General features: G+C 48.5%; 2 protein-coding genes across 3 annotated transcripts in view; both read left to right on the top strand.

The window, feature by feature from the left end:
• Positions 1 to 24,885: 24,885 nt before the first annotated feature.
• Positions 24,886 to 129,839, top strand: TTC28 (tetratricopeptide repeat domain 28). 2 transcript variants are annotated; one of them, XR_010307767.1, is made up of 22 exons: positions 24,886 to 25,232; positions 63,062 to 63,209; positions 65,718 to 65,990; positions 67,501 to 67,631; positions 86,753 to 87,260; positions 95,803 to 97,144; positions 97,490 to 98,013; positions 99,620 to 99,729; positions 99,977 to 100,106; positions 100,526 to 100,744; positions 102,789 to 102,954; positions 106,533 to 106,673; positions 113,570 to 113,714; positions 115,779 to 115,958; positions 117,051 to 117,771; positions 118,512 to 118,636; positions 118,930 to 119,161; positions 119,565 to 119,641; positions 122,472 to 122,601; positions 123,651 to 123,758; positions 124,337 to 126,708; positions 128,124 to 129,839. XR_010307767.1 is itself a non-coding variant. In XM_064168159.1 (21 exons), the coding sequence occupies exons 1-21, from the start codon at positions 25,206 to 25,208 to the stop codon at positions 125,959 to 125,961; spliced, it is 7,062 nt and encodes a 2,353-aa protein (XP_064024229.1). In that variant the 5' UTR covers positions 24,886 to 25,205; the 3' UTR covers positions 125,962 to 129,839. The 2 variants fall into 2 exon arrangements, 1 of the variants encoding a protein (XP_064024229.1); XM_064168159.1 differs by having other exon boundaries at positions 124,337 to 129,839.
• A 5,845-nt stretch (positions 129,840 to 135,684) lies between these two features.
• The window catches only part of PITPNB (phosphatidylinositol transfer protein beta), a 25,625-nt gene continuing 20,156 nt past the window's right edge, over positions 135,685 to 141,153 (top strand). The window contains exons 1-4 of the mRNA XM_064168133.1: positions 135,685 to 135,756; positions 138,496 to 138,526; positions 139,354 to 139,499; positions 140,614 to 140,705. Coding sequence (XP_064024203.1) covers positions 135,737 to 135,756; positions 138,496 to 138,526; positions 139,354 to 139,499; positions 140,614 to 140,705 — 289 coding nt within the window. The 5' untranslated portion in view covers positions 135,685 to 135,736. The remainder of the gene's footprint in view (positions 135,757 to 138,495; positions 138,527 to 139,353; positions 139,500 to 140,613; positions 140,706 to 141,153) is intronic.

The following is a 141,153-nucleotide window of genomic DNA, read 5'->3' as shown; positions in this document are numbered from 1 at the left end:
GCAAGATACATAAGCTGTACAGATCAGCTCATTCCTATAGGACAGTAACAAAGAAGGTGCAAAAGATACAAAGAAATGTTTTTTTTTCACATAGTCTGTTCTTGTTTGGTGGGAGCTGAATGTCACCATGTGTTGCTGGAGCCATGCTTTGGAAAGAATGAAACCTTCCAGATGATGAAAGCATCAGAATTACAAAGATGTTCAGGGTGGAGTAGATGGATTAGAAACAAACTTTAATTTCTAGGGATGAGTCATTTAATGCACTTTTATTTAAAGTGAGGTGCTGGAAGGTGTCCAGAGAAGGGCAACAAAGCTGGTGAAAGGCCTGGAACACAAACCCTGTGAGGAGAGGCTGAGGGAGCTGGGGGAGTTTAGCCTAGAGAAGAGGAGGTTCAGGGGTGACCTTATTACTGTCTACAACTACCTGAAGGGACATTGTAGCCAGGTGGGGGGTAGCCTCTTCTCCCAGGCAACCAGCAATAGAACAATGGGACACAGTCTCAAGTTGTGCCAGGGAAAGTATAGGCTGGATGTTAGGAAGAAGTTCTTCACAGAGGGAGTGATTGGCATTGGAATGGGCTGCCCAGGGAGGTGGTGGAGGCACCGTTCCTGGAGGTCTTCAAAAAGAGACCTGGCTGAGGCACTTAGTGCCATGGTCTAGTTGACTGGATAGGGCTGGGGGATAGGTTGGCCTGGATGATCTTGGAGGTTTCTTCCAACCTGGTTGATTCTATGATTCTATGAAAGGAGGAGGGAGGAGGGTTATTTGTATGCTCACATTTTTCCTTCCTGTATCCTCCTTGCAAACAGCTGCTGCAGACAGCTATTGGCAGGGACTGGCCTTAATGGTGTGTTTCAGTTTGGGGCAACATGAAAACACTAAATATTTATCAGGTGAGGAGCAAAAACTTGGTTTGTTATGTTAAGGAGTGATGGCTGAGGTGCACTGTGTCCAAATTGTGCAGACATGCTTACAAGAATCAGGGGTTTGAGTGTTCATGTCATAGAATCATGGAATCAACTAGGTTGGAAGAAACCTCCATGATCATCCAGTCCAACTTATCACCCAGCCCTATCAAATCAACCAGACCATGGCACTAAGTGCCCCATCCAGGCTTTGTTTGAACACCTCCAGGGATGGCAATTCCACCCCCCCCCCCCGGGCAGCCCATTCCAATGCAAATCACTCTCTCTGGGAAGAACTTCATCCTAACACCCAGCCTAGACCTCCTCCAGCACAACTTGAGACTGTGTCCCCTTGTTCTGTTGAGTTGCTTTAGAAAACTTCTGTCTTAACTCCTGACTAAAGTCTGAATTTGGTTGCCTCCTCAAACAGCCAGATGGTTTGTTATTACAGCAGCCAAACGTGCAGGGATGCTTTTGTCTTCAAGATTAGTCATGTTTAATTTTCTGCTTGCCTTTTTTGTTGGCAACACTAAGCCAAACTTAGCAAACAAACCAAGCAAACTCCTTTGTCTAGTGTACACTTTGCAAGTTTCCAGATGTACATGGTCTAGAAGATATTAATACCAAAAGAGCAATTCTGTAAAGTAACTTAAAAACATCAACAACAACCAAGCTTTTGCTTGCACAGTTTAACAGTGAATGTTACCATGGTGTTGGCTAAGTACTGTGGAATTTTCTAACTGCAGAAGTGTTTGCTGCCTTTGACCAGCTGGGAAAGGAGATTAAAAGAATGGTTTAGGTTGGTAGGGACCTTAAAGGTCATTTAGTTGCAGCCCCACTGCCATGGGCGTGGACATCTTCCATTGGACCAGCCTGGCCTTGAACACCTCCAGGGAAGGAGCATCCACAGCCTCCCTGGGCAATCTGTGCCAGTGTCTGACCACTCCAACTGGAAAGAACTTCTTCCTAACATCTAGTTTAAATCTCCCCTCTGCCAGTTTCAACCTGTTGCTCTTTGTCCTGTCATTACCAGACCTTGTCAATAGTCCCTCCCCAGCCCTCCTGTAGCCCCCTTCAGATACTGGAAAGCCACTCCAAAGTCTCCTCAAAGCCTCCTCTTCTCCAGGCTGCAGAGCCCCAACTCTCATAGCCTGTGCTCATAGCAGAGCTGCTGCAGCCCTCTGAGCATCTTTGTGGCCTCCTCTGGACTCACTCCAACTCGATGGTGCCATGTAACTAGGGAAGTTCCACAAAGGGGCTTGTGCTGGTCTTTGCCTAAGTGACTCCAGCTGCTGGTCCCACGTTTGTGTTGGTCATTGACAAGGAAAAGGGACATTTGCTCATCTTCTTGTGCGCCTGCACATGTGTCTTTATCATCGTCCCCTGGTGTGCTCTAGCAGTCTGTGACCACCTAAAAGTTTCTCAATGAATGCACACTCCCACCTAGCTTCTCTGTGAGGAATGTCACTTGACCATGTAACTTCCATAATGAATAGGCCCCTTCTTCTTAATTTGATGAGCAAGGAACTTTCCAGTCCCGTCCTCCAGATTACAGTCTGTCTTTAATTTGCAGAAAGATGCATTCCAGTGTTTCAAGCCTAGAACAGTTGAAGGGGTTCTTCTGGCTTCACTAGCACTTTGCTGCATTATGTTATCCTGACACTTGTGTGTTTGTTTCTGTCTTTCCATCTTGCAGAATCACAGCAGAGTTGAGGTCAGGTGGGGCTTCTGGAGATCACAGGATGTTAGGGGTTGGAAGGGACCCAAAGAGAGCATGGAGTCCAACCCTTGCCCTGCCACAGAAGGACCATACAATCTAGCTCAGGGCACACAGGAACACATCCAGACAGGCCTGGAAAGGCTCCAGAGAAGGAGACTCCACAACCTCTCTGGGGAGCCTGTTCCAGTGCTCTGGGACCCTTACAGTAAAGAAGTTCCCCCTTGCATTGAGCTGGAACCTCCTGTGCTGCAGCTTATATCCATTGCTCCTTGTCCTATCACAGGGCAGAAGCAAGCAGAGCCTGTCATCCCTCCCTGACCCCCAGCTCTCAAATATTTATAAACATTTGTTAAATCCCCTCTCAGTCTTCTCTTCTCCAGACTAAGCAGCCCCAGGTCCCTCAGCCTCTCCTCATCAGGTAGTGCTCCAGTCCCCTCATCATCCTTGTAGTCCTCCCCTGGAGTCTCTTGAGCCGATTCCTGTCTCTCTTAAACTGGGGAGCCCAAAACTGCATGCAGTACTCAAGATGGGGTCTCACTAGGGCAGAGTAGAGGCGGAGGAGAACCTCCCTTGATCTGCTGGACACACTCTGCTTAATGCACCCCAGGATCCCACTGGCCCTATTGGCCACAAAGGCTCATTGCTGTGCCATAGATAACTTGTAATCCAGAGCTGACGTACTGCAGCCCCCACTGCTGAATGCATGGCCAGCTAGACCATAATGTCCAGGACATTGTCTCTGTGGTTTTGAATGTCTCTGAGGATGGAGACTCCATGACTTCTCTGGCCAAAACCTGTTGCAGTGTTTGAACACCCTCACAGAAAAGTTTGTTTTCATGTGTTTAAATGAGATTTCTTGTGTTGCGGTTGGTACCCACTGCCTGCTTTCCATCCACTGAATACCACTGAGAACAGCCTGGTTCCATTCTTTTGTCATCTATCAGACATTCATACACATTATTAGGACTCTGCTCAACTGAAACCTTTCATTCTCCAGGTTAAGCAAATGAAGGTGTCTCACATGGCTGATGCTCCAATCCCTTAATCATCTTTGTGACCTCCCTGACTTTATCCAATCTGTCCTCATCTTGTATTGGGTACTGATCATGACACTCCAGATGGGTTTTAAACCTACCTTCTCATTACGTAGAGATTTGCTTATTAGGGATTTTGTTGCTGTTGTTTTCAGTGCCTTCCTCCTATCTATTCCCTTCACTCTTCTTTTCCTTCTCTTTTATTTTTGGTCCATATTGGAATGGATCCCCAAATTAATAGTGGCTGTATTTATTGTGATGAAGGGACTGGAGGTCTTCAAAAAAAGACTGGATGAGGCACTTAGTGCCATGGTCTAGTTGATTGGACAGGGCTGGGTGATAGGTTGGGCTGGCTGATCTTGAAGATCTCTTCCAATCTGTTTGATTCTATGATTCTACGACTGCTGTTGTGTCAACTTTCTGCCCCCTTCCTTATATTGCAGCTTTCTGATACTACTTTGAATAGAATGGCAAGCTTTTGTGCTAGTAGAGTCTGAGCATATCTTTTATCCTGCATTTCACACTACACATTCTTGCTGTCTGTAAAGTGGGTGAGGTAGTTCTGTTTTGTTTTATCAGTTGGGAATAGAAGGAGAGAATTTGTCATGTTTATTGGTAACCCATGTTAGTGCCAAGCCACGTTGTTGCATCCCTGTAACATGGGCTTGCCAGCGTGGCTCTGACAGAGCAGTGCTGAGTGACTGCAGTGGTGTAACTGGAGCTGATAGACCTGGCCTGGAGCATGACATCTTGCTCATGACAGTGTTGTGCTTGGTTCTGGAGCTGGGATAGCTGCACGCATGATGCAGTTTGGTAGAGGTCACACAGAGAGTCTGAAATACAAAGTTCAGCCCAGGTTCTAGTTGCAGGATCAGCCTTTTCTCTCAGGTGGGTTTTATTTTTTTTAATTAGATATTTCAGTAATGAGCACCAGGTAGTACTTAGCTTTAAGCAGGTAGTGTTTTACCTAACACTTCTGTTCACTGGAGAAGAGCCATTCCCTTCTCTGCACTGGCAGCAATGGCTATAGCACTGCTCTTGTGCAGATAAGCTGTAGAGGTGCTCTTCTCCCTAAATGAAATGATAGAGCAGCAGTAGTCCAACATGAGAGCAGAGTGGGACAGACAGATGGACAAAGACACAGTAGTTTTAGACTAAACCTTAGCATGGATTGTTACTTCTTTTCTTTGCCTCCTTGACCCTAAGGAGTTGCCAGGTGACTTCTGATCAGCTTTCAGCTCTTCAGTGGTTTCTTTTTGCCGTTTGCTTATTCTTAAAATTAAGATATCTATTCCTCAGGTTTTTTGTCAGCATACAAGGATGGAGCTTCCTCGTCTCAAATACTCTTTTCTCTCTGAAATTATCATGGTGTGACTCAGTCATGAGGAGCTTGAAGACTTGGAGCAGAGCTCACATGAGGGCGCTCTGTGCTTAGGGATTTCACGGCGCTGCCTGGGATCTCGTTTCAACCCTAGGCAGACATCTGTATTTTTTCCCTGTTTCTAAGAGGTATTACATTATATATTTTTTTTTTTCAAAGTCCATGCTGTTCACAGTGCTTTTTTCATTTCTTTGACATCAAACTGGATACAGCTGGCATGAGAGCACAACAAATCAGGCTCCCTTGGCCTGTGCTGTGCGTCACTGATGCAAAGCAATGATGAGAGCAGCTGAGTCTTACACATGCTTTCAAGAACAGTTTGCTTTAAAAGCTGCATACACGTTCGATTGGGTTTGCATTTTTATCCTTTACTCTATTTTTTGTTAACATAGTGTCTGCAAGCCCCTTATTCCCACTTATTTTTTCTTTTTGCTACATTACTGTTCTTTGATGTTTGATTAATCCAACCCAAACCAGTCGTGCCTCAGATTTTTTTGGATTGTGTTCTGCAGGAAATATTTTTGTAGGTGTTTAGCATTCTGGATTCACACTGTATCTCCAAACTCGTGATGAGTTCTGGCTGCCCAGGATTAGAATTTGAGCAGCACAAGTCAGACTGAAAGGACGGCAGTGAGACTTCTTCTTTCTTGAGAGCTACCAATAGGTGGCTGTATGGCAATGAAAAACAGGAGGGGATTCTAGGATACTGGCCCTGGATTGTTCTGTGATAGGTAAGAATGGCCTTGGAAATCTGCATTTCTTGGGTACACGGTCTGAGATATCATGGCATGCCTGGGCATCGCAGGATCCTCACCACAGACCTACAAACCCAACCAATTAACATTGGAAATTAGCAGGAATGGAGGGTTTGGGAGAACAAGCAGACAAAAAATAGAGAAAGCAGAAAATGGCCTTGATGACAAGTCAGTAGGAAACATTTAAGGACATCATTTAGACAGCTTACGGTACTGTGTGCCAGGTTGAAGAATCCCCAGCTAATTAGTGGTAAGGCTTGCTGAGAACTGCATAACAACTGGAGTTACGTGCAGGGCTGAAGGGCTTTGCCTTGCTGACCTTGCAGCTCACTGCAGGTTTACTCAGGTAACATCATTCCTGCCATTTCCCTGCCTGCAGCTGAGCAGGATGGAATGGTAGGGAACACAGGACAACTGCCACATTAAGCACAGACACTCTCTGAGTCAAAACCATGATGACAGCTCTAATTAATGAAGAAAGAACAAATCTAGCAATTCTTACTATTTCTACAAATCCATTGTCCTCTCAGTCACTGCTCTCCATGTGTTTCTGAGTGCCAAGGGCTCAGCCTCTCATCTGAACTTTGAAACAAAGCAGGTGACTTCCCAAGCCACAAGTGTCTTTGTCTCCCATTTCTCCTTTGCTCTAAAGACAAATTTAAAAGTCCCTTTTGCTGTGAGAAACAACAAAGCAAATTCTAATAGTTGAGTTGTTATCCACTAACAGAATTTACTCCTGAGGTGTAGAGAAGTTCAATGTCATTTCTGTCCTGTAGCGAACAGGCACTCTAGTTTCAATTTTATCTTCTTGATTTCAATTGGTCTTGAACTCTTTCTGTCTTCCTTTCACTTTGGAATGTAAAGTTTGCATCCTGGAAGTCACATAACTGAATTTCTCCCCCAAAGTTACTAGAAATCTATCATAAGGTCCCAAAGATGAAATACAAGACTTGTGTAAGCTCTTCGGTATGGTGATTCTTATAATGTCTGATGACTTTTCCAGAAGCTGGCAGAGGTATGCAAATTCCTATATTGCTCTTTTTCATTCCAAATCTGTTGAGGAGCCAGCTCACCAAAGTCATAGATCATGTGAATGTTGATGCATATAAAGTACAATAAAGGCATTAATTTTCTTTGGTTAGTATTCCAGTGTTTGAGACTGTTCATAAAATCATTGCATTGTCAGAGCTGGAAGGGACTTCAAGGATCTTGCCAAACTGTGCAGCTGATGGATTTTCTTACACTTGCACTGGTAAGAGTCCTGCTCAGTGTGCTTGATAGGCCTGGAAGGAGACAAATGAAAAACCTGGTTTTTGTTTGGACAAATGATAAATTTATGGCTTTGTGATGCATTTTTAATGGACTTGTTAAAAAATGTATACCAAGCCTCGGTTACGCCGGGTGCTAACAGAGAGAGAATGTGCTTTGAGGAAACCTTTGTTAGTAGAAGTTCATCTCATATGTGAAGTGGAAAGGAACCTTCTTGAAATGCTGCATTAAGTTCATACTTGAGGCATAATTCCCCACCCTTTTCAGAGTGAAAAAGGAAACTTAATTTTGACCATGGATTATGTTGTCTGTATTTTGCTCATTGTGGCTATCTTCCAGGCAGGCTTTTGTCCTTTACCAATAAAACACAAACACAAAGAACTAGAAGAAAGAGGAATGTAAGTTCAGCTCCCTTCAGCTCATAGCTGTTGAGTATCAACTCTCCTTCCATAAGAACTGCCATGGGGATTGTAGGTGTGTGTAATGGAGTTTAAGTGCTGGTGGGTGTGAGAGCACACTCATTCAGGCACTGGAATCAGCTGCCCAGGGAGGTGGTTGAGTCACCGACCCTGGATGTGTGCTTAGGGATATGGTTTAAGGTGATCTTGTAGAGTAGGGTTATAGTTTGGATTTGGTGATCCTGAGGGTCTTTTTTTATACCTGGATGTTTCTGTGATTCTGAGAGGTTGGAGGAAACAGGATGCATAGAGAGAACATTTTCCTAGTGACAGTGATAGCTGTCAAAGAGGTGTTCTGACCTAGAGCTCTTGTGGTTTCACTGTCATTGATTGACTTCTCCTCAAGAACTTAATAATTTCTGAGCCCATTTGTCCTGTAGACACATAAAAGTAGAATTTAATGTTGTCATTTGTGTGCAAACAGTAGAATTGTTGTGTGGGATGGAAGGTTTGTTGCTGTGATCAGAATCACTTTCAGGTGGTGCCTTGCTGGACAGCTCCCCCATGGGTTGGGCACAGGATCCATGGGTCCTACCTGCAGTGCCTGGCTGGACCAGTGGAGTCACTCAGGCATTGAATTTTAGGTGGATTCCCTTACTTTTGTTTTCATGTTATCACTTCTCAAATCATAATCTAGTCTTCACTGGTCCAAAATTAAAAAAGTAATGGTCTTCCTTTGCTTTTCTTCTACCAGAGGGGTGGGAACTGGGATGCATCTGATGTTGGATTTGGTTGTAAATGTAACTTGTAGCCTCCCTCGGTCATCACACAGGAATACCTGTAAGCTTCCTGATTGTCTTTCCTTTTCCCTTGCCTGGGCATCTTACAGCTCTGCAGTCAGCTGTAGTGTTATCAGAGGTTTGTAGTCACTAATAGCAATTTCTTTAATGACAGTTTCCCTGAGTCCTCTCCCATGCCTTCAGAGATACGTGTCAAGCTTCAAGGCCTCTTGCTCATTTAAATCTTTGCTAGGAACACAACCTAGTAGTTTCACTCTGGAGAATTCAGATGTGCTACATGCTCATGTTTATTTGATGTCAATACATTTCCTTAAGTTACCATTGTTACCACTGCGTTCAAGGAAATGACTTTTTATCCTGAGTATGGTGGATATGAAATGCAGGCAACTGTATTTCAGGGAGTAAATTTTTCATGATTATAGCCCTCGGGTACTAAATAAAAAATGTCAGCTTCTTGGATTTGGTTGCACTATAAAAGTGTGCCTAGAAATAATGGATTCTGTGACTGCTTGGGAAAGGACAGCTATAGCACTGAACCCTCCTAGGTTTAAAAGCAGAGAGTATGTGCACTTAACTGCAGAGGGAAATGTTTGGTATTGCAATGTGCAATCATTAAAGCCTTGGAAAGCTGTAACGGAATAGGGAATGCAGCAGAAAAGGAATGTGAATAAGAGGAGTGTGTATAGTAAACATAGCTTTTAGAGACCCTAAATTAATGTTCCAGAGAAGAAAAAAAGCAATGGGTTGCCTGTATGATTTCATGCCCTCCCACATTTGTTCTGCTTTGTCTGACACTTGAGCTGCACTGAAAGAATGAGACTGATTCTGGAGCCTGCACAGAGAGGAGTCGTAAGCGTCGGAGCTATTAGTTAATGATCCAAAGCAGCAACTTGGTCCTGGCGCAGAAACATCCATTGTCTCGCACACAATTTCTCCTCCAAAATACTAATGCTTTAAAAAATGTTTCTCCTGTCTTCCCACACAACATAGTGCTTAAACTACACACACACACACACACACACAAAAGAAATCATTGAACAGCAGTTTTATTGTTGGCAATTTGGAGTGCTCAGTACTGTTAAGTACAATGATAATCAGTCCTGGAGCTATAAATATTTTTTATGCATTTGTAAATATGTTGTGTGTTGTGTTGGGTTTGGTGCTTAATCAAATAGGGAAACTTAAAAAATATGTCTGAAAATAACCATCTGTATTTCACTAATTAAAAATTTACTGTTGCTTCTGTGAATTCATGTTTTATGAAGTCATTTGAATGTGGCAGATACAGATCTTCGTTCTATTAATCTGAGAGATGAAAACAGTTAAGTGCGGCGAGCGAGCTGCTTTTTCAAACGCTGAGGCCACTAAAGGGGTTTTTAATGGTAATTTAGCTTATTTTTTTTTGCATTTTATCACAGGGAAGATAAAGAAGGTGGTGATTATGCTCTGCTTTAGGTGCTTCTGAGGATGTCGACAGATTGCTATATTCCCCCCAGCTCCTAACAGTACTTCATGCAGAAACTTTGTTACCTGAAGTTCTTCACTATGAGAGTGGTGAGAGGCTGGAATGGGTTGCCCAGGGAGGTGGTTGAGGCCCAATGCCTGGAGGTGTTTAAGGTCAGGATGGATGAGGCTCTGGCCAGGCTGCTCTAGGGTAGGGTGTCCCTGCCTATGGCAGGAGGGTTGGAACTAAGTGATCCTTGTGATGCCTTCCAACCCTGACTGATTCTATAATTCTATGATTCTAATTATTGCCTGCACTTTGGTGAATGTGCCAGTCCCTTGGTGTCTGAATGTCATCCCACCCTTGTTAGCTGTAGTGAGGAAAGACTGTACCATAGAGCCACCATACCTGTTAGGTCTGATGTCTTCTCTCAGAAGAAACTACAGACATGAACAGCAGCACTGAATCATAGAATCATGCAATCAACCAGGTTAGAAGAGACCTCCAAGATCAACCATCCCAACCTGTCACCCAGCCCTATCCAATCAAGTAGACCATGGCACTAAGTGCTTCCATCCAGGCTTTTCTTGAACACCTGCTCAAGTATTGCTCAAGTATTCACACTTCAGCTATTGTGTAGCCTTCGAGTTCAGTCTGAGGCTGTGTTTGAGAGACTGGTTCTGATGATGAGGCAGGGAGAGTTGTATGGGAGCTTCATCTAGTGTCTTTTAATGAGGTGGAGTTATAAAGATGGAAAAACACATACTTCTTGTGGTCAAGAGTTACAAGGACTTTATTGCTGGTAATACACAGGAACCAGGCACAAGAAAATGTTGTTAGTCTTGGAATATCTCCCAACTGCTAAATATCTAAAAACATTTCAACAATACCTAACAGGTTTTTGTTTTACTTGAAAACAAATACAGGATATGAATATTTCTTTAGTAATGTAGAGAAAGCTAAATTTGCAGTCAGGAATTTGAGCAAACATCCAAAGCAACTGGCTTTTGAGAACTAAAGTACCCCAAATCACTTGTACCAACAAAAGTTGTTTTGTGTTTTCTTCTCCCCTCACAAAAATTAACCATCTGCTCATTAGATGTGTTACAAATGGGAGAGCTGAAATGGAGCTGGTGTGACTCGCAGCTTCTTGGCACATGCCGAGAGTCGTAAGCAGGGTTTAGTAGTGCTGCTCAGTAATAATAAGTGGTATAGACAGGCCTGCTTCAGAAATAACATAACCATGTGAGAACTATTTACATTCCAGCAATGCCTACACTGCACGCAGAGCAAGTTTAATAGCCAGCAAGGGCCTCTCTACCACATGTTGCAGGCACGTTAAATGCTGAAAACCATTGGAAGACCATTGGGAAATTTCTGTCACTCACACCAATACAAATCTTGGTCCACCTGAACTTCAAGACTACATCTCCACGTTTATTGCAACATAGAATCACCCAATCATCGAATGGCTTGGGTTGGAAAGGGCCTTTAAAGGCCATCAAGGCCAAACATCTACTACCAAAAGCAAACATGTGGTGTAGATGCTTTGCATCTGTATGAGGCACAGAGTTTCTGCAACAAGCTACTCTGCCTGGGGTAGAGAGGAGATTTGATAACTGAAAGCCTTTCATATCACTGCCTGACTGGGAAGTGGGCTGAGACCTCAGCATTCAGTACACAAATTGCTGGCTGCAGTCATTGGGGAGCATATGGGCGGCGCATTCTGGAGTCTAAATCCTCATTAGGGGCATCTTAAAACTACAGAAAGTGACAGCTTTCAAGATACTGCCAATAAACATCAGGCAGCTGTAGGTTAACCTGCAGTCTGCTTTCCAAAAATGCTTCAGATATCTTTTATAGTCAAATATCTTTTCAAGATGTTCTAAATAGTAAATATCAGGGAAGTAACAAAAATCTAGCCTTGAAAATGTTCTTGTTACAACAGTGAGCAAACTGAGGGGACTGGCTGATGCTTTTCAAAGGATTAATGGAGATGCTTTTGGAATTAGATTGATTTGACCCCATTATGAACTTAGCTGGCAAGTAAGAATCCTGTGAAGGTTCCAGTCCTTACGTAACTGGACAGTGGTTGATGCTGAATAGCCAGCAGTGCTCAGAACATGGGTGGTGTTCTGAAAGAGAAAGGTGCTAAATAAAGCTAAGCTGAATAGCCAGCAGTGCTCAGAACATGGGTGGTATTCTGAAAGAGAAAGGTGCTAAATAAAGCTAACCTTGGGTTTGAAATGAGCAAGGGTAATTGCCAATAGGGAAGATGATGAATTAAGATTATCTTCTGTTGAGCTGGTACCTACACCATCCACAGCTGTCACAGTGGTAGTCAAGCATATGGTGAAGGAGGATACCTCCTCAGGCACGTAGAGAAAAGGGTGGACACAGCTATTAACTGATGGCCTTGTTAGCCCCCTCTGTTTTGCTGTAGCCATTCCAACAGGGAAATTAATCACGCTGGGCTGTGTCTCAATTGAGAGTTGCTGCATAGAACAGCATTATTTTTCTTCTGATTTGCCCTACAAGGTAAAACCCATTTTGTTAAGTGTGCTGGAGAGCTGCCTTGCTACTGAGACAATGATAAGTAATGAGTGTTACACAAGATGAGCCATTGATCTCATCTCCAGAGAACAACGATCTGCACTGCATCGCCTGCTATTACCCAGAGCAAAGAAAAACAAATACTGAGGAGGGAGGTGGAATACAGAATTCCCAAGCATTCAGGTTGTTCAAGAGTTAAAACCTCACTACGAATAAAAGCAAAAGGGCATGCTTGGTTCAGAGGAGCTATGACCTTGTGCTAATAGAATATATTTGCAGGCAGGATGAGATATAAGCAAATCAGGAATGATCTGAAAACTGTTTTCAAGTAGGTGGGAAGTAGAATGGGTGTGAGCAGGAGAGAACACAGCACGACAGATGAAGCATGAAATAAGGTTTTGCAAGGGGAAAACCTTTTGGGTTGGAAGGTAGCCCGTTTCCCCAGGGGGATTCTGAGGCTCTGTTTTGGTGGTCTGTACAGTAGAGGCTGAGCCTTGGCAATGCGAAGAGCGCATGATGTCACTGGATGCATAACATATGCAGGCAGAGCAGTAAACGCTGTTCACACTGCAGCGTGCTGCCAGATGTGTGCGCTGAGACACGCCTCCAGGAGTGGAAAAACAATCTTGGTAATGATACAGAGAACTGATACAAGAGTGGCCTGTCCTGGGCCCAGCCACAGCATCTGCCAAGCTCAGCTACGCTCTGTGGGATGTCTCATTCCTAAACCCCAGGTTCCTGCTCGCAGAAGCAGTCCATAGAGAAGGCCATTCAACATTTTTATGTTGGTCAGAGATGAGCTCAGAGAAGCTCCTGTTTTAGCCAGGAAACATACCTAGAGTTCCTCAGTGTGAGTTACTTGCAGCAGATGAGAATCAAAGGAATCTGCTCACTCCACTTCTCACTTGTACTTGCTATTACAAATGGTCACCCTGCAGCAGAGGCTTCTGGTGCCAGCCCCTGCTCTCCTTACTCATGCACAGCTCTCTATGTGCTTCCAGGGATTAATTGAATCTTTTACTCAACAGTGCTCCACTTGCATTAAAGGCCAAAGGTGGGTTTATGTTTTTCTGTACTTCAGGGCGAAAATACAATTTCATTCAAAATATTGAGGCCAGCTAAGAGTATTTGTGTTCAGAAGAGTATCTGTTTTCTGGTCATCAGTGTACAGATTTGCTTCCCCTTCCTTCTGCACAGGCTCTGAGAGATTAAAGGGAGGAGGGGAGCTGCTGGGAAGGCAGCAACAGAAGTTATGTCTAGAGAAAGTCAGGAATTCCTTATCCAAGTGGGACTCTGAAGCATTTCAAGCTTGAGATATATTTTTTTCTGTTTGTGTATTTGTACTGGGTGTTTTAATGTTTACTGGTGTTTTTCCCAAAAAGGATTATTGCTAACTCATGGTGTTGTAATCTTGCTGCTCTGTATACAAGGCTACAAACAGGAGCCACACAGATAAATTGTCTGGAATCTCTGGAATTATGCTGGGTTTGAAAAGTCCGTTTAAAGTATACTCTGACCACTGCCTCGGAGGAATGTGGAAGCTATGACTTGCTAGGAGATTACATTTTATGCTTGTTGAGCAGAAATTGTTCTTCTTCTGAGTTTTGGGACTCTTCACCACAAAATGGATTTGCTTCCTTCTGTTTGGGATGCCTGAGTGTTTCTGCTCTGCCTCTGATAACAAGCAGCAGACGAGAGACTGTGTCAGCACTGTGCCTTGGTGCTTCTTGAGCTTGAAAGGAGGCAAATTATGTCCTGTGCCATCTTAATAAGGAAGAGCACAGTTGTGTGATTATCATTGTGCTTGGACAGACAGGATAAGTGCTCCCAGGCTGCAGACTCCAAGGTTCAAACGTTTAACAAGCAGCATCAGAAAGGAGTTTTCTTCCACATAGGCAAGAGACACAATGAGCTGTATTCTTCGTTCTGCAGAAGGAGGATCTACAAAAGGTATGTCTTCAGACTGGTTTTGTCTCTTATGTCAGAAGGACCCAGACTAAGCTAACTAAATGACTGATTCAACAGGCCAGGCTGTCAGAACTTGAAAATTATGCTCATTAGGCCTAAGCCTTTGCACAGGTTAATTAGAAGGGATTTTTAATCAGAAGGGCACTAGTAAGCTTCTTCTAAGTGTAAATACGAGCTTATTGGCAGCACTTTACCTACATTGTGAGACTTGGAGAATGTGAACAAGGGGGAATGGCCTCAAGCTGAGACTGGAGAGGTTTAGATTGGACCTTAGGAAAAAGTTTTTCAGAGAGAGAGTGGTCAGGGACTGGAATGAGCTGCCCTGGGAATTGGTGGAGTTACCCACCCTGGAGGTGTTTAAAGGTTGTTTAGATGTGGTGCTTAAGGATGTGGTTTAGGTGAATCTTGTTGAGCAGAGTCATAGGTTGGGCTTGGTGATGCTGAGGGGCTTTGCCAACCTGGGTGTTTCTGTGATTCTGTGATTGGGTAGTGCTGTGGAAAGCAGACACTCTGCTCCCGAGAGCCTGCCATGGGGTCACCTAGAGCAGAGGCAAGGTCTGTGGCTAGGCAGAAAAGAAACATCAAACTAATCCATTCCTGTGTTATTGCTTGTATGTGCAGCACATAAAGAAATCATCCTTTCTTCCATTCTGGTGATGCCACAGCAGGTAGAAGGGTTGGTGTAGAGCAGGAGTCCTCAAACTGCAGCCCAGGGGCCAGATACAGCCCCCCAGGGTCCTCAATACAGCCTGCCAGTATTTACTTCCACAGATTTTATGCTTTCTGAAAACAAAGAAGTACCAGAGCTCAAAGATGCAGAATGGAGATGGCACCTTGTCTTTCTGACAGATGTAACAGAGCTACTCAACAATTTCAGTGTCCAACTTGAAGGAAAAGGGAAGCTCCTCTGTGATATGTATTCACATGTGAAAGCATTTCAAGTCAAATTAGACCTGCTCATTAACCAAGTAAAGCAGGAAAACTTGTGCCAAAGCCCCACAACTCAAAACCTGTCTGCAGAAAAACCAGCAGTCTCTTCCAACCTGGTTGATTCTATGATTCTAAAACATGTATGGATGTACTAAAAATGTTGCAAAAGGAGTTTCAAATTAAAGAGCTTTGTCTCCATGAAGAGGACACACAGCTTTTCCAGAACCCATTTTCTGTTGACATTGGAACTGTTGATCCGATTTACCAAATGGAATTGGTCCAACTACAGACTTGTGACTCGCTGAAGGATGCATTCAAATCAAGCAGACTCACTAATTTCTATGCATCTCTCCCCTCAGAGACATATCATAACCTCAGGAACCATGCACTCAAAATTGCAGCCATCTTTGGCAGCATCTGTGTCTGTGAGCAGACATCTTCCTGAATCAAACATCTGAAATCTCCAATCAGATCCAGGCTAACTGATGAACACTCCCACATCACTTGCTATGACTAGCAGTGGCAAATATGGAACCTAACATTGAACCATCTCGTTAGCCAAAAGCAGGCCCATAGTTCACATTGAAATATTGTTTGGTTTTGTTGATTACAATTGTTCTTCATTTAAAATATTGCATTCTTCTTCCTGTTCTTTTGTGCACTACTACAAATAAAATCTGTGCAGTGTGCATAGGAATTCCTTCATTTTTTCCCAAACTGTAGTCCAGCTCCTGACAGTGTCTGAGGGACAGTGAACCAACCCCCTGTTTAAGAAGTTTGAAGACCCCTGGTGTAGAGCTTCAGCACCTTGTGGGCTGGGGAAAAGATGATTCTGCATATGGATGAATTGTGTCACATCTCTTATTCGTATAGTCCCGACTGAATATGCCAACAGACAGAAATGGAATTCCTGTTCCACATTTTACAAGGAAGTTCAGCAGCAGAACTGTCTATCATTGTAAATCACTAAGAGAAGATTCCTTAGAGAGTTAAAAGTGCTGTTTCTGACAGTTACAGGATCTTCTGTGGAGTATTTCAGGGCTCAGGAAGAGGACAGCTGGCGTAGCATACCTGCCTTTGCACTGTGTGCACGAGAAATGTGGAATAGACAAAACAGATATTTTGCAATACAATAGTTTTATTTTGTAGTCCTTTCAGAGGAAACTGAAAAGTAATTTTAAATTAACCCTTGTGGTGTGGTTTTTTTTTTGTTGTTGTTTAAGTTTAGGAAGCAAGTTGTGCTCTCAAAAGTGGGACTAATCTTATATGCAGTGTGCCACAAAACTCTGTAACCACCTCGGCTGTTTCCTCTTCCAAAGGAATCTGTGAGCTCTAGAAGAGGTCCTTTTTAAAGCAGTGTGTGTTGTTTTCTTGTTTGGTAAGTACACATAAGAAGCCTAAACCCAGGACTCAAAGCCCCAAGAGATCTGCTGTCTGTGTCTGACACATTACAGAAGCATGTCCCTTTTGTTGGTGAGATGTAATCTGTTTGGTACCATTCACTTCTGTGGGAATAGTGGCGTAGAATCATATAATCAACCAGGATGGAAGAGACCTCCAAGATCATCCAGTCCAACCTATCCCCCAGCCCTATGCAGTCAACTAGACCATGGCACTAAGTGCTTCATCCAGTCTTTTCCTCTTGAGTAACTGATTTCCCTCTTACTGGTGCTGCTGGTTGTGTATGGATGGCTCCTCTGCTACCTGCATTGCCCAGAGCAGACACAGTCTTGATATTACTGAGTTGCATTTCATTGCTGACTGCTGCTGTTTGGTACTTTAATGTTTTATTAGAAGTAACCACTGAGGTTTTCTAGCACTTTAATGATCTTTCTTGGATATTTCATGTTAGGAAGAAGTTCTTGACAGTGAGGGTGGTGAGCCACTGGTACAGGTTGCCCAGGGAGATTATGTCTGCTTCCTCTCTGGAGGTATTCAAGGCCAAGTTGGATGAGGTCTTGAGTGACCTGTTCTAGTGGGAGGTGTCTGTCCCTATGGTGGGGGGTTGGAACTGGCTGAGCTTTGAGGTCCCTTCCAACCTAAACCATTCCATGATTCTGTGATTTTTTAAAGTCTTTTTAACACTTGCTGGTTTTGGTAACATACAAATATCTGAAAGGAGGATGAAGGCAAGCTCTTTCCACTGGTTCCAGGGCTGTGGGCATAAACTGACACACAGGAAGCTTCCTCTGAACATCAGGAAACACTTCTTAGGTGGCTGGGGCCAGTCTCTTTTTGTTGATCCACAGCAATAAGACAAGGAGCAGTGGCTACAAGCTAGACCATAGAAGGTTTCACCTCAACATGAGGAGAAACTTCTTTACAGCGAGGGTGACAGAGCACTGGAGCAGGCTGCCCAGAGAGGTTGTGGAGTCTCCTTCTCCAGAGACTTTCAAACCCCACCTGGAATTGTTCCAGTGTGGGCTACCCTAGGTGATTCTGCCTTGGCAGGGAGGTTGGACTCCATGACCTCTGGAGGTCCCTTCCAACCTCTGATATTCTGTGATTCTCAATGTGAAGTGTGACCAAGCACAGACATAAGCCCAGGGAGGTGGTGGAGTCTCCCTCCCCAGGGAGTCAAAAGCTGCCCGGGCATGGTCCTGGTAGCTGACTTGGGGTGACCCTGCTTGAGCAGGATGTTGGATGAGGTGATCTCTGGAGGTTTCTTCCCAACTACACCATCCTGGGATTCTGTGGTTTATTTGCTAGAGAAAAACTGCAGCCTCCAAGATTCCCACAAAATGATCCAAGTGCTAAAGGAAAGTATGCTTTTCTGGTTTAGCCTTGTCTGTTTTCATTCTTAAATTTGTATTTTCCAGTAAATGGTAATGGTTTAAGCTGCTGCTGGTTAAAAGGCAGGTCCTGCAGAATGGCTGGAGTTGCTTGGCAACAAGCAGGAGCAGGGAGGGAGGTGAGGAAGAAAGAGCAGCTTCCGAATATATGAACACGAACATCGCCTCTGAAATCACTGGCATGTGAAACAGGAGAGTTCCCTCAAAGACCTACAGCATTTGGGAACATTGCTCAGGGACGTCAGGGAATACTGTGAATATTGGAACATGGAATGAAATTAGAGTTGCCTTTGAATTCTGCTACTTACAGTCAAAAATATTTATTTCCAAATTCCTAAATTCCTCGTTCCTGAGGTCCCCTTCCCCTCTCTGACTGGCTGCACTCCCTTTGTATTCCATGGTCAAATCCTCGTTCAAGGCTCCACAGCATTGCTGCTAAATCATTGGAGTCCATCAGTGCTGCCGTTCAGTTGGGTGCTGCAGAATGCCACAACGCTTGGGTGCAAGGACAGGTGCCCATACGCACATTAGTGCACACAGGCACACACACAGACCTGGGCATGTTCTCTTTCCCTTCCGAGGTGTTGGGCTCTTTCTCTCCCTGTCTGTCCCTCACTGTGTGCAAGCAGTTCCACTGTGCCACGGGCAGATTCCACCGTTGTCACTGGCCTTGGAGAGGAGCAGGTCAGTTGCCTGGTTGTCCCAGTGTGATGTGTGTGTTCAAGGGTTGCAGGTGATCTATTTGGCTTTTGAGTGTCTGACTTGAGAAGTCAGCAAGGGAAGACCAGGAGAAGAGCCTTCTCCAGAAGAGGACAGATAGCAAAAAGTATACTTTTGGTAAATGTTTGCCTCCTGAGCATTGCTTTGACCCACATCTTGACTGAATTACACTTGTCTCCATAGCAGCAGTAATTGTGCTTCCTACGGAAAAAGGGAGGGTGAAGTCATAATTAGAATCAGGTCCCAAACATGATGTTTTGTGCTCAGAGTTGTGTAATGAAAGAGCTGAAGCCTCTTAAGCCAATAATAGTCAGTCAACAGTGGGAAAGCAAACACCTTCCTTGGTAAGAGCTACAACTTAAGGTATACTTCCTGTCCAATGGCTTAGATGCTTTGCCATAAAGCTGTGACATAAATATTTCAAAGGCACATTACATTTCAGTAATGCTTCTCTTGACCAGTAGTCACTAACCAGAAACTTTCTATTTGCCACTGAAACTTCCATCCCTAGGCTTCTTGCTCTGAAAGTTCCTCATTGCTGTCTTGCAGGGTGCTGTATATAAGATTTTCCCTTGCAACTAAAGAAGGGTTTGTCTCTCTCTTGATTTCTGAATGTTGTAGAATATTGACTGAAGTGTGTGCCCATGAGGAAGGGGAGTGCCATCTCTGTGTGCTTAGTGACTTCTTTCTTGTGGTTGGGTCACTGCTTGTCCCTGCTGCAGACAAGGATTACGCTCTTAGTATTAGACTCACCTGGGTATGGACAGAATTCTCTCACGTGGAGACCTGGAAAGTTTCTATGTGTTCTACAGGCATCTTCCTTGCTGTAGTGTTGAGCATTGAGTGCACTGAATGTGGTGGGGATGGAGTTGATTTTCTTTGTGGCAGGCTGTGTGTGACTGAAAAGGTGTGGGTAACACACAAACGTTTGGCTGTTCCTGAAGGGTGCCCACACAGCATGGAGGCCTTCCCTCTCTCTCTCCCTCTGTGACAGTGCCTGTTTCCTTGCACCTTTGCTGTATTGCATTCTCAGTGTGCATGCAGAAGTGCTGATAGGCACAGCTGAGGTGCCAGCACAGAAGATGATGGAAGGAAAGGGGCAGTGTGCTGGGCTCTCTCTTTAAGGGTCAGGCAGTAAGGCTTGTTTGGAATGCCAAGGGGTGGCAGAGTGAACAACACAGTATTTTGCCATGTATTTTCCAAAGAGTGTGGAATGGATGGAATCACAAGACACAATGCATTCATTAATTATGAGAACTGCCTCAGTTTAGGGTAGAAGCCTCAAATGAGGTAGAAAATGTGGACAGGCATTTGCATGGTTTTGGTGGATTTCTTTTCCATACACATTCCTACCTTACCCATCTCTGCGCTGCAGGCAGATTGGTGATGGAAATAGTGGCTGCCTCCTGTGTTTCTGCTTCTCAATGACCTGTGTTACAGAAGCACAGAATTGTAGAATGGGCTGGAAGGGACCTTTGAAAGTCATCTAGTCCATTCCCCCCTCATGTTAGGCAAATACCACTCCAAGCCAGGTTTGGTTTCTGAAGATGATGTTTACAAGTGAGTGCCTGGAAGCCAAGATGATGAATCAGTAGGACCCAGATAGTGCAGTGTCCTGTGTTCTCTGTGACCAGCATAAAAGACTGTGCAGAAGTCCATTTTCTTAAGTTCTAGCTCAGATATCAGTACTAGAGAGGGAGTCCCTATCACCAGATTAGCCCTAATCTTGTATTAACCTGCTTGATCATTTTATGGTACCACGGAATAATTTGTAATTAGCAACAGGCACCTTCAGCCCTCAGATAATTTGGCTTGCGTGGCCACTTTGCTCCCTTGCCCCTCCAGCTTCACAACTCCAGTTGCCAGTAATAGCTGCTGCAGGGTTTTTTCTTATCTTGGGTTCATTTCAGTCCTGCATCTCTTTGAAGTAAATAGTGCTACAAGTCTCTAATTAGTCTCAAGCAACCAGTTTTTCTCAGCTGCTTCTCCTGTCAGGACTGGTATTTTCCAGATAAGTATATAGTCATTTTTCAAAGCTCTCTCCATGGTTTTTCAGCCTGGATTATACTCTTGTGAAAAGAGCTTTTTCTGCTTGACCAAACAAAATATTTTCTCAAGTGATTTTCAGTCTTTTGAAGAGAGTCAGGTGCTGAGATGTGAACCCCAGGTAACCTAATAAGGAAAATAATCCATGCTACTGCTATACAGCATAGAACAATCAATCTTTATTATCAGGACAACAGGGAAAAATACTGTAGTCTAGTAGCAGAATGCAACAGGAACAAAAAGTAGATGGACCAGGAAACCAGCATCATATCCAAAAACTTTCAGGACCTTGAATTACTCTCTAGCCTACAGTATTCCTGCCCTTCACTGAGCACTCTCCAGTGCTGTGATAACACTAAATGACACTAAGCTTTCGTTGAGCTTTGTACTTCTGTCTTCTTGTCCAAGAAAGGAATGGCAGATCATGTATCCAAAGCACCTTTGGTGTTGAGCTTGGAAGTAAATTTTGATTGTAGGTTGCACAAGAACTTGCCATGAATTAACACTTAGATATGCATTAGTATTTACTGATCTCTCGTGATTGAGAGATCAGAACTCAAATTACTCCACTAAAGAGAATTCCCTTTTCCCAGACCAGGAGAATTTTCTGACACACTTTCCCCCTTCTATAGTCCACACTTGTTCAGCAGCTGCAGTAGCTTAGATCTTGATCTTCACACAACTGCAAGGTGCTGTGTTTGCCTTCAGCATGCCCGGCTGAGGCAGACAAAGCAACAGACACAGTCATAATGAATTGAAAGCTGCTTTAATAAATTTAGAAATAAAAGGATTCAGTTTTATTATGCTTCATGAATTTGCCAAGGGACTTGGCTATTAGGAGCTTGATCTACATCCCTCTTGCTGTGCTGGTGTTAACTGTTAAAGTGCTGGTGTCTTGCAGACTGCCAGCCCAGTGAGTCCACAGGGAAGCGTACGGCCCGAGGTTGAGCTGTTCCTCTGAACATTGCTGTAGTTGCTGAGTGCTGTCCCATTCAGCTGCTGGCTGCACTGCAGGGTGACACACACTGCATCGTCATACACAGTGAATAGCCTCACCTGCAGTAAGCTCACCAAGCCATCTCCACCAGGAGTTCTTTCTCCTTGAAGTGTATGTTATAGCTTCTAGGTGATGTACTTTGAAGAGGGAATGTCAAGGTGTATAAGAATGTTAAAGGTATTGAAAATGAAAGGTTATGCAAAGAAAAGAGAGAGTACATCAGACAGTTCTAGGTTCTTGCCAAGGCTTACTTTGGAAACCATACTTGAAAAGATCCTTTTCTTTGAGTTGTAAGTTATGTCTAATGACACAGCTTTCTTCTGTGTTAGTCAACATCTTCAGAAGAAAATACTCCAAATCCCTGTGTATAGAATCATAGAATCAACCAGGTTGGAAGAGACCTCCAAGCTCATCCAGTCCAACCTATCGCCCAGCCCTGTCCAATCAACTAGACCATGGCACTAAGTGCCTCATCCAGGCTTTTTCTGAACACCTCCAAGGACAGCGAGGCTCAGTGTTCTGCACTGTCTCATCCACTGCTGGTAGGGCAGAGAAATGTTGTTGTTTTTAAGCTGTGAGTGTAGCTAGACTTTTGTGCCAGCCAGCCAAAATGTGGACCATTATTCACTCATAAATACTTGGAAACAATAAAATATTCATCCTTATCAATATATTTTTGGAAGAGAAAGCCCTGCTTCCTGGGAGCTTATGTCACAGAATCCCAAAGCCTCTGAATGGATTCACAGCACTGCTGCTTACAGAGAAGAGATGTAAGCTCCATGAACAGGAAAATCCTGCATGGGACACGATGGCACAGACACCAGTTTTGAGGAGCTGGCTCTCACTTTTCAGGCATTTCACCTTCAAGGAACTAAGAGACATTTAACTGACCCCCAGCACGATCTCCTACTTTGTATTATTAAACATTTTGTCTGCTGATTCCAACTGAACTTTACAAAGCATCAGCACTTGGGGTTTTTTGGCTTTGCTGACTACTTGTGAAAAAGAACTAGTTCACTTTGAAATAGACATGGGAGGGAGGTCTGTTCTCCTGATGGAGGAGATGGAGATGGAAGCTGCCAGCATAAGTGAATGGTTTCAGTGTTTTCTGGCAATTGAATCACTACTTATTGAGTGGTTTCCAACCTGGGAATAGAAACTGGGACCTGCAGGAAAAAAAAGAAAAAAAATTTACTGCATTTTCTTGAATCTTGAAGAAGATAGATAGTTCTCAGAGCCTGAAAGAATAAAAAATGTTTGCCATTGCCTTCAGATACCAGGCATTTATACTGCCTTTATTCTGGATGTTTTCTAGGGCTTTGAAATAGTGCCAACTTTTTTTTTTTCCTTTCCCCCAACAGCAGAAAAAGAAGTTTAAATTTAGCAGAAATGCCAATCACTGGAGTAAGAATTAAGGTTAGGAGTGAACCAGCTCACTCCCTTTTGTGACAGGTGTATGTGCACAGCTCCTGCTTTGCTTCCTGTTAATTATCTTTACTCAGGAATAATTTCAAAAACCTCCTGTTGATCATGTCAAAACAACACATTTTGCAATCTGTCCATGAATTAAATTCAGCTTCTTTCTGACAGCATCATGGTGAATGGCATTGTCTGATTCCGAGCGTTTATTTTCTTCACTTGAGAACCGACTCTGCCATTTAAAGAACTCTTCAGAGTTGTCAGTGCTGGTGTTTAAATGGATGGAAGTCGATGAGTCTCAGGGCACATGGACTCCACTGTTGGAGCAAGCAAAGGGCATAGCTCTGACACGGCAGGTCTGGTGAGTAAAACCAGATGGAGCTGCGCTGCCACACCTGCTCTCTTCTATCCCTGCTCCCTTTCAAAGCTTTATTTTTCCCTTGCATCTTCTTGGTGCTTGAATTTACAGTGTGCTGCCACGAGCTCTGTCAAGCAGTCCAGGTGTAGATGTGTGAGCAGAAGCAGCAATCAGGTGTTTCAGGGTAATACAGGACAAAATGGGAACCAACCAGTGGTGGCTCTGTGACCAAGGCTGCTGCAGTCTCAACTGTCTCTTGAGCTCTCATGCATTCCAGAAGAGCTGCAGTCACTGTGAGGGGAGTGCAGCCCCTGCCCACAGAGCCTCTGAGCTGAAACACTCCTGTGAGTCAGCTGCTCCTGTCTCCATGTGCTATGAAGCACCATCCTTCGGGACCGGGAACTGCAAGGAAAAGCAGCTGACTTGTAATCCCAAAAGACCCAGCAGGGAGGATTGGTTTTGATACAACATTTACATTTATGGTTTACCTCTGAGATGCTGCACTGCTGGTCCCTTATGGCGATGAAAACTGTGACTCTGCACATTCCAGTAACACAAAACCCAGTTAAATTGTGTTGTGTTCATGTACTGAGGATTTCTAATTGCGCCGAGTCTCTCTCTTCGTGCTTTAGAGAGCTGAGAACAGAACCAGGAGCTCAGGCTTCGCAGCATTAGCAAAACCTGCCTTTCAGTGATGGCCAGAATGCTTCTGCCCAGCTTTTCCTTCAGCCTGCACCCCCATTCTGGATGAGGAAAGCATAGCAGGACCAGTACTCCAGACAGAGGATAAAGCTGGAGCCACACAGACAGTGCGGCCATGAACTTCTGGTTATAGAGCTCTGGAGCAAGCGGAGGAGACGTGAGGTGCTGATCTCTCCGGAGCTCTGCGGGATGTGGCACCGCCTGTGTCCGTGTTGCCGTGGCGAGGTAGCGGCTGACAAAAGCCCTGCAGGAAGCTCAGCCCGTTAGAGCAGAGGCTGTCAATAACCTCGGAGCACGGGTGGGACAGTCCTGCGCGGCTCTCCCGAGAGCGAGCCACTTTCCTGGGCGGCTCTTGGCCGCTTTCTGGGCAGGGCGCCGAGGGGCCGCCTTAGAGTGCGTACTTCAGGAGGCGGGCTGCGTTCGGTGGCCCTGTCCGCAGTCCCGGCCACAAGCGATGCACTGCTTTGTTACCTGCGCGGGGCCGCTCCGCTCTGCCCCGCTCAGCGGCGTGCGGCGGCCTCGCGCCCGGGGGCGGGCGGGGCGCGGTTGTGGGCGGAGCCATGTTATGGGCGGGGCACGGCGCGGGGGCGGAGTCCATGGGCGGGGCGCGGGGGCTCCCGGCCGGCGCTGGCGGGGGGGCCGCGGCGGGGCTCTGCCGGCGCCCGCGCCCGTCTCTGCCTCCGTGCACGGCGGGGCCAGGGCTGGGTGCACACTCGGCGCAGGGCGGCCGTGCACGATGTGCCCGGGAGCTGCAGCTCCCTGCGGGCCGCGGGCGTGAGGCGGTGCTGGCGGGGCGCGGCGGAGCGCAGCGGCGGGGCTGGCTGCCGCCGGCTGGGGACAGCCCCGCTCCTATGGCCCGCTCGGTGGGGCCGGCTCCTCTCCCGCGGGCGCGGCGGGGCGCGGCGCGGGCCTGGCAGCGGGGCTGGGCAGCATGACCGCCAGCTGCCACCCCGCTGCGCTCGCCGCCAGCACCCAAGCGCGACCTTGATGCTCCGCGTTCCCGCTCTACAAATATGATGAAATGGCAGCCCCGGAAGAAGGTGGGTGACGAGGAGGGGCTGAGCCGCGGACGGCACCCCTGGGGTGGGCTGCCCCGGCAACTGCGGGCGAAGCGGTGGGGCCAGGCTCCTGTCCCGGTCCCGTTCCGCGTCACCCCTCGGGCCGTCGCGGGAGGCATCACGAACTTTTCTTTCTCCCCCGGCGGTTGTCGCGCCCCGCTCCGGCCGCGACGCCGAGGGGAAGGGGCCGGCTCCGCCGAGGGGCCCGGGCTGGGCTGCGCGTCCGCCGTCCTCTCCGCCCGTCCCGGGCGGTCCGACTGGCGGTCGGGCCGTTTCCTAATATGGCTGCTTGGCTGGAGGAGCAGTCGTGGGCTCGGTCAGCGGTGGGGCCGACAGTAACGGCGTGCCCGGGACAGCAGCTCAGTGCCGGCAGCTGCCTCGGTTGTCCGTGGCGGCATCCTCGGCTGGAGACCTGCCGGGCCGGGCGCGGTGGCTCCGGTTCGATGCCCGGGCAGGACGTTCGGTGCCGGCGCGCTTGGCATCGCCGTCTATTGCCGTCCTTGCCCGGGGAAGTCTGGCGAAGTGCGTGTGCAGTGTCCCCTCCGCAGAACCGAATCCGAGCTGTTGGCAGCTGCGGGCTCTTAACTCTTCTTATTTGCTTCTTTTTTTTTTTTTTTTTTCATTTTCTTCTTTTTCCCCCCTTGGTTTTCGTTTGTAAAAACCTGCTTGAACCAGCAGGGCTCCTTCTTTCTTTGTAGCGTGATGTGCGATACTGTGTTTTACATCAGGGAAGAAATAGAAATCATATGTGAAATGCATGAGGGCATCTCTGGCTTTGAGTGCTCCAGAGTGAAGTAAATGGTGCTTCGGAAGGGGCTTGACTGGAGCCTGTGTTGCTACTGCATCTCTGGGTGATCTGTCAGGCTTTGTGTCGCTGACACCTCGGTTCTCTTAAGCTCTTCTGAAGCTGTTCCTGTAGTTTTTTCACGCAGGCAGTTGCTTCTTGTGAGAGGAGTTCCTCAAGTCATTGTGCCTGCATCAAGATGAGCAGATGATGGGCAAGCTCCATGGTGATGTCTATGCATTTTGGAAGTCCCTCTGTGCCTCCTTTCAACCTGGTTTTAGGATGTCTAGAAGCTATAGATTTTTAAATGTCTGTTTTTACTATTTTGAACTAAATGTGCAGTCACTCCTGTGGTTATGGCTATGGAAACCCCTCCAGGCCATGGTTACAGCAGTATTGACTGAACCACTGAAATATTATTCTTGGCTGCTGGCTGGACTCCTCGGCTCTGGAAGATTCCGTTTCGAGTGTCAGGATTCACTCTGCAGTATTGGCTCACCCGGTTGTGCTTAAATCACCGTGTCAGGTCATTACTGTTTTTCTCTGCATTGTCGTCTTGTGTCCGTATCGAGCTGCCTTTGGGCGGCCAAGTTTGATTGTGAAGGGGCTAGAGAGGGTAGCTGAACTCATCTGAACTGTCAAGCATCTTACTAGTCCAAGCACAGAATAACTCCTACTCCTGCTATGATGTGATGGAAAGTATGTTCATGTTGGAAGAGGGTCTGTTTTCTACTGTAGCACCAGTAAAGTCTCAGCAGAGGTTATTCTGTGGTGTTGCCAGCACTCTCACGTGAGCCCAGCCAGGATTGCTGCTGGCCTGGCCCGAGCGCCTTTGTAGCCTTCAGTCATGCGCTTCCCAGGGCGCCCAGGCAAATGACTCATGCAGGCCCCTCCAGCGCTGCTGCTCTGCTTCCTAACGGGGCTCGGAGTGGGAAAGGGAGCAGAGGAACAAGAGTCTGTAGCCCTTGGTCGTTCTTAGCTGTTGGTTGTTTCTGAAAGGACTTCTGATAAGTGATTGTTCTGCCTCTTCCCTCTTGAAACGACTTAATGTAAGAGCTGGCAGCACGGAGTGAACACATTTGCTGCTGTACTGAATTGGGAGCCCTCTTGGGTTTGTTGTATTTGCACTCAGCTTCTCTTGCCTTGCCCATGTGTTTATTTTTAATATCAAGTGTTTAAGCTGTTATATTCATTGATGGATGCTTGCTCTTACACCTGTTGAAGTGTGCATCTTAGGATTGCATGCAGTTTATTAGCCCTGTGTGTAAACCTAGAGTAAATCCCTTTGTTTGGTGATGCTAAGGTACACCTATCACCCGTGGTGTATGAGGCATTATCTTGCCTTCAGCTAATAAAAATGAGGGTTTCCATGTCTCTGAAGCATTGTTTCTCTGCTGTAAACCCCATATATTTTTCTAATGATGGAAATTTACTGTTGTGTACTAAATACGTCTGCAAGTACCAGAACTAATAAAGACTTTTCCTGTGGACTTCCATGACTTGCCTCTGACTCCTTTTCTCCCTGGGTTTTCTCCCACATCTCCATGTAGCAGGTGGCTGGTTGAGAGCAAGGTCCATATTGGTGACCTGGGCAGCAGCTGCCACTGAAATATTGCTGTCTAGCAAATGGTCAGTGGACCTGAAAGCCATCAAAGCTAGTAGGGATGGAGGCTGCCAGTGTGCTCCATAACTCTGTTTCCTGAGGAAGCCAGGCTAAAATTCGGGTATAGTGTATGCAGTGCATCAGGGTGAACACAACTGCACCAACAGGCTGTCAGGAGGCCAGTAATTAAATTATACATGATCTGGATGCAGATGTGGCTGATGTGTTACACTGACTATTCTTTGAGAAGCATAAAACCAGCTGTGTTGCTGTGTCAAGGCTCAGGCTGCAGGAATTGCAGCTTCCTTTCCAGTCTGCCCCGTGTCACAAGCTTTTCTTGAAGCATCCTTCAGCTTCAGGGCACGTTTTGCTGGCAGGATGAGTGTGGCTGTGCTTGGGATGCTTGGCTTTCTGGTGAGGGAGATGCTCTCTGCTGTGGGGCTTTGGCTGGACCTCATCACTCTGAACTCATCTCAGGATGCCTCATGCCTTGCTGACTAGGGTTTGCTGCAGCCTCTCAGCTGAGGGAAGAGGAAAATGGCTTGGATAGTGGTGTGCTGTTGTTTCCTATTGCTGATTCTTTTATCTGTGAATAGTAATTATAGCACTAATAAAGCTGTTACACTTGTGGTCACATAATGGCATACTGGAGTTCAGGTGAGAGAACACTCTTTTCTAAACTGTCAAAGCCAGCAAGGTAAAATAAAAAGAGTGGTGTTTATTGAGTGCATCTTGTTTGCCATGCAGCAGCAGCGTGGGGAATTTTGCATGCTTGAGAAGCCTGATAACAGAAACTATTCAGATGCTAACAACAAACTGCAAATAGGAATCATCTGCTCCTCAGTTGTGATGACTAAATGCTTGACAAAACCTGAAATCACTGACTGTGTCAGGTGCAGATTTCATGAAGGATTCCATAAGCCATTAGTAACACAGTGATGAACCTGTACTATCCCTTTGCGACCAACATGCAAAAGTTGTGTGTATTTACCAGGAGCCTTTCAGTGAGAGGATTCATTCACATTCACTGACTCCTCTAGAAACAAATAGCATGTTCAGTTTTCCTGCAGTACAGAAGGAATTCATGCAAATCTCATTATATTTCTACCTTAACTTATTTTCTTTGAGATCTGTCTTGGGTTTTGACTTCTGGGTCTGTAGTTCTGTGCTCTGTTAAAGTCCTCTGTTAGGATTTTCACTGTGTACCTCCATTTTGTCTTGGGCATTGGGATTTTTCAGAAATGGAACAGCAGAATCCAAAAGCTCAGACGTGAGGATTTCTGTAGATTATTTCCTTTTAGCCTGTAGCTGTTCACCACAGTTCATGGCTGTATCCATGCTGCTGCTTAGTCTGTGTGTGCATGTCCGCTTCTGCATGGATGGAGAGGAACCTTTTCCTCCCAGTGACTTCTTATTTCTCAGTTCCTTCTCAGTGGACTGAGAAACACTTGCCAGGCAGTGATAATCTCTGCAGAGCAGCATAAACTTGATTGACCCTCAGGTTCCTTTCTCTGCAGGTCAGTGTTACAGGCCATAGTGATAGCAGTGGCATCAGGCTTTACCAGTCTGGTATGTGCTCGGAATTTTCTAAGCTGGAAAATCAAACTTGTTCTTCAGAATTCTGCTCATATTAGGTGAGAATAAGCAAATGGATTTTTTATTAGTTTTTTATTATCTTTTTTTTTTTCTATTCCTCCTGCCCACACCTCCTTCTTCCCCATAGCTCTATAACTGGCAGTTACCAGCAAGCACTTAAAAGCTTTCACAGTAAGCTTTCCTATCTCATACTTCTTAAGAGGCTTTTAAAACCTAAACCTACCTTCTTATATGCTTAACTAAACAAAACCTGGATAGTATTCCTGACCTGTTCAATATTGGAGCTCTTTTCCATTTAAGGCCATCCAGTACTGGGCTTGTGAAAGATGTTGCACCTAAATTTGTAGCAATCTGAGTTGGTAATCCAGAGCTCCGTCCTGCTTCGCTCTAAAAGCAACTGGGATTGAAGAAGCTTCTTTCATGGCTGTCAGGTCTAAGGAGGTGCAGGTGCTGCCCTGGACCTGCTGCCAATTGCAGGGCTTTGCTCTTTAGCCTTCTCAGGGTAAAAAACTTATCTCTAAACCTTTGTGGGCTTGGAGTGCAGAAGACTACTTGCTACAGATTTCTGAAGGTTGTGGCCTTGTGGTGGGTTTTTTGTTTGTAGCTTGTAGTGAGAAAAAAGGTTACTGTGCTGTCAGATTACTGTTGCCTTCTGTCATCTCTTCTACTTCTGTTGTATGGATTACTGACTTCCACTTGTCTTGAGTCTTTCAACATAGCAAATCCTGTCTCTTTGGTAATACTCTTCAACTTTTGTGTAGAGTGTGAGCTGCAATAAGCTTTATTGGAAAACTGCTGCTCAGAACTGCTTCAAAGATGCTCTGCTATGAGCAAGCTCTGTCCATCACATATTGTTCAGATGCTACAGAATTTCACTGACCACTGTGCTGCCTCTCGTTGTGGGTTCCGTTGTGCTGCCCTGCTGGAGCCCCAGTGCAGGAATGTTCTGTGGCAGCAGAGATGTGCACAGGCAGCAGCCCAGCAGACCACTCACAGGGTTAGGGACAGATGTGTGGGACTGTACAGTGTTGGCTCATGAAAGCAGTGAATAGCTGGGGGTACAGCCATGAAACCAGTGGATAGCTGGGGTACAGTTTCATCCCATACACTTTCCTTATGCACAAGAAGAACAAAAGCAAAGCTTTGTTTCTTGTCACTGCTGCTGTTCTGTTGGGAGTTCATACAGTTGCACAAATACTGCAGCAGCTGTTACCATATTAGTCCTTGCTGCCCAAACAGAATGCATGGAAGTGCTCTCCTCAAGCCTTTGATTTATGCAGCATTAAAAACCTGCTTTGTCCAGGGCAGTGTTATAAATGGGCTTCCTTTCGCTTCCTCTATGGATGTGGTTTATTCCTCCTCTTCTCTGCACACACTTCTAAAATCCTCTATCTTTTAGGCCTTCATAATAACCTAATGATAGGGTCAGCAGAAAGGGAATGATGATCCTCGTTGCTGTTATCAAAGAGAGATGCATATTCTGGCAGAGCAGAACCGTGGGCTAATCAGTGTAGTGGTAACTCACAATTCACCAGGAGACAATTCCTCCTGTATTTCCTAAACAGAGCATTTGATAGGAGTACTCTAGTTAAAGTGCTGAATTGGAGAGTTTCAGTGTAAAAGATAATTACTTGTAATTATGGAAATTTCTGCAAGGGAAATTGTCTTAATTTGTTCCTGTTAAGAAATGGAGTCGCTCTCATTTCAGCATTTGAATCTTTTCAGGAGATTAATGCAGTCTTCCTTCATTACTGTAGATGGGCTTTGCAACCTTCTGGTGTGTCTAAAGTCACCACTTTGATGCTGCCCATACATTGGAATTTCTACTAAAACTTAGTTTGGTTTGGAAGAAAAATCAATAGCATGCACAAAGCTTCTCTTAAAATGGGTCTTGTTATTTTGAGAGCTGACAAAGGAGATTAAAAATGAGCATACAGAAGCACAAAGAGGTTAGATGTGGGTGAAGGTGAAAGAAGAACATGAGCCAGCAGTGTGCCCAGGTGGGCAGGAGAGCCAATGGCATCATGGCCTGTATAAGGAAGAGTGTGGCCAGTAGGACAAGGGAGATTATTCTTCCCCTATACTCAGCACTGGTCAGGCCACACTATGAGTACTGTGTCCAATTCTGGGCTCCTCAGTTCAAGAGAGATGTTGAGGTACTGGAATGTGCCCAGGGAAGGGAAGCAAGGCTGGTGAGGGGCCTGGAGCACAGCCCTGTGAGGAGAGGCTGAGGGAGCTGGGGGGGTGCAGCCTGCAGAAGAGGAGGCTCAGGGCAGAGCTCATTGCTGCCTACAACTACCTGAAGGGAGGCTGTAGCCAGGTGGGGTTGGTCTCTTCTGCCAGGCAAGCAGCAACAGAACAAGGGGACACAGCCTCAAGTTGTGCCAGGGAAGATCTAGGCTGGATGTTAGGAGGAAGTTGTTGTCAGAGAGAGTGATTGGCATTGGAATGGGCTGCCCAGGGAGGTGGTGGAATTGCCATCCCTGGAGGTGTTGAAGCCAAGCCTGTCTGGGGCACTTAGTGCCATGGTCTTGTTGATTGGCCAGGGCTGGGTGCTAGGTTGGAGTGGATGAGCTTGGAGGTCTCTTCCAACCTGGTTGATTCTATGAAGAGAATGTGATAACCAGCAAAGGTAAGAACTTCCTTACAGCAAAGGTGTGAGTGAGGCACACCATACCTGTCTGTTCTGGTCACCATGGGTGCCAGGTCAAAGCAAGTGGTCAGGTGTTTTAGGCCAGAGAAGTGCCTGCTCTGGGATAACCCCTGAAGCCTAGGATGGCAGGGATTTTTTTTCTGGGATGCTGGCTGAAAGAGGTTAGGAGTGATGAGTAGGGAAATGTTCTCTGATTGCTTTCTCCTGTGCTGAGAAAACCAGCACTTGATAAATAATGAAATACCTGACTGTGTCATCAGTTTAATTGGAATCATCCCTGAGCCCATTACTCTTTGGTTCGCCGCAGTTAGAGATGGCAGCAGCTTTCCTCCTGGGGTATTTATTAAAGCTGTTATGGGCTGTGCTGCTGTGCAGCTCAGCTTCAGCCTCCAGAGGCCAGGCTGTGGGGCTGCAGCTGATCCCGATGAACGCTGCGTGGTCCTTTACTCTGTGCATCAAGCTGGGAGCTGCCCTGTGCAGGGGAGTAGGTTGGGTTTGGGGGCTCAGCTGCCTCTCAGCTTACTGCTGTGGGGCAACCAGGATTGGGTTTGGGGGCTCAGCTGCCTCTCAGCTTACTGCTGTGGGGCAATCAGGATTGGGCTTGGGGGCTCAGCTCCCTCTCAGCTTACTGCTGTGGGGCAATCAGGATTGGGTTTGGGGGCTCAGCTCCCTCTCAGCTTACTGCTGTGGGGCAATCAGGATTGGGTTTGGGGGCTCAGCTCCCTCTCAGCTTACTGCTGTGGGGCAATCAGGATTGGGCTTGGGGGCTCAGCTCCCTCTCAGCTTACTGCTGTGGGGCAAGCAGGATTGGGCTTGGGGGCTCAGCTCCCTCTCAGCTTACTGCTCTAGGGCAAGCAGAGTTGTGCTGCCTGACCCAGCCTGCTGAAGGTGTCTGGTGCTGCTGTTGTGATCTGTACCTCTTTTGACAATAAGTAGTAAGTCATGTTTAATTTTTTTCCCTTTCCCATTATATAGAAATAGAAATCTTCCTGTCAGAGTTGCTCATTGCTTCTTTTATTCTTTTTTTTTAATGATTTACTAGCTTGCTACATTTAATGGAGTAAAGGGGGGTTGTGAGATGAACCCAAGTGTGACATCTTGCTGTGCAGTGCATTCATGTGCCTGTCCAGGAGAATGAACAACCCAGTGACTTCAGCCAGTTTAATAACCTAGCTCTTAGCTCTAGGCTTGTTTAGTTTCTTGCCTGATGCACAGGACGTTGGAATAAAATTGTACAGCTGAGTCGGGAATGTTTATGGGATAGCCTAGGCTGAAACTCTGGAGTCAGAATTAAGAAGTGTGGCTTTAGTGACAAACAGTGACTGTCTTTTTAATGTAGAATGTTTTCTGAAAGCACCTCTTGCAACTAGTGTACAGTGGGTTGGATCTTTCCTGGAAGTGCTGTTGTCTGGGCTGCCAGTGACAGCACAGAGCAGTTGGGTGTTGTTCTGGTGAGCTGGGCTGGGTGGGCAGCTGCCCCTGTGCTCTGAGGAGGCTGGGTGCCCAGGGCTGCAGTGTGGTGCCCAGGGCTGCAGTGTGGTGCCCGAGTGGGATGTTTGCATTGCCCCCCTGCACCGAAGGTGTGAAGGCAGAGCCCAGAGCCTAGCAGGGCTGTGTTTGGCACTGCCCAGCACGGCCAGGCTGCTGCCCACAGGCTGGGGACAGGCCTTTTATGCACTGCTGAGGGCAGCTTGGCTGTGCACGCTCAGCATGGCCAAATGCCAGCCTGCCTCGGGGCCGCGTTGCTGCAGCCCTTGACGTGTGTCTTGCTTGCTTGGAGGAAGCTGGGCTCTGCAGGGCAGGAGTGGCTGAGCAGCCATGGGGGTTACCTGTGCTGGGTGGGGATGAGGTGCTTCTCATGGACAGGGCCAAAGAAGGTGGTGTGGTTCCGGGAGCTGCTGCCTCCTCAACTGAATTCAGATGCTGTGTGTTTGTAAAGAAGCATGCCAAAATATGTTCTGAGCTAAACTGCCTTCAGAGTGATAAAACAACCCTCTGATCTCTTGGTAAACTGTCCTGGTTTTTCTTCAGGATGTTTTGTGCTTCTCTTTTTACCTTGTCATGATGATTATTCCTTTCTGTCACGATTCTCTTGTAGTCTGCCAGGTGATGATAGCAGCTCATCTACCTTCAAACCCGAGTCTGGAGTGGAAAGAGAGGGAGTTTTCATTGATACTCTGACAAGGATCCAGGTTTCCCTGACAAACCTGCTGCTTTGTGACTTCCTTCAGCAAACACCACTAAGAGAAACTACCCAGATGCAAAGGGCTAGCAACTGTGCCTTCTTTTAAAGAGGAATCACACCTCAGCAGCCATGAATTAACCTCTATAAAGCATTTTACTTCTTTTACGCTTAAGTGGCAGGAAGGAGGGACTTAGGAGGCTGATACATAAAATATCCAGCTGTGTTATTCATCTTAATTAGGACTTTACAGAGACTGTTACTACTTGGCACCATCCCATTTTCCATAGAAATATTAATCTGTTATGGTTGGAGAGCCCTTTCATGAATTTCTGAGTTTTAGCTCTTGCTCAAATGCAGGCCCTTACCTGGTCCATGTGGGCAGAGAAGCCCCACTGTTGGTCTGCCACACTATGGAATGCATACCAGAGGGGCTTCTGTCCCCAGACTTGCTAGTGCTTCGCTGTGTCCTTGGTGCCTTCCTGGCAGTGGGAGTTCTGGTTTCCTAATTACACCTGTGAAGTACCCAGGGACTGTAAAGTCATGAGTTTTGGCATAGTGGTGACTTCATACCTACAACTCCTGTTCCCACTAATGTTAAAGACATTAGAGTTACAGGACTTTGAAAACCAACAGACTTTGGAATGCAGCTTCCAGCATTACAGACTTAACCAGGCTGGTAAGCTTTGGTTGAGTCCCATGGACAGCCAGCCAGACCTCTCATAACCAAATCAGCCCTGTGCTTAGAAAAGCACATGGATGAAGGAAGAAGTAGGTAGAGGCTGACAGACAAAGGGGAAGTGAATTAATGTCCTTGTTAGGTCTCTTCCAACCTGAGATGTTCTACAGTTTTATGAAATAGGAAGGCACAGAGATGGAGAAGGTAACATGGAAATTTCCAGAGGGAGGTGTGTGGTTGAGGAGAGCTTTTAGCACCCTTGATCTACTGGAAGGTGCTCCTGCTTGTGCCAAGGGCATGCAAATTACCTCTGACACTTGAACACCCAGTAGCTTCTTGATAGCATAGCTGCTGCTCTTGAAAAGCCTGGGGGTAAACTGTTTGATGTAGAAAGAGCTGAGAAATTATTAAGTAATGTTTAACTCACATCTGGGATTTTCTGAGATCAGATGAGTGCAGCTCAAATGAAAGAAAGGAGGAAAGCATCTTGCTTTCAGGAAGTGAAGTAGCACCCTCAGTAAGTGTTCCTATCCAGCCAGTTATTAGCAACACAATAAAGAATAGATTTCTTAGGTTGTATGAAAAGCAGATTGAGCTATAGGGTGTTGTGCAGTGAAGAAATGTTCTTGAAAGGGAGCCAAAAGCTGTCATTTCCTTTTTCATCCATTAAAAAAGTGCATTAACACTGTCAATCAGCAGGCTTCAGAGGTTAGGCAAATACGGTCAGCATCTGCAAATGAAATCAAAGATTTAGCACATCTTGGTATCAAAGTTAGATTAAAGAGAGAAATTTGCCATATGGGCATAAGCCCCAGCTGGGCTTCAGCTCTGATCACTCTGAGTGAGTACCTGGAACTGTGAAATCTGTGGTGTCCTGCTGTTCCGAGCAGCGTAGCCTGCTCTGCAGGCTGGGGAGAGGCCAGCACACCTTCATGCGGTGTTTCCCTGCTGCAGGGAAGGCTGGCAAGGCCAGCTGTTGGAATTAGCAAAATCTGTTGGCATTAGGTCACAGTGTCACATGTGAACACAGCTGCTTGTGTGATGAGAGCTTTTGAGTACCGGTGTCGCTTTCAGATGCTTCTCTTAAGCCTTTATCCTGCACCTTCTGTAGCTGGCAGAAATGAAAAGCACTTCGTGGGGGCCCGTGTGTTGCTTTCCTTGCTAAGCAGCATTCTGTTCTGTGCAATTAGAAGCAATTAGCAATTTCAGCCCATCAGTCCAATCCTAAACTTTGGATTTCGAGGAGAAATTCTGCCATCTTCAGCTGGATCCGAGTCTGCCCTGCCCCTTCTGTGCCAGGACTGGCACTGGTGTTGGATAGATGTGCTCTTTATTTTGACTCTGCCTTAAGCTTAGGACCTTGTCATGCCCTGCATTAACTGTCTTTTAAGAAAGAAGCAGGGGATTTTGTGTTTGTCTGGGGTTTTGGGGGTTTAAATGCATTCCTACAGACGTTTTCAGAGCCTACACAAATGTCCCTTTTCCCTCACTCTGTCCTCACCCCCCCTTTAAAAAGCTGCTGTCTTGTGAGACTTGTAGGAGAGTGAAAAACTTGTCCAGGTCACTGATTGCAAAGGGCTCACCTGGTGTCCTGTCACACGATGACACACAGCTGGGGAGGGCAGCACTGACAGCTCCAGCTGAGAGGGGCCAGGCAAGCAGGGATGGGCTCTTTACACTGTAAGTGAACTCTGGGCTCAGTCGCTGTTTGGGTTGTTGTGTAGTGTTTGGTATGCTCCAGTGCCGAGGAAGCAGACTGGATTTCAAGCCTTTTTAAACAGTTTTAACAACAACAGAGTGGCTTTTCTTTCTCTGCCAGCTGGATATTGCACCAAGACTCCTGAAACTTGCACCTTGTTTTTGTGCAGAGTATTTTCTGCAGCCAGCCATCTCCCACATTGACTCCGATCTCCTATAAGCTTGTCAAGAACTTCTGGGGTAAAAGAGATTCTTTGGTGCTTCTGAGTTTTCACAGTGATTTTTGGGAGTGTTGTGTGTTCAGGACAGCAGCTACAACCACCTGGGTCAGGAATCTCTGGAGAGCTGTGCCTTCTTTTTGAGTCTTTTCCCATTTGGGCTTTGAAGCTGTATTGTTTCATCCGTTCTGCTCGAGGGGTGAGACATCTAGATTTTATGAAATAAAACTGTAAACATGCTACAACACTTGGAGTTATAAGCAATTCAGCTGTTTTAAATGTAAATGCTGTAGGATTATATACTTGATTTGTTATAGCTTCCTAATTCTGCCTGCCTCAGCACTTTCTTGGCAGTTAATTGCATCATGGCTTAGAGAAACGTTCCATAAGCTGCTGAAGACAGCTTTGCTGGAGTCTGACACACTTTCTGCCTTGGTTACATAGCAAATGGGCACTCTGGGATACTTAGTGCCAGAGATGCTCCAGTGACCTGTCTTCTACAGCCTTTTTTTTTAAGGAAGTCTTGTGTCCCCCCACAAAGTTTGGAGGTTTCTTTTGCATGTGGATGTGTGCAGTGTTCAGAAGGAGCAGATCTGTCTTCTGATGACTGAAGCAATGCAGGGAACAAGTATTTCACACAGGCATTCAGTAAAAGAGGCATGAAGCTTCCCAAAGTCACAGTTGTTCCTGGAATCTCAATTCAGGAGAGATTTTGAGGTACTGGAACATGTCCAAAGAAGGGCAGCAAGGCTGGGGAGGGGCCTGGAGCACAGCCCTGTGAGGAGAGGCTGAGGGAGCTGGGGGTGTGCAGCCTGCAGAAGAGGAGGCTCAGGGCAGAGCTCATTGCTGTCTACAGCTACCTGAAGGGAGGCTGTAGCCAGGTGGGGTTGGGCTCTTCTCCCAGACACCCAGGGACAGAAGAAGGGGACACAGCCGCAAGTTGTGCCAGGGGAGGTCTAGGCTGGATGTTAGGAGGAAGTTGTTGTCAGTGAGAGTGATTGGCATTGGAATGGGCTGCCCAGGGAGGTGGTGGAGTTGCCATCCCTGGAGGTGTTGAAGCCAAGCCTGGCTGAGGCACTTAGTGCCATGGTGTGGTTGATTGGACAGGGCTGGTTGCTAGGTTGGAGTGGATGAGCTTGGAGGTCTCTTCCAACCTGGTTGATTCTATGACTTTTGTTTCATCCCAAGGGGGTAGCCTTTGAAGCTCTCACCTTGTGCTCTGCTGTGCTCAGTGTGCACATTCCCTGCCCGCATCTGGCTGTACTCAGCTGCACAAGAAGCCGGTAGTGAGGCTGATGGTAAAGCCACAGGTGTGGCAAATGACCTACAGAGATTCAAGGAGTTGTCAGGTTCTTTGATAGTTGGTACAAGTAAATTAACTGAGTTGGGTGGTTGTTTTGGTGCTGAATGCCATGAAGAACACACTGCTCATGCTGTGGCTGGGAGGTTGGTGTGTGCTGAGGAGGATGGTTAGTGTGGTTGTGTTGGTTTGGCATAGGGCTATGAGCTGGGTTGGCTAGGATGGACCATGATACTGCTGACTGCACAATAAAGGCTCCAGATACCAACCTCCTGCCGTATATTCAGGTGCTGAGGAGTTTGTGTTGTGAAGTCACATGCCCCCTGACAGTGTTTTCCTGAGATAAGGTAGAGCAAGGGCTCACAGATGGAAGCTTCATTTCAAATAGAAAAAAAACCAGTTTTGGCCATGAGGATGTAGTTGAAGAAGCTCTGTAGCTTGTCCTTGATGGGTTTGCACCAAGACTATGCCTCTAGAAGGAGCATGGGAGCTGAGCCAACCGTCCAGGTGCTTTGGCAGGTGGTTCTGGCTTGCCTTGTGTGGGGATTGGGCTCGATGCTGTGAGCAGCCCTTCAGGCTCAGGATGTGGAAGTCATTGGAGCTTTGGTGTCAACCTTTCAGGGCTATCTGAAGGGCTGACAGACATTACTATGATGGGTACCCAGGGAATGAATGTGAACCAGGCTGTCATCTGGTCTCCAACAAAGTGGAAGAGCTCTCCCTGGGAAGCTAATGATTTCAGCTGCATCAAGCTACCATGGGTGGAGGAGGCAGCTGGTGTGGGGAAGTCCTCAGCCACAGAGGACAGCAGTGTGCTTCATTAGTCTGCTGACTGATAATCAGGTTTTGTAAAAAGAGAATCCAGTATGTGGTGCACAAGTGAGGAAGGGTTCATTCTTCCCAGTGCTGCTGGAGAGCAGTCCAATACTCTTCCTGATACTGACTGCCTCAGAAATTCAGCTTTTTCCCTAGTTTGCATCAGGAGAGGTCTTGGGAGAGCAGGAATGCTTTTGGTTCCCAGTCCTACAGAGCAAAGGTCGTGGTGGCAGAATTACACATGTCCAGTTTAGAATAGAATGGTTTAGATTGAAAGGGACCTCAAAGCTCATCCAGTTCCAACCCCCCACCCCTATAGGCAGGGACACCTCCCACTACAACAGGTTGCTCAAGGCCTCATCCAGTTTAAGAGTCCTGTTTGCAGGGTGAATCATTGTAATTTTGGTCTGTTTTTCCAGAGTCCAAACCACAGAAACATTGTCTGCTGGTGTGATTTCTGGATGGTGCTGTCCAAAAGGTACTGAAAACTGGGTGCAAAATGAGTTGCAGGGGCAGCTTGGTCAGGATTGACAGCTCCTTAGCTTGCTCTTCTGTTGTTTCTTCATACTCTAGTTCTGCTGTTGAGGAAAGCCATCTGGGATAAGTCTTGAAGTAAATACTTCAAACTGAGCAGCTGAGCCTTTTGGATTCTTTTTTTCCTTTTCCCACACTAAACTCCAACAAGCATGGCAACTTCTGATCATGGTGAAGAGTACAAGACTCTGAATTACTACAGTTACCTCACCATATTCTTACACACTAATCACAGGAGGGAGCATTCTCCTTATGGAATTTGGTGTATGGGTTGTGCCTGGAACTGTGTTCTTTATCAGGGTCATTTGTAAACATGACATCCCTAAACCTGCCTCCCCAATATGCTGGCATCCTCATCATCTCTTTTCAGTGGTTCAGCATCCCTCTGAATAGGTTGTGTGAGGGCTCTTGTGATCCTGACTTGCTTAGGTAATGATAGGACTAGGAGGAATGGAACAAAGCTAGAAATAGGTAGTTTCAGACTGGATGTTAGAGTCATAGAATGTCAGGGGCTGGAAGTGATCTTGAAAGATCATCTGGTCCAGCTGCCCTGCCAGAGCAGGACCCCCTAGAGCAGTTCACACTGGAACACAGCCAGATGTGGTCTTGAATATCTCCAGAGAGGGACACTCCACAACCCCCCTGGGCAGCCTGTTCCAGTGCTCTGTCACCCTCACAGGGAAGAAAATTCTCCCTCAGGTTCACATGGATCCTCCTGTGCCTCACCTTTCACCCTTTGCCCCTTGTCCTGCAACTGGGCATCACTGAGAAGAGGCTGGCTCCATCCTCCTGGCACCCACCTCTTACATATATATAAACATGCATACTTATATGTTAGGAAGAAGTTCTTCAGCATGAGGGTGGTATGACCCTGGAATGGGTTGTCCAGGGAGGTGGTGGAAGCCTCTTCTCTGGAAATGTTTAAGGCCAGGCTGGATGAGGCTCTAGACAGCCTGATCTAGTGTGAGGTGCCCCTGCCCATGGCAGGAGGGTTGGAACTGGATGACCCTTGTGGTCCCTTCCTGCCCTGACTTGATTCTCTGATTCAATATATGGCTTTAAAATGCACCAAACTTGAGCAATTAGTGCAGACAGAGGAGTTACTCTGGGTAGTGGGGGCTGTCTGATGTGAACTAATGCATCTGAGAGACATTTTCCTAAGGGAAATTAGACAATTAGACTGAAAGATGCAGGTGGACTGCGTGTCTCTGTCTCCTTGAAGATGTCTTCTGAGGCATAATTAAAATTCTTCCCAATTATTCTCCCAGCAGAGAGTGAATGGCTGTGACAGCTGAATGACAGGCACGTACGCAGGCTAGAGCAGACAAACTGGCTGAATTTTGTGTTCTGACAAAAAACTTTTGTCATGGGCTGAATCTCTGCTTGTTCTAACGTAGATGTGGGGTTGAATCTGCCATTCCAGATGCTGGTTTCTCTCTTTCCCTCCCCCTGCTTCCTGTTGTATGCAGCAGCCTCTTACTAGCTCAGGCTTTCCTCCCAAATCCCACCCCACACAGTGGTTGTGGTGTCGCTGTCTGTTGGAGCCGAAGCTGAAGTGATGGATCGTGGCACAGCCTCTGTAGTTGAGGGAGGAGGTGCAGTGCTTCTGATGTGGCCAGACAGCTACAGCTCCGGCTCCACACAGAGCTTTGGCCACATGAGTCAGGCTCCTGTTTGCTTGGAGCCTCTAAACCCTTGAGGCTGAAAAGACTGATGACCTGCCAGATACAGCATTTATGTCTTAAATAAGTTAATAGATTTTCTAGTTTTAATCTTAATTTTATCCAGTTAATCAGAGTGCAGGGAGCACTGATTAATGTTTTTGTTCCCACAAGCAGCTAAAACCAGGATTCCCCCTGTTACAGAGGATCTTGTTAGCTGCATTAACCCATACCTTTTTTGTAGACTTGTGTGTTATTAAGTGTCTTAGACTTAGGTGACCCCAGGTTGTGCAGGTATGTCCAAGGACACCGTTAGTCCCAGGCTGTTTAGAATCTGGTGGTTGAAGCTGGGGTTTCTGCAGCAAGCCCTGGAAAACCTTGACCTCATCCCAAGATAATGTGTGCCCTGCACACACATGTACCATTTCATCCCTTTGAAGCCAGAGGACTTGTACCAAGTGTCAGAATGATAATTATCTTCATGCCAAGCTGCATCCCAGCTCTGTCTGGGTCTTTGGGAACCAGCGAAGGAGGTGCCCATGCTCACCTCTGTTTCCTGCTGTTTGCCGGTCTGTATCCAGTTGAATCCCTTTGACAAATGCAGGTTCTGGTTCCACCCAAGCATTTCCCTGTTTGTCACCTTTTTTCCCCTCTCCTGTGAACATGGTAGAGTGCTGTTGTTCAGCCCAGGCTTACTAGGTGGTTTGCATGCAGAGTGCACTGAAGTTCCTGGCTTGTGCAAGAGGTCACTGAAAGCTGGGCTAAAATCCCAGAGTGGCCTTTGATCCTCTGCTTTTCACACCACCTTTCTCTGCTGAGCCTCCATCTGAAGGTGAGGGGCTGAGGCCTGTGGCCTGCCTTTGTTGCAGACCTGTTCTGGAGGGGCTTGAATTTCTGTTTATCACAGAGTCAAGGAAGGGTAGGGGTTGGGAGGGCAACTCTCTCATTTAAAGCCACAGACAGGGGAGAGCCAGAGTGCTGCAGCTGGAGTGCTGGCTGTTCACTCTCCCAGTCCTGCCATGCTCAGCCCCATCCTTTCCCAGGCAGCAGTTCCACTGCAGCCTTTGCTGCCATGGAGACACATCACCAGTGGCCATTAAACTGGTGCTGAGATGGCGGCTCCCGCTGCTGCCACGATTCCCACCCTGCTTCCGTCAGCGTTTTTCTGGTTTGAATCCTGCTTTGATGAATTCCATCTCCTCTGTGATCACAGCACACTACCTTGTGCCCTTCCAGGCACATAGCTGTCGGATGCAAAGCTTTGTGGCCCAACAGAAGCTGACTCCCTCTTTGCACCGATACCTTCTGATCATTGAAACGCAGTGTTTGGAGCTGTTCCTGCCATCTGTTTTTTGCATGAGGCTTCTCCTGGCTCTCACACGATGTGTGAGAATGCAGGAGATCTGCATCCTACTTGGAGGAGAAGTGGTGGCGTGCACATGGGACCCAGCTGTGAGAGAGTAACTGATCAGACAGAGGTACATGTAATTCTAGTGCGACGAGGGACCCGGTGCGATCCCTCTGCATGCACTGGGAAGGTTGCTGCAGAAGGCAAGGCTCAGTGTGTGCTGATAAAGGTGCCTTGCTCTGTCACAAATGTATTCTCTTAACAGTGGTGAAGAGCAGGCTAATGGGCAGCACATCTGTGGAAGGAATTTAAAGGGTATTTGCTTACTGGTTGTCAAATTAGAGTCAATTTGTCGTAGTTTATTTATGTGCTCACTAGGAAACGCACCGAGGGAAATGGTCTGAAATAGCAAGGGCTGCTGCTGTGGAAGAGTGTACAGGGGATTAGGGGGTGCAGCAGAGGGGTTGTATAAACACTTTGACTCGTGTAAAAGCCAGGAGAGGATTGTGGTCCTCTGAGCCTCGTGAAGAGTGAGCTATGAACACAGAAAAGATCCCTGGGAGAGGCTTTCATAAAGTTTTATTAAGTTGGGTTTGTTCTTCAGTGACTGTTGAGTCTCAGGACTTACTTTTCTTATCATAGCATTACAGAATGCTTTGCATTGGAAGAGACCTTCTAGAGGTCATTTCCTCATCGAACCTCTCTCTCTTTTGGTCAGATGTAGAGTGTGCAGGGAGGCCTCATTGCTATCTGCAGCTACCTGAAAGGACATCAAGGAGAGGTTAGTGCTGGTCTATTCTCAGAGGTAAATAGAACCAACCAGGTTGGAAGAGACCTCCAAGCTCATCCAGTCCAACCTAGCACCCAGCCCTGTCCAATCAACCAGACCATGGCACTAAGTGCCCCAGCCAGGCTTGGCTTCAACACCTCCAGGGACGGCAACTCCACCACCTCCCTGTGCAGCCCATTCCAATGCCAATCACTCTCTCTGCCAACAGTTTCCTCCTAACATCCAGCCTAGACCTCCCCTGGCACAACTTGAGGCTGTGTCCCCTTGTTCTGTTGCTGGATGCCTGGCAGAAGAGACCAACCCCACCTGGCTACAGCCTCCCTTCAGGTAATTGCAGACAGCAATGAGCTCTGCCCTGAGCCTCCTCTTCTGCAAGCTGCACCCCCCCAGCTCCCTCAGCCTCTCCTCACAGGGCTGTGCTCCAGGCCCCTCACAGCTCTGTCACCCTTCTCTGCGCATGCTCCAGTACCTCAACATCTCTCTTGAATTGAGGAGCCCAGAACTGGACACAAGATGAAATGGCCTCAAGCTGAAGCTTGGTAGGTTTAGACTAGATATTAGGATTTTTTTTTCCCCAGCAAGAGTGGTCAGGCACTGGAATGAGCTGCCCAGGAAGGTGGTGGAGTCACCAACCTTGGATAAATTATGGTCATTTGGATGTGGTGCCTGGGGACATGGTTTAGGGTGAACCTTGCAGGGTAGGGTTATCAGTTGGACTGAGGCTTTTCCAACCGGAATGTCTCTGTGATTCTGTGATCTGAGGACTGTCACCTTAGTGGCTTTGAAGCATCCAGCAGCCAGCCCTGCCTGTCTCCTCGGTGTGATTTTTCTCGGACGAAGTGCTGATCGCAGTGCAAAGCACTGATCAGTTCATAGTTTTAATTTCCATTGTCTCTTCTTTCAGCTTCTGGCATCCCTTATGCTCACGAGACAATTCCATCTTTGTTTCAGCGTCGCAGCGCAATGCTTGGCGGCTCCTGATAGTGCTGCACACGGAGCTTGGGAAGTGTCTCTGAATTGGTTTGCTCGCATCTGTCTGAAGGACTGAAGCCAAAAGCCTCTCCTTTCAGAGGATTAGAATCACATCATTACTGGAGGGAGTTCAGAGAAGAGTGAAAAAAGTGATTAGGGGCCTGGAGGGGCTGGTGTATGAGGAGAGATCAAAGGGGCTAAATTTGTATCATTTGGATAACTGTCAGTGAACAGGGAACATGAAAGCCTGTGATTATTGAATGTGTATGGACAGGGAGGGGTCAGGGAGAGATTATTCAGGGTGGGATGATGGGGGAATGGGATTATATTAGCAAGGGGGAACCAGCTGTTAAACAGGGAAATTCCCCAACAATAAGATAAGATAGGGTATTTAATTGTCTCACTGTAAATCCAATGACTCAAGCTACTGCTTTTTAATTTACCCATGAATGCACCAAAAGTCTTCCAGAGAGAGGCAGAAGTGCAATGCCAATTCTGGTACAGAAATGACTCCGGTTGTAGGTGCCTCTGACCCTGGTGGTTGCATCCGTGAGGTTTAGCGTCTGATTTAGGTGGGACTGGCTGAACAGAGCAGGAGGTAGGGTGTTACGTGAGCTCGACCTTCCCTGGCTTTTCCATCAAGACTAACATCTTTGAGCTGATAAAGGTCACTTCCCTGTACTGTCCACCCTTCTGCAGTGAGCTGGGGTTTCAAAGAGAAGGCCAGTAGTTGTGTTGCTTTGGTTCAGAAGTGTGGACTTCAGCCCAGATACTAATACAGGGTCTAGGACTGGACTTTTGGAATTAGCTATTGCAGAAATTAGTGACATTTTTGATTGTTTCCAGGCCAGTGCTGTAGAAGTGCACCTTCTGCCTGGTGTCCTGTGCTCTGGCATCTCATGGCAGTTATGTTCATACCTCTCCACTGAATTGCTTTCTGAGAACCTTTAGTGAGTATGTGTGAGCTGATCCATGGTGTCTTTTCTAGTGATGTTAACACCTTAATAAATGCAAAAAGGCATTTGGAAATTCCAGACTTCAGTTCCAGCTGAATCTTTGCCTTCAAGCCAAAATCTGTTTTAACTGAAGTGGTGGCCATATGGGGTCTTCTGGGCTGGCTTGAAAGTTCTCTTTCCCACCTGGTTATAGTACCAAAGCCTGGGAGCAGGGTTGTGTGTCATCACTAACTCTGTGTTTTCTATTCCTTTGCAAATTTAAAGCAAGTGTTTTACATTGCTCTAGCCTGTCTTTGCCAGCATGAACTGTCATCCTATGTGCAGGGTAAGGACATGTGTATTTAAAAGCCATGGGGACAGTGTATTCCCTTGCTATTGTGCATTTCAGAGCAGAGGCTTATTGATTCAGGTGCCTGAAGAGTGATGCTTTGAAGCAGAATTTCCTTTGGGAACTCTCGTGTGAAAGGGCAAAGGGGAGATGATTAAAATTTAAACTTTTAGGCCCTGTGGAATTACTTTTTCATTTTTCTAAATGAGACTGTATTAGTGAAGGAACAAACACTGAGAGCTGCCCAGATCTGTTTAACTGCTGCATCCCCATCTAGGACAGAGCAGCAGTAAGAGGTTAAAATGCTGTGTAGGGCATGCAGACGCCTGCTGTCAGGAGACCTCTGTGTGCTGTGCCTAGAGCAGATGTTCCTGTTGAGAATGTAGTGACTGCTGGCTGCTTTTCCACTGGATTGCTGTACCCAATCTCCCAGTTGTTTATGAAATGCACAGTCACAAAATTACATGCCAACATCGTTGTTGGATGTGCCACCATTCTGAGCCCTCCATCTCCCCAAAGGAAGATCTGTTGTGTCAGAAGTCTGCTTAAGAACTGAGTTGTTGTTTGCTGGTATGGATGTAGGGCAGCAGTGAAAGCTCAGCTAGCAGGAAGGCAGTCTTGTGGTGAGCTGGTTATAGAATCACTGAATATTAGGAGTTAGAAGGAACCTTGAAAGATCATCCAGTCCAACCCCCCTGCCAGAGCAGGATCTCCTGGATCACACAGGAATACATCCAGATGGGTTTGGAATGTCTCCAGTGAAGGAAACTCCAGAATCTCTCTGGTCAGCCTGTTCCAGAGCTCTGTCATCTTTAAAGTGAGAAAGTTTCTCCTTATGTTCACTTGGAACCTCCTCTGCTCCAGCTTGCATCCATTGCCCCTTGCCCTATCATTGGTTATTACTGAGCTCTGTCCCTGTGACTCTCTCCTTTCACATCTTTATAAACATCAATAAGGTTTTATAAACATGAATAAGGATTTTTTTTCCCCAGACAGTAAATTTTGCAGGTTTTCTGGTACCAGTTTTTGTTTGGTTTTGTGTTTGTTTGCTTTGTTGTGGTGTTTTGTTTGGTTGTTCACCCCCCAGACCTCTAACACAATGTCCAAATGCAAATAGCAAGATTGCTCTCAAAATAATTTTGTCCTAGTTAGGCTTAAGAAGGCTCCAGGTTCAGAGCAGTTGTGCTGAAGAGTTTGTTAGAGGATTCCCTGATCTGGTGTGTGTTTGACTGACTTTTGATTGCAGACTCTTGTGGGAAAGCTGTCACTTTTCAGAGCCTGGCTGTGTGTTTGCAGTTTTTCCCCGGTAGCATAAACATGTGCAGGATCTGTGTGCTCAGTCCCCTTGAGAAATGACTCTAGCACATTTCTTACCAAATGATAATTACCATTTTTGTGTTGCATGGAGAATGAGAACTTCTGATAGTGAACGTCCTGTAAGATATTTATAACAGCTCTCTCTTATTTCCAGTCTGTGGGGATCTGTGTTCATTCCTCACAGCCCCTGTGCCTTGCCTGTGTTTTTATGCACGAAGATTGATGAGGAAGAGCTTGCAGAACTGTGCATTCCTGAGCATGTTGGTTGAGAAGTGTCTTGTGGCAGTGAATCATTTCTAATGCTGCCATGCTGCTGCAGACCTCATTGCACATTAATCGTCAGAGAACTCTAAACCCAAGCAAAGGTTTTACAACATGCAGTGGTTCTGATCTTTATTGCTCTGTTAATTTATGTTGTACTTGCTAACAAAGTATTGTTTCTTTCTTCTGTGAAGTAAAAGGAGTTGTGATCAAGAGGAGCAGGTTGTTGTTCTTGCCAGTGCCATGAGGGTAAGCATGGCAATGCTGATACCTTAGCACAGAGTTTACTGCAGTGACCTTCTGCTATGTGGGTCTCTGGACCGCAATTCCAGCTGGGAGTTCAAAGTTGATGAGCATGTGGCAGATCTCACTCCCAGTGGCACACAGGCTCTTCATCTTCTTGACAGGAGTGAGCTCGTGTAAGCTCTTGCTCTTGCATGAATCAGTGTCTTTGCCTGTGTGGAAAGATGGAAAATGGAGGGGAAGAGGAGAGGTCGCAGGCAGGCTGCAGTGTCTGGAGCTGACTCTGTGCTGTGCAGGGTCTGAAGAGCAGCTCCAGTGCTCCCTGGTGGCTTTGGTGGCTGGCAGGTCACATAGGCACAGGCTTGTCCTGCCTGCAGGCTCTGCTGGAGATCAGCAGAAATAGGGATCTGGTCTTGGTGCAGTGCAGTTGTGGTCGGTTGGGTTTCTTCCCGCTTGGAAAGAGGCATTGCTCAGGACCTGCAGCATGCACAGTAACCAGCCCTGTGAGCACACAGCTCTGGGTGAATGGGTGTGCAAAGGCAGGGCCCTGACACCTTCCCAGAGTGGACAATGGCTCCTGCTTCTCTCCTCTGGTTTTGTGTGTGGTGTGTGTAATGCACGTGTGTAATGCACACTGAAGCCTGCAGATTCCCCTCTTGGGGAGGGAAGAGTGAGCAAAGCTTTGTATTTATTATGCTAAGGGCACATCCTGTTTGTTATCAGCTCTGATGATACACTCCATGCTGGGTGGGACACGGAGCACGACGAGCCTCGAATCTGAGCAGTTAAAGACCAGTGGGGTTGATAAGAAAGGAATGAAAAACAATCAGGACTGTGTGAAACCTAAAGGCTGCTGGGTCAGACAGACCTTTGCCTGATAGGAAATACCAGAGTTTGTTTATAGTAGTCTGGGGGTCGACCTTAGCTAGACTCTGAGTGCCCACCAAAGCCACTTCACCACCCCAGAACTCAGCCGTACAGGGGAAGGAGTTGGCTAGGGGAAGGAGATGTGGTGACCTTGCTGGGGAAAGAGACAGTGTGTACAGAAGGGCCTGAGTTCTGGCTGCCTCTGCACCTTCATTGCTGACCTTTTTTTTGCATCTTAAATATTGTTTTTTAATAGTATTTTAACATTGCTTCAGTTTGCTTTGTCAGTGTAGCTCAAAAGAAGTGTTCATTAGAATAAGTTAAAAATGCCAAACGCACCCCAAAGCAAACATCCCTCCCTTCTCTCCCCTACTACAGAACTGAGGTGAAAAAGAAATGCCTCTAAGGGTGTTGGATGGTTAGGTGAGTGCTGAGATTTGCAGGTTGGCCAAATTTATTTATGACCTCCTTGCTTATTTTCAGATTCTAGTTCCAAGTTTTGGAGGAGACAAAGGGAAAATAAATAACTGTGTTTGGATTTATTGTTTTTAACCCCAAGGAGCTAGAAAAAATAGCCCCCAGGGTCTCCTACTCAGAGAAATCAGTGAATCATATAGCACTTGCATGTGTGCTCAGGGGCTGGGCTGAGAGATACCATCAGGTTCACAGGTCCATCAGCTTCTGCACAGTCTAGATTCCAACAGAAGGAAAAGCATGTGTAAAAATAGATTAAACAAATAAAGGTTGATGCTTACTCGCCCCAGCTCTTGGATCTAACTTCCCTTTGGGTACAGAGGAGGAGCCCAAATAGTCCCTTTGCATTGTGTGATCCAACTGTCTTTTTTTTCCCCTGACTGTTAGGCTGTTCAACTGGAAGGAGCAAAGCAGGGCTGAAATGTGTAACCTGTGATTTTCTTCACTGAAAAGTGTAATTTTCAAAGCAACTTTCTGCAGAGGGGACTGAGTTACTGTGATTTCTCGTGCAGGATAAATAATGTTCCTTTTGGTTTACATCAAACAGAGCTGCCATTGCTTACTGATCTAATGGAAGCTTTGGTAATTGCTTTTGTAGGTTCCATTTATAGATCAGACTTCTATGACTAAATTTAATTACTTACAGCTGAATCCAGTCAAAGCAATAAGTTCAAAATAACCTTGGTCATGCTGCAGTGGAAGCAGCATGTTCCCAGAAAAAGGCACTTCCTAATTGTTTCGTTTTTCAATTAAGAGAAGAGTTTTTTGCTTTCATGTATTTATTGCCTGGTTAAAGGAAGAATGTACCTCTGCAGAAGGCTCCTGCCTAATGCTGCAAGCTGTGGGGTGGCACTTAAAGCATTTCCTTACACATGAGTCTTGCATTATGTGCTAGGAAGATGTTCCTCTCTGCAGATCTGCTGAGCTGCAACGCAGAGAGAAGTGGCTTGGCCAAGATCACGTTGAGCCAAGGGTTTGTGACCCAGCTCCACTGACTAGTAAGCAAGTCATCCAGGATTCCCTGTGCTTGACACTGGCTTGGTTGTCTGAGGCCCTGGTTGGTTGTGAGATCTGAATTACCTAACAAAGCCCTAATGAAGGATGTTCTTGCTTTTCACTTCATTCTGTGGGGGTTAAACGAAAGACTGCTTAACTGCTCTGCAGAAAAAGCTGCTGCAGGGCGAGACAGGGATGTGGTGACCCTGATTTGGCAGTGCCACCTTTCTTTGCCTTGGGTTCTATAGCCACACAAAGCTGGGCTCCCTGACATTAATGTGATGTTAGCTGATTGATCTGCAGCTGGATCTGCCTGCTCCATATGAATGAGTGCACACTTGGGTGAATTTGATTTCTTCATTCCTTGTCTTTTGCCTTTGTCTGACATGTCATTTAAATGACCAAATCTTTCCAGGCTCTGAATTGTCACTTTACATTTCTCTTAAAAACATTTCATCTCCCTTTTTAGCACCCAGTCACTGCTTGAATCTCCTCAGTACTGAGTTACTGAAGACACCAGGGCATGGTCCTACTTTATTAGTGATGGCATCCAGGAGCCTTTGAATGGAGTATCAGCTGTTCTGGGTTGTGGGTCAGGACTGTTCAGAGTGCACATGGGCATTACCTGGGTACAGCAAGGGGGTTGGCTTCCCTTCACAAATACAACCTCTGGTTGCTCCCCAGCTGTTGGTATTCGGGCACTTGATGCTTTCCTCAGTGTTACTGTAACTGCCTTGATGGTCATGAGTACATTGTTGAGCATGGTTGATTGGATCCTGGATACAGCCGACAGACCTGGTGTGGTAACTGGGAGCCAGGGCTTAACGTGGTGTGATGGTTTGCAAGTTAGCTGCTCCCCCACTCTCATGAAATCACCCAGACTAGGCTCAGTTGGCTGGAAGCTAAGGAAGGAAGCTTTATATTTACAGCTTAGCACAATATACAAGCAGAAGTTTACAATATTTACAGCTGTATACAGAAATACACAAGTTAAAGGTAATACAGAAACACAACAGTCCTCCCAGAAACCAGGGTCCCCAAGAGGGGCTCCCATCCACTCTTCCACCTTTTTCCACCCCTCTGCCTTAGCCCAGAGTTTGTCTTATGTGCAAGGTGAGTTCGGAGGATTGGCAAGGGGGGTTAGCAGCAGAAGGGTTATTTGCACAGGGAGAAACACAGACTCCAACATACAGAGACACACACTCTGTCTTATCTGTGTTTGTGTTCTTGTTTTTATAACATCTTAGTGGACCCATGAGTGAAGTAGACATCAGCACTGTTTTCTTTTCACAGCCTACAATCTATTTTTTCTCATTAGAATACTCCAATTTGTCTCAAACTAGCACTCACAGTATCACAGAGTAGTAGGGATTGGAAGGGACCTCTGGAGATCAATGACTCCAACCCCCCTGCCAAAGCAGGATCATCTAGGACAGATCACACAGGAACACATCCAGACAGGTCTTGAAAGTCCTCAGGGAAGAAGACTCCACAACCTCTCTGGGCAGCCTGCTCCAGTGCTTTGTGACCCTCACAGTGAAGAAGTTTCAGCTCCTGTTGAGGACTTGGTGTGTATCTTACCTTATCAGAGGGAAGTGCTAAGAATCAGTCCCAGGCAGGAATCGGACTCCTTTGTGGTGTGACCTCATTCGATGGCTCTGTGCTTAGCAGCAGCTAGCAGGGCTGGGCTGCCTGAGAGGTTTGTTCTCAAGGTGTCATTTTTTGAGAAAGAAAAGGAACTTCTGCCAAAAGGAGGTGCAGAATCCTCACTGGTGGTCAGTCAGCAGAGCAAACCAAGAGGTCTCACTGAAGAATGTGTTATATCTTAGCAATGAATGGATGTAGCTAGGGGAAAAGGACATGGGGGAATGGAGCGAAGCTGGAGGTGGGGAGATTGAGACTGGATGTGAGGAGGAGTGAGACCTTGGAATAGGTTGCCCAGGGAGGTGGTTGAGGCCCCATGCCTGGAGGTGTTTAAGGCCAGGCTGGATGAGGCTCTGGCCAGCCCGCTCTAGGGTAGGGTGTCCCTGGGCATGGCAGGGGGGTTGGAACTGGCTGATCGTTGTGGTCCCTTCCAACCCTGACTGATTCTGTGATTCTAAGATAACTGATACCTCACAGAATTTACAGACATAACTGATACCTCGTGAAATTTTTCATTGAAATGAAATGACAGAAACCATTTATTATCATCAGAGCCAAAAAACCCCATGTGCACAGTGTAGTTTTATTCAATTTTGTTTTGTTTCCCCTCAAATAATCTGATAATTTCCCAAGCATAGATGGAGCAGAGAATTCCTTAGTGAGTGTTTGCCTTTTCTGCAGGGAAAGCTCCAAGCACACAGTTCTGCTCTTTCCTGGCAGAGAGATGCTCAGGGGAATAGCTCAGCTGAGAAGAATTCTTCTGTCATTTGAAGGATGAACTAGGAGGTAATTACTCATGCCACCAGGTCAGCGAGTATTGATGAGGGCTGCTTCAGGGCTGTTAAATGCAGATAAGTCCTTGGTGGTTGAGAATTGAATTAAATCCTGCCAGCTGTGGTGTGTGTGGTGGGCACCTGTGCGTTCAGGTTATCTACAGCAGGTTTCCAGGGCAGATTGAGCTGTGCTCTTTGATCCGATCATGGGTAGGTGGGTGTGGTAATTGTGGGATTTCCCTTGGAAATGCAGGGATTTGTATCTGCTGCCGCACAGTCACTGGTTGAACAGGCCAGCTGTGGATTGCTGCATGTGTGCCTGCCTGTCAGTGAGTGCTAAAAACGTGACAAAATTCAGTCTAACCCAGTCACATCAGCTGGTTCCATCTGAGTGCTCACAAATACTGGCACGTTCCAGATGATGGCTAGACAAAGGCTGTGCAGTGCTCATCCTGCTGGAGTTAATGCTTCAGTGGGGTCTTTGTCCTCATTCACACTTTCTTTTTGGCTTGCTATATTCCCTGCTGTGTCACAGACAGGTAGGTCTGTGAGTCCTGCTGTGCTGGACACTGCCTGCCCTGCTGCCTGAGCGGTGTGTGATGGCAGAGCTGTGCCTGGGCACTTGTTGGCAGCGCAGCCAGTCACAGCTTTGCTGCTGCTGTTGGTTCTGGATGCTGGGAAGAACAAGGAAGAACAAGGGTAATTAACGAGGCAGGCTGTGTGCCAGAGCCGCAGACGCGGCACAGTCAGGCTGCGCGGCAGAGCTGGGACACTGCTGTGGAATTCTGCTAAAGCCGGAGCCGTGGCTTTGTTCTCACAGACTTTGTCCATCAGCCACAAGCTGTATGCTGGGATTCTGCTGGGCAGCACTTGGCCAGCGTGTCTGCAGCAGGTTTGCTGCGTGGCAGCATGTATCAGTGCCATGGAGACAGCTCATGTCTGTGCAGGTGAGGGTGGGCTCTGGTACAGGGCAGCAGACACAGCTTTGTGTAGCCAGAAGTCCCCAGGGAGCATTCCAGACTAGAAGCAGCAGGTTTTGTCAGTCATTTCGTCAGCTGTGTTTATTTTCCCCCAAACACACTTACCTTCCTATTTAACAAGGCCATTAAGTCGGGTTCCTGGCACGAGTGTCTCAGCTGTGCGAGAGGCAGTGCTCCAGAGCAGAAAGATGAGGCTGACTCCTTTGGCTTGCCCTGTACTGTGGCTGATGCAGCTGGTAGAGTGCTGTTAGCTAGGGTGAGCCTTTGAGTTGGATGATGAGGATGGGTCAGGGTGGTGGGGTGGTAAATGGTCAGCCTGTGGAGCCAGCCCAGTGCAGTCTGGTTTCCTACTGTCTCACCTCAGAGGACTATCATAGGACAAGGTGGTGCTGAGCGGTCCCAACATGGGTTCAGAACCTGTGGGTGCTCATGCATTCTTCCCCACTGCTGGGTCTATGCCTTTTCATCTGAGCTTAGTGATTGGAATGGTGAGTGGGCTGAGTGGTCCTCACCTCTTCCCTCTGGACCCTGCTCATTAATCTGTTCAGACCCATTCAAGTGTCTTGAAGCATGTTGGACCATCGCTAGCTGTGAGTGAACAGCTGCTGACCCAGTATTGACACAGAGATAAATTATTCAGTGTGTCTTATTTGGGAATTCAGAGGCTTCGTGATGAAACCTACAAAACTGTATTATGTCTCTGACTTTCTGAGGTTTCATTATTGTGTCTTCAATTATTCACTAAGCCTGCTTGTTCACCTCCTGGCGCCCTGATGGAGTTGCAGGCTGGTGGCAAGCAGTGGACTGTGCTTTCTGCTCTTTATTCTTGTGGCTTTTTTTCTTGGTACCTTGCGGAGGAAGTTTTCCTGTTGCTCACAGCCTTTTAAACCTCTTGCCCAAGGTTATTCAAATTTTTATAGTTCACATAAAGTGAAGAGGCCACAGCCATCCCTGTCGCCTGGAGATTTCCTCAGCAAACTGTAATTACTCCTGACTTTCTCTTTCCCTGGAGTCACGTTTTCGTTTTCACCATGACTGCGTTTACCCTGCAAGGATGCCACAGTGAAACAGCAATGCGCTGCTTTTCACTGTTGAGTTTTTCCCCTCTTTGCTGATGCTTTTGGGCTTATGAAAGACAAATTGGGATAATAAGGAATTTGGGAAGCAAGGCACATCTGTGGGACTGGAACAAATCTAGTGGGTTCAGTAGCAGAGCTGGGAATGCAGGCACTTCTTGTGCTGTTCTCCTGCCCTGCAGGAGCGGATGCTGCTGGCTGCTGATTTAACTTCAGGTGTTCATTTCTGTGTGGCGAGTAAAGGAAGGAGGTGATGTTATTTTTTAGTAGCCCAGTGCAGGCCATGTGGTATCTTCTGTTCTCAGAGCACAGACCTGTGCTAGCAGGGCAGACTGCAGTCTTAGGTTAACAAAGCTGGGTACTGGAATGGACACTTTTCTGCTGCTCTGCTTCATCCCTTCTTTGAAGGCATAGGCATAAGTGGGTCAATCTGGGAGTTACTCATTTTATGGCTGTGTGGAACCTCTGGGGATCAGATGGAGAACTAATTTCTCATTCTAGTTCCTGCTGTCTCAGGTCGGTGCAGATGTGTGGGAGAAGGAGCAGTCTGCAGTCTCTTAACCATTCTGCCTTCAGTATGGCTCCTCTGCACCAAGTCTTTTAAGGTATTGGGGCATAAAAACAGCTATTTTTGGACTTACCTGTTGCAGCCCCACTGAAGAATGACACCTGTTCTGGAGTCAGTCCAAACACTGTTCTAATCATGAAACAGAGAAGTGGTAGCAGCGCAACTAAAACAAAGCTGATGTTTAGCAGGGAAATAATTTACAACTGGCCAGTTTGATGGCACCTCTTGACCCTTCCAAGGCTGTTCAATAAACCCAGCAGTTTCCATAGCAACTACTAAATTACTTGGTGCTTCAGAGACCTGTGATGGAGGAGGAGAGTTGCTCTAAGGAAACATGGTGTTGCTGTTTTCCCCCCTCTGCACTGCAAGAGTAACGATCTGGCAGAACTCGCTAAACATGACGCCCCTCTTGAAGAATTTTTCCCACGTTCACCTTGGCCAAAGAGATTTATATATTTAGTACTTCTGCAAATTTGAGTTTTCCCCTTTCCCCCATCATCAGCTTTGTCCCTCTTGGCAGGCGGTGCTGAGTGAGTGCAGGGAGCTGTGAGCCAAGAGGCAGGAGCCTGTGTCTGCAGTAGATGCGTGCTGGGATTCTCCTGAGCACACGGGGCCCTTCTCTAAGGGACATGGACCAGCTCCACTCTGCCCATGAAAACACCTTACTCTGGGCACTGTTACCTGGTGCCTGTACTATCATGTGCTTCCCCTTACCTTTGTCTTCTGTTTTGATGGCTCTTGGAGACTGGACCAGTCTGTTATCTTCACTTGTTTCTGTTCTGAGGTGGGGATGCAGGATTTTCTTTACAGCTAAGAACAAAGTCACCTACCTGCCTTCTGGTCACAGCAGTCTTGCCAGGCTGGCTTGTCTCTGCAGAGTATCACAGTATCATCAGGGCTGGAAGAGACCTCATAGATCATCAAGTCCAACCCTTTACCACAGAGCTCAAGGCCAGACCATGGCACCAAGTGCCACGTCCAGTCCTGCCTTGAACAGCTCCAGGGATGGCGACTCCACCACCTCCCCAGGCAGCCCATTCCAGTGTCCAATGACTCTCTCAGTGAAGAACTTTCTCCTCACCTCAAGCCTAAATTTCCCCTGGCGTAGCTTGAGGCTGTGTCCTCTTGTTCTGGTGCTGGCCACCTGAGAGAAGAGAGCAACCTCCTCCTGGCCACAACCACCCTTCAGGTAGTTGTAGACAGCAATAAGGTCACCCCTGAGCCTCCTCTTCTCCAGGCTAACCAATCCTAGTTCCCTCAGCCTCTCCTCGTAGGGCTGTGCTCAAGGCCTCTCCCCAGCCTCGTCGCCCTTCTCTGGACACACTCAAGCGGTGCTTTCATAACCACTGGATTTTAGCTATCTGAAATCTGGCAGGATTCAGTACTCAGCTTGTGTAAGTGATCTGTACCTAAGGAGGCCTTCACTTTCACCCTTCTGGTTGTGGCCAGCCACTGTGGCTGTTAGACACATGCACACTCAGGGTCAGACACTGCTGCTGAACTCAGAGAGCAGGAGAAAGCTGACAGAAAACAAATGTTTCATTGATTTTTGGACTCAAAATTGGAGATGGTCCTCTTTAGCTCCAAACTGCTGGTATGCAAGCCATTGTCTCTGCCTTCCAGATGTGTTGGTTTTGGCAAATCCTGTTTTATCTCGGTTTACTTCAGTGAGGAAGTGCTTGCTCTTCCAAACAGCCCTGAATTGTTTTCAGAATGGCAGCAATCGTCAGCTGGGAATGGTCTGGTTTGCCACGGAGGCGTGCAGGACGCTGAGGGATTGTTCAGACAGAGTGAAGCCAAGGGGGTCCAGTCTGCTGGGCAGAGAAGCCAAAGTGTGGAGGTGATTTTGAGAGGCAGGACTGCTGGGAACTGCCTGCCCTGCAGGATCGGAGCTGGAGGTAGTAGGACATGTGCTGCTGGCAAGTGGGGACGTGGAAGGAAGCCTGTGGCAAAGCAGTTGGCTGTGGTTTTGGATAAGATCCATTGATGGTTTCCTTCTAGGCAGTTGGCACTGCCTGATATGTGACAGGGATTGTAACAAATGTCCTCTCCTGATCATTCGGGTACAGGAAACATTGACCTGCAGGGTGCCTGCCTGCTGCCAGACCCAAAGCAGGCTTTGCTGCCAGACCCAAAGCAGGCTTTGCTGCCCGGTGCCTGCCGGTGTTTCCACGTGGAAGTGTCTGTGGTCTCCCTTGGCCAGAGAGCTGGCTGGTGACTGTGCTGCAGCTTGGCTGGATGTGCAGGTGTACCATGAGTGGTGCCTGCTGGAGATGCCAGCTTAGAACAGTGATGCTGACAGCAAACACTCTAGCGTTACTTACTGCAAGGTGGCAAGGAGGAGTTATTGCACAGCTCGGAGACTGTCACCTTGAGTGTGGAGCCAGGTCGCTGATGACAGGAGTGTCCAGCCCAGGAGTGCTGCACGAGATAAGAGATCCTGGGCAGATAACAGATCCCCTGCTGAATCCAGGGTGCGTGCCAAGCCTCGTGACTGGGCTGACCAGATGCTTTAATGTCTCATCTCTGGATTTTACGGTGGGCTTTCAGCGTGATCCACCTAAGCCTGCACAGACAGCAGCGTGCCAAATGGGGAAAGGCTGGAGGGGAGGCAGTCATTGGAGCTGCTGCTCAGATGAGTGTTTCCAAGTGAGACGATGAAACTTTATGCTGGAACACTCAAGCTGAAGAGCAAAAAAAAAGAAGTTCTGGTGGTGGATGTCTTCCAGTTTAGGACATGATTTTTATTATTCCCTCTTTTCCCTTTGTACTGCTTTCTCATTTGGTTTTGCCTTTAAAGCTAAAAGAACAAATAGTAGCACATGTTTGTATATCCTTGAGCTCTGCAAAGGTTCTCAACACTTTCAGCATTGTGAGAATTGTGTGCAGATGCACGCTGGCAGTTAAGTATCAAATGCTGGTGCAATTTAAATCGTGGTACAAACAAAGCAGGAGTAATGTGATGTTAAAACCACTTCTGCTGCTGCCCCGAACTTCACCGAGAAGGAGCCTACAGGTGCCAACTGCACACTGACCTATGAAATCTCCAGTAGTGTCTTGCCAAGATGAGTGTTACTTCTGAGCAGGGTGAAAGGTGCCTTATGTTCTCTTCTGCAGTTTCTGAAACAAGTTGTTTAGCCACAAGTTGGGCAAAACTTTGTCCCTGTTTACTTGCAGAGGAGTTCTGAAAGATGCTATGCTTGGGTCTGTGCCTGTCAGACGCTTAAACAACGAGAGGCTGGTTGTACTTTCCCTCTGCTGCGTCCAGACATCCTCATGTTGATTGTTACTTGCCTAGAGCACTTTTCTCCACTCCTGGCTAGTTCTTGCTATTAAATGAGGCTTCAGAGTGGTAGCTGATAAAGCTGGGAAGATTGTCTGTTCCAATATGCTGGGATTGAAGCTGGAGCTGCTGCTTCTAGGGCAACCCTGAAGCAGGCAAGAAGGGAGCAGCGGCAGCGAGCTTTGTGAAAGGCTTGGCTGTTACCCACTTCAGCTAAGCAAAGATTCGACTCTTTCTTGCTGCTGGTTGCATTTAATTGAGGCGGGCAAGTGATCTCTGCAGTCTCCTGCTGGAGGTAGTGAAAGCACTATTAATAAGAATAATTAAATGCTCTTTGGATAAGGCAAAGCATGATATTTTACACCCTCCATCCTGTTTTTCTGTCTGGGCACAGAGGAAATTTCCATTTCCGAGCAGGGTAGTTCCTGTAAGAGACACTTTGGAAAGGAGAGGCAGATAAAGAAGCCGTGCTGCAGAGATGATGAATTTGTCAGATCTCTGCGCCTTCCTGAGGGCAGGCTGCCGGCAGCGGTGCCGGTGCCAGCTGACAGCGCAGGCTGCGAAGGAAAATCGTGGTCTCGGGTGCAGGCTCTAACTTTGCGAGGGCAGGAGCTGGGTTCATGTGGACAGCGAGCAGCGTTTGTGCATGTGCTGCATGTGTTCTGAATTAAAGCGCATTCTTCCCTCTCCTCACATTCCTGAAATCCCACAGCAGAGATTTGTCCTGTATTTTTTCTCTACGATTTGGCTGTAAAGCAGTTACAAGGGGAGAGGAGAGGCTCAACCTGGTGCTTGGCCCCAGGCAGCCGTAGCGGCTGTTCCCACATTGTCCTGCTCCTCGCTGGTCACACGCATCGCATCGCATCGCATCGCTCTGCCGCTGGCCCGGCGCGGGGGTGGACCAGGCAGCAGGTCCGTCTGTCCAGGCGCTCTGCATGCTCAGAGCAGGACGTCTGAATACATCATCGATTATTCCTGCTATTTTTGGCATCATCCCCTGCTCTGGCAAGCCGGGAGAGCATTGTGGAAAGAGCCCTTTCGGTGTGTTTGCCTTTCCTGCTCAAGGAGCTGTTGTCCAGGGTCTGGAGCTGACCTGAACAGAGATGTTTGGGATTTCCTCCCCGTGTACAAGAGGAGCCTTTGTCTAAGACCGAGGCATTGTTTTCAGGGTTTCCATGTTTGTTTGACAGTGATTTTCTGCTCCAAGTTCTTCTGATGCTGTTCCAGTTCCGTTCTCCTGTCTCCATTATCCAGTTCCAAGTGAGCCATCATTCCTGATGGGAAGGAGTGTGAGGTCTGATGGCAGAGTTATGAGAGGAGCCATAGTGAGAGTGCAGCGTGGTGCTGCTGAACCCCACAGGAAGGAGAGGTGCAGGTGGAGGGCAGGAACCTCTGGGCACTGGGGAGTGCCCAGCCCTTGGCTGATGGAGATCCTGAAGTGGGGACAGTCTTTGTGGCTATGTTCCCTGTGGGCAGCCTGCAGCCAGCAGGATCTGTGCTGGAGTGCTGGGATAGGATCCCAGCCCAGCGCCTGGTGTCTGCTGCACATGAAGTTTGTGCAAGGGTTGCCCTGCTCAGGAGGAAGGTGGAGCTTCTGGTGTTCTGTGTGGCAGTCCCAGTGTGTCCTCAGGCAGCTGGGTGACACTAAGCTTTCCTAGGGCTCCTACATAAGTTAATCGTCCAGTTCTGGCTGGTTTAAAATAACTCAGAAGAAGTATACCATCCAGCCCAGTGAGGAGTGTGATGTGGGCTACTGTTAGAAAATGCTTCTACCTTGGTACTAAATCATATTCCAGAAACATGAGCTCATGCTTCAGGCTTACAAGAGGCTGTGGTAAGACAGGACTGAGCTCCTGTGGCTGCTGTTTCCCTCTAAGTCCTGCAAGAATTGCACGTGGGATACATTGCAAGGATCTGAATGATTTATTGCCATGGAAGGAGCCCAAAAGATTGTACCAGAGCTGGCTACAGATGCCAGTACAACATGGCTCTTAGCCTAGATCCCTGGCACCAAAAATTAAAGTATATACTTCTCTGTTAAAAAGAGCATTGATTGAATTGTCTTGGGCTTCCTTCACTGGGCTTGTTCCCATTTAGCAGAATCCTGGGAAATGTAGAGTTCCTGTTCACATTCACACCAGTGGCTGCTGGTGAGCCTGGAGATAGGAGCAGAGGAGCACATCTTTGGTCATGTTAATGCAAGGTGGGGGAAAATAGTTCCCATTAAGGGAGGTGCATCTAGTACCAATTTCAGCTGAGAATGAGGCTTTATTCTTGCACAGAATCACAGAATAAAAGAGGTTGGAAAAGACCTCTAGGATCATCGAGCCCAGCCTGTCACCTAACCTTGCTAATTAACTAAACCATGGCACCAAGTACCTCATCCCGCCTCCTCTTAAACTCCTCCAGGGATGGGGACTCCACCACCTCCCCGGGCAGCACATTCCAATGCCAATCAATCTTTCCGTGTAGAACTCCTTCCTGACGTCCAGCCTAAACCTTCCCCGGCGCAGTTTGAGGCTGTGTCCTCTTGTTCTGTCCCTGGGTGAAGAGACCAACTCCCTCCTGGTTACAGCTTCCTTTCAGGTAGTTGCAGAGAGCAGTGCCTTGCTCCTGGAAGGTATGATACAGAGATTGAAAAAAAATGAAGAAGGTGGTTCCAGCTCTTTGTCTGACAGTGCAGGGGATGCAAGGAGCCATAGGTTAGAGGACACCTGCTGTTCATTTCTCTTATCTTCAGCAAAGCATCGCTCTTCTCTTCATCAAAGGAATCAATAGTTTTTTCCTTACCTTGGATCACTGGGAAATTAATGTGACTTTTCCTGTGGACTGAATACTCTTCTGTCTTCACACAGTGTCATTGCAGATGTAATATGCTGAAGCATGGGAAGAGTTTGTCTGTGTCGGGACTGGAGAGCTGCTCCTTGTCTCATTTCTTCAGCTGCAGCTGCTGGCTCCCTGCCTTTCCTTTTCCTCTCCTCTTCCAAAGGTTGATTCTCATCACTTCCTCTTTGCAGATTTTTTCCCCTGATACGGTGTCTTCATTCCAATGCTAAACTAACTTGTGAATGCCTTTGGGGAGGAAATAGGTGATGTGAACGCTTCTTATTTGTTTTGTTAAAGGTCTCTGGGGAACACAATGTGTGGAGAGCATTCTGTGTACACTGGAAACTGCAGGAGAAAGGAAGGGAGGTTTTTTTGCAGGAGAAAAAATAGCCAAAATCTTTCTTTCAGTTATGATTAATGGACTTCTCTTTTGGCCTCTGAATGCTGTGTTTGTATTCAAATGGAGTGGGGAGTTCTAAGAATCAGTGTGGGGAGAGAGTAAAGCCACCTTTCAGAAATGGCACTGGAAATGCACAGTGCTGAGTTGGGGACTCTGAGAGAATCTGCTGTCTGTGGTGTCTCCTCTGGGTGCAGAGCTTTGAGGATGAGAGCTCTGCTAGCTCAGTGTTGGAGATGTGCTCAGTGCTCCCCCAAAGCAAGAGTCAGATGGGCAGGTGCTAGAAACCAGTGTCCCCACTGCAGCCACTGGTGCAGCCTAGCCAGGCAGTGCTCTTCTCTTCCAGGGAAGGCGGTGGAGTTCTTGGGCAGGCAGTGCTGAGCAAGACAGATCTGTTTCTCCTCTGCAGGGTGCTCTGAGAGCCGTGGCCAGGCACTTTGTTTTCCTTTTTCCTTTTAGTGATGTTTACCATTTTGTGGTGTGTTTTGTCCTGCTGGGAGCAGATGTTCAATTGGATTTCTGTATGGAAACTGGAAGTAGGACAGAGACTCCACCTGAGTTTTCTTAGCTTGCCTTTTTTCTTTGTTTTCCTTACAGGCACCATTTTCCTTGGCAGACATGAAAGCCAGTTGTTGCCGTGGCTGTAGTTGAAGAGTGTTATTTCTTGTCTTACAGCCTTTTTGTGCACAGGGTGGGACATGAGAGAGAATCCCACTACATGGTCCCTTCTGAACCCTGCAACAGAAGCCAAAGCATTCCTGTGTTTTGCAGGCTGCAGGAGGCTTGTCTGAGTTGCCTGTAGCATCTGTCTCCCTCCTGCCCTTCCCTTGAAGCCCCACATACAAGGAAATTCTGTTTTTCTGGGCTTAGCTGACTTCCTGTAGTGGTGAAGGAGCTGTGTCTGTGATGCTCTCTCTGTTTCGAGGGGAGGAGATGTCAGTCTTATACCTTCCTCAGAATCACGAGATGTTGGAGACGCCTACACACTATATGAAGTTCCATTGCTGGCTGCTGAGTATTTGTGCCCTCATCCTTGGTAATTGGATCAGGCAGGCACATTTGTCCTGGATCAGCCTTGTTGGCTGGGAAGGCCCCCATCAGAGACATGCTGTGTCAAACTGCCTCTGTCATCGGGTGGTAACGAAAGTAATTAAGTGATAAAAAAGAGAGGGGGGGGGGGAGGGGAAAGGACTTAAAAGTGTGCACCATGATTTAGGTGACAGCTTCCTCACTGCTGGGAGGACTCGTGCCTGATGGTCACTGCACGATGTTAGCTCTTTATAATTTCTTTTGATTTAAGGCTTTGTGCTGGTAATCTAATTATCACTGAATTGGGTTTCCAGTACAGTAGCTTGTTTGGTTCAATAAGAACACATTTATACTAAAGGTTAATGAAAAGCATTTTGCTCTCATTGAATTCATTAAGAGTGGTTCTACAATCAAGGCTCTCACTAATGGAAAAGAGATTAAATATTCATATCTGTAAATTTCTCCTGTCATTTCTGATTTTCCTTAATCTCTGCCTCTCCGGATTGGATTCTCAAAGTGTTTGAAAGCTCTAATGAAATACCAGTTTGGATGTTAATTGGAGATTTATCCTGTTTAAGTAAAGAGACCTCCAAGGATGGATACTTAATGTATCTTGAATGCAGGTCCCTATTACAAATGGAGAGAAACGATGGTGAGGTCGTCTCTGTGAGAGCAGAGACTGGAGCCAATCTCCAGCAGCACAGTTAGGTGCCTAAAGCTCTTTTTAAGAACTGGAAATGATGTCTTCTCTTCTGACCACTTCATTTTTGCTATTGAAATACCTGGAAATGCACAGCAGGGTGTAAGCTGCGTTTTGCTGCCTGTAGCCAGTGTGGCCGAAGAAGCCAGAAGGTGACTGTGTAGCCCAGAATCCACCGGCGTGAGGTCACGGGGGGATGTCTGATTTGTGACTTTACCAACTAAGTAACTGCTGTTTCTCCTTCCCTTTGGCTTTCCAGGCATACTTCCGACAGGGTGTGGCCCTGCAGTACCTGGGACGCCATGCAGATGCGCTGGCAGCCTTTGCCTCGGGACTGGCTCAGGATCCCAAGAGTCTTCAGCTTCTGGTTGGCATGGTCGAGGCCGCCATGAAGTCTCCCATGCGAGGTGAGCACCGGGAGGTTTGCTCAGGGATGGTGATGTGCTGCCAAGGGATTTGGAGGGGGTAGTTTTCAGGTCCGTGCATGACTCTGCCAGCATCTGAGGCGAGTGGATCCTGCAGGGCTGAAGGGGAAGGGAAAGATTTCAGGAGTCAGCAGGTGCTATGGAAGGAGCCTGAAGTTGGAGGAGGGACAAAAAAATGTTCTCCTGATACAGTGGGAACAGCAAGATGGTGATATCCAGCTTGAGAGCACTGGAGGTGAATCAGACTGGTGTGCTGCAGCAGTTCCACTGGTGTCCTTCCTTGTTTGTCTTTTGTCCAGTATCAGGTAGAGAGTTGTCCACTGCTTTTACCCTGGCTTTTTAATGTGACTTGGAACAGCTTCCCCCTATGCCCTAGTGGGAAAAGAGAATCTTAAATGCTGTGGGCCAGTGTTTGACCAGAAGTGCACATTGGCAGCTTTTCAGAGGTACTAATGTGTCTCACAACAGTGTTCCAGAAGGCAGAAAAGCTGCTCTGCTGATTCACTTCTGTTGAGGAAGAGTTGTTGAAATCATTTGGGCCTTGAAGCTGTGTTAGCTGTACAGCATTCTGCCTCTTTCATAATGTCCCCATTTCCAGGCTCTTCCACTTCAGAGGGAGGAGGTAGCCTCTTTGCTCTGTTTTTCTGGCAAGCTTTGTGCTGCAGTGTCCTAATGGCATTTCCCAGGAGGAAACATGGCAGTTCTCATCCTCAGCAGATGCTGTTGGGGCCTCAGGGCTTAGGGGCCAAGAAATGCTGAAATGAAAAAATATCCCCGCTGGTGTTTCCTTTTTTTACAGTGTTTTTCTCCATCCTTTAAAATGAATTCATCTGGAAGCTTCTGTCCTATATAGCAGTTACCTGTGAAGCTAATTTGTATTTGGGTACCTGAGGTGCTGTGGCTGCTGCACAGGATGCAGCTGATGTTTCTCTGTAAGCATCCCCAGGACAGGCTGGGGGATCTCTCTGTCCTCTTGTGCAGCAGCTGACTATTGACATTGCTGCTCCCACTTTGCTTCAGTGTGTTGCTGCTTTCCAGGTGCCATCCTCCCCACAACTGGTTTGTCACACTGGTTTGTGACACTGCAGATCAGTCTTGCCTATGAAGTGCAGGCTTTACTTGGATAATGGATGTGTACTGCTGTAATGGCTGCCCAAAGACCTGTTTTCACTGTGCTGGGTGCTCTGCAGGCACTCCAGCAGTTGTTAGGTGTTGCTCTGGACCCCTTTCCAAGAGCTCACTCTCTAGGAAGAGACAGAGATCACCTGCCTGGATATTGTCTGTGGTGTAAAGCCAGTCCCCTGTAGCTTCATTCCACCAAAATAATAGGTGGTTTGAAGCCATAGATAGACTGCTGTGAGTGGTAGCTTCCAGAATAGTTGTGTTCAGAGAAAGAAGAGGAACAACTGGGAAGACAAAAGAGCTGTGACAGTGGCATGTGTCCTTTTTGAAACATGCAGCTCGGTTTCCATCTGAATGGTAGAAGCAGGTAGACCAATTATAAGTAGTCTGGCAGGTCCAGTGCTGTCATTCTGCAGGGTACCTTCTGCAGGAGAAGGATCAGCGTCTTTCTGCATCTTTTGTCATCTCTCTTGGCCCTTGTTGTGTGCTGTGGTATCTGGGCAGGCACAGGTTTTGCAGATGTTCAGCTGAAAGTTTGTGCTGAGGGAGCAGTTTCCTACAGGACTCTGCAGATGTTTTCTGTATTCCTTCTGCCATTAGGCCAGTCTGCAGAGCTCAGTATGAGACTGCTTTGCATGCTTGTGCTTCCTTCCTGAAGTGGCTTCTGCAAGGAAAATAATCAGCTTGTTGGTTGATGTGTCCCGATATACAGAAGCAGAGAATCAGCCAGGTTGGAAGAGAGCTCCAAGATCATCCACTCCAACCTAGCACCCAGCCCTGCCCTATCAACCAGACCATGGCACTAAGTGCCCCAGCCAGGCTTTGCTTCAGTACCTCCAGGGACAGCAACTCCACCACCTCCCTGTGCAGCCCATTCCAATGTCAATCACTCTCTGACAACAACTTCCTCCTAACATCCAGCCTGAACCTGCCCTGGCACAGCTTGAGGCTGTGTCCCCTTCTTCTATCCCTGGGTGCCTGGCAGCAGAGCCCAACCTCACCTGGCTACAGCCTCCCTTCAGGCAGCTGCAGACAGCAATGAGCTCTGCCCTGAGCCTCCTCTGCTGCAGGCTGCACACCCCCAGCTCCCTCAGCCTCTCCTCTCAGGGCTGTGCTCCAGGCCCCTCCCCAGCCTTGCTGCCATTCTTTGGACACCTTCCAGCACCTCAATATCTCTCTGCAATGGAGGAGATATTGGACAAAGCATTTAAGCCCTGAGTTCCCATTAGAAATCTTGGTGTGATTTGGGCTGTCTGGCCCTTAACTCACTTGTCATCTGGTCGCCAAAAGATAAAGATGTTGTGAAGGTGATTTCTAGATGCAAATAACTTGGTTTATTGGGTAACTGCCTTCGTTTTTACACTGCAGAGTCCCTGGAGCCCACCTATCAACAACTGCAGAAGATGAAGCTAGACAAGAGCCCTTTTGTTGTGGTGTCTGTGATCGGCCAGGAACTTCTGACTGCAGGCCACCACGGGGCCTCTGTGGTGGTGCTAGAGGCTGCCCTGAAGATCGGCACCTGCAGCCTGAAGCTGCGGGGATCGGTGTTCTCTGCCCTGAGCAGCGCCTACTGGTCCCTCGGGAACACAGAGAAAAGCACTGGATACATGCAGCAGGACTTGGATGTAGCCAAGTCTTTAGGTAAGAGCTATCCTTTCACCTGCTTGAGTGCTGGGTGCAGGTGCCACAGATTCATTCTGTAGGGCTCAGGTTCCTGTGGGATTTCACAAGCTGTGAAGTCAACCCTGAAGTCTCTGCAAGGTGCACGCTGCAGGCTTGTGCAGCCCTGTTTGCCTGTGGGAGGGGTGGGCAATCGGTGAACATGCTGAGGTTTGGCAGGGACCTCTGATTTTCTAGGGTCACATATGTGGGAATAGGTCTTATCACCATGTGGACTTGGCCTCAAATCCGTAAGTCTTAAGTGAAGCAACCTGCAGTGTGGCCAGCAGGTGGAGGGAGGTGATTCTTCCCCTCTACTGTGCTCTGGTGAGACCCCACCTGGAGTACTGCATCCAGTTCTGGAGCCACTATGACAAGAAGGATGTGGAGATGCTGGAGCATGTCAGGAGAAGGGCCACGAGGATGCTCAGAGGGCTGCAGCAGCTCTGCTGTTAGGACAGACTGAAAGAGTTTGGGCTGCTCAGTCTGAGAAGAGGAGGCTCCCAGGTGACCTTCTTGTGGCCTTCCAGTATCTGAAGTGGGCTACAAAAAAAGCTGAGAAGGGACTTTTTAGGATATCGGGGAGTGACAGGACTGGGGGGAATGGAGCAAAGCTGGAGGTGAGTAGGTTCAGAATGGAGGTGAGGAGGAAGTTGTTGAGCATGAGAGTGGAGAGAGCCTGGAATGGGTTGCCCAGGGAGATGGCTGAGGCCCCATCCCTGGGTGTGTTTAAGGCCAGGCTGGAAGAGGCTCTGGGCAGCCTGATTTAGGGTAAGGTGTCCCTGCCCATGGCAGGGGGGTTGGAGCTGGATGATCCTTGTGGTCCCTTCCTGTCTTTTCAGCAATTTGATGGAGAAAATCCTAAGTCTGAGCTTCTGGGGCAGTTGCTTGGGAAGGAACAAATCAGAAGTGAGACAGTGGATGGGCAAGAGGGTTTGAAAAATAAACAGTTTGGAAAACCTTTCTCATGTGTGGTGTAATCTGCACGACACTGGGAGCTTTCCAGCTTTCAGAGTGCTGTGGGAGAGGAGACATTAACGAGACAGCAAGGCAGAGCTCACAGAGCTGGGGAGAGCTTTGCTTAGGAGGGCTCACTGAAAAGATGCATCTTGTGTCTGAGCTGAGCTGTGTTCTGCTGCAGAGTTGCTTTCTGAAGCAAGCTGGTGTGCTTTTGGTGTGTTTCAAGCCTGGGCCATTGACTTAGCTTCACAAACAAATGTTTCATGTTGAGCGAGGAATAAATATGGAAGAATGGGAAGTGACAAGTGTTAGGCCAGAGCAGAAGTGAAAGCAGTTCTTTAGCTGAGGTTGGTGGTTAGATGTCTCCAGAGGCCAGCAAAGAGGAGAGTTTAGTCTGTGTGTTAAACGTGAGCCTGGGTTTGTTCTGCTGCTGGTTCTGTCTCTGGGGCAGCACTGGCACAGTGTGCTCCAGTCTCTGCTGGGCACGGCCAGCAGTGCTGTTGCCAGCTAAGCTCTGCTCTCTTTGACACAGGTGACCAGACGGGAGAATGCCGAGCTCACGGGAACCTGGGCTCCGCATTCTTCTCCAAAGGAAACTACCGGGAGGCCCTGACCAACCACAGACACCAGCTGGTGCTGGCCATGAAACTCAAGGACAGAGAGGTAGGAAGCTCCTTAAATCATCCAGTTTGGGTGTTCTGGAGAGATACCAAGGTGTCAGGAAGCCTTGTCTGTATGCCCTGTTTTATTCTGGGAGCCCAGAAGCTGCATGAGTTCTCAGCTGTTCGCTCGCCTTTTGTTAAGGGAACTGTTGGTACCAGCAGATATAGTGAGTGCCTGTGGCAGGATGGTTTGTCCTTCTGCCTCTAATCTCCAGGTGGCTCTGGGCATGTCATTCCTCCTCCCTCTCCCCATCCATTTGCCCACACCACTCTGGGCTCTGAGGGCAGAAGCTGCTGCTGAGTGTGCGTCAGTGCAGTATCTCTGCCGAGGAGGCCTGGCAGCCCTGGGCTTCTTGTTTTCCTTGTGATACAGATGCTACCAACTCGAGCTCTGTAGCTCCTTGCTGTGCTGTGCCTTATCCAGAGAAGCAGTGAGCTCATGGAAAATATGTTTGAATTAAGGAGCAGTGAAAATACAACGTTGTTAAAGTGTAGGGGTTGCTCAAACTGGATCTGGTTTCTCCCAGGGCAGGGGGGTGGGAACTAGATGATCCTCGTGGTCCCTTCCAACCCTGACTGATTCTGTGATTCCATGGTTTATTTGACCATTCAGGTCTCAAAGCCTTATGTGAGCTCCCTGCCAGCCCAGGGCAGCCTCCTGCATGGACTGGAGAGCCTGTCCCAAGAGATTGCTACTGAAAGGTCACTGGGAGGGCAGAATCATTTCAGTGCAAGTGGCAGATACAAAAGCTATTCCATTCTCTCTGGTGGATTCCCCTTTGCCGTGAATGGGACACGGAGGGCTTGTGGATTGCGGGGCAGGTGAAGGGAGTGCCTGGAGGCAACAGGGCAGGTGCGAATGCCTGTAAACACAGGGAGCTTTGGGGAGAGCTAAAGCTGGAGGTGTCAGTTTCCCACTGAAAAGTGCTTGAAAAGATCCATTTGAATTGGCCAAGTGCTTTAATGAAGTGTTAATTTTCGAGTTAAATATCAAGTAAACCTTGGAGGGGTGCACCTTTCAGTAGGTTGTAGGTCTATGAGCGGGGGAGGAACCTGCTAGACATTTTCCTCATGTTTTTACCAGATGGAAAACCTCCTGAATCACTGTTACCGTCACCGGGTTTAGAGTTTTCTTCATTAGAGGTCCTTGTTCCTGCTAAGAATATAATCTGCAGAGCTGCTATGAATATAATAGCTGCTAAGAATATAATCTGCATGGCTGCTTCTCCTCGGTGATGTTTCTCACAGCATCACCAAGGTTGGAAGAGACCTCACAGATCATCAAGTCCAACCCTTTACCACAGAGCTCAAGGCCAGACCATGGCACCAAGTGCCACGTCCAGTCCTGCCTTGAACAGCTCCAGGGACGGCGACTCCACCACCTCCCCGGGCAGCCCATTCCAGTGTCCAATGACTCTCTCAGTGAAGAACTTTCTCCTCACCTCAAGCCTAAATTTCCCCTGGCACAGCCTGAGGCTGTGTCCTCTTGTTCTGGTGCTGGCCACCTGAGAGAAGAGAGCAACCTCCTCCTGGCCACAACCACCCCTCAGGTAGTTGAAGACAGCAATAAGGTCACCTCTGAGCCTCCTCTTCTCCAGGCTAACCAATCCCAGATGCTCTGTTGTGGGGAGGGGGCTGAAGGAAGAAGCTGGAAAGTGTCAGTTAGCCAAGAGCCCCCTGGGCCAGCCTGGGGACACAAGTGTCATAGAGTCATGGAATCAGTCAGGGTTGGAAGGGACCACAAGGATCATCTAGTTCCAGCCCCCTTGCCATGGGCAGGGACACCCTACCCTAGATCAGGCTGGCCAGAGAAGTGCTGATGCTTTGCACTGACTTCAGACCACCGATCTAAACAGATCCCAGCGATGAATCTGGGAGGAATCCAGGGAAGGAACGAAAGGTAATCTTGATAGTTCTTCGTTTATGACACATCTGGGCACCTAATTAGCAGTTATTGACAACAAATGACTACTTGGTTTAGCAGGAAAGCTGAACTTCTTGGATTTCCTGTAGGATGTAACCACAGGAAATTAATTTGGCGCTTTCTGATGACATCAGCTTGACCACAGAGCTTCCTCTGAACAAAAAAGCTGTTTTTCTTGGCCTCCTCCGCAGACATTTTTATGCTGCAAACGTTATAAAGTTGCAGTAGTGCTGATGTGAATTCCACAGAAGGGAATTTGGTGTGTGACTGTAATGAGGTAATTGTTTTACCTCCATCTGTAGAGAGAATTGGTGTGGAAGGTTAAAACGTGCTCCTTTGTAGGGGATGCTGCTGCCCTGGGAGGGAGCCCTGGGGACTGAGGATGCTGAGGCGAATGTTTGTAGCAGGAGCTTCTGCTGGATCGTATCACCTGTGAACCAAGCAGGTTCTGCTGTAGCATTCAGGGCTCTTCTGCCCCACGCCAGCTTGGAGAAGGGAAACTTCATCAGCTGAGAGGGGAGTCGTGGGAGCTGCTCAGAGGGGCTTGAAGAGCTCTGTGCAGCTCCTGATGTGTCATGCTGAGCACAGGCTCGCTGTCCGGGCACGTCATCCCCTTGTCACAGTCACAGTGTGGGGACAAATTCAGGCTGCTTTTGCACCTAGAAAGAGAATGGAGCAGAAGTAGCTGGGATTTGGCATACCTCTGGTGTCTCCAAGAGAGACCTTGGGGTTTTGAATATGCATGTGGTTTTGGTCAATGAATAAGCAGACTGTTTTTAGCAAGAGGCTGTAACAGGCACCTCCAGAGTCGTTTCAATGCTTTCCATCACATTTAAGTGATGGGTTGGATTTTTTGACCAGCTGCAGTGGCTGGTCAAGAAATCCAGATGAGCTAATTTTGTGAGAATTTTTTTTCCCCCTGAAAGAATTAACAGATTCAGGAAACCAGAAATCATAAGGGAACTTGGTCTTTCTTTCTGTGCATTCTTTGGTTTCTGTGGAGTTTGCAGATGCTCGCTGTGGTCGGTAGAATGTACTTCTGTGATCCTCTAAAGGATGACAACAGAAATGAGGTGCAGTAGAAGAGGGGAAGGTAGGCAGGGCCATCTAGAAGGAGAGTTGCCTCTCCTTCTGCTGGGAGCGAGTGTGGGAGTTCAGCTCTGAGATTGGATGGAGTTTAAGAGGAAATAGCAGCACAGCTTGGTAGTCTGTCGCTTCTCTCTGAAGATTAAGCAGAGCAGATTTCAGCGTGGGCTGTCTTGGCCTGCTGCAGAACCTGGGAACGTACTCAAGCTGAGAATCCCAATGAAGTCTCTGCTGCTGCTTGTCTTCGAATGAAGTTTCCTGTGCTGGCTGAAGTCAAGCTGATGTGGATATACCTACTCATGCTTCAGCCACACCACTGGTGGCAGGGTAGGTGTCACTCAGCTGTGCCTTTATGGCCCCAAGGCAGACAGCACAAGGATCTGTGCTCCTTCCAAGGCACTTCATTTGGAAAAAGCACTGCTCGAGGGAGTGTTTTGAAGGTGTGAGGGCTAACAAGCAGATCTGGCAAAGGGAAGGAAAAGCCTCTCTTTGGGTTCAGTGCCCAAACCCTGACACAGGCTGTGCTTGAATCCCGTCAGTGTGATAATCCTGCAGGGACCTGGCAGCTCCTTTGCTCCCTGTCTCCTGGGCTGCCAGACGCCTCCTGTTACAGTCCTGTGTTCAGAAACAGCAGGGCAGCAAAATCATCAACTAACCATCAGAAAATTAATGCTTGTGTGAATGTGCACTGCCAGCATGGAGCTTCTGGGCAGGGGGATGCTGCCAGCAGGCCAAGGGGTACTGGCAGCTCTTGTCCATTGCCTGGTCAGTGCCTCTGGGGCTGGACTGGGCCTTCTGCTAGAGATGCAGCTTCCCTCTTTGCTAGGAGGGAGTCAAGAGGAGGGCTTGGATGGGGAAGAGGATTCTTTGTGCCCCAGTCTTTCTCTGGGGCCAGAATGAAGATGCAGCTGAACAGGTCGAGTCTATTTCCTGATGCCCTTTTTCTCAGGGAGAGTGACTGTGGGAAGAGCAGCGGGGCCTGGAGGAGAGCAGAGGATGGATTGATGGACTTTAACAGTGCCAGCTTGCACTGAGTTGACTCAGGAAGCTCAACAGCTTGTAGCAATCACTCTTGGCCCAGTTTTGAAGGGATTTCTCTCACCTCCCCTTTAGAAGCAGCTATTTCTGGAAGGAGTAGATGCAGCACTGGCTCAAAGCCCTCTTGTCACTGACCATTGGTTTCTGTGGGCACTGGTGCTGCACTTGGGTATCTCCAAGAGCAGCTGTGTCTGCAGCAGGTGGGTATGCTCAGATCCAAGACAAATGAACCAGATTTTACTGTCTCAAGATGTTGTTTTTTTTTAAGCAACTGCAAGTGTAAGGCAGAATTTGTGTCAGCAGATTTTTTCTTTTGCAGAGTGACTTTTTGCAGGAAAAGGGGATGCAGACAACAGTAATTAGAACTGGGTGGCTAAGTGGTGTAGAGGAAAGGTGTTCATTGAGCAGGTTTTCTTAGGTTTCTGTGTCACCTTGCTCTTGCCTTTCTGTGAAGGTCTATTCTCTTGTAAACATTAGAATGCAGAAATTCCATTATAAGGAGAAACTGTGTGCTGGAAGCCCAGGAGACTGGAGAAGCCACTTCAGTGCTATGCTTTCTGTTGCAGAGAGAGCATTGCCATGGTGCTGATGGAGAGGAGAGGCCTTTGCTGGCAGCAGAGGACTGTCACGGTGGAAGGTTGTCAGGGGTAGCTGGCTGCTGTGCTTCTCTGGAGGAGGAGCGTTAGTGAAATATGATTGCTGTGACAGCCGTAATCAGTGTCTGGATTCAGCTGGGATTTGCAGATTCTGCAGCTGTCTGAACACACTTCGAGTGCAGCTCAGCCACTGGTGGTTATTTAGGTTTGCAGTTGTAGTAGTTTTTGCCAGAGCCAGCAGTGAAACACAGCACAAAACTCCCTACATTTTGTGAAATACAGCTACTTACTGTCAGGCTGTGCAAGTCAGAGATCAGATTTCACTTTCTTATTTCCAGAAGGAGATACAGAAGGAGAGATAGATTATTCTTTTCTACTGAAATCTGTGAGCTCTGTAAAGCCAAGGTTTTCTGCCCCTTCCTGAAGGGAAAGGGAAATGCTTTCCAGGTGTCCTTCCTGCCGTGCTTTGTCTGCACAAGCCACATCTTCAGTAAATAGCAGAGCTGTAAGTGTTTGGCCACTTGCCTGAACTCTTTGTGTGCATTATGGTACAGGACAAAAGAAGTGTGTGGGTTTTTTTTCATATGTTCCTTACCAATCATGATAGAAGTATCTATTCTGCTGATTTAGATAAGAAAAAAGACTGGGGTGTGATCTGGGTTCGAAGTGACACAGCTGTCCTCCGGGAACCACTGTCTTCATTCTTAGAATCATAGAATCAGCCAGGTTGGAAGAGACCTCCAACCTCATCCAGTCCAACCTAGCACCCAGCCCTAGCCAGTCAACCAGACCATGGCACTAAGTGCCTCATCCAGGCTTTTCTTGAAGACCCCCAGGGACGGTGCCTCCACCACCTCCCTGGGCAGCCCATTCCAATGCCAATCACTCTCTCTGTGAAGAACTTCTTCCTAATATCCAGCCTATACCTCCCTTGGCACAACTTGAGACTGTGTCCCCTTGTTCTATTGCTCGTTGCCTGGGAGAAGAGGCCACCCCCCACCTGGCTACAATGCCCCTTCAGGTAGTTGTAGACATTCTTCTCAAAATGCTACCTGCTGGGTCTCCTCTGTGCTCTGGACCTTGCCTGCAGTACTCTGAGCTGCCCTGCCCTGCTCTGGGGAGGTTGTTCGAAGGCTGGGGTGGTGCCATGGACTGGTCTCTCTCAGCACCTCCAGCTGACTGGCTCTGAGCAGACATGTCAGAGGATATCAGCTCTAGCTCTTGCTTGAGCGAGGTGTGTGTGTGTGCCCCTTCTTTCTAAAGGAATTGCAGGAGAGCTGATTCCACATGTGGACTCCCTCCCTCCCTCCCTCCCTGGCCTAGAATAATTTCTATTTGGACTGTGCTGGCAGCCACAGGGCTCCTGCCAGAGGTGAAATCACAACTGTTTGCGTTCAGTGGTGAGGGTCCCTGCACTTGCAGTTGTGCTGCAGATTTGGCTGGAACTGTGCATCTGTGCAAGCCTTCCTCTGCAGAAGCCATCACAGGCCATGTCAGCATGAGGTGAGCTCATTCCAATGTGTGCAGTTCATTAGCTGTGGCCCAGGTTCCTCTCCTGATTACCTCATCAGGCATCCAGAGGCCTTACATGGCTGTGTGGCCTCCTCTCAGATTTGTACTGCTGCAGTCTGGCCTGAAGTTGAGCTTGGGCTCAGCAGTGAGCACAGCTTCTCCTCACTGCAGTGCCTGTGCCTGACCTCGCAGCTGGGAGAGCAGCTGGCACGTTCTGGCATGTTCTGGCACATGGCTGCACCCAGCCACATCCTCACAGAGTCGGTGGTGCTGCTCTCCTGTCACCCATCCTGGTCACTGTGGTTCTCCCTGGAGCAAGCCAAGGAGCTTCATAGAGAGTTTCTCTTCAGCTGCGAGCAGCTTCCTCAGTCCCACCACAGCTGCCTGCCCCCCGAGAAGGGAGCCTGTGCATTGCCTTTTTGGAGCATGCAGGGCTCTGTCTTCTCCCTCCAGGGCAGGCACAGCTGGTGTCCTGGCGTGTGCCAGCCCCCAGGAGACATCTGGGAGTACATGTGCTGAGCAGGAGCTGTTCAGGCTGCGTGCTGAGGTTCTGGGAAAAGTATGTTTTCTGGCTTGGTATTGGTAGCAGCTTCAATGCCTGTACCAAGCCCCTGGGCTAGCTGGTATAGAGCAGACAGAATTGTGCTGCTCTCTGTACTGCCATGTAGCTTCAGAAAGCAAAGAATGATATTCCTGTGCCATGGACTGCTTTTCTCAGTTTGTTCTTCAGTGTCCATGTTGCTCATGATCAATCCAGTGCATTTTAACCTAAATGTTCACTTATGTGATGAACAGCTCTTAAAGTGTGGGTTGGGGCTGGTTCAGACCCCAGTGATGAGGTGTAGCACTTGTGTCTCAGTAGCTATGTGAGGTAGTGAGCTGTTGACAAAAGCATCTCGTCACATGTGCTACATCCTAGATTTGTGTGGAGAAGGCCATGAGAACAACTGCAAAAGAGTGTAATCCACTAAAAAGGAGACAGTAAAGCAGCCAGAAACACTGGTGCTTGGCTTCCAGAGAGGGTGGTGAACTTCCTTGCCTCCCTTATCCATGGAGGCTGTAAAGATGCCATGTGGAGGGTGGTGGAAGGCCGTTGGTAGTTGCAGATGTAGTTCCTGCAGCCACATCTGAGCTGAACGCTATGCTGTGCCTTCTCTTGGCTTGGTGTTGTTCAGGCCATCCTGGAAGGCTTCCCTGAAGATGGGCTGGAGTACTGTAGCCCAGCTTTCTTGCATGTCTCATGGGCTGGGCTGTTACTGCTCCATTCCCCTCCCCAGTCCCAGCCCCAGCTTCACTTCAGCAAAACATTCTGCATGTGTGTGGCTTTTCTTACTTCATTGATAGCTTTTAAGAGGATTTGAGAAGTGTGCGCAGCAAAGACTCTCTGCTTAGCTACTGTGTTTGCAAAGTCTGATTTATATTAGCTTCTGATTGCTGTAGCACATCCTTGGGCAAACAGAAGGCACACCCAGACCTTCCATACGGCGCAGTGAAACAGGCTCTTGCTGCCTCTGCTGCTCTATCTGAGCAGTATCTTAACCACTGCCAGAAAAACCCTTCTGTGATCCCTTCTGCTCGCTTGCTGTCGGTTCCTAGGGTGCACAGCAGTGGGCTGGGTGCTGCTCCTCTTTGCTGCAGGATTTATCTTTCACATCATGGATCCTTTCCTGCTGCATTCAATTGGCTTTCAAATCTAACTTCTCGTAGGGCCAACACTATCTCTTTCTCACTGGAAATTCCAAAGTGGTCATCACGTGGCCTGCTCCTTTCTGTTTCATCATCATCAGTCCCAGATGGTTGCTAAGAACCAAATTCATTCATTGACTGTGGATTTGAGGGAGCCTGCAGCAGTTTTGCTGCCCGTGGCATGTGTGGAGGACTCAGCCATATGAAGGGGTGGCCTATCCCTGGGACTGCCAGACTCTTCAGAAAGGGAAAATCTGAGCATCTCATGACCACAGACACTCTGTTACACTTGCAAACACTCTGGAAGATAAGGACAGGATATAAATACCTCACGAATGAGAACAGGAAAGAATCTTCAGGCTACAGCAGTTTGTCATGCATGAAAGCATGCACTAAGATGGCAGAAGCAGGTAGTGGAAGCAAAAGCAGGAGAGCAGCAGTTGCTGCAGGAAGCGAGCAGAGAAGGTGGTTGTGTTTCTGCTGCGCTGTGTTTTGCCCCATTTCCTTTTCTGTAGCAAAGCCATTGCCTCAAAATAATTTATTAGGTGGTTGTCTGCCAGAAGTGGATTATCTGCTGCCTGTAGCAACATGATCAGGAAAGACTAAGAGAGGATATACCTTACTCCTTACAGCTTCATCACATCTGACTGGAGACCCAGAAGTAAGGAAGGGGCCGAGGAGGGATTTGCTGATTGATTAGCTATAGTAGCAGTTAATGCAGCCACTGCTAACAGAAGCACAGGATTGACAAGTTCAGGGTGTGCACCTATATTAAACAGCAGGTAGCTTTCACCTCTTGAGCTTCAAGAGAGGAGGTCTGAAACAATGTGAGAGCTTTTGTAAAGAAATTGGTGTTACTGGTGCCACAGGAGCACCAAGAGACGGGAGCCTGCTGGGGGAGCACTGTGCTATGTGTCGTGCAGATGGTAGCTTAGCAGGGGGGGTCCTCCTAGCCTTGTATCAGAAAACCTCAGTAGCTTGTCAGCAAGGTCAAGCAGCCAGAGGGTAGATGGGTGACTGCAAGCTGTATTTATAAACAGTGCATGGGATTACCTCTTCACCCTTGTTTCTCCATTATGCCTTCTGTTTTTACTCCGGGGTTCTTTTAGGGGAAACTTTTGAGTCCTGGAGCTACTTCCAAGAAACAGAAACAAGCTGGGTTTTGATTCAGCCTCTGCGTGAGAAACAGCTTTCCAAATCCCATGACATTTTACAGAGGCTTTACAAACAGCACAATGGTTGATGAGGCTGCAAACCACTCAAGCAAAAGGCTGCTCCCAATCTCTGCTCTCCAAAGGGGTGAGCCCAGTGTCAGCTCCTAGGAACCCAGTGGAAAATCACCCACAGAAAACAGAAAGTGGTAGAGATCAGGTCCTTGCAGCACTGGGAGTGGATACTTGCAGAAAGGGTGACTTCTCCTTTGGAAACTGTTGTCTAATCTAAGCCCTTTCATGAAATCTGGTGTTACAGATCCTTCTTGCTGATCTCAGTCTGGTTTTAATAAGTAATTTCGTTATTACTGGGGGTGGAAGCTGCCAAGAATCACTCACTGCCCGGTGTGCAGCTTCAGCCCTCAGCCTCCCAGCCGTGTGCTGTCAGAAATGGGTATGGTCCAGGTGTGCTGTTGGCTGGATTGGCAGAACTTTCCTGACTGGCAGCTGAGGTGGTGGAGGGGCCCAGCAGGATTTCCAGGAATCAGCAGTGAGGTGAGCTGGGGGAGGAGGGGCTGCAGGGCCATCCCAGCACCGTGGGTACCTTGCTGAAGCTGGCTGTGGACCGAGTGGTTTCCAGTTTGTAAGACATGTAAGAGTAAGAGCAAGAGCAGCGATGTCACCTCCAGGACTGTGGAGGACCTGGTAAAGCTGGCTTGCTTTACCAGGAGGCTGGCACTAACATTTCCCTGGCTTTCTGAGGAGGCATTTGCAGATCCTGGACCACTTTTCTGGAATCATTGCTGATTTTGTACTGGACTTGAGCGTGATCTGTTTTATAGAACGGAAGCCTCGTACTGCCTGGGCAGACTGGTCTGAGCAGCTCAGGGCAGCCCTCTGCAGAGGCTGCTGAAGGAGGAGGCTGAAGTAGCCAGTGCAGAGTTAGGCAGATTGGTTTTCCACATTTCCTAACAGGACAGAAGCTTTATTTTCACCCCTGCTGCCCTTGAAGTCTCAGGTTCCGCAGATGCTCTGACTTCAGCTGAATGAGAGCTTGTGAGAGATCTGAGTCAGTCTGCAGAATGTCTTCCTGCACACTCTCCCTGCATTGTTCAGCCTTTGTCTGGCCCAGATGTTTGGCTCTGTAGGGCGTACAAAGTTACAGGCATACACATTCCAGTTCATGTTGTTCCTGTGCATGCTTACACTTCAAACATCTGTGAGAGGCCTCTCGTTTACCGCTGGGACTCAGAAATCTGACCTGTGTTGCGGGTAGCCATTGGAACCCTGGTTAGGAAGTGTCATCCTTTGCTTCATCAGTTTCAGCCTCGTTGCAGACAGCAGCCTGGCTCTGCTAGGGGTCAGGGCAGACTCGCTGCAGCCTGGAGGAAGGGTTGCTCTCTTGGAGGAGAGCTCACCGAGCACCAGCTGCTAGGAGACACTTGCCATGGGAATTTATTTGAGGCTGCAGGGTCTTGCAGAGCACTGGGGCTGTGTTACAGCTCAGACTGAATCACCTGCTTGGCTGAGAGGATTAGCTCACTGATGTGAGCAACCAGAGTGCTTTTGAGCATCACGTAGTTGGATTTGTGTAAGAAAGCATAATTTGTTTGCCTTTCTCTTCTGTCTTCAGCAGCTCCTTTTAGAGAAAATCTGGATTTGTATAGGTTTGTCTGGTTCAAATGTGATAGGATTAAGCAGAATGAAGGGAAATCTGACCAGTGCAGGAAATTTGGGAATGCACTAAAAGGCCATATGCTTTGTTTTGTTTGGACTTGTGACTCAGAAGGGAAATGTAATACTTCCTGAGGATCTCCTTTAAACGTCCCCACTTGACCTCCTCAGCACATGGGTTTTAGCTGAAAGAAATGCAGTCTTCTGGTTTTACTTACCTCGCACAGTATCTGCAAAAGCTAGCCCTCTGCTGAGGGCTGGGCCTGAGCACAGGGAAAGAAGCAAAGCAGGAAACTTGTGTAGGAGCTGCAGCTCAGAGTGCAGCGCTCTTTGGGTTTTGAGAAGGCCCACTTCAGCCAAGGCTTTCCTGCAGTCAGTTTGCAGTGCAATGTTTCCAGCTTTATGAGCAAGAGTAGTGTCAGGATTGGCATAGGTCAGCACACTGCTGCAGGAGACCTAAACTTCCTCTGTGTGCTTAAAGAGCTTCTCTTGATTTTCTGAGACTCTACTCTGTAACGTGCTGGCTTGCTCTTCCAGGACTGACTTTGATCAGGGCATGAGTCACTACTCCTCAGTGTCACAATCTCAGCCTGTGGTTTTGAGTGAGGGCTTCTTTTCTTACATCATCACCAAAAAATGTCAAGTCAGCCATCCCTCCTAAAGCTATTTCACCCAGCAGCCTTTTAGACTATGCCCAGAAAAGTAAGAGGTTTTGGGGACACAGGACAACCTTTCTGTGATCCTGTGGAGATATGTGAGTGCCAGGTGGTGCTTAGGCTTGATGCTGATCAGTTAAAGAATAACTCAGCTTTGGTTCTACAAGTTTTCTGGGCAGAGAATGGGCTCCTAAATGATGATGGAGGAGGTTGAGTAAATGGATTTTCCACTGGAGTAGCCTTATTTTGCTCTTCAAATGAGCAGCTGAAAGTCACTGCTCCTTTTGAAGCCTCTGGTTTCAGGGGGGTGAGTGACCTTTAATGATGTGACAGCTGAGCCGTGGTGCTGCTCAGGTTTGCCTGGATTCACCTAATTTGTGTGAATCTTTTGCCAGGAAAGGGGAAGAATGATCAGTCCTCTAAACATTGTCAGTTCTCTGAACAAGAAAGACAGGGCTGGGAGTGGATTGTAAGCTCAACCTGTGGCAGCCTCTGTCATGAGCAGCAAGCCCTTGGCACCTGCAGAGCTATGGATTTAATCCGTTAATCAAAGGAGAGCAGAGCTGTCTCCTCCTGCTGTATGGTTTGAGCTTTTCTATTGTGTCACTAATTCGAGGTTATTCCCTTTCAGTTAGCAGTACTTACACAGTTCCTTCCAGGCATTCAGATGCTGCTGCAGTCATTCTATGGCTCTGGCTTCTTTGGGGTTTGCTTTTTTGGTAGTTTCTATGTAAAAGACTGAGTCTTTCTACAAATAAATTGGATTTGACAGAGATATTGATTCCAGTCTATTTTTTTTCCCCAGGAAATAATTACCTTAAAGCAAATCTGTTCCTTCTCTCTGTGTACAGATCGTGTATAGGAGGGGAGCACTGCCAGCTGCTTCCTCTTATTTTCAAAAGCATGCCACACAAAGGGAAAGGTTGGATGTGGTCTTGGCACGTCAGCCTCACCTCTGAGGGAGGAGGGAAAGGCACCTTTGATTGTTGATGGGCACCTCCTGTGTTTGGGTATGAAACCTGCATTAGTGTATAAACCAGTAGATCTCCAAGCCTACTTGTGGGTTGTGAGGAAATGGTAAAGGGGCTTAATTGAAGTAGAGGTAAAATGCAATGTACAGCCACTGGATCGTGTTGTTAGGTCCTGAAAGTTAACTCATCCTTGTGTCCTGCTCTCCTGCCTGTGTGCAGAGCAATTTTAAGGCCCATACCTGTAAGACAGTGTGCTGGTTTGAGGCTAATAGGAATATTTTACTGAGAGAAATGAAATCCTTAGCTGTGAGAAGAAAGAAAACAACATGTAACCTATATCACCCGTTCTTCTGCTGAGAAATACAACTAGTCAAAATATAGATAAGACACTCACTGCTCACACACTGCTCAGCTCTTCACTTCTGGCTGTGCCTTGGCGGTCTGGTCTCTGAGGCTGCCTCTGCCTTAACTCCAATCTGATCTAGCCCTTCTCCCTCTAACCTTCTTGTCTTTTTGACATCTCACCCCAGATCTCCAGATTTACCACAGGAGATATACCTGGGTTGATCTGGTTATTTCTGAAGGGAGGATTGGGTTGGGAGCCTCCTGAGCACTCTGTTTCTGGGGGGGGCATTGTGCTTCTGTACTACATTGAACGTGTATATAACAGTATCTGTTTGTGTATATGTGTTTGTATATTGTGCTAAGCTGTAAATATAGCTTAATTATTTAACTTCCATCCAGATGAGTCTAGTCTGGGTGATATTCTTAAGGTGGGGGGGCAGGTAACTCCCAAACCATCACAGACAAACAGCGCCCACAGAAGGAGCCTGAAGGCTTGCAGAGTGCTCACAGAGCACTGCACTGCTGCATGCTGACCTCTCTGCTTCCTACACAGAGAGTGGCACTGACACAGGGTAAAATGAGACTTTGGTCTGTATGGTGAAGCCAGCATCATCCTGTTGATGCTTTCAGATTTAAGTATTTCTTTGTGAGCCTTCAGAAGCAATCTGTTGAAGCTTCCTTCCCCTCACCAAGCCCAAAATGCATGTGATGAACCAGGGAATCTTTGCTTGCATGCATGTGAGGTGTGCTGACTCTGGAGAAGAGCATCCTGCTGACTGTTCTGAGCACAGATGTTGTGAATATGCATGGCTGATCTTTTGGAAAGCACTCCACTGCATCGTGTGGCATCAGGCACTGCTGTTACCCCTTCCCCAGAGGGAGAATGGCAGTGGACAGTGATGGCACGCGAGAGCATGCTGCAGTCAGGCTTTGAATTTCACAAGTGCTTAGTCCATGCCAATTATTTCCCCTCCTTGGCTGTCACAGCTCAATCTGTGATCAGTCCTAATGCATGTCTGTGTTTGGGGATTTAAGCAACCTTAGAGTGAGCTACCAGGCAGAGCATTTTCACCTTGCCCATTTCAGAATCATTACAGTGTTCTCATTTAAAGAGTCTGTGCAATCAGTTCAAGAATGGCTTAAATGTAACATCGTTGGGAGATGACCATTCTCTGGTGAGTGTGAAACATTGAAGAAGCACATTTCTCCCAGTCACCAGGTCCCTATTAGTTGTCATTCTGTGATACACATCTGCTTAACATCAGACTCTACCTTGTTCAGCTGAAAAACCTAAGCTGGCTGTTGCTCCCAAGAAAGAGAGAGCAATTAGAAACCTTTTTCAGAACTCCCTTCTGTGCCTCAGCTCAGTGGCAGAAGAATCTGCTTTCTATTAAAGTGATAAATTGCATAATTGGAGGTGTAAGCAACCCCCACTGTAAAATTTGTCTTTGTCAGATATATAAAGCATTGATTTTCTTTGTTTGCTGATGCAAAACCCCACTGGTATGAAGCTGTAGTCTCCCATCACCCTGCTACCAGGCAGAGGTTTGTGCTAGCACAGCTGGAGCCTTTCACATGCATCAACCTCATCCTCACTGCAGCACTGTGCCTCTCTGCCAGTGCCCATGGGAACAGCCCTGCCCTGCTGGCCCCCTGTGCCAGCCACTTATGGCTCCCGCTGGATCCTGTTATGTGGAGGATTTTATTAAGTATACAGTGATGAATTTATCTTCTGGAATCCTATTACTAACCCCCTGAAGTGAGTCATGGGTGTCCCCCAGCAGATGTAATCACCAAATTGTTCCTAAACACTGCTTTAATGTCAGGCTCCACAGTCTTTCTACTGATTGCCCCCATGGGCCTGGAGAGTTATCTCGGAGCAAGAGAAGAGATGCTGCACACAGCCAGCCCTGAGCAAGCCAGGAATGCCATGGGCTCTGCTCATGCAGGCTCTGGGATGATTGAGAGGTGCTTCTCTTGGAGCATTCAGAGCAGTTAGCAGTGGAAGCTGCTGTGAGCCTTGGTGCAAGGGTCAAGTCAGAGGGCAGAGGCAGCTGAGCCTCTGGGAGCAGCCCTGTCTTTCTAATGAAGCCAGGCTCTTGTCAGCCCTTTACCCTTCGTTTTCCAGTGCTCTTTTTGTCTCCTCCTAGTTACTGTTTTTGCTTTTCTGCCTTCCTTGTCCTCCTCTCACATTCTGGCTTGGATGATCTGGCCCTGGACGCTCAGACATATAAGCCAAGGCTTTTTGCATGCCCTGAGAAGGGTTGCCAAGCTTGTACCCTTCATTCTAGGTCTTTACTGTGAGCCTGGAAATGCTGTTGGGCAGAGGGATTAGAAGCCCTGAGAATAAACATTTCCAGACACAGAAATTCCACTTCCTATCATCTGCTTCCCAGTCTAGGAGATCTATTAAGGATCTCTTTCCAGGTAGAGCTTGAGCAGTCCCTGGTCTGTCAAGTGTCTTTTGTGCACAGAAGGTCTGAGATTTGCTGCTTTCCATTAGTGCCTCTTCTCCCCAGCCACAGCCCACTGACATCATCCGAGGCTCTGTCTCAGTGGCTCTGTGCCATAGCTCATCTTACTCAGCAGTCTGCATGCAGACATGTCCACTTTTTTAAAGAAAAAAAACCTAGCAGCCCCAGGAGACAGCAGCTTTCACTGGCTTCTTGCTTTCCAGAGAGATGTTTCCATTCTCTTCCCAGGTATAGCAAAGTTCTGCTGTCTTTCAGAATGAGCTGAGGCTGCTGACTGGGTTCTGCTGCTTCCCTGTGCTGGGTGTTAGCTTTGCCCAGCGTGTCCTGCTGTTCTGATCCTGTGGCAGTGAGGGTGCTGTTTGCCAGCTCTTCTAATGGTCTCCACACAGTCCCATGGCTGCATGGAGCTTTTTCCCCCCCGCAGTGAGACTGCAAACAAGTCTGCACTGTGTATGCATTGATCTTTGTGAAGAGTTGTGTGAAAATCGATTCAGTTTCAGAGCAGAAGTTTGGATGTTGGTTTTGTAGCAGCTTTAAAGCAGGTGCCCTCAAACCCTTTCAGGGGGAAGCTCTCAGCCGAGAAGTTACTGCACTGCACTGCACTGTTCAAGAGCCTGTCCAGGACCCAACTCTTCCTGCAGCCCCAGCTGTGGGGACAGGCAAGTGCTGCCTGTGCAGTCTGGCCAGGCACAGAAGCAGGCAGCACTGGAAGGGACAGGTCCCTTCCCAAGGCACTGCTGCCCTGTTGGCAGCTGACTGGATGCCAAGGCCAGGAAGAAGTGAAGTGGTCAGGCTCTGCCTAGTGTCCTGCCGAGGTAATTTCTGGAGTGACTGTGACTTTGGTCCATGAGCCAAGTGCCTATGCAGGGGCTGCAAGTCATCTATTTCTGAGGATGGTTAGGGACTGGAGCACTGCCTGATGAGGAGAGGCTGAGGGACCTGGGGCTCTTTAGTTGGCAGAAGAGAAGACTGAGAGGGGATTTAATAAATGTTTACAAATATCTGAGGGCTGGGGGTCAGGAGGGGGGGACAGGCTCTGCTCACTGCTCCCTGGGATAGGACAGGGAGCAATGGATGTAAGCTGCAGCACAGGAGGTCCCACCTCAATGTAAGGGGGAACTTCTTTGCTGTAAGGGTCCCAGAGCACTGGCACAGGCTGCCCAGAGAGGTTGTGGAGTCTCCTTCCCTGGAGCCTTTCAAGGGCTGTCTGGATGTGTTCCTGTGTGCCCTGAGCTAGACTGTGTGGTCCTGCTGTGGCAGGGGGGTTGGACTCGATGATCTCTTTGGGTCCCTTCCAACCCCTAACATCCTGTGAGCCTGTGATTTAGGTGGTTTCACACCTAATGCCTGCTCTTGGAGAAACCCCTCCTAAGCCCAAGAAACCATCTGACCATGTGGCAGCCTGTTCAGTAGCTTTGTCCCTGGCCTGTCGCTGTCACTGAAGAGTTGCTGCTTGCTGCTCCTGCCTCTGGCCTGTGGTAATTGCAGCAGCAAAAGTGACTCCGTTGTGGTTCATTATGGCTGTGCTGGCAGCAGGGAGTCCTGGGCTGCTCTCACCATCTGCGGGATGGAGCCGAAGGCTTCTATCTTCCGAGGCTGCCGTCTGTGGAGCGGTGCCGCAGCCTTGCAGGGACGCTGCTGGGCTTCCAACAGCGGCTGCTGCTCTGCCACTGCTCCTCTTGTACTGTCCCTTGTGTCGAGTGGAGTCCATCTGCAACACTAAGTGAAAAAAATTAAGACATTTTGAATTCTGGCAGTTCTTTCATTATAATTAAGCTGCCTGAAAGGATGCCTCGGGGAGAGCAAGTGCAGCTTGGCTATTTACAGAGTTGGCCGAGGGAGAGCTTCCTTATAACTTCTCTATCTTATGACCTGTAAGTGGTGTTTAATAGCTAATCTGTCACCTCCAGTTCTTGTATCAGAAAAGATGGTTTCCCTATTCATTCGGCTCAGTGCAGCATATTTACTGTTCCTCAGCGTGGAAATATTGCCCTGGTAGTGCTGCTGATCACAGAAGTGATTTATCACCTCTGCTCTCTGCCTCTTGCTCTGGCCCATAGATCTTCCTGACTGGGCATTACTCTTCCAGTCGTGATACAATTTTAGTAAAAACAATCTTTAGGAGGGTTTCTCCTGCTGCTGTTTTTGAAAGTCACAAAGACCTCATTTATTCAAGGACACCATTTCAGTAGCAAAATGTGGTTCCAGTTGAGAGGCACTGAGCCAGCTCCCCTCCTAAAGAGCAGGTTCTTTGATCCAGTTGATTTCCTTATAGTGTGACCAGGAAGAGTTTAATCATTTGCTTTGGGAAAAGGAGTTAAAGTCTCACATCTGTAGGGCACAGCCAGTCTGCAGGTGGGAGCCAAGCAGGAGTACACCAGTTTATGAAGGCAAAGTGAGTGTACAGGGTGAGGGAAGCTCTTTAGCTTGTGTAGCTCTCTGGGCCAGATGAATGACTTTGCAGGGAAAGGGTGGCAGGACTTCCTGGTCTGAAGCTGGATGAGTTGAAGAGGTTAATCATGGCCCCTTTGGGCACTGATGAGGAGCTACCTCCATCCCTTGGCTTCTCCAGCTGCTTAATTTAAATGTTTGCCTTCTAGCCTTGATGTCAGTGTGCATTTCTGTGGAAGGGTAGACTGGTTCTTCCCTGAGCTATGGTGCTAGGGAAGGGTGAGACAGATCCCTGTACCATCATTCACTCTGTCTGCTCCTTTCTGGAGGTTTGGAAGAGATTGTTGTGGAATTGGGTCACGACAGCAGCTGGGCAGCAAAGGAAATGCACATGCAGGGACCATGGAGGACTTGGGGTCAAGGCTTTGGAGTGAACAGCCGTGCTGAGGCAGCAGATGTGGGTTAGGCAGAAGGAACACATCCCTGCTCTTGGCTCCTTGCCCTGCTGTCTGGCTGTGTCTGTCCTGGCCCTGCTGAGTGGAAGCCAGGCCTGTGTCCTGGTGGATGCACTGGGCAAAAGGATAATTTGTCTTTTCTAAATACAGCTGTTTCTTAGGGGCAAGAACTCAAGTTTTCAAATGGCTATATTTATTTCAGATGTCCCCAGGAGACACAGGCTCCAGCTGCCGAATTACTGTTGTCTTTGCTGCAGTCCCAAGGTTGTCTGGGGCTCAGCAGTGCTGTGCTAGAAGGACTCTTGATGCTGCACAGTAAGAACTGTGCTCTTCGAAGTGTGCTGTGAGTGCCCAAGCAGCAGAAGTACAAGGAGATGTTGGTGACTGCACACTGCTGTTGCAAGATAAGCAGCAGAGGCATCTCCCTCCTCCCAGATGAGTGCTGGCTGCAAGTGTCAGTTTTCCAGTATTCAACAGCTTTTAGCCTGGGAAGAAGAGAACAGAGACTCCTCAGCAGCATGGTTATGTCAAGTTATGTGTTCTGCTCTTGTTCTCCAACAGTGCTTTGGCATCACCCTGCAAGGTCTCAGGAGCTTGCTTTGACATGCCCTGACTAGGTGAAGGGCAGAATAGGGCAGGCATTCACTTGCAATGTTCTCTGGAAGTGGCTGTCATTATTTGTGAGCTTTCTCAAGAGCTGCCATACAGAGGGCTGTTTGCTGTGCTAGCAAGACTTGGTGTAGATGTTAATCAAGAGAGGTGACCTGAGGTATGGCTGCCTATGGGGAGAGCTTCGCTGCTCTCTGGAGTAGCTCAGGCTGGTCCTAGAGAGCAGTTTTCTGCAGTGTTCACTTTCTTTGTTTCCTCACTGGTCTCTGCATCTTTGCAGTGCTGCCCTTCCTCTCTGCCGGGGACACACACGTGGACTGTATGGCTTCACAGACGAGATGATTCTCACTCTGTTCTTCTGAGCCATCCCATTCCTGCTGCCTCTGCCCCCGCTGCCCCAAGGGCTGTGGAAGAGCTGTGGAGTGCAGGTTTCCCAGCTGGTGGTCACATTTCTTCTCCAGAATGGCATTTTGTGATTTGAATTTCTAGAACTGGTGCAATCTGACCTGTTTGCATGGAGACTGGCACTTACTTCTTCTCTCTTACCCTTGCAGGCAGCATCCTCAGCACTGAGCAGTCTGGGCCACGTGTACACAGCTATTGGGGACTACCCAAACGCATTGGCTAGCCACAAGCAGTGTGTCCTCCTCGCAAAGCAGTCCAAAGATGAGCTCTCTGAGGCACGGGAGCTGGGCAACATGGGAGCAGTGTACATTGCAATGGGGGACTTTGAAAACGCAGTGCAGTGCCACGAGCAGCACCTTAAGATCGCCAAGGAGCTGGGGAACAAGCGGGAGGAAGCTCGAGCCTACAGCAACCTGGGCAGCGCCTACCACTACCGCAGGAACTTCGACAAAGCCATGTCCTACCACAACTATGTGCTGGAGTTGGCTCAGGAGCTGGCTGAGAAGGCCATTGAGATGCGAGCTTATGCTGGCTTGGGCCACGCAGCTAGGTGTATGCAGGACCTGGAGAGAGCTAAGCAGTACCATGAAGAACAGTTGCACATCGCTGAGAGCCTGCAGGACCGAGCTGCTGAAGGCAGAGCCTCCTCCAATCTAGGTAAGGCCCTGACATAGAGCAGAACTTACAATCGTAGGATCAGTCAGGGTTGGAAAGGACCACAAGGATCATCTAGTTTCAACCTCTGTGCCATGGGCGGGGACACCCTACCCTAGATCAGCCTGGCCTTAAACACCTCCAGCCATGGGGCCTCAACCACCTCCCAGGGCAACCCATTCCAGGCTCTCACCACTCTCATGCTGAACAACTTCCTCCTCACATCCAGTCTGAATCTCCCCACCTCCAGCTTTGCTCCAAAACTTGTCAGGGAATGCTGTGACACTCAGAGCTGCTGCTAGGAGGTTTGCTGTGTGCTGGCTTTTTAGTTACCCCAGCTTCACCAGACTGTCTTCATAAATTAAACAGCCGTTTGGCAGATTGTGTGCCAGTATAACATGTCCCATGTTCAATTATTAACCTTCTCAGAAAGGCATCATAAAGCAGAAGCTCACAGCAGGAGGGAAATGAAAAGGTTAAAGTGCATGTGAGGGGCAATTCAGGTGTCAGAAATGAATGTGAAAGTCTTGCACTAAGGCAAGAAGTGCTGTGGTTTATTACCTGGCTGGCTCTTTGGGAGCCTGTCAGCTGAGTATGTCGAAATTTTGCTGCCTTGTAGGCTGGGAAACACATGGGTCAACCGAGTGTAGGAATCTGCTGCTCTTCTAAGGAGAGGCACTGGCATCCTGCTGGCAGGCAGGGAAGGACTGATTACATCCAAGTGAAGTCCATTCCTGCTGCTCCTTCATAGTGCCAGATGTGGAAACAACAAAAGACCGTTTCCATCTCTGCCATGAGATGCAGGGTTTGTGCTGCTGATGCTCCAGCTGTTGTTCAGGATGTGTTCTCAGCTGGCTGGGAGTGGCAGAACAGGGCTGTTGCTGGTATAACAAAGTACGTGTTTGCTGGCAGCCCTGCATCTCAGCGCTTGCAGGCTGCCCCACGTTGTAAATTAGCTTCTGCTTCTGCTTGGCAGTTGGCACTTGGTTCATTTGTAGATGCTAATTGTACTCTGATGTTATCAACAGCAGGTAATTGAAAAGGGCTTGATGAATTACTTAATTTCTCTTAATAGCTGAGTCTTCGGGAGCTGAATGAAGAAGATAAGGTGAGCTGGAGAAAACAAAACCACCCTGGCTTTCTAATTAGTGCTGCGAATCTCCTCCTTTACACAAATTAGGGCAAAAATGTGTGAGGCAGAAGAGGTTTGTGAGGCAAAAGCTCTGCTGGCTGCTTGGCTTTAGGGAGAAGGAAGCACTGATAACATTTCTGCTAGTGTGACAGCACCCAGAGGCGAAAGGGCTGGGGACAAGAAGCCTGGCATCTGGCTTTCTCTAACACTTAGGTAAGAGCCTTTGCAGGGAGCAGCAGCAGATGCATCTAGTAAGGCACAGACTATGTCCCCAGCTCTGCTGCCAGCGTGGGGCTGGTCTTGGGGAGGTGTAGGAGCATGAGGGATCGGCTGATCTGTGACAGGGATAGAGGAAATGCAGAAAACTGAGGGAATGGTGCCTGGGGAAATGGGAGCTGCCACTTGCTTTTGTTTTCCTTCCCTGGGTCAGTGTGGGGATGAGCCATCTTGGGTTTTCTGTGTTGTCTTCTCCTGTCTTTGCCAGCCCTTTTGCCACTGGGCAGACCACAGCTCCTTTGCTGGAAGAAATAGGTTAATTCAAGTTCCTGGAGCATTTCTTCTAGTTGCCTGTGAGCCCAATGTGGTCTGTCTTTGTGCTACTCAGCACTGTGAAAAACAGCAACCAATAGACTGGTACAGAAATGTTGAGAGGAGCTGAGCTCCCTGCAAGTGCTGATTCTGGCTGAGTTGCTGTGCCCCATACCAGAGTGAAACAAGAGCTGATGTGAAAGGATGTAACTTGCTCTTCTTCTTCAGCCTTCTTGCTACTCACCTGTGGTTTAAATTCTCCCACCATTTGGCTGGGTCAAAATCAGTTGGTTTGAGACCAGAAAATTTGTCTTAATATCCCTGTGAGTCTTGCAGCAGCTTTGGGTTTTGTGATGCTTTTAGCATGTAATTTCAGGGAAAAAAAAAGGTTAAGAAAAGAGAGTGCAGCAAAGAACACAGAGAGTATTTTTTTCCTTGTGTTGGATTTAAGCCTAAATATAACTTTCAGTTGGTATGCTGACTCAGCCACTCCACACTTGGTATTAGAATAGTTTTCCTAGCTTCTGAGTGCAGGATCTCATGTTTCAGCTGTTCTTTGGCTGTATTTTTATGTCTTCTCTGTCAGAGTTAAGTTATACTTGGAGAAAGAGAACATGCAGTTCTTGTTGAGGAAGTCTATTCCTGTTGTTTAAAATGTGTCCAGTACCAATTAAAAAGTCAAGTCTTAATTGTCTCTTTCATCTAATCCACATGCAAAACAAAACCTCATCAAAATAACCCTGCTGACAGGCAAAAAAAATAGCCAACAAAAAAAAAAGTATCTAAATGGTGTTTGTGAGCCAGAATGTTAGAGCTGGCCTCTCTGCTGAAGCAACAGAAACCCTCTGTTTGCATTTCACTGATGGAGATGGAAAGCTCTCTGAAGTGTGCTATCTAATGCTGAGCAAGACAGACATGGGATGTAACATGGCCCAGCTGCTGTCCTGCTCTGCAGGGAGATGGAGCTGCGCTCTGTGACCCAGTAAGCAGAAAGTAATGGACTGAGGGCGAGTCACAAGTTATCAGGCCCTTCACAACAAGGAGATGTGGAGTTTAACCAGAAGTCTCAGATTGTCAACCTTTGCAAAGCAGATGGTGTTTCCAAATGCCAAGGCTTCATGTGGAGAGCTGGCTTTCCAGCCTCAGCTGCTCCAAAGGGCTCCCACTGCAGTGGAGAGAGGACACTTCAGATTGTTAACAAAGCCCAGTTTACAGTCTCTCCCTTGGTACAAGAAAGCTTCTCTGCCTGTCTTCATCTACTGCATGTGCTGTCCAAAGGTGCCAGCTATTTTCTCTTGAAGCATTTTTGCAGTTAGGGCCACAAAATGGTGGTTAGGTGTGGTCATCTCTTCCCCTGGTTCCTGAGACGTTGCTAACTCACCCTAGACCCCTTCCCCTCGTCTTGTTGCTCCCCAGCATGCTCATCCAGCCAGCTGCAAGGCATGGTTGGTGCTGTTAGGCTCTCGGATCTGTGCTGAGGAGGGGGTGGGATGTGGTGCTCCCACTGGAGGGGTGAGCTTCAGAAGCAGCTTTGCTCTGTTTCAGCTTTCTCTGTGTTTATATTCCATTCTGAATGAGCAGGCTGAGGCAGGAGTACTGTTGGCTCTGTCTGAGCTGGGGGGTACAGTGCAGCTGAGCTTTGTCCTGCACTGGCTAACACTTGAGGGGCACTGGAAGTCACAGAATCACAGAATGGCAGGGTTGGAAGGCTCCTCTGGAGAGGCAGAATCAGTCAGAGTTGGAGGAGACTACAAGGATCATCTATATCCAACTCCCTTGCCATGGACAAGGACACTTCACACTAGATCAGGCTATCTGGAGCCTCATGCAGCCTGGCCTTAAACACCTTGAGGGATGAGGTTTCCACCACCTCCCTGGACAACCCATTCCAGAGTTTCACCACTCTCATGTTGGAGAACTTCTTCATAACATCCAGTCTGAATCTACACATTTTCAGCTTCATTCCATTCCCCCCAGTCCTATCACTACCTGACAGCATAAAAAGTCCCTCCCCAGCTTTCTCATAGGCCCCCTACAGATACTGAAAGGCCACAATAAGGTCGCCTCAGAGTCTTCTCCTCTCCAGACTGAACAGCCCCAACTATGATTCTATGACTCTAAACTCCCTCAGTCTTTCCTCACAGCAGAGCAGCTCCAGCCCTCTGATCATCCTTGTGGCCCTTCTCTGGACACCTTCCAGCACATCCGTAGCCCTTTTGTAATAGGGGCTCCAGAACTGGATGCTGTACTCCAGGTGTGGTCTCGTCGAGTCCAACCTCTGTGCCAAAGCAGGATCATGTAGAGCAGGTCACACAGGAACACATCCAGGTGGGTTTTGCAAGTCTCTGGAGAAGGAGACTCCATAACCTTTCTGGCCAACCTGTTCTATCACCCTCACCATTGTGTTGAGGTGGAAGCTCCTGTGTTTGTACCTGTTTTTCCTTGTCCTATCACTGGGCACCACTGAAAAGAGGCTGGCACCTTCATCTTGACAGTCACCCATCAGTTATTTATGGATGTTGGTGAGGTCCCTTTGATTCCTGCTGCAGTGTCCTGCCATATTCCAGCACAGGAGCCAGGAGGAATGTCCCAGAGTTAGTCTGTTATCTTCTCTCACTGATTTGTTGCCTGAACTGGGCATGCTGGGGATTCACACAGGCAGAATGTATTTCTTCTGGCAGCCTTACTGGTGTCTTGCACAGGTTTCCACCCAGTTCTGTGTTCATCAGCCAGGCAAGAATGGAATTTGTGTCATTCTTGGTGCTCTACACTATGTAAGGCAGTAAAGGCTGGCTGTGGCTGTCTCCCCTCATGTCTGCTGGTTTCTTGTCTCGAGTCTGTTCTGCTGTATCCTTTGTGTGCTATTCCAGAATGTAGCCTAGCTGCTGGACCAGAAGATTCTCTTGTACTTTGAAGTCAAAAATTATAGCTGTTAGAATGAGTCAGAATGCTGATGTTCTGAAGTGACAGTGTGTTTCTGGATCCTTCTTCCTTAAGTGCCACAACAGATGGGTGACAACTCGAGCAAACTAATGTGATAGAAGACTCCATGGGTGAGGAGAGCACAGCTTTGTTCTCTGTTATGCTACTTGGCTTTGTCCTGGGTATCCCCTGGCAAACATTTGCTCACTGTTTTTCTCCTTTCTTGGCAGTAAAGAGGCTGACTAAAACTTTTAAGTCTGTGAAGGCTTCATCTCTTATCCATCTACGAACCTCATTTTTGTCTGTTGAGGAATGCACAAAGAGAGAATGTATTTGGTAGGTGATGATTTTGGAGTCTGAGTCAGAGCCTTTCCTTCCTGAGACCATTCTTCGTGATTGCTCCAGGCACGGAAACATACCAGGAGGTGCCTTGTGGGATCTCTTACCAGGTTCCTTTTTTTCCAAGAGCAACATTAATTTCTTTTTAGATTAAATTTTGGGAATTTTCTTGAGCAAGGCTTATGACAGAGCAGGCTTTTGTGGGGGGCATAGCATCCAACCACATTCTCTCCAAGCACTAGCAGCATTGGCTGTTCAAGTAACTTTGTATGAATTTGACTGTTGTATGAATTTCACTCCTCTGGCTGCTGTTTGCCTTCAAAGCCATGCTCTGTGTCTGACTTGCCATCTTCTAGTTCTTTTCCTCCGTGTGGGACAGGAGAGGTTGATGTTCTGGGACAGGAATTCCTATTATCTGCAGCCTCAGATACTCCTTTTCTTATCCTCAAGTATAATGTGAAGTGGCAGTGAGAGGGAGTCTGGGTTGGATCAGCACTCCAGACACTTTCTCCGTGGTGAGCTCTGCTGTGTTGAGGGAGAGGGATAGTTACAGTGAGCATAGGACTTCTCCCTAGCATCCTAATCCTTCTTCCACCGCTTCTGTGGATAGTTGTCCACAGTCTTCTGAGCTGTCAATGGCATTTTAACGGTGACCACTGTGCACTGACTTTCTTTGTTCTTCACTGTGGAGTTTCTTCAGGGTGCTTAAGCTTTGAGGCTGAGCTGTGGCATCCTATCTGCACGCTAGGCCCTCCTAAATGATCCTGAATGGTGAAGATTTTGGCTTCTCTGTAAAGTCAGCTAATACCAAAATAATCTCCAGTGTTACCAGAGATGTTAATGCAAGGAAGGTAAGAGGGCTGAGATGGAAAAATAAGGAGAGGAACTTTGTGACAGGAATGGGGTTCACATCATGTGGCTGGTGATCCATGGGTGGCCAGAGGAGCCTCAGAGTGATCAAGCATCTTCTGCTCTGCACACAGCAGTGGTCTGCCTGGAGGACTATAGTGGCTGAGAGATGCAGTAGTACAAATAGGATCATTTTGGTCACAGGAAAAGCTGTGAGCTAAAGCTGGGCTCTCTTAATACATTTTGTTATGTACTGGATGCTGAAAGCAGAAACTTACATTCCACACTGCTTCATTACCTCTCGCCTGTCCCTTTACACTGGGAGCCCTGGTTTCTAAGGGTGCCTTTCCAGAAGCTGTGTGTTTAGCTTTCTCTCAGATGGCCCTGCTGCAGCATGTCTTGCTGGCAGAGCCTGGGTGTCTGCGATGGAGCTGTGGCACCCCATGGTGCTGTCTGGGAGGGACACAGTGTTCAGGAGACAAGGCTGGAAGCACAGGCTCCTTGGGCAGCACTGATTCTGCCTGCTCCCAGCCCAGACACCTCATGCTGTGTCTAGGGCAATGATTTAGCTAATTCCATCCTTCTTTAGATTCTGATCGGTGGGACACTTTGCACAGTGATTGTTTTTGGCAGGTTCCAAGTTGTGTAGCCTTGTGTCCACCCCCTTGTAATTGCTCTGTGTTTGTTCTGCAGACACCTTCCCAGTGAGCGCTCTGCTGTGTGCGGCAGTGCAGCTGTCTGCCGAGCCCCAGCATGGAGGCCAGAATATTAGTGGGGTCACTTAGCTTAGTTCATCCCATTCTTGCTGCAGAGGAGATAGCAGCATGTCTCAGCCAGAGATGGAATAGCTAGCACTGATCAATGGGAGCTGCAGGCTTGTGGGAGCTGGGGAAATATTTGTCCGGGAGCTGAGCTGAGACACCAGGGAGCCAGTCCCTGCTGCCAGGGGCTCTAGCTTTGATCTCGACTGCAGTGCGAGGGGAGAGAAACCAACTGTCAGCAGCAGCTGGTTTGCTCTGCCTGCATTCCCCAAATCGCCTTCTCCTGACGCCTGAGTCAGTGGCAACACGAGCAGGGGTTGGGAGTGACTGGGCTACCTCTGCTTCTATCCAAACAAGTCAGACTGCTTCGTGCTGACCTAATGGAACTTGGGGTTTCAATCCTACAGGAGTCCTTAAAAGGAAAAAAGAATCTGTGAGGTGCAAATCGCCTTGGGAAAGCAAATGTCAGCCCTTTGTTCCAGGCTGACTTGGAAAACCTTGGTCTTCACATTTTTCCTTCAGAGTAGAAACCACAAAGATGCTGATGTGCTGGGTCCTGATCACAGCACACTGCTCTTGCTGGTGACTGGGCAAGGCAGCTGACCCACTGCCTCTCTTCTCCCTCAGCCTGTATTTTGGGGTATGGATGTGGATGGAAACAGGAAAGTGCAGGAAAGGTCCTGAAGTGGTCTTCAGGTATCAAGTAACTGTGGCAGCTCTGCAGGATGTGTGTTTGCAGGGCCTGCTGCAGGGGCTACTGGGTCTCCAGGGCTGTTCATGCATCTTTGCAAAGGAGCTGCATTATTAGCAGAGTTTAATTGAAGAATGAGTTGTGATATTAGCAGATTCCCACGTCTCACAGCCAGGACAAGATGATATGGCTGAAATAGAAAAGCAAATGCTTTCTTGCTCAGGGTGTGGAGTATGAGCTCTGGCATCAGCAGGCAGCACTGATGGGAGAAAAACTAAAATAGCATAAGTAAAAAAGAAAGCATGCATTTAGTGAGGGCCGAGTGTCACAGAATCATAGATCCTGCCATTCCATGATTCTGTGGTGCTTGGAATCATAGAATCTGTGATTCTGTGATCCTATGACATCTAGGTTCTGTGATTCCAAGTGTCATAGAATCTGTGATTCTGTGGTTCTATGACATCTAGGTTCTGTGATTCCAAGTGTCATAGAGTCTGTGATTCTGTGGTTCTATGACATCTAGGTTCTGTGATTCCAAGTGTCATAGAATCTGTGATTCTGTGGTTCTATGACATCTAGATTCTGTGATTCCAAGTGTCATAGAGTCTGTGATTCTGTGGTTCTATGACATCTAGGTTCTGTGATTCCAAGTGTCATAGAGTCTGTGATTCTGTGGTTCTATGACATCTAGATTCTATCATTCCAAGTGTCACAGAATCTGTGATTCTGTGGTTCTATGACATCTAGATTCTGTGATTCCAAGTGTCATAGAGTCTGTGATTCTGTGGTTCTATGACATCTAGGTTCTGTGATTCCAAGTGTCATAGAGTCTGTGATTATGTGGTTCTATGACATCTAGATTCTATCATTCCAAGTGTCACAGAATCTGTGATTCTGTGGTTCTATGACATCTAGATTCTATCATTCCAAGTGTCGTGGAATCTGTGATTCTGTGGTTCTATGACATCTAGATTCTATGATTCCAAGCGTCACAGAATCTGAGATTCCATGGTTCTGTGATTCCATGATTCTCTGACACTTGGACCTCATCATATGCACATTTTCTTTTCTATTTATGCTATTTTGTTTTTCCCCCATCAGTGCTGCCTGCTGTGTCCAGTGTGTGCCATGTGTAATCTAAGCCCTTCCTCTGGGCTTTGCCTGTTAGGAGCGAGGAGTCAGTTCCTCTGGGAAGAAGCTGTGCCACGCTGGCATGCTGCGTGGAGGGGACAGGGCTGCAGGGAAGCCGGGGCATGGCAAGGTGTTGCAGGAGGGGTGGCACAGAGTGGGGTTTTCACTGAGCCCATTTCTGCCTCCCTGCAGGAATCATTCACCAGATGAAAGGCGACTACGACACGGCGCTGCGGCTGCACAAGACGCACCTGTCCATAGCTCAGGAGCTGAGCGACTACGCGGCCCAGGGCCGTGCCTACGGCAACATGGGCAACGCTTACAACGCCCTGGGCATGTACGACCAGGCTGTCAAGTACCACCGGCAGGAGCTGCAGATCTCCATGGAAGTCAACGACCGCGCCTCGCAGGCGTCTACGCACGGGAACCTGGCGGTGGCCTACCAGGCGCTGGGTGCCCACGACCGCGCTCTGCAGCACTACCAGAATCACCTCAACATCGCCCGCGAGCTGCGCGACATCCAGAGCGAAGCGCGGGCCCTCAGCAACCTGGGCAACTTCCACTGCTCGCGCGGAGAGTACGCGCAGGCAGCCCCCTACTACGAGCAGTACCTGCGCCTCTCGCCGGAGCTGCAGGACATGGAAGGGGAGGGGAAGGTTTGCCATAACCTTGGCTATGCCCACTACTGCCTCGGGAACTATGAGGAAGCTGTCAAGTACTACGAGCAGGACCTTGCCTTAGCGAAGGATCTTCACGACAAGCTGAGCCAAGCCAAAGCCTACTGCAACCTGGGCTTGGCCTTCAAAGCCTTGATGGACTTCAACAAAGCAGAGGAGTGTCAAAAGTACTTGTTGTCACTGGCCCAATCTCTGAACAATTCCCAGGCCAAATTTCGAGCTCTGGGAAACTTGGGGGATATTTTTGTCTGTAAAAAAGACGTAAATGGTGCAATAAAGTTTTATGAGCAGCAGTTGAGCTTAGCCCATCATGTTAAAGACAGGAGACTGGAAGCCAGTGCCTACGCAGCCTTGGGCTCTGCATACAGAATGATCCAGAAGTGTGACAAGGCTCTGGGTTACCACACGCAGGAGCTGGAGGTGTACCAGGAGCTGGGAGATCTGCCGGGTGAGTGCCGAGCGCACGGGCACCTCGCCGCAGTGTACATGGCGCTTGGGAAGTACACCATGGCTTTCAAGTGTTACGAAGAGCAGCTGGAGCTCGGGCAGAAGCTGAAGGACCCCAGCATAGAAGCCCAAGTCTACGGTAACATGGGCATTACCAAGATGAACATGAATGTCATGGAGGAAGCTATTGGCTATTTCGAGCAGCAGCTGGCCATGCTGCAGCAGCTCAGCGGAAACGAATCTGTGCTAGATCGGGGCCGAGCGTATGGGAACCTGGGAGATTGTTACGAGGCTCTGGGAGACTTTGAGGAAGCTATAAAGTATTATGAGCAGTACCTGTCTGTGGCACAGAGCTTGAACCGTATGCAAGACCAGGCAAAGGCCTACCGGGGCTTGGGCAACGGGCACAGGTAAGGAGCACTGTGTTTGTATGCTCATGGCAGACAGTGCAGTGTGGACAGAGGCAGGTGGGGTGGCCTCGTTTGGCTGCTGTGTGTGGGGATGTGGCACAGGGGCGAGGAGCAGAGTCCTCTGGGTGTGAGGGACTCAGCTGCCAGCTGCAATAATGGAGCTGATGTTGCTCTGGCCTAGAGGAAGAGAGGTTTGTAGGGTGGTGGAAAGAGGTTAATTCAAAGGTGGTGAGGATGGCTCCTGGGGAAGGTGATTTGTCTCTGCTTGAAAGGCTTGAGCTGGCCTCTGGAGGAAATGACAAATCCTCTCCTTCCAAGAAAATAAATGCTGTTGTTTTCTTCTAGGGCTATGGGGAGTTTGCAGCAGGCTCTGGTGTGCTTCGAGAAGCGGCTTGTGGTGGCACATGAGCTGGGGGAGGCATTTAACAAGGCCCAGGCCTACGGGGAGCTGGGCAGCCTGCACAGCCAGCTGGGCAACTACGAGCAGGCCATTTCTTGCCTGGAGCGCCAGCTGAACATCGCCCGGGAGATGAAGGACCGAGCGCTGGAGAGCGACGCTGCCTGCGGCCTCGGCGGCGTCTACCAGCAGATGGGCGAGTACGACACGGCCCTGCAGTACCACCAGCTGGACCTGCAGATTGCCGAGGAGACCAACAACCCCACCTGCCAAGGCAGGGCCTACGGCAACCTGGGCCTGACCTACGAGTCCTTGGGCACCTACGAGAGGGCAGTGGTCTATCAGGAGCAGCACCTCAGCATTGCGGCACAGATGAACGACCTCGTAGCCAAAACCATGTCCTACAGCAGCCTGGGGAGGACTCATCATGCCTTGCAGAACTACTCTCAGGCTGTGATGTACCTGCAAGAAGGTAAGAGCTTGAATTATGGCACGCAGCATGTAGTGGTAGGTGCAGAGGGAAGCCTGAAGGCATAGAGAGCAGCAAGGTACCGTGAGCGCAGCACTAAGAGGGTGTTTGGCAGTGGTCTTTGATGCAGAGGAGCTTGCAGACATCCATAGCTACTGAGTGTCCATGAGTTGCTGGCCAAGCAGGCCATTATGGTCAGACAAAGCCTTCCTGATGTCCTGTAGGGGAAGCCTGAAGGCATAGAAAGCAGCAAGGTACCGTGAGCGTGGCACTAAGAGGATGTTTGGCAGTGGTGTTTGGTGCAAAAGAGCTTGCAGACATCCATAGCTACTGCTGACTGTCCATGAGTTGCTGGCCAAGCAGGCTGTTATGGTCAGAGACTTCCTGATGTCCTGTAGAGAAAGCATTGCAGAGCAGGATCTGTGCCTTCCTGGAGGCAACTCAGCCAGCTTTGATCTTGAGCCCAGATTGCACCTGGCAGGGTTTGTGCCTGAGCCTAGAAGCTGTAAGCCTTTGCTATAAGTAGCATTGCATACCAGGAGCTGGCTCTGGGGAAACCACATCAGGTTGTGATGGATCTCTCTGGTCCTGAGAGGAGGTCTCAAACTGATGTGTGCCTTGCTGATAGCCACCTGGCTTTTCCTTCTGCGTTCAAGGGTGAGTGTCCTCTAAGCTGTGAGGGGAAGCAAATTATGTTGGATAGGAAGGTGAGGGAGGAGGTTCAGGCCTTGGTGTCCAGAAGCCATCTGCTACTGTTGAGCACTGGGTCCCACACTGGCTTGTGAGTTGCACTGCTACAAGGGTTTCCAGCATGCAAGCAAGCATCTGTTCAAGGTGGTCACAGCTCTCTGATGGAGGAGATGAGCAGCGTAGCTGGAGCGTATGAAGCTGGAAGCTGAAGGATTAATTATGTCAGTTAGTTTTTCCTGAAACTGACCTTGGCAGGATTCCAGTGTGCTGAGGGAATTCAATTAAGTTGGAAGGGGAGAAATTAAATACAGCTCCTTCTCCTGGTGTGACACAGAATTCCTGAAAAGCCTGCAAATGCTAGCGGCTGCTGAGCTGCCTGGTTCTGGCCAGGGCCCCTGCTCCTCAGTCCCTGAGAAACTGAGGTGCCTAAGAGGAGATGTGCCTGTTGTCAGCAGGGCCCACTGAGGCAAGGGGTGTGGAGTGTGGCTGAAGGAGGGACACCACAGAAGGTGCTTCTGAAAGTGAAATGAACTCCAGGTTCTTCATGCCAGAACTCTGCCCTCTGCTCTGGCTCAGTTCGGAAACCAGTACTTGAGCCTTCCAGGAGGCTGGGCAGAGCTGGTGGGAGATGAGGCAGTAATGTGGGAGGAGGTGCCTGTTCTGGCTGTTTGGCAGCTCAGTGTGGTTGTGTTTGTGTGACTTTTAAGGTTTTATAGCCTCCTAGAGGCTTAGTGAGTGGGTCTTGGGGGAACTGCAGGAGTCAGCTCAGGTAAGGAGGGCATAGTCCATGGCAATGTCTGTCCTGGTGAGGCACCTCATATGCTGGTGCCAGGTCAAGTGTCAGCCCTGCTTGGGGTGCTATGGAGGCATAAGTGCTCACTGGGCAACCTGGCCTCCTCTCACCCTGACTGCTTTCCAGGATTGAGGCTGGCAGAGCAGCTGGGACGCAGAGAAGACGAAGCCAAAATCCGCCACGGCCTTGGTCTCTCCCTCTGGGCGAGTGGGAATTTGGAGGAGGCTCAGCACCAGGTACTGTGGACTGCCCTGTGCTGGGGGCTTGTGTGCTCAGAGCCCTTCGGGTCACTTTTCTCCCCAGGGCGGGAGGCAGATGGCTGGAGCATCCTGAGCTGACTCAGGCCCATGCTCCATCAGAAGTCACCTCCCCTCTGTTAGGCATTCTGCCTTAGAGAATGCTTGCCCTGGGTCCTCCTGCTTTCCCAGCTAGTGCTTTGTGCTGTGCCTATGAGTAAGTGACTGTGGCTGTTTCCCATCCCAGCTGTACCGGGCCTCAGCACTGTTTGAAACCATCCGCCACGAGGTGCAGCTGAGCACAGACTACAAACTGTCTCTCTTTGACCTGCAAACATCTTCCTACCAGGCCCTGCAGCGAGTACTTGTCAGTCTCGGTAAGAAATGCCATCATACAGTGACCTGAATTCCAAGCTCATGCCAAGAGTTCAGCTGAAGCTGGAGGGAGAGGGCAGTTCATGATACTTCCTTTACTCATCATCTGTCTGAGCGTTTCTTTGCCAGGACAGAAATAAAGGTGTCCTACTTTGGGTTTCAGGCACCTCTGAGTCTTCTTTCTTGCCTCCTCCATTCATTTGCCTCTCTGTGGCTCATTCTTCTATGCATTGTGTTCTTATCTGCAGCCAAGATGATCTGGGGCACTACTCCAGCTCAAACTGCTCTTTCCACAAATAAGTGCTGTGGCTCTGCTTCCCCAGGTTTTAGTTGAGGTTGGGATAGCAGCTGCCCCTGTTCCTGCACACTGTGCTGCAGGCCATATGGCTGCCAGGTCTGAGTGCTGGCTTTATCTTTCCAGGTCACCACGATGAGGCATTGGCAGTAGCAGAGAGAGGACGAACGAGGGCATTTGCTGATCTGCTTGTGGAACGTCAGACTGGGCAGCAGGACTCTGATCCCTATTCTCCAGTTACCATTGACCAGGTCCTGGAGACAGTGAATGGCCAAAGGGGGCTTGTTCTCTACTACTCACTGGCTGCAGGTTATCTGTACAGCTGGCTGCTGGCTCCTGGGGCAGGTAGGTTCTTTGTGGAGATGAGAGCCTGTGAACACGCCTTGCAAAGGGAGAATTGCACCATTTGTAGCTAGCAATGAGCCTGGGACCAGAGTGGACACATGAGGGAATCCTTTCTATCTCATACCTTAGAGCTGAATAGGCTGAAGACTGTGGCACAGCCACAGCAAAGTGGCATAGAAGTGCTTATTCAGGGCTTTGATGTTCACCTGGAGATGAATATGTTCCACGTGTTTAATATTTCCATTTTTCAGCCTCCAATCCGTATGTATTTCCCACAGGGCAGAGCAGTAATGAGATTCCAAGTATGTTGGCTTTGTGACAATCTTCTATGCATAAGAATCCCTACTTTAATTATATTTCTGTGCTTTATCCCTCCAAAAGCTTTTGACATTTATTCACTGAAGTGGATTGCAGAAAACAGAAGGGCGTCCCCACTCCCCGATATGCCATTGAACTGCCTGATCCTCTGAATTCTCCTTTCATGAATGTGGAAACACTTATCACAGAGGAGCAAGGAGGATTAATTTGAAGAGGATTGCTTTTTGCAGGCAGCTGTTGTTCATTATCTAATAAAACGATGACTGTAGATTTTCATGAGTTCTTTCTGGATATAATTTAATAATTGCAGCCCTTCACCATGACAAAGCTAAAGAGATAAAAAACACTGTTTAGACTGCACCAAAAATGCCTTGGGAAGGGAAGCAAACATTCACATGTGTCTGACCTTGGATGGGATGACAGTGACTGGAAGACTGGCTTTTGGAGGGTGTTTTACCATGTTGCATGTGTGAGTGTAAGATGGTGGTGTCCTGCTCTGCATTCAGTCACTAACTGGCTCCTCAGGCCTGTAATTAGCACAGTAAATTAGCTAGCCAGTAATCCTGTAGTGTTAGCAGTAAGCTGAGCTTGCTAACATTGTATGGTTTGCCACTAGACTTCAGGGCCAGTCTGCTCTTCACTTGAAATGGGTCTTGTAGGAAAACACTGCTCAGGTACATGGGTTTGTGACTGCCTCCTTTAACACTCTGCCAGGTGCTGGGAAGGAGAGAGACTATTGTGCTTCAAGGATTTCACCTGAGCAGCTTTGCTGGGAGCTTTTCAGTAGTGACTTCAGCCCAGCCATGGTCACCAAATCTTGTTTAGTCAGTGCTGCTGGAGGGAGCAGCTTCAGTGGTAGCCCAGGATTGTTTTTACCCCATTGATTGCCTTTTTGCTGGCTCTATTTGCTGCTGTTGCTGTGGAAGGAGTTGCTTTAATTTTTATTCCTCCACTCTTCTTAACTGGTTTAATAATTTATGCTCTCAAGGCAAACAGGGCATCCAGAGCAGCCTTTTAGCTGTTGATCACAGGCTGTAGAATTAATTATATGGGGAAGGATATGATGGTCTGAGTGGAGGAAGGTTTTATCTGCAGCAGTAGTTGAATTCTTCCCTTGCTGTTTTGTGTCTTTCATCTGGTTTAGCCATTGTGAAGTGCTGGCTTTTAATATTTCACTGTGCATTAATCCATCTTTTTCTTTCTTGCTGTATAATGTATTTTCATGCATATGAGTGAAATGAAAACTCTTTGTGTGATGTGAGGAGGTTCTGCTCTACTAATAACACTCTTGTTCAGCGTTTGAGCCTCGTGTGTTCAATTTACCTGATCAGAGGCTGCTAATAGGTATTTTCTGCATGCATCTATTGAAATGTGGGTTGCATTGGATGAAAAACTCACATTGAAATGCGAGTTACTCACATTGGATAAAAAATCTGTTGTATAATTTATATGAGAATGGTGCAATAACAAACGGCAGTCTGAGCATCTCGTAAAAGCACTGCTCTGCCTTTGTACCCCTGAGCCATCCTCTGCAAAGTACAAAACCAGAGTTTAAAAGCAAGGCTGTAATGATGCTGGCAAGGCCCCGTGGAGACATGGCACGCACTGCTTTGCCCCAGTCGTGCTGCAAATGCCAAGTGCTCACAGCCCTGTCACTTCCTAGGCGGTTGCTGGCAGCACTCTTCCTGCCCTGCAGGAGTAACCTCGTGATTCTGGTGCCTTGCAGGGATTCTGAAGTTCCACGAGCATTATCTGGGTGACAGCCTGACAGAGAATGCTGGGGACTTCCAGGAAGCCAGCAGCGGGAGCCTGCAGACAATGACCAACTCGGCACTGGAGCAGTTCATCGCCAGCGTGCGCGAGGCGCTGGGGGTGGACTCCTACTACACCCGGTAAGCTGAGGGCTCAGACACCCTGTGCTCTGCTCTCCCACCTGGAAGCACCTTACAGCAGTTTGGGGTGAGCTAGTCTGAGAACTGAGAGTGAGAGTAGAGGCAAAGCTTCATTGCAGCAACGACAAGAAAAAGCTTCATTTCTGTATCCATGGCTGCTTTTCCTGCTGCGTGACTGTACATGCACATGCAAACAAGTTCTGAACCCATGGGCTGGGTAATGAAGCCACAGGCTGGATGAGGAGGCAGGTGCTATGTCTGGCTGTATATGGGCAGATTCCAGCCTACTTAAGAGTTCCCAGTGTAATTAATTTCCTTTCAAGGGTTTACTTATGAAAAACTGGGAATACCATAGGAATTCTGCTCCCTTCCAAATATGTTCCCTTGTGGCTAGAGCTGAGTAAATAATTCACAGTGAATTAATCCATCTGATGAATTTAAGCAGAGGGAGTAATCTTACTCCAGTCCATTACTTAGAGGTCCCACATCTATGCTTTCTGCTATTTTTTTCTCCTAGGGGCTTATCACAAATCACATTTTTTTTACTTAGTTATGCTCAGTCTCATGACTGATACCTGATTTATTGATTGGATGAGTACAAATACAGTGTCCCTACTGATGTTTGCAACTAGTCTTTCTTTGACTGCTTCCACCTGAGAAGCAGAGTTGGGGATGTCCCTGTCATCATTTGCTTTCTGTGTAGAGTGTGCAGGGTAAAGGATGTGGTGACAACTTGCTGTTGTAAGTGAACCTTGCTATGTAGTCAGGAATGTCTGAGTCCAGATGGACAACTTCTATCTAGAGAAAAACTTATCTGCTTCACTGCCCTTGTCTCCAAAACAGGAAGCAGTGTCAGAGTGATCCATGTGGTTCTGCAGCTAGATAAAGACATGAGTCTGAGGTTTAATGTCTCTCCTGAGGGTTTTTCTTCCCATGGGATAGCTCCACAATGATTTTCTTTTTCCTTTCTGGTGGTCTGGCTGCTTTCTCTAAACATTTCTGTAACCACAACACCTCTAATCCGTAAGATTCAAGATATGAAATGATTTGGAAAAATCCATATCATTATTCTGAAAACTTGTGATGAAGATGGTGTTTGATCCTGTTCATCTGAGCGTGGCACTGGAGCCTGGGAGCTCCTTTGGAAGGTCACTGCACCACTAGGGGAGAGTGACCTTTAGTCAGCTGGCAAGAGAGGACTTCAGGGCAGGGTTGCTTCCTCCAAGGGGTGAATATTGGCAGAGTGACAAGAGGGGGAAAACCTCAGGGTGAATTGATTCCATCTACCCTTCTCTTAAAGCATCAGGGTTGCCTGATTCAGAAGGTTGCATCTTACTCCACATGTGGATGGTTGAATCTTATCTGTAGAGATGCATGCACACAGCTGAAATCTGCGGCGTGTCTCCTGTAAGAGATTTGCAGATACTGTTGTCACTTCCATTAACCATTTGTCACCACAGATTCACCTCCTGCAAAGGGAGTCCTTCAGTCTTTAGGTTCTGGGATGAGTTTTTAATTTACTGTGATGTCAGCCTCCTCCTCTCTTCGTGGTGATGGTAGTGGTATGGTTTTGGTTAGGGATTCTGGGTTTAATGCTTGTCTCTGAGATCATTGGGCTGGTGTGGTGTGATCACAGGCAGAAGCTCTTTCTCCACTTCAAAATTACATGAAGGGAGTTAAATAAACAAATCTTGTCAGTTCCATGTGGGTGAATGTTATGTTCTGCTCTGAAACTTGTTTCCCACATGAATCTGGTGCTTCCCTACAGCACTGCTGACTGCTACCATGTTCCAGCTCACCAGACCCTGAGAGAAGCTGTCATCTGCAGGGCCTGGAACCTGTCCACTGCCTACCAGTGAAGAACAGAGGGATTTAAATATGCAGAGCACTCATTACTTTTGATTTCTTAGTTCATAGCTTGCTTAAGTGCACTGTAGTTTTGTGCTGTTGGGTTCAAATCGAAGGGCCATGGCCTTCCCCAATGCTGTAAGCGTGCTTGCTTTCCCCTTTCCTGCTCCCAGAGAGGAAGGGATGCTGTCATGGGATGGGTCATCAAGTTTGGGCTGTGTGGTGGTGTTCAGTTCCACACTGCAGCCTTCACTTTCTGTGGGGAATGGTTCCTTTCAGCTGGACTGATTAAACTGACCAATAACTTATACCTGCCCTCCCCACACGGCTGAAATTTACCAGAGCAGCTCAGTAAGGTAAAGCTGCATTCACAGCAAAGCAAACTTTACAAGCATCTATACACACTATATTTACAAGTATGGGCAGCAAGGCTGGTGAGAGAGTCTGGAGCACAGCCCTTTGAGGAGAGGCTGAGGGAGCTGGGGGTGTGCAGCCTGCAGAAGAGGATGCTCAGGGCAGAGCTCATTGCTGTCTGCAACTACCTGAAGGGAGGCTGTAGCCAGCTGGGGTTGGGCTCTGCTGCCAGGCAGCCAGCAACAGAAGAAGGGGGGACAGTCTCAAGTTGTGCCAGAGGAGGTCTAGGCTGGATGTTAGGAGGAAGTTGTTGTCAGAGAGAGTGATTGGCATTGGAATGGGCTGCCCAGGGAGGTGGTGGAGTTGCCGTGCCTGGAGGTGTTCAAGAAAAGCCTGGCTGAGGCACTTAGTGCCATGGTCTGGTTGATTGAATAGAGCTGGGTGCTAGGTTGGACTGGATGAGCTTGGAGGTCTCTTCCAACCTGGTTGATTCCATGATTTACAATTATATACAAAGTAGAAATACTACAGAAATCCAAATTCCCTCCTGGACAAAGAAACTGCCCAGAAGGGGCTCAAAGCCTCTCTCTCTCTTCCTTCCCAGACAGAAACCAAAACAACCAGCAAAGCTTTGTTGTTATCTGGTTAGCCAAGGTTAGTGGAAGATAGTAGAGAGGAGTGAAGGGGATGTGAAAGGGAGAAGCATCCCAGAGCAAAGAGGGGCAAATGACTTATTTTGGCTTTTTATCCCTTTCAGCAAACCAATGAATGAAACAGACTTCATCATTATTTCCTTTTTATAACCAATGATTTAATTTCGGTCATTAAAATATTCCAATTAGCCTCACACCAGCACAGGTTCTTGCTGCTGTCCTAATGGCTTTGACAGAGTAAATTCTTTTTGTTTCTTTTGTGCTTTCCCTGTTTGTGTAACAGAAGCAGCAACACAGCTCCCTTTTTTATGTTGGGCTTTGTGGTGAAGGAAACATTCAGAGCTTGGAGGTTTTCCAGTGGATATGAAAGGGTGCACTAGCACATGTTCTTAGGCAAATTAAAGGCTTTGTTGGTGTTCCTTGCAGACCCACAGCTTGAAAATTCCATACCTGCAGTGCATGGGAATTGGAGTCCTGTATCTCCATCAGCCTGTGTCCACCCTTTAAACTGGAGAATGCCCAAGAGAAGAAGAGGAAATGGGATTTTAACTCTCCTGTATGCCTAACAGGAGGAGGTGGTGCAGTCCAAGGGAAATTTGAATGTAGCATTTGGTTGAGATTGTATCTGAAAAGCATTTTCTCTCAAACTGTCTGAACATTTGTCACAAAGCTGTTGCTGTGTCTTGCATGAATGACTCCTTCACCCTGCTGCTCTCCCTGCAGAGCCTGTGCCAGCAGCGAGACCGAGAGTGAAGCTGGGGATATCATGGACCAGCAGTTTGAGGAGATTAATAACAAGCTGAACTCAATGACTGACCCAACTGGCTTCCTGAGGATGGTCAGCAGGAACAACCTCTTGAACAGGTGAGAATACAGCACTGTACTGTGGACATCAGTAAGCAGAGAGAGGCCTCTTGCAATTCAGAGGCCTCTGAATTGCAAGTTTAGGGAGCAGCTGATGCCAGTACTTGTGGTCTCCCTGTTGTCCTGAGTTATGGGGGTGCAGAGCAGCAAATTGATACTGTCCTTTTACAAGTTGCAGTAGCCTCCATTCCTCACAGCATGGATGTATGGAGAAAACTCAGCATCTCTCTTAGGGATGAGGTGAGGTCTGTATGTTAGTTCTGTGCAGCACTCTTCCCTTCTGAGCAGAGGGGCCCACAGGCATTTCCCTTCTGTCCTTTCTTTCTGTGTTCCTGTGCAGTGAGAATTTCAGTCTCCTTCATCTTTCTTGTTGCATTTTCCTTCTGATGGGATTAAAAATCTGTTACCACCTAGTGTGCAGCATGTGTCCAGCCTGAAAGTTTCAGGTGCCTGATGGCCTTCTACAGAGAGGTACTCTCTTGAGGACTGGTTTTCTTCTATGGGCTCAAGTGTTGGATGTGAGGGACCAAGAAGCCCTGCCAGATTCTGGAAGGGCATGAGGTCCTCTTACTTCCTTCTTTGGAGGGAGAAATTTTCAGTAGGGAGGAGGCAGGACATGTGCCTTTTGTGGGCAGGAGGACCTTGGGCATAGCAAAGAACTAGACAGGACTGTTTCACTTAACTCAGCAGCTTGGTCTGGGAGATGTAGGGGATGGCATCTTTGTTGTGTCTCTAGATGAATTTGTGTCTCTAGATGAATCCGATAACTTAAGGTGAGAAGCCAGCAAGGACTTGTCAACCGTTGTTAGCTGGTGACTGTCCTGAGGGGCAGCTGGTTTGAATTTGCTCTTCTGACCAAGCTCTTCTTGACTGTCAGAACAATTGCAGGGAACCTCTGTTTGGTGCCTGCTGTCTGTGACTGTGGAGCTTGGAGCTCTCTGCTTGTTAAGGACAGGCTTGTTTCTGTTGATCTGAACTCCTGTGCTAATTAGCTGGAATGTGCTGTGTTTCCAGCCTGCAGGGCTGCCCTAGCTGCACAGTCTGCACTAATTTTCTACCTTTTACAGTCTGCTCATGTCTCAGTCTTTACATTACTGTGCTGATTAGGGCAAGTATTTGAAAGGACAGAATTTTTCCAGTGTTACCACTGCCCCTGTGGAGAAGGGCTGCATGATGCAACCTGGGGTTTCTGGCTGTACCTGTGTTCTAGCATGGGTTGTGAGCACAGGGTACCCTGTGTCTTTCTTAGCCTGCAGTGTTGTGAGCTGTCAGTGGAGGTGGTGAGCTCTAACAGCATCCACATGAAGCTGGGAGCTGCCTGCTGGCACCAGCAGCTGGCCTACTTTCCTCTCCAGAATCTGCATCCCTATCTGTTCGAGCTGCTGCATCGATGAACTATGAGTACTTCTTGCTAGTTTTGGATCAAACAAGCAGATCCCCAGAGCTGCTGAGATGTTTTGCTGAGTTCATGTAGCTGTAGGTCGATGCTGATTGGTTTGCTGCTGCTGTAGTGCTTCAGAGGGTGGTAAATTGTGGCTCACAGCAGCAGCTGAAGGTATGGCGTCTGTTTGCTTTGGCTTCTGCACTGCAGGGGACAAAGAGAAGTTGGGTCTGCTTGGAGCTGAGAATAAGAGCTTTCTTGCCTTCCCTACTGCCAAGGCAGACCCTGAATTCCTCCTGTGGGGCCTGAATGCATGTTCACATCTTGTGCTTGAATGCTGGAGATGCTCAAGGGAGTTAGTGTGGCTTGGGGCCAGTGCACGTTCCCTCACGCACAGGAGCTGCACATGCTGTTAAGGTCCCAAGTTAGAAGATGAGGCCCTGGAGATGCTGGGATTATGGAACCATTGATGTCTGGCAACAAGTGGGTGACTGAAAGGAAGCCCTTGGTTTTGGGACTGGTTCCCTCTGGCTGCTGTCATCAGGTCACCTGGCTTTTAAGGAGAAAATTGTATGGTTCTTTGGCAGTGCTGCTTAGAAAAGCAAATATGTGGAGAGTTGGCAGTTAACTTCAGGTACTTTGGAGAAAAAATGGGCTTTGGGGGAGAAAGAAGCACTGAAAGGATGCTGCAGTGCTTTCAGTACTGGGAATAGCTCTCTAAGCTGTGGATGTCACTGCTACAGCCCTCAAGATAGTCCCAGTTGCTCATGTGTTTTGCAGCTTCTGATATCTTTGCTCCTTAGGGCTCTTAGACTTTTGTTGGGTTTCCAGATTAAAATTCATTTTCCTTCATGGTAGTCATCTTCTGCTCCAGCAAGGACTTGATCACTACCTGTACATGAATGTAGCTCTTGCACCCTCACTTTGGCCTCTCCACCATCATAGCAATATGGTTTGTCCTCCTTCCATCTGCCTGCAGAAAAGAGTAGAGTTAGTCCTGATGCTGCTCCAAGGGAGCTTCCTTGAAGGCAATTTCTACAGTGCAGCATGGTGAGAATTTATAAAGGCAGACTGGAAGGTAAGGAGCAATGTAACTTGAGATAGGAATTCACCTTTGCCAAGGCCATTGTTATCTCCCAGCTCTGCTGATGATGCAGGGAGTTTATTTTTCCCATCACAGTCAGCATGCTCAGGATCCATGGCCCATGGGAGCTTTCCACAGCAAGCTCATTCGTTCTGTTAGTCCAGCCAGAAGAATCCAGCAGAAGGTGGTTAGAATTCACATGGGGCCTCAACAGCAATGAAAAAGTGGCTGTTGCCAAGATGCTGTTCCATCTTGTGTTCAGAGTTTCATCCTGGAGACCATCACGATGTCTGAACATCTTTCCCCTCTCCTCTTGGCACAGGACTCTGCCTTTGTGCTGAGTTTGGCCCTGTTGGCTGTGCTTATATTGTTGCACAGCAAAGTGCAGCCTGTTGGATGGGGAACCAAGGATGCTGGCCCAGGATGAAGTGAGGTCTTTGGAAGGCAGATAGGACAGCGGTGAGTGGCTGGAGACTCTCTTTAGCTTTCTGGTTCTCCACCATACATGATGCAGCACTGTTGCTGCCCAAGCATAGACCACACAAGCAGAGAGTGCTGGGTGGTCTGTGGGTTTTGTGCAACCACTGGTGGGTTCTGGAGATAATTGTGGATCCTTGAAAGCATCCACAGGGAGCTCATATCTGAATGTTTTCTGGAGCTTCCCACAGCTTGGCATTGTGAGTGTGTCAGGGCACACATCTGAATATGGATTTGGGGCTGCATCTCTAGGAAGAGTCTTTAGGAGGAAGGCTTGCAGAATGTCAGGCCTGATGTATGCCAGCTAAGGCTCTCAGACTCCTGCAGCAGTGTCTGGCCCCCAGTCCACCCCAAGGGCTGCATGTGGTCATGAGCACTCTTTGACTTCTCCAGAGTCCGGATGGGTGCCCAGGCAGGAGCAGCTCTGTGCCAACTCTGTTTGGGATCCTCCCAGCCCGCAAGCAGAACCAGGCCCTGGGAGGTACATGTAGACCAAATCAGTCTGAGCTCAAGGCTTACACGGCCAGGCACTTTCCCCCCATCCTCTGGGCAGTGCTGGGGCCACTGCTTTGTTCTCACATCTCTAGGACAAAGGGCGGAAGCAGCGCTAGGCTGGTGCAGGCAGCCCCCTGTGTGCTGTTTCCTCTGCCTTCTGCAGGTTGTGCTGCCTGATACAAAGGATTATAAATAAGCAGCACTGCAGAGCCTGTGCAGAGGCTTCCAAATGAGGGATTTTACTGTTTCAGAATCAGGGGACCCCTTTACATTGCAAGAGCAAGGTAGAAATGAGCAGGGCAGCATGCCAGAAGCCAGCACACTGTAGTGGGGGCATTGGGCCAAAGGATTCCAAAGTCTCCCTCTTGTCATATAGAAATCACTGGACTCAGGTGCCTGACAAGCCACCTGGAGAGCCATTTGTGTGCAGTGGGTTGGGAGGAAGGGTGGTGGGCTGGCCAGGGCTCCAGGTTTGCTCTGCCTGCTGCAAAAGATCATCTCCCTCTATGTTTTTTCTCACTCTCCTTTGTGTACACAAACACAGGCAAAAGATGTGAAAGATTTATGATAGGGAGGATCGTTGGTGTTGTTCTAATAAAAAGCAATCTGAGTGGTGAAGGAATAAATCTAGAGCTGCTTGGCTGTGAAAGCAAGAGAAGGAGGCTCTGCTGATGAGAGTCTTCAATCCCCTATTCCCAGCAGCCGCTGAGCCAGCTCAGGTCGGTGGGTGCAGGGGGCGAGGCTGGCGAGTGCCGCCTGCTGGCTCCTTGTTGTCACAGAGAGGACCAAGGCTGCTGTGCTGGCACCGGCGCTCTGCCTGCTCACTGCATCCTAGGTGAGCACCAGGGTGCCCCTGCCCTTCTGGACCGGTATATCAGGTGGGATATACTGGAGGGATGCGCTTTGAGCACAGGTTCAGGACAGAGAAAGGTGGGAGGTTGAGAGGGCACAGTGTTAGCTCCTGGTCTGATTTTCAGGTCTCTGCTGCATAAAGTACAGAAAGCACTGAGGGCTGTAAAGTGTGCCTGGCTCAAGCAGCTGCTGCTGCACAGGGGAGCAGAGGGGAGCCACAGTGCTGAGACACTGCTGATCCTGCACTGGACCTGGCACTGCATGTCTCAGCTTCTCGAGTGAGGAGCAGCAGCATCTCTGCATTTGGGAGCTGGGCTGTTGGACTCCAGGCTTCTGTTTATATTCTGACCTTGCTCCCTTTGGCCCATTCCTTGCTAATGGGGCACATGTGTGGTAGCATCATTTCTTCTTTAGAGAACAGGTTCTAGACATGATGTGAGCTGTGTCTGGAGGCTGGTCGCAGTAATCAGGCAGAGAGAGAGGAGAGAGTAACTGTCTGAGTCAGTCTGCTGGTATCAGAACAGGGCAGGGGCTGGCTCAGGCCTGGATTTTGTCAGTGGTAGGAGTGCACTTAAGCGCAGTATTTTGCTCTCTTTGTCTTTTCCTGCATGTTGGCTTAATCTGATAGAGCCACAGTGCCTGTGTGTGTGTCTGCTGTAGGCATGTGTGTGTATATATTCATACATATGAATAAATATGCCTGTAGCAAAGATGTAATCAGCTATTAATATAGCTCATTAACATATCTGTTGGGTGCTGTGCTTTCTTTTGATTTCCTGGATGTGCAAATACTTTCTGCTTTCATTTCTAGGCTTTGTTGATAAGCCAGGAATTGATCCAGGCGAGAAGTAAAAATAAGGAATAGAGAGAAGGCATTTCTTCAGGTTAAACATTCTCAAAAGCCCCTAAAACCCAAGTTCTTGCAGACTATGTCCTGACAGCCTGAGTTTGGTCTCAGGTCAGGACATTGGATCACAGGATTCCCATAGGGTATTAGGAGTTGGAAGGGACCCAAGGAGATCATCAAGTCCAACCCCCTGCCAGAGGAGGACCATTCAATCCAGCTCAGGGCACTCAGGAACACATCCAGACAGGCCTTGAAAGTCTCCAGGGAAGGAGACTCCACAACCTCTCTGGGGAGTCTGTTCCAGTGCTCTGTGACTCTTACAGTACAGAAATTCCCCCTTGTGTTGAGCTGGAACCTCCTGTGCTGCAACTTACACCCATTGCTCCTTGTCCTATTGCAGGGAGCAGTGAGCAGAGCCTGTGTCATGTCCCCCCACACCCCCAGCCCTCAGATGTTTGTAAGCATTTATTAAATCCCCTCTCAGTCTTCTCCAGACTGAAAAGTCCCAGGTCCCTCAGCCTCTCCTCATCAGGCAGTGCTCCAGTCCACTCATCATCCTCATAGCCCTCCGCTGGACCCTCTCCAGCAGATCCCTGTCCCTCTTAACCTGGGGAGCCCAAAACTGCATGCTGTATTCAAGATGAGGTCTCACCAGGGCAGAGTAGAGGGGAAGGAGATCCTCTCTGGATCTGCTGGATCTGCTGGATCTGCTGTAGCTGCTTTCCTGTTGTGTGAAGTGACAAAGGCACAGGACGTGGGAATGTGTCTCAGAGGCCAAACAGTGCTGTGCTTCATGGAGACCATGCCTTGAGGGAGCACTGCACAGCACTGTCAGAGCATGACTTGGACTGGGATTCCCTGGTGCCCTCCATCAAATGATTTTGGCACCCTGAGGACAGCAGGGCATGTGTGGTCTCATGGGTGGCCTTTTTTACTTGAGATTGTTGTTTCGTTGCTGGACAGCCCCAGTACTGACTCTGGTTACGCTCCAGACTTTGCACTACCATTGCTGTTCAATGTCTTCTTTCTCTCCCTGCCTTTTCTTTAAGGCCCACCTGTTAAAACTTTCCAGAAAGTTGTCCTTTTCACATGAAATGGTTGTTCATGGCAGCAAGCCAGGCCTAACCTTTCTGGGGAGCACAGCTGCTGGATTAGTGAGATGTGAATGGGGCAACATCATTTCCTCAACAGGGCAGTAACTTTTTGTGGCCATCTCAGCCTCCTCAGAATGATGGTGTTTGGAGGGTGGTGATGCCAGGAGAGCACCTGCAGAGCTCTGCCTGTGTGGATGTCAGAAATGGGCTCCAGGTCTGACTTCATGGAGCTGTTCAGAGGAATGGCAGGCAAACACAGGTCTAATCTCCATATTTTGTCATTTGCCCATTGTCACATTTCCTTTTGTTGCCATGCTGGATCAGCTGGTGCAGAACCCAAGTCCAGATCTTGTTCTGATACATGATGTTTTGCCTGCACACAACTACCATAGACACATCTGCAATGTGACAAACTGTGAGCAGTGCTACAGGCACTTGAATTTGTTGAGGAACTCCATAGCAATGTCTGCAGCTGATTCACTCTGTCATTAATGTCATTGCTCATTGTGGTTTGAAGCTGAATGGGAGGATAAAGCCCTACCATGATGCACCTTAGAGACTGGAACCCTCTGGCTGGACAGGGACTGGCTCAGTGTTAGGCAGTCAGGGCAACCTGTAGTGGACCTTAGATTTCTGCAACTAACCTCTCTTGCCATTTGTCCACAGGAGCTGTCAGAGCATGACCAGTCTGTTCAGCAGTACCATGTCTCCTGTTAAGGATGGAACATCATCTCTTCCAAGGAGGCAGACTTCCTTCACCAAGCCCCCGCTCCGTGCGCTCTACGACTTACTGATAGGACCTATGGAAGGAGTAAGCCTCTGGCATGGAGAATTGCAGAGATTCCCTGACCAAAATCCCCTGTCACTGTGGGAAACCAAGAGTGGGCAGTTAGTGATTGTAGCTGAAGCATGGTGATTTTCACTTGCTCTTCCCAGGTGGTGAAAATGGGAGTGGTGGGAGGTGGAAACGAAGGATGCTACTGTTGATACCGTTTCAGTGAGCTGCCAAAGTGTGAGGTGTTTGAGCCTTAGCAGGCAGCACATCCTTGGTACCCTAATGCTCGTTGGCAAACAGAAGCTCTTTCTAGGGACAAATAGGGCAGGGGATAGAAACCAGTAGTACTGGAGCCCAGCAGCACCGCTGACCACCCTGTGCTGTGCCATGCTGGCAGTCAGCTGTGGCCAGACAAGCTGCACTGTGCTCTCTGCATCCAGGTTAGCAGATACAGGGTCCCTACTAGCCACTTACTATGAAGATGTAGTTCAGGTCTTGTGTGTGGTTTGACAGTCCCATAATAACATGAACTTCCAATTGCAGTGGCACTGGCTGCAAGTGAGGGACCAGGCCAAGCCAGTGGCTGTCAACTGGCCTGACCTCACACACTCCCCACAAGTGCTGGACCAGAGTCTTTTCCACCTTCGCCACAGATCACCAGTGTAGCTGGTGTCATTGTTCTGAAGTAGAGCACATGTTCCTGTGCTTGACAGTTCATGCTTTTCTTCCTTTTCTGGCTGAACAGATTATTTTGGGTTAGAACTCACCCTAAAATGAATTCTTGGAGACATATGAAATGCAGATGATCCTCAGATTTATTTCTGTTCCATTAATGCACATATAGCTGCTGTGAGGGGAGAAAACAGCAAACTCTGGGGCTTTTACATGCAAATTAAAAATGCTGCTAGGCATGGGTCACTATGGCTGAGATGCTCTGATCGTGTTGCTGGCAGCTAAAGGTCCTGGAGCAGCAAGTAAAACAGAATCTGCATTAACAAAACAAACAAAAATAACATCCCAAAACATTTCTGGAGAGCAGCAGCTGCCCTGGTGGGAAGCTGCTACCTGTCAGCTCAGGCTCTGCAGAGCAAAGCAGGGCTGGCTGGAGGCTGGGGAATTCAGATGCAGAGCAGGCATGTTGGGAGCTCCCCTGGGGTGGTCCCCGGTCTGGGGCTGAGAGCAGCACATCTGCCTCTCTGTCTGTAGTCAGTGGGGCAGGGCTGAAAGGAGGGCAGGAGAAACAGAGAGAGGTCAGCAACTGTGTTTAACTCCTTTTAAATGAAAATGTTCTTCTCCTTCAGCAGTTTTATTCCCACTTCAAATGGCAAAAAGCCTTTTAAAGCACCTCACTGTCTCTCTTCAGCTTTCTATGGTTTGACATTCTCCCTTGGAGCTGACTTGGTTTTGCTATTTCTGACTCACTCCAGACTCCCTTTGGAGGTGACTGCTAGGCTGGTTTTCCTATTTCTTTAATGATGTTCATTCATCTTCGCTGCTGCCCGAGAGCTAAAGCTTGAGACTAACTGGGGAAGTCCTCTTATTTGATTGCTGGTGAGTTGGGTCAGTGTATCTTGGCTGAACCACCAGTCAGTGCATCATAGTGGAGTCTGGAAGCCTGCTCCAGACAGACCCTGCAGAGGATGGAGAGGAAGACTGTGTGTCAGGACCAGGGCAGATTTGCCTGACTTCTAGATGTAAAATTCCACATGAGCAGTACCCTTCACCCTCAGAACCCACAACATCCTTTCTTTTCTGTTGTGCTGCCTGCTTATCTGACGTGCCCACACTTCAGGATTTTCTGAGGTTACTTCTGCACCCCTAGTGCAGAAGGAGTACTCTGAAACTGAGTGCTACTTGTTTCAGAGGCCAGTGTTTCCAGCGGTTGGTGGTTCACTGTTGGCACTGAAGGGAACAAGGAAGATTCTTCTCTCCCATTGCCGGTGTGTGTTCACCTGGCACCACAGCAGTGTTCACACAACTGTAATTCTGACTTGGATATTTCCAAACCTGATGTGGAGTCAGACTGGAGAGGGTGCTTGGAAAGTGCAGGCTGGGACACTGGTGGAGTGGAAGGGCTGATCCTCTCTCTTTTCCTTTCAGGGTCTGATGCATTCCAGTGGGCCTGTTGGCCGCCACCGCCAGCTGATCCTGGTTCTGGAGGGAGAACTGTACCTCATTCCTTTCGCTCTCCTGAAGGGCAGTTCCTCCAACGAGTACCTCTACGAGCGCTTCAGCCTCATTGCAGTGCCATCCATCCAGTCGCTGAACCCCAGCTCCAAGGTCAGGCACTGCTCTATAAAACTTCACTCCCAGAATCTCCCAGAGGGGTGCAGGTTCCTATACGTGCTAGAAAAGCAGCAGCTCTGTCCTGCTACACCAGGCACAAGGACAGAAACCACAAATGTTCCACCCTCCCGAGGCACTCCCAGTCCTGATGAGCATGTTGAGCACCACAGTGGTGAAGTAGATTCTGATGTAGTTCCTGCAGCACAAAACCACAGCCTCGGGCCTGCCAGCAGGGACAAGGGGAATGGATCATTTCTATGTCCTCCTCTGAAAGATGGCATGTCCCAGAGCTTGGAACTACATGGCAGACTGCAGAAATATAGGTGGTCTTGATCTATACTGAGCTTCCTTGGCAAGCTGATTGTCCTGCCACATTTCTGGGTTCTTCACAAGCATTTTAGCTCTGTGGGTGGGGAAGGCCACAAATGGCTCGGGACACTGAAGCTCTAAGGCAAAGCAAATACCCCAGACAAATGGTGCAGAAGTATCTGTCTGCTGATGCTGGCATCAGCATTTCTAAGGGCCAGGTCTCCAGGAGCAAGCCTAAAGTCACATCTCTTGCTGAGCTGCGTCTGCTGCGTGTCACTGCTCGCACTGGGTTAAACACAGTCACAGGAACAGCAGAAGGGTCTGGACCTCATCAGCATTCCTCCGTTGGGAATTAGGCTTTTCTGTTCAGTGTCAGGCCCCAGTGATCAGCACCATGCTGCTGACAGTGGCAATACTGGTCCTTGACAGACAGGTGTGAGAGACCAGTTAGTGAGTGGTTACAAGCAGTGCTCACATAAGGTGGGAAGCTGAGATCTTCTTTATGCTTTCAGCTCTGCTACAGCCCTCAAAGGCACCTGGACTCAGTCTTTTGTTTTCTGTTCTTACCTCTGTGTTCACCCAAGATGTGGGGATAAAAATCCTGATTGCACTTCAGTGGATTTGTTCTTTGGAATACTTAAAAGAAACTAAAGAAATGCTTTTGTTTTGTTCTGTAATTATGACAGACCTCTGTTTGGAGCCAAAGAGACAGGATATTTTGTTGCCAGCACTGTAACAAACAGATCTTTGAAACTCATTTTCTCTTTCTCTCTGTAGTCCCAAGCAAAGAAGAATACTCCTGCTTACTCCAGTTCTACCTCAATGGCAGCTGTAATAGGAAATCCCAAGCTCCCTCCAGCAGTTATGGACAGGTGGCTCTGGGGGCCTATGCCCTCTGCAGAAGAGGAAGCGTACATGGTATCTGAGTTACTTGGCTGCCAGCCTTTAGCTGGCAGTGCAGCAACAAAAGAGAGGGTCATGAGTGCCCTCACTCAGGCAGAATGTGTCCATTTTGCAACCCACGTCTCCTGGAAACTGGCTGCTTTGGTCCTGACGCCCAACACTGACAGCAATCCAGCCAGCAGCAAGAGTTCTTTTGGGAACCCCTACACAATCCCAGAATCCCTTCGAATGCAGGATGATGCCAGTGATGTGGAGAGCATCTCAGACTGCCCTCCTCTTCAGGAGTTCCTGCTCACAGCAGCTGATGTCCTGGATCTGCGGCTTCCTGTCAAATTAGTAGTTCTTGGCTCTTACCAGGAATCCAACAGCAAAGTCACTGCTGATGGAGTCATTGGCTTGACAAGAGCCTTCCTGGCTGCTGGGGCTCAGTGTGTCCTCGTGTCCCTCTGGCCTGTTCCTGTGGCTGCTTCCAAGATGTTTGTTCATGCTTTCTATTCCTCTCTCTTAAATGGGATGAAGGCCAGTGCAGCCCTTGGAGAAGCAATGAAAACTGTACAGAGCAGCAAGCAGTTCTCCCATCCATCCAACTGGGCAGGTAGGAAGGATCTTTTTTTGACACACCAGATGGGGTTCCACAAAGTGCTCTTGTGGCAGGTTAAGTGAGGAGCAGTGCTAGCAGGGAGTGGGGAGTAGCTTGTGCTCTGCCTGTTGTCATCCCATGCCTCAGACCCTACCTTCACTGAGTGGGGCTGAATGTCAGTGTCATGGAAAACATCAGTATTTCACTTTTAAGAATTTGATATAATTTAATCTAATTCTGAAGTGAATGTTTCACCACAGTGATTTCCTGACTGGAAGGAAAGGCACCAGAAAGAGGTGAGGCAGCCATGTACCTTGCTGCCATGGATGAGGAGGGGCAGACAAAGCTCCTTTTGCTGGTGTTCAGAGATCCAGCATTTCAGAGGTGCATAAGCCAAGATATGTTTCTGACCAAGACAGGGAAAGCTCTCTGTTTCTCAGCATCTATTGATCTCTGCTGCTGTAAGGGAGATGTGGAGCATGCTAGGACAAGCTCAGCCGCAGCAGAGTGTTTTTCCGCTTGCTTGAACAGGAAAACACTATTGATTTCATGGGGACTGAGAAGCATCTAGAAGCTTTCTGGAAGTTCAGTCTCTAGGACTGGGCAGGGAGTGAGCAGCTGCTCTGGGAAAATACTCTCACTGCAGGGCACAGTAAGCCTTCATCCCATCAGTCCAAGAGGGCAGAGCATGTCTACTTCTGTTCTGAATATTTCCTCTAACAGAGATTGAGAGTCTCTTGTTCTGAATCCTGCAGGCTTCATGCTTATTGGGAGTGATATGAAGTTGAACAGCCCTTCCTCCCTGGTGGGACAGGCCCTGACTGAGATTCTGCAGCACCCTGAAAGGGCTCGAGATGCTCTGCGTGTCCTACTGCATCTGGTAAGGGAAAGGAGACACGTGTGTGGAGTGTGCTGCAGCTGCCAGGCCTATAGGAAGCTGTCCCCACCAGACCAGTACATTGTTTTCTGTGGCATGACTTTCCCCAGCACCCTGGAGAGTATGGGCACTCGAGACAGTGGCTTTATAGCTCTGAGTGCTGAGCTGCTGAATGCTTGACTAACATCCTTCTATGTGAGACAGGCCCAGCTCAGCGCTGGGTTTGCTGTCTCTCAGCCTTCTGAGGTGAGTGAAAATCTCTTCTAAACTAAGCTAATGCTAACTTTCCCCCAAAGGTGGAGAAGTCGTTGCAGCGGATCCAGAATGGGCAGCACAACTCCATGTACACCTCCCAGCAAAGCGTGGAGAACAAAGTTGGTGGCATCCCAGGCTGGCAAGCACTGCTGACTGCGGTGGGCTTTCGGCTGGACCCTCCGGCCAGCGGCCTGCCGGCAGCGGTGTTCTTCCCAACCGCCGACCCCGGCGAGCGGCTGCAGCAGTGCAGCACCACCATCCAGTCCCTCCTGGGTAAGAGCAGGCCAGCCCTGGGCTCTGCCCATCAGCATTCCCTGCCTTGCTTTGGTGCAAGCCTGAGAAACGGTGACATCCTGCATCCATGAAATCAAAGCATTTAACAGGGTAGAAGTAAATTGCTACTGAACGTTTTCTCATAGAGGGGAATCATTTACTACTGGTGTAAAGTGTCTGAGAAGCATGAGGTAATGATTCCCCCTCTCCCAGCTCTCAATCCCAATGTGTAAATCAAATGCAAAGTGGGAAATCCTTTTGCTTTCTGGAAGTTGCTGCTGTTCTGTGACGTGAGGGAGAGGTTTCAGGTATTAGCAGAGTTTGTGAGCTGTCCAGGTCCTTGCACTTCTGGCAGTCAAGAGACAGGCACTGAGCAATCCCTGCTTTTGCTGCTGTTTTTCAGGTTTGCCGAACCCTGCACTTCAGGCACTTTGTAAACTTATCACAGCTTCAGAAACAGGAGAACAGCTTATCAACAGGGTGAGTTGGGAAGTTCTCCTCCTCCAGTACAAGTTCTTCCCAGGTCAGTAAATATAGAAATGCACAGAATAATTTATGCCCTGGAGTATCAACCCAGAGCTTGCTTAGGAAACTTCAGAGCTGAAATTCTAAACTTGCCTGTGTAAAAGAAACTATGTCCAGAAGGGAAAAATGCAGGTATGTTACTGGGCAAAGTGGCCTTGGGTCTCCTCCTTCAGTGACAGAGGTGAGAACATGATACCTGCTGCAGTGAGGGCTAAGCTAAATATGGGAAATGAGGGACAGACTGCTAAATGTTATTTGGCCATCGTGTCTAGGGTGCAAGCTGGCTGGACTTTGTCCACTGTCATTACCAAAATCTTCAAGGTACACTTGACTTTGGATGATGCAAAGTCTGTCTGAGCTTCTGCCTCTCCTGGAGTGCGTGCAGATAGCTCTGCTGAAAGCTTTGATGGCCTTTAGGAGAAAGGCAGTGTCACCTGTGCCTGTGGAGCTCCTTCCTGCTGCCTCAACCTCCTTCACATTCCTCCCTCTCCCCTAGCATGCCTGGCCTAACCTGACCTTTCTCTGTGCTGCCATAATGGCTTTCCATTATGTGCTTCTTGCTGTCCTGCTTGCTCCTCTAATGAGGCTTCTCTTGGTTCTGTGCCTGCTGCAGTAACTGAGCACGCTACACCTCCTGAATGGGTCTGGAGCTCACTTTCTTTTCCTTTTTCCCATGCAGAAGTGTTCTAGAGGAGCAGTGCAGTGGGTGGCTGGGACTGTCTCTGTGGAGCCTCAGAGGGCTCTCCCTTTCGTGCTGTCGTGTTGAGTCTCTGCACAAAATGCAGATCAGAGCTCCAGCTCTGCTGTGCCCCACAGAGCAGCCTGCTTTGGCAGCCCATCCGGCTGAGCCTGCCTCAAGGAAGGCTTTTCTTGTTAGCATCTACAGCGACGCTTCTACTGGCTTCTCCTTGATGGCATTTTGCTTTCTGCCTCGGCCCTTTCGCCAGTGCTTGGCGTTTTCTGTGGCCGAACGGCAGGAGTGTTTTCCCCTCATGGCCACCAGAGGGAGGCCTGGAGTCGAAGGGATGCGGCGAGGAGAGGACAAGTTTCGGATACGTCAGGATGTGTTAGTGCCCGTGAAGTAACTTCGCGATTGTCTTCTTGCCCTGGACAGTTAAATCAGCCGAGGAGAACACTCATAAGGCTGCACACATCTAACAAGAGAGGCACTCCCCGTTTCCTCAGCAGCCCCATGCAGTAAATATTGGCAGGGGCACTCTGCTGCTTTTGCAGACTCCAAGCAGAGTTGCCTTTTGCACAAGAGTCTGTCCAGTTTTTACAAGTTAGGCTTTTCTCAGCTTAGCCCTACCTTCCTCTGCAGTGATTTGCTTTTCTCCCCTCCTTCACTCAGCAGTTCAGTTGGTGAGAGCTCAAGCTCTGCTTGTCCCAGAGGAGATAAAACTGAAACTGGAGTGTAAGGACTGACAGCTCAGTCAGTGGCTGTTGCTCACTGTCTTTCCCATCTGGGTGATAGGCATCACAAGGGAGCAGGTGCTCTTGGCGTTAGTGAAGCAGCAAGGCAGGGAGCTTGATCTTTTGATAAGGTCCAAACCTACTTATTTTTGGTGCAAACCAGAAAGCAGGTATCACAAAAGAGAAAACTTGCGGCATCTGCAAGGCAAAGTTAGGTACTGCTGTGTTATGTGCCAAGAAAGTACCCCAGGGAGAACAAGAGAATGATTTCTTTTGTGCTCAGCCTTCTGCCAGAGTGTGGGGTTGGCCTGAGTGTCTCCCTGCTGAGTGTCTGAGTTGATTGTCATGAGCTGGGCGCTCCCAGATTCCAGCTGCCTGTTCCCACACTGTGGGACTCCTGGTTTGCAGCTCAAGACGTTCCCTTTGCTCCCTTCTCTCCCTGGAGAGAGCGTCTGTCAGTCAGGATGCTGGTGTGCATGGGGCTGTGTCGCTGCAGGGCTCTCTCCCTCACAGCCGTTTTGTAGCACAGAGTAACCTGTGTTCATTCTTACTTTCTCCTCTCTTTTCCTTTCTTGTTACCTGCTGCCCGAAGGCTGTTAAAAATATGGTGGGAATGGTGAGTACTGTTACATGGACTGGGGAGAGACACTGCTGCAGAGTGTCTGCAACCCACTTCCAGGCCTGGAATTTGCTCCCTAGTGCTAGTGTGGCAAACAGACTGCCTCAGCTTTTGGAGGCTGTAAGAGTGGGGTGGTCCTGACCTTAGCTGGACCCCGGTTAATGACTTTCTGTCCTTCCTGCCCTGGCTGTGTTTTTGCATCACATGGGATCTTGGCACCTTAATTTGTGTCAGATCTTCATGACCACTTTTTTTTTCCTCTACTTTGGTACTCCTGCCCTTGGGCACAGTTGAGAAACTTCTTTCCTGGAAGCCACGGAGGTATTGGGAAAGTCTTCCATGGTTTCATGTGACTCGTCCAGTTTCTTGGGTTTTGCACAAGGAGTATGGCTCAGTCACAGAGTGGGCTTTAGTGTATTTCTGTGAGCAGCCCCTAAGTAGCTCTTTCCTTTTCTTTCACTTCACAGACCTTCCTGCTGTGCTTCCTTCTTGCTCAGTTTTCACTGGCCACTCCCCAGCCCTCACCCCTGTTCTGTCCCTGCCTTTGCTGCTGGTCAAGTTTGTCTGTTGTTGCTGTCCCTGGCCTACCCCGCTGCCCAGTCCTTTTCATCTGGCTGTCCTGTTCAGGAGCAGCAGCTCCTGTGAGTGTGCAGGGAGAGGGATATTTGCAGTGCATTTCCATGGCCGTGGCTGTCAGAAGCAGCAGTGATGTGTTCTGTAAGGAATGACTGATGTTTATATTGTTTTCTCCAGCTCCATCAAGTCCTGGTTCAACTTCAGGCAGGTGAGAAGGAGCAAGATTTCTCTTCTGCACCAATCCAGGTTTCCATCAGTGTCCAGCTCTGGAGGCTGCCTGGCTGTCATGAGTTTCTGGCAGCTCTAGGTAGGAAAACACTTCTTTCCATTGCCTCTTGTGGTGGCTTGAAGTAGTGATCAGAGTCACAGCTTTAGATGTGTTTGTCTGAGTACTGCTTGGTCTCTGCATCTCTGGATGTGACCCCTGACATCTCAGGACCTCTCTGCCAGTTCACATGTGCAGAGTTCCTTTGCTTATTGGCTGGCCAGAGGTAAGGTGCATTTTTCTCTCATGCACCAAAACATCTCCCAGGTCAGCTGAGCATAGATTTCAGGGTTGACAGCAGGTTAGTGCTGTCAGGTTGTTCTAACTCTATTTTATATTTCAGGATTCCATTCTCTTCTTGTTCATATTACATTGAGTTTTCTTCTGGCCTTCTACCTGAAGTGGCAGGGAAACCACCAAGGGTAGGACACAGCAGGGTGATAGTACCAGGGTCTATATCTGCTAGAAGAGACAGATGAAAACTAAATATCCAACTAGATTTTATTCTGGCTTGAGCCTTGCTTAGAGCTGGCTAAAAGGCATTGCAAGGAGGAGGTAGCACTGCAAAAAGGAACATCCAAGGAAACTGAGGAGCTTGTATAAGCCAGGCATTGTTTCTCACAGTCATGCCTCCAGCAGCCTAGTCCTGATCTGCTGAATCCCACAGTCTGTGCTCTTCTTCAGACCCATTGCTGTGAGAAACCCTTGGATTAATGATGAATGGTAGGGCACATGGGACACTGTCCTGTGAGGTGTAGTTAGTGTATCATTCCCTGACAATTCCAAATGATTTGCTACTAAAAAAGTAGACCAGTGCATTTTGTCAGACAGTTTGGACAGGAGTGATTTGTTCATGTATATGTGTTCACACTCCAGCACCACAGAGCTCCCCAAAACCTGCTGGAGAAGGCCAGCTAAATGGAAATAAAACTCAACCAGCAAACTGAATTGTAGGTGAGGAGTCATCATCCTTGGACACTGCAGGATCTGCTGTCTCTGTGTTCTGTTTGTGATGCAAAGGAGATCACACTTGTTTAAGACACTGGGCTTTTGCTATGAGGTGTGATTTTCTGCTCCCTATTTCACTACAGGTTTTGACCTTTGTGAAGTTGGCCAAGAAGAGGTGATTCTGAAAACTGGAAAACAAGCTAATAGGAGGACCATGCACTTTGCTCTACAATCCTTGCTGGCACTTTTTGGTAAAGCTACTTACAGCACTTTTTGCTCCTGTATCATTGATGAATTGATATTGAAATACCTCATCTTTAGCTTTGGCAGAGGTCACACATGTGTCATACAGGCCAGACATCATACAACAGGTGCAGCAAATGGAGGTTTCCTGTACAGGAAACAAACACTTAAGACCTGGCTAAGGCCAGAGCTGGGAATGGAGCCCAGCAGCTGGAGGATGTATCACTCACTCTTGGGTTTGAGATATAAAATGATAATGAATTGGAATCATAGAATTGGTCAGGGTTGGAAGGGACCACAAGCATCATCTTGTTCCAATACCCCTGCCATAGACAGGGAAACCCTACCCTAGACCAGGACACCCTACCCTAGATCAGGTTTTGACAGGTTTCACCTAGGATGAGGTTCCTGCCTGTGCATTTCCTGGGCTCTGCAGAGGTTTTTCCTCACCCAAGTGGTAGCACAGAGTCTGAGTGCAAGCTTTGTGTCATTTCCTCTTAATTCTGAGAGCACATGACCCGGCTTTGTTTGATTTGACTGTGTATCTAGGGCCATGTTTGTACATGTTGGGTTTTATCTTTTCTAGATTCTACAGAGCTGCCTAAGCGCCTCAGCCTGGACAGTTCTTCATCCCTAGAGTCACTGGCTTCTGCTCAGTCTATTTCCAACCCTGCACCCCAGTACCAGAACCCTCCATTCTCTCCTCCTTGTCCAGACAGCATTGCATCAGATGCCATTTCTGTGTATAGCCTGAGCTCCATTGCTTCCTCCATGAGCTTTGTTTCCAAGCCAGAGAACATGCCAGATGGTGTGGGACACAGAGGACGCCAGGACTACGAGAGGCCCAAGAACGTCTATCCACACAGGTCTGCAGTACAGAGCCAGTTGTCACCACAGGCCAGCACTGCAGCCAGCAAAGATGAGGAAGAGTATGAAGGGTTTTCTATAATCAGCAATGAGCCTCTGGCCAGTTACCAGGAAAACATAAAGCCAAGATTTTCTCCTGATCACAAACAGACCAGAACTGGTCAGACCGGAGGCACTAAAGAGTCTGTCAACCCCAAAAGGAGTGTAAGTACCCCAAATTCTCCTGTTAAAATGACTCTTATTCCCAGTCCAAATTCACCTTTCCAGAAAGTTGGGAAACTTGCAAGTTCTGATACTGGGGAATCTGACCAGTCTAGCACTGAGACTGACAGCACTGTCAAATCCCAGGAGGACAGTAATCCAAAGCTCGATCCACAAGAGCTGGCCCAAAAGATTCTGGAGGAAACTCAGAGTCACCTCCTTGCTGTCGAACGTCTTCAGAGAAGCAGCAGCCAAATAAGCAAGAGCAGCAAGTCAGACGATGGAGCCTCCACCCCCACGGGTGTGTCTGCATTTAGATCTTCAGAGACCAGTGCATTCAGCCGCCCGGTCAGCTCCAGTCAGAAGAATCAGTCTTCACCTCTTGCGATTAAACCAAAGCCTCCAACAAGGAGCTCATCCCTGCAGAAGGTGAGCTCTGGCTATAACAGCCCTACCACGTCGGAGATGTCCAACAAAGAAGGCACAGGCCAGTACAGTGGGCGGCCGTCTCCAAGTTGTGATTCGCATGGGTCCTTAAGCGAGCAGCCTCACTTTAAGCTCAAGTACCCCAGCTCTCCCTACAGCGCCCACATTTCCAAATCACCCAGAAATAACTCGCCAAGCTCAGGGCATCAGTCTCCTGGTGGCAGCACTCCGTCTCCTGCTCTTTCTTACTCCTCAGCTGGTTCTGCTCGCTCAAGTCCAGCTGATGCCCCAGACATAGACAAATTAAAAATGGCTGCCATCGATGAGAAAGTGCAAGCAATTCACAACTTAAAGATGTTCTGGCAAAGCAGTCCCCATCACTCCCCTGGCCCCATAAAGATTCTCCGAGGAGCTCCTGGAACAATGACTTCGAAAAAAGATGTCCTCAGCTTGCTCAATTTATCTCCACGGCACAAGAAAGAAGACAGTGCAGATAAGCTGGAACTGAAGGACCTGTCTATTGAGCAGCACCTTGCTTCTCCACAGAAGAACCCTCCAAACGGGCACAGGCGCCCTGACACCGCCAATGCAGTGACATCGACTCATTCGCCACCTCCCGGTAGCGCTCCGGGGACCACACGAGCCTTGAGGCTGCCGTCTGGGAACGGTTATAAATTTTTATCACCAGGAAGATTTTTCCCTTCCTCCAAATGCTGAAATGGTTTGAGTCCCAGCTGATGAGTTACAGCCTTGTGAAAGTATTTGCTTCTGCCCACCTGCCTTTACCAATACAGAACCATTCCCTTAAGAAGCCGTGGCCATACCCACAGCTGGCAATGCACAGGAAGGTGACAGACTGGCCCTGCCTGTCACTGCAGAGAAACATGGGCCTTACACAGATGGGTTTGGGTTTCTCTTACAAGGACCTTGGCCAGACTTACTTGATAACAGGTTCTACGTAGTGTTCAGTATTTGCAGCAACAGGTCCAAGGAATCAGGTTGTCTGTTGATAAAACATTAGCTTTTAAGCCACCTGCTTGTATTTCTTAACCTAACCAGAGGTTTTACAACTGGCTTTTTATACAGAGATGATACATATCAGGGATTGGAGAGGGAAGGGAGAGGAGGCAGAGCTTCCATGTATAGCACCAAGTATGCACAGGCTCTGCCTAGAGAAGTAGAGCCATTTGATTGCTTTCAAAGGCTGGCAGAGAGGCCAACACACCTCTAGATACCTCTGCTGAGTTAGCTGAACACAAGAAATGGCTGGCGATGGCGCTCCACAGCGGCATGATACTGGCAGTTCTCCTGCATCGTTTAGAGGATGGTGAAACAAGGACAAGAGGACAGGTGCCCCATTCTAAAACCTGTGTCTTGGGTAGCTCTTTTCTGGAGAGAAACCTTTTGGGTGATACTTTGCTGGCTGGTCTGCTCAAAGGAAGTGTCTGGGCCACAACAAGCAAGGTGAGCCTCAGTGAGGTAGTGAGCGTGTGACAGAGGGACAAGTTCTGGGTTCGCTGAATGCTCTGATCTTTCTGGCACACAGCATTAGGAAGGTGAAGTTTGCATTTTGGCAAGTGTTTGGGTAGTGTCTTCTGTTTGGTAAGTGTACGGGAAAGGGTTACAGGCACTGAAGCTCAGAACCTTATCTTAAAGGTCCTCACTTGTCAGGAATGTGAGATCAGTGAGTGTGATTTGGAAATCACCTGACCAAACAAATCCTTCCCTGATCCTGTGAAATCATTCCCCATAGCTCAGCACGGTCAGGACTACAAGCCTGTCCCCTGCTGTGGAAGCAGGTTCCTCCTGGAGCGAGCCTGCCAGCTGGAGCAGAGGCCAGAGCTCATGCATGGGGTGGCTGTGTGCAGAGCCTGTGTCCCTCTAGCCCTGGAGGAGAGAGAAGCAGGAGCACCCGAGGGTGATGTGTCAGTTGGCATTCTGAGGCTGGCTGGTGTTTAGGTGTTAGGGATCACGTTGGGCATCGCTCCTGAGCGGCTGGCGAACGCGGTGATGCCATCAGGAGCAAATGGTCATTGACATGCACTGAACACTGCGGGCGCTGGCAGCACCAGCTTGGCCACGCTGCACAGGCAGCTCTGAGCCAAGGATTCCCCAGGCCGAGTGCTGTGAAGTCGGAGCACTGGATCACAGAGGCTTTTGGTTCCTATTCTGCACTCCCCAAACGCGCTGAGTGACTGAAGGCGACTCACTTCACCTCCCCGTGCCTCGTCTTCCCTTTCTATCGAAATGGGGATAGTAATACTTACCTACCTACCTCACAGAGGTGTTGTGAGGCTTAATTAATTAGGCCCTGAGATTTAGCAGGATCTTAAGTCAGCTTCCAGTCTTGCAACTGACTACCTGGATGGTGAGCGCAGTCAGCCCTGTGAAGGTCTTAGGGGCATTGCTGCACTTACCATGTCCGGGTGCTCTTCTTGAAAGTACAGATCTGATTGTTTGTGATTTTCTTAGGGATCTTGGAGGAGAAGCATTGATAGCAGGACAGGGGATTCCATTCTGATACCAGAGTATAAAATTGTTTAGGCTCAGCTTACTCATGGTGTGTGTATCAAACACTTGCTTTGAGTATATTCTAGAATCCACTGGGTAGGAGAGAATGTTTTGAGGTTTGCCGTTGCAAGAAATCAACACAAGCACTAAAGGCAAAGAACATCAGGCTGTGTTGCTACTGTCAGCTGACAAGGGATGGGTGATCACAGGAGTTTCGGTGCAGGAAGACAAAAGGAGCAGTTCCTCTACTCGAGTTAGGCAATGTAGCAGAACAGTTTGAGTCAATCTGTTCGAGTCGTTATTTGTCTGTACGTTCCATCTTTCTGTGATGGTTTGGTGCTAGATATCATGTTCTCGTCTCTTGGCAGGAGAGATTACAGCAGGGGGCCAAAATGAGTCAGCGCAGGGTCTGCCCACCGTGGAGACCGTGGCACTGCTGAGCATGCAACTTTCTCAGGTCACAGGACCGCTGAGAGACTTCATGTGACTGTTTCTGACCAGCATAACTGTTTCAAAACGACATCCCCGGAACATCCAGGATGGAAGTGGGCAGCTTTTTGTTTATAGCAACAGCAAATACTCCCTGTAGTGCTGCATAACATGCAAGACATAAGCCTCTTTACTTGTAGTTTTTACTACCATGACTAAAGGATCTTTTAATCTGTAGAAGTTCTATCTTGCCATTTTGGTACAACCCATTTTCATGCTGCCAGTAGGTTTTGTACTGGCTTGAAGTTTTGAGAAAGACCTAAATTGGGAGCTTTGGAGGGGGGGTGGGTGGGACGGGGTGGTTGTTCTGTTGTTTTTTGAGGAGAGGGGAAGCATTAGAAACAGGGAAGGGTTCAGATGTAGAGGAAGTTCAGTCTTTGGGAAATTGGTGTTGTATAAATATGGAAGGTGAGTGTCACTAGAACAAGTCCTTTGGGAATGTGTTTCCGTTGACTTGCCACAGGGCACTTCTGTTGGCTTGATGAGAGCCATGAAGATGCATGCTTGCTCATGGCCGGGAGACACTTCACACACCTTGTGCCTCACTCCTCCACCCCCTGAATGAGAAACAAGTCCTTTGTGAGGGAAAAAAAAAACAACAAAAAAAAGCAGAGAGTTTTTATCAGGTTTGCCCATTATGTGGAGAAATTCAGGAAACGAAAATGAGATGTTCTCTGTGTGGTATTAGAATCCCTTCTGTGGCGTTGAAATGCATTTGTCGTTGTTGTATTTGTGCATGGTACAAGTGATGACAACACTGCTTAATACAGTGAGCAATAAGAATTAGGTATTTTCCACTTTCACGTCAAACCTGCCACGTGCAACCATTCCCTGAGGCCATAGGATGCATTGCAGTTTGGTTTTGCCCAGTTATGTTTCACTGTGTGAGATTACAGATTACTTTATTGACTGTCTTTAGCTCCAGCTAAATGGGAACAGTAAACCAGCTCTGATCGACATCCACTTGAATTGGGTTTTGTTGGTTAGCCCTGTACCCTGGCCTGATTTGCCTTCCTTTTAATCATACCTTACTTAAACAAAGAAAAAGCATTGAAGGGGTGCTACACCCACCACTATCATTCTGAACCATATTTCCTTTCATTAGGTCAAACTCATTCTCTGAACACCTCTTTCAAGTTGCAGAATAGATCCAGGTGCACAGAAGGACCTGTGGATCTGTTAGGAAACACTGGTAGTTTCAGGCTAGGTGGTAATCATGGGTTTGAGCAGTTCCAGGTTCATTGCCATGCTGTCCAGAAAGGCTGCAGATGTGTGTGGGAAAAAGTTGGCCCCTGGCTTGGAGAACTCCTTCAAAAGAGCGTTGAAGATGGTAACTCAGAGAGGACTGTCAGCAAAGACTCTTGCAAGCAGCAGCCCTTTAGCACTTGCTCTCTCCCTGTATGCAGTGTTAGCCATGTTTGGCCTATATGGACTTTCTTTGTAAATTAAAACTCTGTTTCCAGACAGCATTAAACTTTTTATATTATGAAATTTACCATGTAAAAAGATTTTCATATTTTTATTGAAATTGCTAAGGCATTTGGCCTTCTTTCTTTGTGATTTCAGTGTCTATTAAAGCATGAGTTCTCTCAGTACTTTAGTCTCTTGGTCTAGGGTGGTGTTGGGAAGGAATTTGTTGGCACCCTGCTCTCAGCTGGTCACTGGGTGTCACTGGTCTGTTCCTCTGGCCTGCTCTCAACGTCACACATAGGTCTGCATCCTGTGGGGAGGCATGTCCTTGGCTTCCCCTGGAGAAGTGAGGAGTCATTGAGACCTTCCTCCTCTTTTGGGGGCAGAATGTAGTGCTGCTGTTGAAAATGATGAGTGGAGATTGCTTTTCCCTTTCCTAGGAGGTGGTGGGAGTGTCAGTATCCACTCACTGTCTGTCTTGTCATAGAATCAGTCAGGGGTGGAAGGGACCATTAGGATCATCTAGTTCCAAACCCCCTGCCATGCCCAGGGACACCCTACCCTAGATCAGGCTGCCCACAGCCTCAGCCAGCCTGGCCTTAAACACCTCCAGCCATGGGGCCTCAACCACCTCCCTGGGCAACCCATTCCAGCCTCTCACCACTCTCATGCTCAACAACTTCCTCCTCGCATCCAGCCTGAATCTCCCCACCTCCAGCTTTGCTCCATTCCCCCCAGTCCTGTCACTCCCTGACAGCCTCAAAAGTCCCTCCCCAGCTTTTTTGTAGGCCCCCTTCACCTACTGGAAGGGAGGCTACTGCTACTTGTCAGCAGCAGAAGGACATATAGGGCTGGAGGGAGCTTCACAGATCTCCCAGTCCCATCCCTGCACCATGACAGAAGCAAGAGCTGAAGGTATGATGTATTTTCTCCATACTGATGCCAGCTGGGACTCCCTGACTTAAATCTTCTTTTTGCTCCCTTGTGAAAGGTGCCCTTGTCCTTAGAGGAGGTGTTGGTGGCCAGAAGAAACTAAACACAATTTCCCTTTTTTATGGTCTTGGAAGTTTCCACTGACTCCAACCTCCCAGTTGTGTAAACGCAGCCTTTGGCCATGTTGGCAGAACACAGAGACCAAATCCTCAGCAGGCTCTTGCTGGCCCTTAGTCCCTAGCCTCCAGATCTTCGGTCTGCTGAGCGTGAGGTGATCTGAACCACATATATCACTGCAGCTTCCCTGGCACAAACTCTTCTGCCAGGGACCCTGCCTGGCATGTGTCTGAAGTAGCAGATGCTGTGTAGTTGAAATCATGGGTGCAGCAGCCCCCAACAAAGGTTTTGTAGGTGGCTGCCTGAGCTTAGTCATGCCCTGATGATGCCCTGCAACTCAGTGACACATGCAGTGCAAGTCAGTAGGCAGCTGGTTCAGATGCTTTGGCTCCTCTCATTGTCACCAAGATACTGCCACTGGATTGCAGAGATGCAAGAAAGGCCTGTTCCATATTCAGAGACATCCTTCTGGAGCAGCTTGTGCAGGAAGAGGTCAGCTCAGTGCTGCAGAAGTGAGGGGTACTGCCTTACTGCCTGACTTTGAATGTTTCTGTGTCCAGTGCTTCCACACAGCAGGTACAGGCTGCAGCATCGTGTGGGTGTGGACAGCACATCCAACACTGCTGACATTCCCTCCCAGTGCCACCTACCCTGTCTTGCAGCTCTGCTGAGCTCAGCTTCCAGCTTGGCTTGCACTGGCAACGGCCGTGGGCTTCCTTACAAACAGCACAGCTTTAGTCCCGTCCCATTACTTCCCCAGGTGGCCTCACATTCTTGTTCATATTTTGTCCTCTGAAGAGAACATGTTTTTTTTTTTATCCCTGTCACAAAGCACCAGCCTTCATCATCTGTTGGATGATGACATCATTTGCATGTGGTTTTATTCATAGATGGCTGTGGTTGGTGTTTTAGTGGACTCTGAGAAAGCTGTTCCCCAGGGAACTGCAGCAGTTGCCACTTGCGCAAACCAGAATCATATAAAGGGATTTGCATTCTCCTGGGCAAGCCTCTCCCATGTCCTCCTCTGAGAAGCCCTTGGAGAGGGACATCTGTTTTCCAGTGGCTGGCAGCAATCTCTCAGAAGTATGCATTGCAAACATCTCTTGGACTTGCAGTGTTTGGTGTCTGAAGCTGGTGGAGGAGCACAGGCATTACTTCTCCTATGTATGGCCACAATGTGCAGATATACCTAGAAGACACTCCAAGGTGCAAGGGGAAAAGGACTAGCTCCTGGGTTTGGTATGTGGGCACCCACTCCATGCAGGAGCTAGTGGGTCTGGCATGAGAACTCCAGTTCCTTGGGAATGCTGGAGTCAGGGTGTGCTGAGCTCAGGTCTGGTGTTCCTGAGTCCCAGCCTCAGGTGTCCAGCTGTGAGCTGACAGCACCAAGGAGGGAGCATTTAGTATGGAAAAGCTGTGCCTGTGTTCAGTTGTTACAGGGAGATGTTTGCCATGGTTATGCATCCCTTTCCCATCACAGCAGGAGGAGTAGGGCCTTGGCAGCAGAAAGGGAGGGAGCAGCTCTGTCTCTGAACAGGGAGTTCTTCCCTGGCAGCACAACACTGCAGCTGCTGCTCTTCACCCCACCAGCCTGAGCAGTGCCTGCACTGTGACACTGTGCTGGGGACCAGAGGAAGGTCAAAGGAAATTTCTGATGTCCCTGCAAAGCCATGCATGGATCTGGAGCAGTCTGCTAACAGCTCTGCACCGACAGGAAGTCAGGGACAGCAAGGACCTGCCCAGGAACCCAGCTGTGTGGTGTGACAGACCATGGCCATTGTGCCACCAGCAGGTCCCTTTGCAGAGTTACCTATCGAGTCCCTATTTTCATGCCACCATCTTGCATGCACCTACCCTGTGTTCAGACAGCAGGGTGTCTCACCATGCCACCTCAGACAAAAGCCAGGATCTACTGGTGTGTAACTACACCAGCAAAATGAGCTTCCTACACAGGGCAAGCCTGGGACAGAGGAGAAGCAGAGACTTTGGTGAGACTGCATGGGCTGAAGTGGTTTGTCTGTGTACAGGGTCTGGAGTCAGTAGGATGCAGCTACTCCAATGGTACAGTCGTGTGTGGTACACTCTAGATATAAACAAAGAGAATTGGGGCTTGGGGAGAGCACACACTGCAGCTGGCTGGGTAAACAAAAGACAAATGTTGTCCATATGGGGAAGGAGCAGCAGCAGGGGCCTGCACTCAGCCAGGAGTTTGAAAAACCAAATAAAGGAAAATACTGAACGCCTGAGAACTTTGGGAAACAGACACTTAAAGCCCCACCACTGTGCCCTGGCACAGCCCCTCGGCATTTCTTTGCCTCATGGACTAAGCCAGTGCAGGCATGAGTCTGAGCAGCAGTTTCCATAGCATCCATCTTTCACCTGGCAAGAGACTTGAATGAAAATATGTTTTCATGGGCAGAGCCTCCTGAGGACTTTCTTTAAAGCTTTTTATCTGTGGGAGGGTCGTTTGGCAATGCTGAATTTTCCTGTCTGTGAATTCCTGCTCTCCTCCAGTGCCGTGGATGCAGCTGGTCTGTGGGCAGAGAGAACTTGGGGAAGGTGGCTTCTGGGAAAGGGTGGCCATGGAAGCAGGGTCGGTATCTGCTTCTGAGGAACAGGATGCAGTTCAGGAACATGGGAGTGCTAAGCTTGGTGCTCAAGCAGGAGACCACAGCTCAGTAAGGTGCAAAAATCTGGTTTAGCCACTTTGGGACATCAGCAATTACCCCACAGAAGAATAAAAATGCAGAGCTACCCAGGAATTAGAACTGTGCAGTTAAGCTCCCCAGGGGCTGGGAGCTGATAAGCATCCATTTAGAATGGCACCTTCCTTTTGTCAGCAGTTGGGCAGTGTTGCCCACGGCAAACACCTCAGCAGAACCTCTCTCCTACCACAAGCCGTCACAGACGGTTGTGCCAGCCACCCGGTGAAGAGGGACTTGGTAGCAGCACTCTGCTATGGTGCAAAGGCAATTTGTCACCTCAGGGCCTAATGTATCACAGTATTATTAGGATTGGAAGAGACCTCGCAGATCATCAAGTCCAACCCTTTACCACAGAGCTCAAGGCCAGACCATGGCACCAAGTGCCACGTCCAATCCTGCCTTGAACAGCTCCAGGGACGGCGACTCCACCACCTCCCCGGGCAGCCCATTCCAGTGTCCAATGACTCTCTCAGGGAAGAACTTTCTCCTCACCTCCAGCCTAAATCTCCCCTGGCACAGCCTGAGGCTGTGTCCTCTCGTTCTGGTGCTGGCCACCTGAGAGAAGAGAGCAACCTCCTCCCGGCCACAACCTCCCCTCAGGTAGTTGTAGACAGCAATGAGGTCTCCCCTGAGCCTCTTCTCCAGGCTAACCAATCCCAGCTCCCTCAGCCTCTCCTCGTAGGGCTGTGCTCAAGGCCTCTCCCCAGCCTCGTTGCCCTTCTCTGGACACACTCAAGCATCTCAATGTCCCTCCTGAACTGAGGGGCCCAGAACTGAACACAGCACTCAAGGTGTGGTCTAACCAGTGCAGAGTACAGGGGCAGAATGACCTCCCTGCTCCTGCTGACCACACCATTCCTGATGCAGGCCAGGATGCCACTGGCTCTCTTGGCCACCTGGGCACACTGCTGGCTCATGTTCAGGCAGGTATCAATCAGCATCCCCAGATCCCTCTCTGTTTGGCTGCTCTCAGCCACTCCAACCCCAGCCTGTATCTCTGCATGGGGTTGTTGTGGCCAAAGTGCAGCGGTCTCTCCAGGCTCATGGAGCCTCACTGGGTATTTTGGTTTGGGGGATGATATCAACCTCCTTTCACTGCCTCCAAGGTGTACGGCGTGCAGGCTTACTTCATTTTCTCTGTTTCTAATGAAGGCGGATGGTCAGCAGCAGGTTCCTGGGGACAGAGGGGGCAGGTGGGTCTGAACCCAGTGACAAAGGAGTCTTAACGCTGCGTTATGTCAGTTTGTTGATCGATTTCTGCGGTCCTCGTTATCTGCGTGTTACAGGACAAGAGTCCCCTCGCCAGAGGGCAGCACGGGCACGGGGATCTCCGGGAGCTGCACTGCAGCGAGGCGGCGGCAGCAGCAGCCCTTCTCTCGGTGGCACCCGCGGCCCTCTGAATGATTTGTGGCGTGTCCATGTGGGGGTAAAACAGGGGCAGGCTGGAGCGGACGGAGCAGTGGGCTGAGAGAAGAGGGTTTTGCCCTGAGCATGTTGCACAAGGAAAGCTTAGCTCCCTCCACCGAAAAAAGAACCAAACCACCCACCCACCCACCCAAAGCCTGGGCAGCGAAATGTTCCGTGACACCGGCGTCAGCGGGTTAAGCAGGGAGAGGCCCGCGTGTGACGGAGACGTCCGGTCTGAAGGAAGGGTGGACGGAGAGAGGTGGAAAAGTGATCCCTGCTCTCCGGTATTTTCCCTGGGGGAAACTTCACAATCACTGCAGCTCCCGTTTCTCGTGTGCTGGGAGCGGACCTTCCAAGAGCCTCCCTCGCACGAACGGCAGCTGCGCCCACCGCGCTCACGCGGCACTTAGGACACGGGAGGGCTTCCGCGCCGTAGGACGCTCCTAATCGCTCCTTCTCGCCGCTGTGGAGCGCCGAGCTCCTTAAGCAGGGCCACGCCGGGAGTTTAGTTACCGCCTTCGTTTTCCTGGGCCCGCGGGGCTCTAGGCGGAGTACGCCCGCCCCTCGCTAAGCCGCTCCCGCACGCAGCCAGCGAGGCCCCGCTCCGGACTGCCGAGAGGGGCGCGGGGGGCTCCCGGTGATGATGTCGGCACGCGAGGCGACGGCGGCAGCGGAAGGGAGCGGCGCGGACGGCGCGCTCCGATTGGCTGCCTGTGAGCGAGGCGCCCTCGGATTGGTAGGCGGAGGCGGGGAGGGGACGCACGGTGCGGCGGGATTGGGCGCGGCCGCTCCCGGGGGCGGGGAGGGGACGCAGGGCGCGGCGGGATTGGGCGCGGCGGCTGCCGGGGCGGGCGCTGCTCCGGAAGCGCGCAGTGCAGCACGGGCGCGCGCGCGTGCGCGGTGCGGGCCTGGCGGGGACGATGGTGCTGATCAAGGAGTTGTGAGTAGGGGCCGGCGGCGGGGGGCATGTGGGGTTGCGCAGCGCCCAGCACCGCGCCGCACCGAGCCGAACGGGTGCCGCCCGGCCCGGCCGCGCCGGTGCTGCTGTGTGGGGCAGGACCCGCTCCGCCCTCGCGCGGCTGGGCCTCTCGTTTTGCTGCGCTGAGGCCGGCACCGCCCGCCTCGGCCGACCCGCGCCGCCTCTTCCTTCTTGCGGCGGGGCCTGAAAAGATCGCGGGGCTGGTCGCCGAGCGGGGGTGGCAGGTGCACCCCGGGACACCGCACCCGTCGGGGCTGACCGGGGGCGTTGCTGCTGTCTCCGCGCCGCGGGGTTCGGTGGGGGCCGGAAGCGCTGCCGGCCTGGGATGGGGTCTGTTCGTTGCCTCTCTGCCGTTTCCGTACACCGGGGCACCGCTCCCGCCGCCCATTCTTTAGCCTTAAACTGCTTAGCACAGCGCGATGGTAGCCTCCACTTCGCGCACCCTGGGTGTGCTCTCGCAGTCGAGACGTTCCTGACTAGCAGTCCCAGCCCCGAAGAAGCGAGTCTTGTCCTGCACCTGGAGTTCCCCAGACTCATTCCCCTGGAGCTGGTGTTCTTCCAAGGCGGCGATGTCCCTGTGCCCCCGCGGAGCTGGCAGGCGTTGCAGACAGCGCAGCGTTTCGGGTGTTTTTGAATCCGAGACCTGTACTGCTCTGTACCCAGTGATAGTCCTGAAACAGGGGCACTGTCTGCCATCGCTCTCTCTTCCATCGCTCTGCAGTCACCCGTTCCGGTAGTGCCGGGAGCTCCCTGGAGTTGGGCAGATCTCTTCCGGTTAGACTTCTAGCCAACAGACCCCCAGCTGGTTTGTTCCTTCCTCTCCTTTGGCTTCAAATTACTTCAGTGTCCAGCGCTATGTAATCACAGCTGTGGCAGTAAATGTGATGTGTTGGTTCAAAGATGCTCAGATGGGCAAATGTGTTTGTTAGGTTCCAAGCAGCAAAATTAAATGATTTACCTAAACTTCAGAGAGTAGTTACAACTGACAGGGCTTAGGTACCAGGGCTGTATCTGGCAGCCTGACATCCACAACCAAGTGTCCTGTTGCTCTTCTACTTGGATCTGCACTGGTCCTCGTGAGAGAGGCTGTTTGTGTTCTCCCAAGATCACGGTGGATTATGCAGTTATTTATGAATTCTCATCAGATTTTGCTACTTAATACTTCTGAGTTGTTGCATTGTTTGTCTTCTGTCACCATTCCTAAGTTTAAAAATCTCTTACAGTTCTTTCCCCAATTCCTCACCTTTCTTCATGCTTGCACCTTTGCTGTGTTTGGTTATACTCCTATTTTATGTGTTATCCTGTTGAAAGCTAAAGCTGAAGTTGCCCCAGAACCTCCTGTGCTGCCTTGCAAGCCACAGCTGTGTCCTCTAGGTGTTGAGTCAGCATCTGCTGGTGCCAAGACAGGTGTCTTCTGTTCCTATTGGCCTTGCTGCCCAGCTTTAAAAACAGTTTGATGATCAGATAAAATAAAATACATAATAAAGCTCCTTATGAGAATTTTCTCTTGAGTGCCATTTGGCTGCTCTGCGTGTGGATGCCAGCTCTGCTTCCAGCCTGACACTTGCCAACATTTGAGGCTGATTATGTTGTTCTCAGCTTCTCTCTGAAGCTTTCACAGTTTAAAACTGCTCCAATGAGGCACAGAGTGGACTGAAATAGCAAAATCCTTAAGGGAATAAGGGATAGAGAAGAAGTTGCGTGAGGATTGCAGGACTGAATTTGATCCATAGGTGAGATTGTTCTTGTCCTCTCCAGGTTGTGCAGGGGACGGGTGCAGAGCACTCCAGCTGTTGAAGTTCATAGCCTCAGCTCACTGCTCCCAGACTGTGGGCACGGCAGGGGTATCTGGAGTTAGATCAGATACCTGTAACTTGCCTTCTGTCTGGAAGAGTGAACAGGCTCAGTCTGTACTCAACACTCTCAGGCTAATTGTGTTGCACTGAATCTTAATGGCCTTGAGGTTGTCGGTGAAGGAGGTGACATCACTTAACTGCTCTAGAACAATGCTGCTGTTCTGTGTTGCAACTCTTTGCAGCAATAATGATTTGCATTGGCTTTGTCCATTCTGTTATGTAAGGTGAAGCTGAAAAATGCTCTGTGCAGTGTGCTGTGGCTGTGAGAAACCAACCCCTGCATCCCCTGGCGCTGCTGTTAGCTGACCACTGTGTTGGGTTAGGGCTAAAGTGTGCCTGACGTGCACTTTCTCCTGCCACCTACCCAGGATGTGAGCTGTGCTTGCTCTTCACATTATCCATAACTGCTGTAATTGCCAAAACTTCTTTGTAGGCTCTGAGGGGCAGTGCATCTGGGTTTGTTTAAATGGTGCAGGTGGAACTGTTTGCTGTGTAACAGGTGCAAAAAGCTCACACCTCAAAGTCTAAGTGCAAGTTAGGGCAGAGGTAGGGACAAGTTTTAGGTATCCTGGCTCTGCAGCTTCTCTCATTCCTAACTCCCTTTTTTTGCCCTTTTATGACGTACCTGTTGTTGAATTTCACTTGGGTTTTAGATTTTTATCTGTGCAACCTTACTGTCCTAGAGTATTTCTACAAGAAAAGCTTGAATTAACTCATTTTGTTCCTTTTTGAATGTCTTTGTTGCAGATTTTAATCTGTTATTTGCAGATTAAAGCAATAATCTGTTACTTGCGGGTAAAGCCTCATTATTCACTTAACTGACTTTGTTCTCTTCTTCTTTCAGCCGGGTGGTTTTACCTTGCTCAGTGCAAGAGGTATGTCCTCATCCAGTCTGATTTTGTTTTGGGGTGATGGGTGGGAAGATATTGGTGTCTTGGTTAAACCTGCCTAGCCTGGATCCAGATGTGTACAGCCACCACTGCTCCAGGTAAGTCACCAGGTGAGCCACTGGTCGAGCAGAGTGATCCTCCTGCAGATGAGTGGATTTCAGAGGAGGCAAATGCCTGCAGGCAAAGCACCTTCGGTTGTGTCTGAGCTACTCCAAGTCTTGCAAGCAGGAAAAGAAAATTGTGCAATTCTGCACTGCATTAGAATTTTTCTGCTGATCAAATGACTCCAAGCCTTTAGTTCCTAGAGGCAAAGGTAGGAGTGGTCTAAAGCTAGCAATCGAAGTGCAACGAGATCCATTGAAAGGGAAGTCCTCACAGCATTCTTCTGAGATAAAAACCTTGGGCTTGCTTTGTTCTAGAGTTTGCATTTCATGGGTCTCATGAGCGCAGTGTTTAGTTGGTTAAAAATATGAGTTTGGAAGGCTCAGAGCTGGAAATCAGTCATCTCAAGCCCTGTGAGCTAAAAAATGATGTTTCTTTTATACAACTAAGAACAACATCTCTGCTTTGCTGTATCAAAGTGTTGCATTGCTGTGAAGCAAGCTGATTATAGACCTGGCTCTTGTGAACTACAGATAAATTTTGCCAGCTGGTGGTCATACTGTATTGAATGTTTTTTGATGTGGTGCATTTTACTTTCCTGATAGTTTTGCTTGTCTTAACAAATTTTCCCTGAAATCAGCTGGATTTTTGTAAGGCATGAAAAATTTTGGCTAACCTTAATATTGAAACTGCTTCTCCTAACGTTTCAGTATCAAGTTGGGCAGCTGTATTCTGTGGCAGAAGCTAGCAAAAATGAAACAGGAGGTGGAGAAGGAATTCAGGTCTTGAAGAATGAACCATATGAAAAGGATGGTGAGAAGGGACAATACACTCACAAAATCTATCATTTAAAGAGGTGAGACAAACACAGGTTATGATTGCTTGATGCTGAGTGAGAAATGCTTAAAAATGAGGGCAGCCTTCCACTGTTCGCTGTTCTGAGGTGTTACTCGTGGTTTTCTACCACTCTGATGTGCTGAATTGTGAGCTCTGGTGAGAGGGAAAACAGTGAATGTTAAAAAAAGTGGGATAGAGTAATGGAGAACCATGTGAAATGTTTGACCTGTGAACAGGCAAATCACAGGATTGGAAGAGACCTCAAGGATGATCTAGCTCCAAACCGCCTGCCACGGGTGGGGAGACTTTCCACTAGATCAAGTTGCCCAGAGCCACATCCAGCCTGGCCTTAAAAATGTCCAGGAATGGGGCTTCCAGTGCATCTCTGGGTAGGAGCAATTTGAATTATTGGCATATAGCTGAAAACTAAATGGAAGAATGAAGTGTGGGCAGGAAGACCTCTGTGGGAGAATTGGAAGAGTTGTTTTCATTCTAGAAAAATGGAACCTCAAGTGAGTGGGATCTGAGGTTCCTGCAGCGCAGAAAAGGAATCATCAAATGGCTTTTTTTCCCTTGAATCTAAAAGAATAAAGGACAGGAGCTTGTTCATCATCTTTGGAGAATACTGAAGGATGGAGCACTTGGATAGATTGAACTCTGCCCCCTTATGCACACGTGTACATGTTTCAAGTTGCTGGCTTAAGGGCAGCACTCTCGAGTGTCCTCCTGGGTTAACTCCGATTTCTCCTGTATCAGACTTTGCTGCTTTTTCCCCCTAAAAGTACAGTTTTTGGCAGCTGCTCTGGGCAGTGTATTGGGCTGGAGAGGACAGCTGCTAGCAGAGGTGGTGATTCTTCTGCTTGTGGTGAGCTGCAGTTCTCCTCAACACAGCTGAATGGCTTCTGTCCTGGCTGCAGGCCAGCCAGGTTATCTTCTTGTTACCTTCCCTGATTGTTTTCTGAAGTACTTTGTGATCAGTAACAGTGTTGGGAGTTCCTGAGCGTTTCTCCGTGGATAACTTGTGCATCATAACCTTTAGCAGGCTTAGTTAGAACCTGCCTTTCTCCTTGTGGGAGAAGTCAGTGAGGAATCTCAGGCATTTTAACAATGTTGTGGATGTTTGTTTTCCCCAGTAAAGTTCCTGGGTTTGTAAGGATGATTGCTCCAGAAGGCTCCTTAGTGTTCCACGAGAAGGCTTGGAACGCGTATCCCTACTGTAGAACAAGTAAGTAGGTCTCCTTTTGTGTGTTTTCCTATCAATGCTCAGTCAAGAGGTGGTTTGGGAGAAAAGAGGTTGCCATTGGGTGAAAAACATTTTAAGTGATGTGTTTGTCGGAGTTCCTCTGAAAAGGAGAGCTGCTTCTGAAGAGCAGACTCCGTGGACCAGTTCAGTGGTTCCTCCAGCATCTGAGTATCCCTTAAAGTCTAGAACAGAGCCTGTTCAGTTCATAGAATCATAGAGTGGTTAAGGTTGAAAGGGACCTGAAGGACCATCCAGTTCCAACACCCTGCCATAGGCAGGGACACTGCCCACTAGAACAGGTTGCTCAGGCCTCGTCCAACCTGGCCTTGACCACCTCCAGGAAGGGAGCAGCCGCAGCCTCCCTGGGCAACCTGTTCCAGTGTCTCACCACCCTCCCTGCGAAGAATCCTCTCTTAACAGCCAGTTTGAA

This window comes from Pogoniulus pusillus, chromosome 30, assembly GCF_015220805.1.
Source record: "Pogoniulus pusillus isolate bPogPus1 chromosome 30, bPogPus1.pri, whole genome shotgun sequence".
Taxonomy (NCBI): Eukaryota; Metazoa; Chordata; class Aves; order Piciformes; family Lybiidae; genus Pogoniulus; species Pogoniulus pusillus.
This window is presented reverse-complemented; position numbering and strand designations above follow the sequence as displayed.

Coding starts and splice junctions, on each gene's coding strand:
- TTC28 (XM_064168159.1), top strand. CDS start 25,206: ATGATGAAATGGCAGCCCCGGAAGAAG. Junction 102,955..106,532: donor GTGGACTCCTACTACACCCG/GTAAGCTGAGGG, acceptor CTCTCCCTGCAG/AGCCTGTGCCAGCAGCGAGA. Junction 113,715..115,778: donor TGATAGGACCTATGGAAGGA/GTAAGCCTCTGG, acceptor TTTTCCTTTCAG/GGTCTGATGCATTCCAGTGG.